General features: G+C 38.7%; 2 protein-coding genes across 3 annotated transcripts; both read right to left on the bottom strand.

The window, feature by feature from the left end:
* Positions 1-790: 790 nt before the first annotated feature.
* On the bottom strand, positions 791-11637 carry LOC148421397 (CCN family member 1-like). The gene is made up of 6 exons (XM_088419426.1): positions 11507-11637; positions 9997-10210; positions 7736-7989; positions 7253-7397; positions 6246-6424; positions 791-3508 (listed from the first exon to the last, which is right to left on the bottom strand). The coding sequence occupies exons 1-6, from the start codon at positions 11555-11557 to the stop codon at positions 3194-3196; spliced, it is 1158 nt and encodes a 385-aa protein (XP_088275552.1). The 5' UTR covers positions 11558-11637; the 3' UTR covers positions 791-3193.
* A 29410-nt stretch (positions 11638-41047) lies between these two features.
* On the bottom strand, positions 41048-127893 carry LOC148421396 (alpha-1,6-mannosylglycoprotein 6-beta-N-acetylglucosaminyltransferase B-like). Of its 2 annotated transcripts, XM_088420228.1 has the most exons (17): positions 127491-127893; positions 120179-120291; positions 100427-100577; positions 88650-88759; positions 86669-86745; positions 85799-85981; positions 83717-83881; positions 75964-76133; positions 63131-63262; positions 54681-54814; positions 53082-53212; positions 51026-51181; positions 50772-50918; positions 49500-49616; positions 46996-47070; positions 44611-44897; positions 41048-42135 (listed from the first exon to the last, which is right to left on the bottom strand). In XM_088420228.1, exons 1-17 carry the CDS (start codon positions 127556-127558, stop codon positions 41937-41939), a joined length of 2415 nt encoding a protein of 804 aa, XP_088276354.1. In that variant the 5' UTR covers positions 127559-127893; the 3' UTR covers positions 41048-41936. The 2 variants fall into 2 exon arrangements, with proteins under 2 accessions (XP_088276354.1, XP_088276355.1); XM_088420229.1 differs by lacking the exon at positions 120179-120291.
* Positions 127894-138950: the final 11057 nt, after the last annotated feature.

Here is a 138950-nt window from a genome sequence, read left to right as displayed (position 1 = left end):
GGGGCAGCTCGTATTATTGCCAGAAGGAGGTGACAAAGTATTGAAAACGCAAATGATGAGAAAGCAAAGCGGATGGGAAATCAAAGTTACCTGATTTTCTATATTATGTATAAAGACATAAACATGGGTCATTCCAAAATTGAAGGACAATTTGGCTTGGAAATTAAACCTTTACCTTTCTGAGTTTCCATTGCCTATTTATCAATAAAATAGATCATCAACTATCATAGGGTTGATTAGTTCATCTTACAGATCAATGGTACACTATCAAATAAATAATTACATTTACTTTAACCATAGATATAGGGTTGCAGGTACCAGGGTTGCACTTCTGAGTTCATGTTAGCTTTCTCTCTGGAGTAGAAACTATCTGTTCAACTAGCTGTTACTAAAGACCAAGCAGACAAACTTCCAGATGTATGTATGTAAATAAGAAAGAAACGGCTAACTCTTTTGTAAAAATATGAAAACAAAGAGACATACCTTTGCTTTACCCATTCTTTTGGAAAACTGATGTCAAGTCAAGCATATCATATGATTCAACGGTGCTAAACATTTTATAGTAACAGGGTGGCATGCATGTTGTGGGACACACACACACACACACACACGTTCCATTAATAGCAATTATTTTTTATTTGAAATATTATGTTTATTAAGACTAATGTTCCCACAGTCGCAAAAGACAGCAATGAAACAAATAATACAAAAAAAATTGATGTTTAAATTCTATTTTATCTGTTTCATTTGATATTTAATTTGGTTATTATTATTGATGATATTTTAGGAGTACTTCAGACCTATTTTTTAATTTATTTTTCCCCCAATCAAAAAAATCGTTGTTCTCTCTTATTTTTAGATTTGGTCTCAGGACAAGTAAATTTACTCAGAAACTGCATGTTTTAGTATTTTGTATATGAATTATTTAAAAATTGATAGGTGCATGTAAAATGTCCTCCAATTCTGGAAACACACACATATCAAAACATATCAAATTTTTCATTTCACCATTTATTAAAGAATTAGTTAAAGTAGATTGTGGAATTGAAATAAATACTTTTACAAACACCAACCGAGAGTGACATCATCAGCGCTGTGTCAACAAGACAATTTGTCAAACAGAGTGAAAACTGCCTCCAAAAAAAACTGCTTTCTCAATACATCACAGGATATCGTGTCAAATGACTTATTTGCAACTTAAGTGGGGTACACACATATTGCAAGTTGAAAAAACATTTCACCCTTTTCATCTGTGACGCTCAACCTGAGTAATTATCCTGCGGAATGTGGTGAACTGAGTTACTTCTTCTTCTCGATCTGCTAAAAACCGGACCAGGCCGACAATTTAATGCCAATCCTGTTCCATATTTATGATGATGAGTCGCATTCACAAATTAGGACACTTTTGGTCATAACTGATCCTAACATGAACGTTGTTGGAACGTGGGAGGGAGTCGGATTACCCAGAGGGAACAACATAGTTGCAGGGTTAACAAACAAATGCCACACAAGAAGGCCAAAGGTGAGATATAAACTTGAACCTCAGAACTGTAATTCAGATGTGCAGAAGAAGCAGAGTCCTTGCCGGCTTGCAAGTCATTAGCCACAACAAAAATAGCAGGGAACCACAATGTGATGATCAAAATAAGGTGACAGGTAGCCAATCTTCTAGCTCTTTCTTCTTCTTTTACTAGTTCTACTACTACAGCAGCAGCAGCAGCAGCAGCAGCAGCTAATCATTAAGAACATCTCAACTCCTCTCTGAGGTCATCAGTTCGGCATGAATATTAGTCGTTCCGGTGAGGACAGAGAGCATATGACTATATAAGTCTTTAAGGTGGGAATCTTTGTCTGATTTTGGGGTCTACAATTCTATTCAAAATCAATTTTTGATTGAAAAAGATTTTCAGTTCAAAAAGATTTGATTGATTGAGCGTCATGATCTACTCGAGTCCACTTTGCAAGACAATGACAATGGAGACATTAATGTGTCATTTTTGTACATTTTTTTAAGTGTTTAATTGTAAGAAAGTGAACTTTTCCGCAAAATAGCGTGTGGACCACAACTGCTACCCTAATCTTAATTTTGATTGACATACTAATCAACAGAATGGAAACTGGAAGCCTTGTTGTTTGATTATTAGTTATAGTAAACATAGGTGACTTGCTGGATTTGATTGCACTGATTGTAATGAATTAAAATAAAGTAATTTCACCCCCATCATTCTTAAAAATGTTTGTTTGCTTTTATGGTCCAATAGAAAGTCCACATTCTTTATATATTTTCAGTTATTAATGTTTAAGACGTAGATAAAAAATATTTATCGGTCTGATTTTGAAATTTCCGACTGCACTTGAATGCACCAAGTACTTAGTGGCTAATGCTAACACTGCAGACCTGTGTTGTATCCGATAGTGACTGCGTAGTTGACTGTTTCTTGGCTATGAGATTTGATGGTAATAAACAGTCAAGCTAATCACTTTTCCATCACAGCAGTAATTTCAGCCTCTACGCAACCACCGCTGTAAAACCAACTTCAAAATAAAAGCATAATAGGGCTCTTGCATTGACACCACCTATGCAGTCTCTGGTGTGTTTATTTTGAAGTTTACCATCGCAGCACGCCGTTGGTGTCCGATGTGATGTATGTTGCCTCTTCCGTAGTCCGTGTCCAATGTAGGTTAATTAGACCTTTATTTATTTATTTATAAAGTCAATTTTGGAACATTTGAAATCGATTAATAGGAAATGAGAATTTTGATTCTGATGCAAACAGACTTTTTTTTTTTTTTGGGCCATATCTCTTTTGTACAGACTGGTAGGCAAATTTGAAATTGCGAAACTGTGAAAATACCACAACAAAAAATTGCTATGTGTAAACCCCACTTAAAATGTTAGGTCCTTTTGCAATTTATAAGTCAGTTTTCAAAGTGCCTTGCAAAGTGTTTCTTCTTGCGGCTTGTCGGGAGGGTCTCAAAATATCCAAGTCGGAATAAGCAAGCTTATCCCTCGTGAGGGAGGGAGATCCAGGGCAGCATCAGGGCTCTAATTTAGCTCCCACGTCTGAACAAGGGCACCCTGGGCCACACGCATTACAACCAGGGGGGCCTTTTCTCACTTGGAGCCAAAAAAAACAACAAAAATGTAAAACCTGGCTCGTCGTCTTGTCCCGAATAAAACCTCAGAAAAAAATCACTGCTTGTCTATGAATTTGTGCATGTCTCCCAGCATCCAGCGCTGCGGCGGGAGGGCCACGTCGTTAAGGTGGCCGCAGGCCTCCTCGCTGCATTTGCACGACTGGATGAACATGGCAGACCTCCGCAGGCGCTGGCCGTCCGGGCAGACCAGGTCGATGGGCAGGGTGCGGGTGCGGCGCGGCGAACAGCAGCGTCCGTCAGAGCACAGGCCGCAGAAGTTGGGTCGGTAGAGACGCACGCTTACGCAATCGCCCAAGGTGATGTGAACGGGCGATGGGGACTTTTGCATGGCAGAGCATTTCTTGCCCCTCTGCGATACAGACAGACAACACAAAATGCATGTTTCATTGAAATCGGGATAGCATTGAACATGATGGACAATGTGTAAGATTTAGAGCGTTTTTCATTACGGGCATTACGGCTGCATTTACCAATGTCCGTTGCTATAACAGACATGGCAGCGTCTGGAAGAGTGCCATCCCTCATGTAATATAATTTCATGATAAATAGCTCTACTATTATATTTAAAACATACTGTTGGTCGTGAAAAACACATTTATCTGCAAGTTTTTGAAATTTATAATCATATAATTTATTCCTTTTTAATTGAAAAACAGTCTAAATCTTATACATTGTCCCTTTAAGAGTTTAATGTGTTCCCAAGTCCAAGCTCATAACTCAAAACTCAAATATTTGTTATTCTTTTCTGAAAAAAATAAAATGACAAACTGATCCAGGCACCTCCCAAAAAAAAAACTTCTTCTAACAAGTAAAGAGAAATATTGCACATTCTGTGACAAAGAAAATGTAACAAATTATTCATGTCTGTGCTCATCTTCAATGATATTCAATTCGATTTTAGGTTTTAACTTATACGTCACCATTTATATATAAATACATTTTTCATCATTTAAAATAAGCCTCAAGACTGTTTCATGATACCTTTTTTGAGGAGATTTAAAAGAAAATGGGATATTAATGTGGATTCAATATTTTTTTTGAAGACCAAAATAATATAAAAAATAAAATATTAATGTCGTTGTTATATTTTAAACTCCCATCATGTACTTTATTTACAGTAAAATGTTTATTCAAGTTTTTTCCACCGTTCAAAACACCCCACATGCTGTATGTAGCATTAATTTGTTTTCATGTGTTTTTTATCTTATTTTTTTTTTTTTTAGGATAAACCTGGTATCAATATTGACCAATGAATGAATTAATCATTTTCATCACACAAATATTTAAGTGTACTAGTTTTGTCATAATCATACAATTCTATTCCCTCATTAGAACAGTGTAAAAATAAGAAAAATTGGCTTAGTGGTATAACAAAGGGCAAAGATAATTTTTTTGCTAAAAACAGGAAAGATGATGAAGTCTTTTTTTTTTTTATAACAGCAAATCGGCCTCCCAAAGTGCTATAAACAGGTACAATTGTTCCATCATTGTCCTTGGCACCAGAGTCTTAAAGCTAAGCAAGCATGACAAAGGAGCTTCTGGTGTGTGTCCAACACTGAGAATGAATATAGAGCCACCACACGGAGCTTAGTTATGGACAGTTGCTTGGCAGGAATGCCCTGGCTGTCTGGAGACTGCCTATATACATCCTAAAATTAACTCAAACGGTAGCGCCAGAGGAAATAAGATGAGTGCAGAACTATAGTATAAAGCGTGTGCATAAAGCCACAATAAGACTTTCGTGTTGAATGTTTATAAAATGATAACCACAGAAAAGTACAAATGGAAATTCTTGTGTAAGTGAGAAGCAAAGTGGGTCTTTTCATCTTGGTTAGTTTTAATTCATTTTGAGAGTGTTTGTTATTTTTTTATTAATTCATTTTTTCATTTTTGTAGCATGGAGCTGCCAATGTGGAGTAAAATTTGGTTGCCTGTTAAACTTATTTCAAAGTACTTACAATTACATTCAGAGGTACTTGCAAATACTTTTGAATGGTGTCTAATGACCAATGCACTTTTAGGCTAAATGTTAAAAACAGCATGTTTCCCATAATGTCATGGAATATTGATGCACATGCACAAAAACAAAACAAAAAACATTTGTTGTTTTTAACAAGTGAATTAAATTTGATCATTTTGTATATTTTTAGTTTTACGGTTCTATTATTATGTTCATCAGCCATTTTTTCCCAGAATGCCATTGGTATGCACATGTGCAAGTCAAAGCCTGTGATATATTGCACATGTAAAAATAAATGTAATTTAAATTAAGAACTTTTATGGTTTTATTATTATGTTTGTCTGGCTTTTTTATTCCCATAATGCCATGGGTATGCACGTGTGCAAGTTGAACCCTGTGGCATTATGCAAAAGTAAAAAATTGACTAAAATATTGACTTAAATTAAACCAATTTTCGAAAATATAATAAGTAAACATTGTTTATTCATATTTTATGATTTTATTATTGTGTTAATTCAGCATTTTCCTTCATAATTCAGTAGGTAAGCATACGCCAAAGTCAATACCTGTGGCCTGGTAAAAAAAAGAAACATTTTTTAGCATTTAGCTTACAAGTATTAAAACGAGTTTGCAGTCAAAAATGTAGCTTACAAGTATTAAAACGAGTTTGCAGTCAAAAATGTTGACTCCACATTGGCAGCTTTTTTTTTTTTAATTTACTATTCTAAGAATCGCTCTATTTCTTTTGTTAAATTGAAGATGCTTTTAAAATTTAAGTGTCAGCTATTTGATTACAGTAGTATTTTAGCATAACCCGGTCTTGACTTCGGCGGTTCCCAGATGCATTCATTTATCTATTTTTATGCAATGGAAACAGGCTCATTGCTCGAAGTGTGTTTCCGCACATGAAGTCCGACAGTTATATAACTTTCTGCTGTCAAGTGTTATCATAAGGCGTAGAGGTTAATTTTACTGAGAGATAAGCTACAATAAGCACTTTTTCGCTGTGTACACACGCACACAAATATATATATATATATATATATATATATATATATATATATATATATACACAGACACACTGTATATGTTACACTGTATATACAGTATGTTTCCTCAAGGTTACCTTGCTCGGAAAAGGCTGTATGGCGCTGCATGGTCGCACAGTACACAGCCTGGTCTCTCTCTGCAACTTGCACTCATGATTCTTGTTGGAGAGGCGGGAGGAGATGCCCGTTCCACAGCTGCGCGAGCACTGGGACCAATCGGTGGTGAGGATTGGGCATTTCTTCTGGTGACCCCATACTGAAAACAATCACAGAAAAACGTGTTCAATGGTGCATTGAGGTAAGAATGATCAGTTGGTGGTGGTAATGAGCCATTAAACTGGTTTGCCAATCCAACCCCGCAGGGGATGAAGGACGCATTCAAGTTTTCACGCACATATTTTCTTTCTTGTCAGGTTTGGAAACAATGGAAGGTATACGAATATTCTGTTCTATTATTCTCTTCTAATAGTCTTCTATTTTATATTCTGTGGTTATCATCACACTTGTATTCTTTGCCATGAATCGCACTTTGTTTTTAGTGTGACAAATTGTCCAAAAATACCCCCAACCTTTCAAAATCTTTGCTAAAATGATAAAACAAAATATTAACACTTCCAGCAATAAGGTAAAATAGTAAAATAAATGGAAGTTTTGGGGTGTTTTCCTGTTCAAAGATGCTGTCTGACTAAATAATAAATTATTATAAAAAGCAGAATTTATATTGAGTCACTAGATTGAAAACATCGTCTTCATAAAAAGCACACAACTGGGCTGTGTATTAAGAAACTTGATTGTGATTGGCCAATTCTCAACAGAGGCACATCCTCACTTATCAGAGGGTGTGGACACCTGTGCAAAATCTTTGTCTCAGTTGTTTATTTTTATTTACTCACTGCACAATATTTATTTTCCTCCTCAATAATGTTCTTCAGGTTAGACAGAACAACCATGACCTCCAAATTGTACCACATTTTGCAGCATAAAAATACAAATCTGTCCAGAAACTGCAGAAAACTAAAAAAATTAAATGATTCTCTTTTTCGAAAAGCCATTTTCAGCGGTCAAGGAGGTGCCATTATCTCACCAGGCAGATGATGGTAGCCACGTTCAGCCTCCCAGCCACTCGTCTTAAGAGGTGCAATCTCATTAGTCACTGGCAGATCGTTTTCATGAGGCTGGGGGGCGGGTCGGCGCTGTGGCTTGGGTTGCCATTGTTTCGTAAAGGTTACCTAGGAATAAAGCAGGAGAACATGATGAAACCAACGTCATTTAAAGTATCGAGTAGTTATGGAGATTTCCAATATCAGCCAAAGCTACAAAATACTTGAGAAGAGTGGTTTGCTATAGAAAATACTGCAATGCCTCGTTTTCTTTTTTTCAAGCTCAGCATATCCAAATCAAGTATTAAGTGCAATTTTAATACAAACTTAACTTTAATTCCACAGTTAATATCTATTTTTTCGGTCAAAACAAAATCCTAATAACTGTGACACAGGCATGCTTACAACCATGACAATATGTTACCATGACTATTTTTGCCATATTTGTTGTTGGCTGAAAAACAAACCTTTGGGTTGCGTTTATTTGGAAGGCCCCAGGTATCTTTGTGGCAGTCCACCGTGAAGCAGCACTGGCCGGGCACCCTGACCAGCTGAGGGAAAGGGCATGATGGTGAGGCCAGGGGCAGTTTGTGGTCACAAAGAGGTGCGCATCCCACAGCGCCATCCATGCAGGTGCACTGGTGCTTACAGCCCACGCGGAAGCCCTCGCCATTCTGGTAGATTCTACCGCTGTAGTCACATGTGCGTCCTTCTGATTTGGCTGGGAAACAGTAAAGAGAAGGTTCTTTAGGGGATACACTATGTATGGTGGTGGGAATCTTAGACAGCTTGATTCAATTCTGATTTAAGCGTCTACGATTCAATTCAGAAATGACTTCCGACTGATTTCTAATTTTGTCTATAGATGTACAAAAAAATCATTATGATCTACTCCAGTATGCTTTACAGGACAGAATGACAAATGGAGATATTTAAGTCCCATTTATTATTATTTTTTTAATTGCAAGAAAAGTGCCACAAAACACATGCTACAACTGAGACACTATTATTTATTTTGATTAATTTATGTTGCGCGAGGGAGAGGATGCAGACCCAGAAGAAAGGAGGCAAAGTGTGCTCAAAAATAATAATTTAATATAAAGTTGGCCCAAAAACACATGCTGACAGGGAGAATGACGAGGAACTGACAGCAAACAATGACGCAATTTTGTCAACAAGACGTGAAAAGAAACAGAAAAGTAAATACACTCAAAACTGACGAGACAACAAGGAACAACTGGACAAGATGCAATTGGAACAGGGAGCTAATTGGCCAACAAAAGGGAAGCAGGTTAATGCAGACAGGTGGCGCAATCACACTAACAAGACACTGACAAAACCCCCCAAAAAAATCAAAACCCCCAAAAAATCCCAAAACCCCAATACCGACCCAAAAACAACAAAAACCACAGAAAACATAACACATTACACATCTACAACTAGAATGAAAGACAGTGGCTTTTTATTGGATAAGGTACAGTATTGTAAACATGATTGACATGATGGACCATTTATTGTAATTAAGTATAATTGTCCTTATGTGTGATTGGGTATGTGAATTGTTGTTCGTCTCTGTGTGCCCTGCAATTAACTGGCAACCAGTCCAGGGTGTCCCCCGCCTACTGCCTGCAATCCTCGTGAGGAAAAACTTCTATAGAGAATGGATGGATGAATGGATGTTTTCTTGGCGGTCTTTGAATTTATTTTGCATTCAAACAATAGTGGAGCTAAAAGTATATTTTTGATTGTTTTTATAGCTTAGCCTTAAGCAGTCTTGATCACTGCTAATATTTTCCTATATTCCATAACATTGATTGCGTGTACATAAATGCTAAAAAATAAGATTTGAATGACAGTTAATGTGCTATGTACATACTTGTTTGTCCATTTGTTCTAACCTGTTCTTTAGAAAGATGACGCATCGAAAGGAAAACAGATGGGTGAAAATTCAGGATGATTAGGGTACGCTTCAATTTACACAAGTGTTTATTTAAGCTCTGAAATATGACTCCGGGAACACACAACACAATAACTTTCCATGGCAACAACATTTTAGACTGAAAGGTCAGTAGAACTGGGGAGACAGGAAGTGTCAGACTACTTGTCTCCAATGCTAGAAGGACTTGCTATTCATAGTTTGTAGAACAGCTCTGGCATGAAGCTTATTTTTATCTCCATTACTTTTGCTCCCATTAAGCATCTCTGTCATGTTTGTGCTTATGCGGGGCTTACATGATGTCGCGTACGGTAGCTCATGCACATATGTCATTGTCTTTTTGCTTTCACAAAGCTTTTTACCATAGCAACAGAAGAAATTAATCGATTTTATCAGTTTGGTTGACAGTGACCATTACAAAAAAAAGAACATTAAAAGTAGAAATGCACTTTGCTTAACTCTTGTGCAGTGTTTGCTCCAATCATGTTCTTTATATCAAAAGCATTTCACATCAAAGGGATGAAAGAAGACACCAGGGAGCTGAAATTTCACCCAGATGGTGACAACATGTCAAAGTTTAAGTTGGCAAGACCACTTAGTTATGACTCTACTAAGAGTGTGGTAATGTGTGGCAGAAAATTACCCGAAAATGTCCAAATATTACACATGGGATAAAAAGGTGTCCACCTAAGCATAAAAGTTGTTGTTTGGCAGCTAGCAGTGTTCTGTCATTTCCTTGAAATTTTGTCGGGGGTCTGAAACAGTCAAAACAAGAAAAAATAAGCCCCTTACCTCGACACACGCCCCAAGCCTCAGTGACGTCGTTGCCGTAATTGCACTGCAGTCCTTTGTGATGGTCACAAGGCTTCATGGGATTGCAGTCTTGGTTCAGCTGTGCAGCGCAAACCTTGCAACACCCGCACCCATCTGGTACAGTGCTAACTCCCGGAGGGCACACCGGGTGGCCAGCAGGACACTCACATGACGCGGGGCAGCTAGCCATCACCTGAACCAACCACATTTTCAGATAAGGTACAAAAATAGCAAGACCAGTTGAAATGATTTAAACGCAACATTACCTCATTTCTTGTAATCACATTCTATTTCTGATTAGGAATTGATTGCTGAAATGCTAACATGCCATTATTTAGCAAAGTATCATCCTGAGCAGAGAAAGCATTTCGACAAATAGGTACCATTTCGAAAGAGAATTGATGAAATGCTAAGAAGCTGTGTGCTAAAATAAAGCAAAACAGCAACCCAATTATAAAAAGCATCAGGGCACAATTGTGGGTTTTATCATAATCATTAATGAGACTGCTAAACATGCTTACAGTCATATGATAATATAGAGCTAACACATAGCAAAAGATTAATTATAAAACACACCAGGGAAACAGGTGAGGGTTTTGTTATGAATGAAATCTGCTCATATGCTAACATGCAACAAATTATGTGGTAATATATTACAAGATAACAAGAGTAAAGAAATTAAACCCTTTGGTAGAAACTGATAACATGCTAACATTATAAAAGTTGTCACGCTGACATAAAGCAAGCTCAAGAAAGAGTACATAGGCAAAAAGGTAACATTTTACATTTTGCCAATTTAAGGACATGTAAAATATGGACCAGAGGTCTCAAACTTGACGCACATCTGAGTAATGATGTTTCTTGAGCACAACAACTTTTTTGGTGCATTTAATGCATGTTGGGATGCCCCTGTGCTCAACATATACAACATTCCGAAAACCTGTCATCAGCCTGAGTTTTGGTGAGCCATAAGTTGTTGAAAAAATTCCCATGGCAACGTCATAACAAAAAAATGTAGAAACTGCATTAACAAGCAGGAGACCACAACATTTCATCCTGCATGCTGCAAATGGACCTCCGGCCTCTAGTTTGACACCCCTGAAATGGAAAACAACTTCTAACACAATTCACAATCTTTGGCCTACATATATGTGTTTTGGAATGTGCGTAGAGGCAGGATTTGAACCCAGAACCTCGACTGAGTGGCAGATGTGCTAACCACTAGGAACACTCTCTTCCCTCTCTGTATTCCTGTTAGTGTAAATTTCTTGAGCTAAGTACACAAGAACCAGGAAGCATATAACCGACTTCCCGAGAAGTGTAATCAACACAAGAGCCAAGACATAAATGATTTGATATCCCCACTAAAGTATTCTAATGCTATAAACAACACACATTTTCCATTATCCAGCATGTTGCATAGTTTACCTGAAGCCACTTTGACATGTACTTTTCACACATGAGCTTCAGTGAGGAAATAAAATCCTACCTGTGAGATGAAGGCTGTTGTCAGCAAAATAAGACACATTAAACATTCCATGTTGATTAAATAAGGTTGTATTCTGTATATATAATTTCAAGCTTGGCTCTACTGAAGGGTGGCCGGTCCTAAATAGCCCAGTCCCTTTTCGGGTCTTGGTCCAAGTGTTCCCCACGGGACCAACCAGCTAAAACACTTTATACCACCTGACAGTGCCCACCCTCTCCTCAGCGCTAGCCAATAGGTGTGCACGGAGAGAGCCATGCATTTCAAATGGGTGTGGTTTTACCGCAGAGCTAATTTTCTATTGGGAATGAATGGAGCCATTCATTTAAAAAGAAAAGCAGGGTCACTCTGCATGTTTATTTTATGGGTTCAGAATTAAAATGTAACAGGCCCTTTCAAGTCACATTCCTGCCTTTGTGGCCAGCACTCGGCAAGAGCTGAGTAAATATATTCAGCTGGTAACATTCAGGAGACCTCCACCTTTGGAAAAAAAAAGTGGGGAGGGAAGGAATTCCCTGTTGTTACAGACAAATGTAGAAAAATGAGGCTAAAGTGGATAAAGCCAGAGTGTGTATAATGCACTTTTAAATTTTATTTTTTTAAAACCGTATTCCCAAAAATGCCCCCAGATGCCATCAAAGCCATGTCTAATTACGAAAAGTAATACAATCATTATCATGGAAGCATGTATAAGACATATAGTACCTGGTTTGTTTGTCAGCGAGAAGCTATGTTTAGCCTGGGTTGTTAGTGGGAAGTACTGTACATGCACGTGTAAATACGCACTTCCGGTGCACTGTGAATCATTCGTTTTGAAGAATAATGCTGTACGATGAGTTTCAGTTTGAAATAATGCATTCTAAAAACAGTTAAAATTAATCCAATTATGGGTCAAAAAAGGACCCATCCAATATTTGGGTCAGTTTGGTTTAACTTTCTGGTTTGTTTTGCACAAAACAACCCCCAAAAGATGGGCTCGTTTTCTTTGAGACAAAACCACCCAAAAAGTTGTGTAAAATTGGTCCAGATATTGGGTTGCCCCTTTCTTGATCCATTATTTGGCTATTTTTGACCCCATTGTTTTGTTTATGGGAAAATACATGTGCAAATACATATGCACTTGTGGCGCTTTTGTTTTCAATTAATACATTTTTGTAGCAGAAATCTGCAACTGTGGTTGTTCAACTTTACAATATGCGATCAATCAAGACAACGCTGATGCAAGAGTATTCCTTGGAAAAGGATGGATGAGGTTAACGGTACTGTGGAAGTAGGATTATTGTTTTAAGGGCAGCTCCTGTGAGCTTTGGCCTCGAAATGGTTGGCCTGTCTTTCTTTTTCAACCACACGTATGCAGCCACACCTGATTCCACAACACTAGTTTTACTCAAGTTGACCATTTTGGGAACTGGAGAACCTGTGGTAGTGTATGACTATTGTTGTCATACATAGTTTTTAAAAAGCCTTTTGTGTCAATTAGAGATTTTCCAGGGATACTTCTGGGAATCCAAGTTTGTTTTGTTAAAGTAATATGACATGTTCTTCCACTGCAAATTCAAACCAAAACAACTGTCTCCTTGCAGTTACCAACATACACACAAAAGGCAAACTTTTTGTACAGTACACACAAAAGTACACAAAAGGTCCACTAGCTTGTGTTAGCTGGGACCAACTCAGGGTATCTGGTTTCATTTCCTCTTACCATGGAAAGCAAACTTTTACTAAAAGAAAAGTGGCTGCTGAATTGCAGTCCTGCATTCTTACATTTTTGTATTAATTGCGCAGAAAACGAAAAAAAAAACTATTCAAATTGGTCAAACTGCTTATCAAGGTTCATTTCTGTTCTTGAGCCTACTTTTGTGTGAAAAGCACTTTAGATGTGTGAGCGTGTGGTCACAAGTCACTTGGAAAGGAAAAGCGCTTCAGGAAGCTGTCAATCACAGCTCTTAATGGTGTGACCGAGGAGACATCTATTTTAATCCTTACATGGACACACACACACGCATACACCTAGTGAGTCTGCTTCTTCAGCTTCTCCATTACAGGCAATCCGACGTCTGCTCGATATGTAAAACATACTTTCCTTCCTAAGTGATTTTTCATGTTCGCATTCAAGCCCTTGTCCTATCTTTACAAAAAGAGAAAAATGATATACAATATGTCACTTTTTCAATAGTACACACACACTTGTATACTGTACATAAACGTAGAACTGTGTAGTAGTGCGGGGGGGGGCAGTTGACAGGGGCATTTACTACAGTAGAGGTCACTTCTAAAAGGGTATCAAAACATTAGAAGGTGCATAAATCTTTATTATTATAATTATTATTATTAGATGCACTAAGCAGAGGATAAAGAACATATGGTCAAGTATTGTTGTAATATTGGCATTTTTGCTAGTTGTTTATGATGTTTTGCATTAGTTGTTAGCTTTTGCAAATGTTTTGTGTTGGGATCATGGTTTTGGGTTTTGTTATGTTCCTTTTCGTGTTCTGGGTTTGTGTTGGTTTTTGTTTTGTTCCTATCTGTTTGTTTTTTTGTCACTTGGAGGTTTTGTTAGTTTGATTGCGTTCAGCTGTTCTTATCAACCTGCTTGCCTTGTGTCAGCCAATCAGGTTTCTGCACCAATTGTATCTTTTCCAGGTGTTCATTGTTGTCTAGTCAGTTTTGAGTGTATTTAGTTTCCTGTTTCCGTTCAGTTATTTTTGGGTCATTGTTTGTTGTTGCTGTCATAGTCACCATCCTGTTGTCTCTGTAAGTTATGTTCCTGTTTGTCCTGAGCCTTATATTCCGAATAGTTTGTAGTTTTTCTTTCTTATTTTGCTCCAATGTTTTGGTGTCTGGTGGCCTCTTTCCCATGCCACTGAAAAACAGAACATGAGTAGAGGAAAGCATTGCGAGCAGAAAAGGGATGCTGTGAAGGAAGTCAAGGCAGATGTGAGGGTGAGGAGGGGCGGCAATGGGGTTTTGAGGTCCCTGACAGGTGTTTCAAGGACTCCTTGAAACATGACAAGGAGAGACAGTTTGTTTTTGTAAGGGGAGGAGTTCTCTCTACTCTCTAATGGTCTTTTGGCAGTGTGGGTTTTCAAACCAAAACACATCACTGATGCCATTCGGGCCCAAAGCACTTCAAAGGTCATTTCAACACAATTATACCACGCCGAGGTGACACCCAGCAAATGTGGAGAGGGAGGTAGATAAATGCACGTTACATAACACCCTTGCTATTTAAATGGAGCGAATGGGATCACGGCGGAGTAAATTGCTAAAAAAGCAAAAGAAAAGTAAAAAAAAAAAAAGTGGAAATACTTTAGCATGGGTTGTTGACAAGGAGGCAGCCACAAAGCTGTGTCGCCCTCTAGTGGCCGTGTCACGACAAACAGCAAAAATGGGCTTTTCCCCCTCATGTTTTTCTTCTTATTTAGCCGCCCAACCACACAGTCTATAGTAGTATGGACTAGTCGACTTTACTAGTTATCTGTCCCAATATCAATTATATTGACAGACGACAGCCCAATTACCAGAATCGCCACTTCTTTCTCGCCGTCTGAAAGTTTATGACTGATAGTACAAACTTTGTGCATGTAATATAGCAACATTGTACTGGTTGCATAGCACATCACAATGTATTCAAGCAGTCACATAATTTCAAACTCACCCTGAAAGATAAAAAATGAGCACGCTGGTCTGTACGTTATTGAAGAACAGAAAATAGGTGAGTGGATGGAGGATCGTTTTTAAACTTTCTATTTTTAATCACAGTTTCAGAAGAATGGTTAGTTTCTGTCAATAACCATATGTTCAAAAGCAACAATCGCATTTTATTTTGATATCTGATGCCCCGAAATATAACTTCCGGTTTGTGTTACATAGTTTTATTTTCTGTTCGTACTTTCGGTGTCGTGATATAGAAAAAGTAGCTTGATTACGGATTTGGCACGGAGCTTTGGAGTTTGCACAGGTTTACAAGAAAGTCCACCCCCAGGAGGCAAAATGTGTGTTTTTTAAAACACTTTTCATTTCATGTATGTTTTGTTTATGATATTTTATTCACTGCATATTTAATGTGCATCTCTAATCAAGGTGAAAGTGATTGAGTTGAATTGGAGCTGTATGGACAAAGTTGCTCATAAATAAAAGGAAAAGAAAAATCATCAGTAAAAGCGTCAAACTTGGCCGGGGGGGTCTGTTACAGTTTCCAAAGAACGTTTGTGGTTTAAATCAGTGGCAAAACTATGGATTCCATCAACTCGTGTGATTCCTTAGCTTTATTCCCACAAGATGGAGCCATACACTAAATTACAGGAGATAGTTTGAAGAGCGTTTATTTGAATGACTGCTGGTTAAATCATGAACATCTGAAAGGTACCATGATATATCACCCCCAGCGCTACAGTATCATTATTTCTTATTCTCTAAACCGCTCAAGTTCTTATTGAATCTGCAATTTTCTTCACCAAATCCCCCTTTAAGGATATTGTCTTTGCCTTTACCTAAGGCCTCCTGATTAGACCCGAGCTGGTGCTCAGCCCCGCAGCGGGAAGGGTAATGGCATTTTCAAGCGAAAAAAACAAAAAACAAAACACCAGGTGAATAATGGCCAGAGTGAATATTTGCCTTGCCTGAATAGTGGGATTATCCTTTGGCCAGCAGCGAGATCCGATTCAGATCCGATCAGTTTTGCGAGCACAAATATGAGAATGTGTTCTGGTGTAGTAGTAGATGTATAATGTATGTAGGGTTGACTTGCCGAGCCTTTTGCACAAAAAACAAACACAGATTTGTGTTGGTGAGACATATACAAGCCCACCGGCTACTGACGATGTTTTAATGTCCATTCAAAGATGTGCGGCGTAATCTCTGAACATCCTTAAAGCTACGATTAGCTATGCGTTCACCTGCCTCCAGAATAAACAATTTATACGGTATAGGCCTGGTGATTAAGTACAGGGAGGCGAGAATAAACTGCTGGCAGTATGAGCGAGAATAGTTTGTCTTTGCTTTCCTTACACTTGTGCATGTGGTTTGACATGCACTATTGATCACAACAATCCTGTCTCGGGGCTTGAAAACCATCCATTGGATTCCACAAAGAAGAACACAATGACAGATGATATTCCAAAAGTTTTAGCGTTGTTTTTATTCTGAACTATTAGAAGAAAAAGTAGATGTTTGTCATCTAAATAATTTATGGCATTTCAAATAATGTTGAGTAAACTGGTGGGCAGTTGCAAATAAACTGACACGGCATCTAAAGTCTGTTTTCAAAACATCCCGCAAGGTAAAGTGGGCTGTAAAATGATAGCAAATTCAATGAAATAAATAAATGTTGAATGTTGACTTGCCTTTAGCCACTGTCAGATAAACGTTTTATGTTTCAGTTGTACGTCACAATCACAGAGTCCGAGCTTGATGTTAGCCACCCTAATACAGTTTTGAAATTGTAAATACTGACAAGGTTAAAAATTTAGGGGAAATCACTTTTTTTTTTAATCATAGACCAACCAGTAAGTATAATATTTGAATTATACAGGTATTCAATAATTCAACCATTGCTGACTTTGATTTGCAATTGGGAAAAATACTAAATTCAGCCTATTCCACATACTCGCTTGAAGGGGTACCCAATTTAGAAAATTCCTAGGCAATATATTCTATGTCCTTCCACTAGTCTACATAGTACTTGGATTAATAAGTAAAATAATCTAAAACCAATTGACAGCCAGTGAACAAACAAACTACCTAGCGAGCTAACGGACTAGCTAGCTAGCTAGCTCGCTAGCTAGCTTGTCAACTAACTAACTAACTAATTAACTAACTAACTAACTACTATCTCCCAATTTTTTTTTGTACATTCATACTTCTTAAAATGTGCAAACGTTTTTAAACACATAATATAAACACATTTCAACACTTATTATTTATTAAACACAAGAAATGGATGAAATTCAAAATATTGGACAGTGTAACTGTAGTTGTCCCAGAATGTGATGATTCTCAGTAAATCCCATTTTTTTCTCAAACTAATGTTAACTTCCTATCTCAAAACATACTGTACATTGGTAATCAGCCCCAAAGATGTATATTATACAAGGAACACATGGCTGTTGCTTTTGTCTTAAAAGGCAGAACTCCAAAAGCCATTCAATATTTCTTTACAACATTTAAGCTGTGCTGACAAACTCCAGCTTTTCTTTCAAAGTTCAGTCTGAAATTGATGTGTGCTACCGTCTTGAAGTCAAGAGTTGAATTATACACTAACTAGATGAGCGTCAGACTAAAATAGTGTTAACTGTGCAATGATTTGATGGCAAGATGTTGGCATGATTGTAATCTGCAATTTTGAGAGGGCTTCTGCTGTCAAAAGTGCCCCCCGGGCTCACATTGGGAGTATGCCCCCCCCCCCCCCTCCCTCCCGAGTTCGGACATCTGCTCAAAACCTGCCTGAGTAAATTTTGGGATCATGCAGAAAATAAACTTGGCTGATTTGTACTATTCTTTTAATTGCCTAGTGATAGCATCGCAGAGTGAGTGGTAAATCCATCCCGCTTCAAGGCCGAGCGACCAAACCCGCTGGCAGCCACTGAGCCGCAGTAGCCACAGACCCTTACAAGACTCGAGGGTTAACTTCATTACCTAGCAACACCATTTTACCAGCTCCTTGGCTCGTTTACCCTCCGGCTTCCATCCATCACTTCCTTCCCAATCAGGCTCAACGTAGTACCCCCCCCCCCCCCCCACTTGACAATAGCGCCATCCTACCTTTCGGAGCAACAGCAGCAGATATATCAGTCTGCATTAACAGATAACCCACATCCCTCTTTATCTGGCCCCCTCCACCTCCACGGAAAGAGGGTCTCATGAAGATAAATGACACGGCTCGCCTTGCCGTGCCAGCTTTTTCATCTGCTTCCTTCACAGCGCGACGGGGAATTCCCGCTCAATGCGTCGGAGCGCCGCCGCTGACGGCATCATTACTGAAAGAGCGCGCTTGGCTATGGCGACTGATAGAATTAGGAAGGCTACTCTGAAGCATGACGCTCATCACATTTTAATCATGGAGGGAAATTAATTAAGAAATCTAAAGGGGCTCTTCTTCCGTAATCAACATTATTGAATGTTGTCTTTCAGGCCCTCCGACTTGACATGATGTGTCAACTCAGTTTTAATTACAGACATCATGTATCGCTGGTGTGGTGTAGGCGGACTAGCCTTAATTTTACAAAAGCACATTTATATTTTATTTCTCAGCTGGTGTTGATTGAGGTTTTCATTAGAGGCGTCTTTAATGCCAAAGAGGTGGAGTGCAGAGCATCCCAAATCAATAACAACACACAGGAAACAATCTGGAAAACAATAAATGTGAAATTATGCTGCATGCTTTGCAATGCATGCATTCAAAGCATGTGAAGAAAATAACTTTTGAATTTCAGGCTAGATTTTAGACGAAGGAACAGTGCCAAAAAACGGACAATTTTCAAAAATAGGATCAACCTGACAAATTTAACCAGTATTTCTTCAACATAACGAAATGAAATTGGCATGAAAATAAACATATATATATATATATATATATATATATATATATATATATATATATATATATATATATATATATATATATATATATATATATATATATATATATATATATATACACACACACACACACACACACACACACACACACAAGCATACCCATTGGCTGGTTGCCAGCCAATCACAGGGCACAGAGAAACGAACAATCGTTCACTCGCCCAATCACACCTAAGGACAATTTAGTGTGCCCAATACACCTGCCATGCATGTTTTTGGAGTGTGGGAGGAAGTGGGAGTGCCCAGACAGAACCCACGCAGGCTCAGGGAGGACATGCAAACTCCACATAGGAAGGCCGAAGCCAGCTGGAATTGAACTCGTGACTCTGAACTGTGAAGCAGACGTGTAAACCGTTCTCCACCGAGCGGCCTTATTAAAATTTATCCTTTTTTTTTCAGCATCAAATGGATCAGTTGGTCAAAAATGTTTCCATGAGGATTTACAAATTTGTCATGCACACACACACACACACACACATATATGTATATATATATATATATATATATATATATATATATATATATATATATATATATATATATATATATATATATATATATATATATATATATATATATGATAACCCTATCCTGAGTTCTTCTTTATATTTCTGTGTTTACATTTATTCATAAGCATGTGTTGGCATGTACATACAGTATGTAAGCGTATGCATGAATGTTTCAAGAGTCAGTCGGACCGCTTGCCCTCTCTGGCCCCGGGGCCAGCCAGCTGCATTATTCAAATCGAGATAAGAGCTTTCACGCTGTGGATTTCTGTGATACTGCTTAACCTCCAGTGTGGGTCCAAACACAAATACACACAAACACTTTGCAGTCGCTATCTGATAATGCACCGCATAACCTTCATCAGCACTCGTCAGCATGTGAAGGCCAGAACGACCTACGCAAGCTTCTTTAAGAGAGACTGATGAGGTCAACATTTAAATGGTGGCAACATCAACTGCAGCGCATTCAAAGTTCTTTACAACAATGAATGCGCCGTGCAGGCGGAGCATCTAAATGATTTTTTTTTTTTTTTTTCAGGGAGGTGGAAGTGACTGTAGTTAAGCACCAACCAAAGTTGTCAGTGTATTGTATCCGCATAGGAAGGTAATTACACATCCATACAAAGGTCGAGTGGCGTTTGTTGTCCCGAGTCTCTCTTGGGTGTCCGAAAAAGCCAAATCTCATTAACAGAAAACCATGCAGACACACACACACTCACACACACTGGGGGATAGGACCAAATTCCAAATGGCTAAGCTCATGAGCATTTTAAGACCCAATTAAAGCAAGTGATTAACCTCCATTGATGACCATTAATACACAGCTAAGCGACTTTGGCCAGTGTCTTGAAATTGTATACAAATGAATACAAAACAGCTGAGAAGCATTTCCATTGGAATAAAGCGGCAAAAAAATCTACAAATGAGCCTTTGCATACAACTTTCCATGGTGAATCCTCAAAAATAATTGGGAATGATCACCTTGGGAATGATTTTCAACATGCCAAAATTTTTGTGTCCCATAATGTGATGTCTGAGGGCATGACTTGCTATTGAGACTTTATAATTTCTTTATTGTGGTATTCTCACTACTTTTTCATAAAGAAATCATTCGAGGTGAGGACACTGTCATTGCATGCCTCTAGTTAAATCTGTGCTTCTTAATTATATTTTCCAAAGCACCCCCTTCAGGAACGTGAAAACCTTTTGTGCCCCCCACTCACCGCACTGACTTTCAGTACGATTAGTATCTGTAAAAACTGCATGAGTATACATCAAATTGGATTATTTCTAACATTAACAAAAGTAAAAAGCAATATAAATGAACCTTCAACAACTGTTATCGACTTTTTACAGCGTTTATACAGGTTACAGGTTAGTCGAAAAATGAAAAAAATAGAGCGCATCAAAGTGCATGAAATTAAAAAAAAAATGACAATCCTCATTTTATTGCAAGTACACTCCACATGACAAAAACAAAGCCCCCCCCAAACCCCCCCAAAAAATGGGGCCTGACTAAATGCACTCTTTTCATAATCAAATATCACTTTAATGTAAACTTTACACTCAAAAGCAAAATGGCTCAATTTGATTGGATTTATTGAACATATAAAGGTAATACAAAGGGGATTAAAATAATAAACTAAAATTAAAGAAAAAGAAAAAATACATCAGTATTTTCCAAGCTCAAGAACCTTTTGGGTCCTACCGCTTGTTTTTGCAAAATTGTTTATTATATGAAATACTAGGTAAAATATATATAGTGAAATAATGTCATATGTCACCAATAAAACAAACCAGAAATACACACTTTTAATTCAGCATTTTCTACGGAATATCAAGTTTTATATGTGATTCATATATTTTTTATGTGATTCATATATTTTAATTAGTTTCTTTTTTTAATCTTTCTTTGAGAATAGTATATAATTCATATTTTTTGAGAGCTATTCCACGCTTATTCCATAAATTAATACCTTTAAAAGAGACACATTTGCTTTTTGTTGGTTCTTGTATTGGATTTTTTTTTTTTTTAATCACTTGACCCTCAGAGTACAGCATCCCTCTCTTATTTCAAAAAAATGTCTGAATGCTGTTGCAGAGTTGATTGTTATATGCTTTATACATTCTTTGTGCTGTTTTGAAGTCAACCAAGTCAAAAAATTGAGCATGTTTAATTGAATGACTAATGAATTAGTTGGTCTTGTATATTTTAAATGGGATGATTCATTTAGCTTTTTATTTGTATATTGAAGACAGACATAACGTTTGTTTCATATGTTTATCCTCAATTTGACTCGAGTAGTATATAAGCTGAATTCTACAGTCATCCGAGCAAGAGGTTGAAGGTGTGTCGCTGGTCAAGACAAGCTGACGTGAAAGTTTTGCATGCGAAACGGAGTGAAAAATTGTTGCTAAGCAGCCGTTGCCAAGAAGCCTCCATCCAAACCGGATCGGCGGCGCTGGCCTTGATCCCACTCAATTCCCGAGTATCTGACAGCGCAGCCTCTTGATTCTTGTCTATCGCCTTCCACTTGCTAGTAACAACCACCTCCTCCACTGGATAAAGTGCTTCACCCAACACTAAGTCATATTTGTTACTAAAGTTCTAGCGTGCGTTCTCTTTGTCTGTCAGCCAAAAGTCAAAAAAGTTGGCAGTTCCCTACAAACTTGAACAGAAATGGATGAGCGTAGGAATGCACTGAGTAGGCATGCACTCCAAATAATATTCAGTCTCATTGTAGGTATGTGTGGCCTGACTAAGTCTGTTTGTGGGCAAATGTAATTTTGACCTTGCCTCTCTTTGTTTTGAAACTCATCGTTGCAGCCAAGGAGAACATACAGCAAAAACAGATGTCTTTGTTTAAAACCAAACTTAGGGTTAACTCCTTGGATAAACTTAGGGTTAACTCCTTGGATTGGGAGACTGAGATGGAACGACAATTCATCAACCCGGTTTTCTTCTACAGTGGACCCCCGTGTTACAGCGTCCCTGCCTTACGTTTTTTACATGTTGCAAAGTGGAATGTGGAGTTTTTTCGTCCCCCCCTTTACGGTATTTTCCTGGCTTTGCAACAAAAACAACTGTCATGACCCTAGAGGCTTGGCTGTATTTGTGTTGTTTTGTTCCATCTGCAGGCGTTTTTAGGTGATTGCACTTATTTTCTGTTGCCGTCACATGACGAAGATGCTGGTCTGCTATTGGTTGGCCTTACTCATTTCAAAATGGTGGATCGGTACTGCTTTGTTCTATCGCATATTTATAGAGCATTTTACTGCTTAATTCAAAGTTGAAAGAGTTCGCCATGGGTTCCAAGATTGCTAGTGATGTTAAAGAGAAAAGTAAAGAGATGATTTATATGGAAACAAAGCTGGAGATAATCAAGAAATACGAAGCTAGCCTAGCCTAGGCTATCCTTACTAGGGAATATGGGCATAACAAGCGCCACTCAAAGGTATTTAAATTCTTTCTATTAAATTCTTTTCTGATTGTATACATGTATATTATATATACGTAGCACTTACTATACTATTTTGGGACCAATTTTTAATATCTTTGACCAATTTTGATGTTTTTACCTGGGGTTCTAAACGCATTAGCTATTTAACATTGGTTTAGTTGCCCATCATACGACGAATTCGCCTAACGAGCCCAACCCCGGAACGGATTCGTCTCATAACACGGGGGCCCACTGTATCTCGCCAGGGGGTACTCGAGATTGTAAATAAAACAAACATGCAAAAATCCTTAAAAATAATTTTTTAATGAAATGCTTCAGTACAAGTGGACAGCTAAAAATAGAGGTGCTGAAGAGTTATAACCATCTTTTTCACTCAGCTTAACTCTGTCGTCTTCACCTTGTGTTTTCGTTTGAAATGAAAACAAAGATAAGGAAATACATAAAATCGATTAATCTAACTTATGAGGTGAAAAATATCAAGAAAAATCTCGAGGATAATGTGCAAAATGAAAAATAAATAAAAATGCTGTATTTTGAATTTCAACGGAGTGAAATTATAATAACCGAACTACGATGTGGCAGGAGAACACGGTGACGTTGTAGAACATGAATATGGAGACCGCAAGTGTACAAAATAAAAGCTGCATTTCAAATGCATTTTTTTTGTATTGTTTTTAGTTGTTTAGCAAAAAAATAAAAAATAAAAACATATTTGCCATATTTTTATGTATGTGTGTCACCTAACAAAAACATGTGTATTTTTTTGTTTATGTGTCTTTCATTTTACAGCCTACATGAAGCCATTTTAAACAGATGGGCTTCTTAAAAAAAATGACATTGCATTTCCCCTTCAGCCTTTTCAGTTGTCCTTCCAAGCCCACGCTGGCCCTCCCATGCCAGCTTGACCTTAGATGTCATGCTACACCCTCACCATCTTCTCCTACTTCAAGGACGAGCACAGCCGTCATCACCCAAATCAAAGACTCTTCCCAATTAAACTCTCCCCTTGTCCTTTTCCCTCTTGCGTGCGCGGACACACGCGCAAACACTCTTTGTCTGCGTGACATATAATCAGCCTAAGCTGCACTTTGTCAGCCTCCGATGAAGATCCACCCATCACGTAAAACCCATTATCGCCGGCAGATAATTATATTCATCGGCTTAATTATTGATATCTCGCCGCAAAGCAACTTTGTGGAGGTGCTTGAAATAAACAAGCTGAGGAATGTTACACTAATGCCAAAAGCAATTAGAAGTGTGCAGTTATTCCCGGGCTCCATCATTGCTGATATATTTCACAAACACTCTCACGGATAGACCTTGCCGCTGTCTCCTCTCTCCTTTGTGCCCTCTATTCTTGCACTTCAATAGCCTTGTTCCTGTTAATCACTGCATACAGCAGCCTCACATCACACACACGTTTGTACGACTATGCTTGTGAGGACATTCATTGACGTAATGCATTTACTAGTCCCTATCCCTAACCGAAATCCAATCTATACGCTAAACGCAAGTCTTGAATCTCAAAAGAGGTCTGAATAAGTGAGGACTGGCCAAAAAGTCCTCACTCCTCCAAAATGTCCGTACAATGTTGGTAGAAAACACAAAAACTCATTGGGGTTCTCACAAGTGTAGCCGTACAGGGAAAGACACACACACGCAGGTTTTTCTATTATAGTTGGAACAAAATGCATTTTCTCTGTTGTGATGGTTAGGGTTTAACATCAGGCCAACCCTGACCCTAACCACAACCAAAATCCAATTCAAACATTTACGCTGAAATTGAGCATTGACCCTCAAAAAGAGGTCTGAACTTGTGGGGTCCACCAAAATCATCTCAAGTCCTAGAGGTCCCCACACAGCTAGTAAAATCCGGGATTTGGTCCCTGCCCTGTAGAAAAAACTAAGGGCACACATACATACACACCCACGCACACGCACACACACACACACACACGCACAGTGGAGGGACCAGGAAATGCAAGTAATGATGCAGGCTAAAGTGCTCCATCACATCACCCTGCAGACGACCTTGGCTGCAGCGGACAGGTCGGCTCTCTGGAGACTGAACATGACGAGCAAGAGTTTGTGTGTGTGTTTTGGCTACGTAAAAGAGACTAAAAGAGCATGAAGGGCGCAAAAAAGTGTGTCCCAAGAGTGTGTGTGCATACTTGAAGTGCAAGGGCAGATATGGGATGACACAACAATGATAAATGCTGTGAATTTTTTTTTTTTTTTTTTTGGTGTGATGGGCAAGGTTGGAAACGGAGAGCAGCATTGTAGGGTGTTGGTCAGGCTTCCTCACGGTCAAGAGTTTTAGGGAAATAAATATTAATCTGAACAAATCATCAGTTGACTAACATCCTGGAACATGTGAGTTAGATAAGGTCTATCCAAGATTTCAAGAGCAGAATTGTGACCGTCAAATGATATACAGTAGATATCTCCTCCAATGAACTGCGCTGCACTCAATATTAGGGCCCAAATATTAATCTCCAGTGGTGCCCGAGGAGAACCCACGCAGGCTTGGGGAGAACATGCAAACTCGACACCAGGAAGACCAGAGCGAGGTGGATTTGAACTCGGGTCCATGACCCGTGAGGCGGACGTGCTAACCACTGCTCCACTGAGCCGCCCCAAGGGTTATATCTAATGAAAATTAAAGTGTTATGATAATTTTTACTTCCTGCACTGACGCAACCTTGCAGCACTACAACGAGATTCCGTTACGATCTGGAATATTTTCCCCTTTGAAGTACATTAGATATTTCTCTATGGCCTTGACGATAAAATGAAAAGAGCGTTACTGTACAGAGGGGGCATTAAATGAAAAAGACAACCTGCTTTATTATGTGAATTTAATGGGTCTATATTTATCGCGCTCTTTCGAAAAGTTCGGGCCAGAGGCTGTTGGACATGTTTCATATTTAAGACCGCTGTAATGCAAAGGGGGGAAAAAAAACATCCCCGATCTCTAGACTTCTGAAACGTATCCAAACATCATCTAAAAGTGCCTTCGGGACGGCGTGTAAAGAAATATAGTTCACCTTTATCATTAACGGGTCGCTGACCTTCATTTCCAGCTTTACGATGTTCTTCTTGTAATTCAGCCGCGTGGCTACGTCAGACAAATAAAAGCAGCAGTAACAAAGCCATGTTGATATTGTCGCAGGAAGAGGAAGTTGATTTTTACGAGAAGGATTGCACATCGGATTGACATTGACACAGAGGCGTTAATAACGTTTAAAAACAACCCTAATTTGACAATGACCAGTCCAAGGTGCACCCCATTTTCCATCAAATTTATATCTTATTTATCAGGCAAATGAGCGACTACTCACGTGCCTTGTTCTATGCCAAGTAGAGCTTTCGTTACTATGGCAACTTCTACTAATAGCTCAGCCAAATGGCGTAAAATCAGGAGTGTCAATGAAGACGGGTTTTGCACTGATCAATTTTCACTCATGGATGAAGCACTTCATCCCAAATGCATTCAATTCTACCTTAACCACTTGATGACATTGCAGGTTTGCTTACCTTTTGCCTTTGACTCCATAGTCTACAGGGAGATCTTCACCCAGCATAGCTGCTCATCTTTTCCCCCTGAAATTTATAGAATTAAATAATTCCTGCTTTCCTGCACTGATTTTTTTTTAAGTTTGCATTTTAATGAGGATGTGTCAGTCTTGGCCACTAGAAGGCAGTAAAAACAGACACCCTTTGAGACATCACGTCATTATAGAGGTCATTCTTTGTAGTTAATATAAAAAGAAAATCGACAATACAGTACTACTGTTATGTTGTCTATCTACATGTTGCTGCACCATTTGTGTTCAATCAGTATGTCTGAAAAATCAGTCACTTGTATCTCAAGGCATCACTGCAGTGTGCTGTAGAGTCTTTATTAACTCATTTAATCCCAAAGACATTTATTTGAGAGTCCAGACATCAATTATCAATACTTAATTGGATTTAAAAAAAAAAAAAAATTCAAGTGCTTGGCTAATGGCGGGTCTAAAAATGGCTGGTGCAAAATTATTTTGGCATTAAAGTAATCAGTTCCTTCAGGTAACTAAGTATGAATCATTTACACTAATTTTAAGTACCTAAACTAATTGATTACTCTATTTCATAGGTACCTAAAGTAATTGATCACTTTAGTACTTGTTGCCCATAGTAATTGATTACTTTAGTAGTTGTAATAATCAAGCACTAATCAATTACCCTAATTTTAAGTAGTTATACTAATCTGTTGCCTCATTTTATAGGTACCTAAAAAATCGATCATTTTGGTACTTACGTAATTAAAGAAAATGATTAGTTAGTGTGTATTACCTAAAATATTCAATTACGTTCACACTCAAATGCACAAACGCTTGAAAAACATTGAAAAAAATGTAAAGAGGTACCTAAAAACCTAAAAAGAGGAATCTACAAGTGATCAACAGCTTTTCTTTTAACTTCAAAGGGGGAAAATTCTTAATTTTTGAGTACATTGTAAGATTATAACGCCTTCATATAGAATATATATGAATTAAACACACGTAGACATATAAATGGATACATATACACAATACATACATATACAGTATACACAGACACACACACACACACACATACACACATATATATATATATATATATACATATATATATATATATATATATATACGCACACACATACACACACATCAATGATGTCTCTACTGAAGCTTGAAAGGGAACATTTCACAATTCAATCAAAGAACACAGACATTTTTAGAATGTGCTCCGAAGTGAAGGAGCTTGAAGTGAGGAGGATGACTGCACTTGCTTTCCATGTGGATGTCAATTCACACTGCGAATGTGGCTGATAAAAAAATGACCGAAGTATCACTAAGCCCAGTGGTAAAACAAAAAAAAAAGGGCTCTCAGTGTGGCCTGCCGCTTCGTGTTGTTGCCATTTCAAACTTTTGGGAGCATTTCTTCCATTGTTTTTATTGGTGGCAGTTTGCGGTCTCGCAGTTGGCCCATTGCAAAGCTGTGAAATTTGCAATGCAGTCAAGTTTGTAAGTCAGCGGGGGATCATCTTCTTCCTAACGCCGCCATGGAGAGCAATAGTGGGCCTCTGCTAATCGTATGCGTGCGAGATGAAAAGTGTCCAGCGAGCGTGGAGGTGCTGACTCAATCAGGTCTGTCTGGCTGCAGGTCTCACATCAGAGCCGGTCGCCGTGGCGATCTGTCACCATGGGGACAGCTTCTCCACTCGGGGGCTCCAGTAATAAAATGAATGTCTACCTCCGCCCCGCTCTGCTTCTTTTTCTCTCGCTTCCTCCTCCTTTAGACTTCTGTAATGAAACAAATTTCTCACTCTTTTCTCGCACACACACCTCTACCTCCAAGTGGGTGCGGGCCGCTCCATCACTGTCACGCCGGACCCAGATTGGGTGCCAAAGCCACTAATAAAGACAAGAAGCACATTTGGCCGCCTTTGAACCGTCTCTACTGGCTCTGCTGTTACCACATGGAATGGATTTCTGAAGCGCATTTACCTAATTGAGTGGCCTGCAATGTATACTTGCTCAACTGCTTGAAATACACTACCTGACATTTTCTAAGGGAAAGGCCTTTATATGAACTTTCCATGTCGAATTTTATATACACATAAATATAAATGTCGACATTGATACATGCATATATGCATGTTTTTGGAATGTGGGAGGAAGCCGGAGTGCCCGGAGAGAACCCACTGGGGCCTGGGGAAAACACGCAAACTCCACACACGAAAACCGGAGCGAGGTGGATTTAACCTCCGGTCCTATAACTGGGAGGCGGACTTACAAACCACTGGGCCACTGAGCTGCCCACGTACAGTATATATTTATATGTGCATACAGTATACACATTTATGTATACATGTGACAGTGTTCATTTTACCTCGGGAAACCGTTGGTTCCACTGGACTCGCTAAATTCAAAAGTACTGGGTCACAACAGAATTGTTTGGAGGTCCAAAAATTGTACAGTAAAAAGGTTCAAACTGCATTTACAAGAAGTGAGCAAAAAGCAACAAAGGATATTAACAAATGTCATTGTCATGTCAGTAAAAGTTATTAAAATAATAGAATATTTAACTTACATGGAGCATCTGTCATCATCATCTTCATACTGCAACCACTTTTGTCCGCTTTTTACTTTGAGTGTTGGTTTGTTCAGTTCAACTTGTCTGTTTTGTTCCTCTTCTCCATCTTCCACAGCGATTTGTTTTGGCTTATTGGTACCTGTTTGTGTATGATTTGACTTGTCACTGACACAAAAAAAAAAAGCATAGTTGATGTTGTTTCAGGCCTAAAGAAATCACTTTTGGGAGGCCTTTTTTCCATCACAAAATCCTGCAGACCTCAAGTAAAAACAAGACGTGACCTGTGAGATCAAAACAAACATGGCGGATGAAGTTGTCAAAAATGTTTGTAAGTTGTCAAGTTCCGCTGAATAAAAGAGTAAATGGATAATGATTACTATTTTGTTGTTAAAAAAAATAGAAGCGGGAATCTTTGATTATCTTTAACGATTTCATTCCAATTTTGGGGTCCCCGATTCAATTCAGAATCCATTTTTGATTCATAACAATTTTTGATTCAAAAGGTTTTGATTTGATTCAATCAAAAATGACTTCTGCTTCAATTTTTAGTTATGCAAAAAATCATCATACAACTTCAGTCTACTTTGCAAGATTGAATAACAAAGGGAAAGTGTCTTTTTTATGTTTAATACGTTTTTATTCGTAAGGAACATGACTTAATAACATGTGGACAACTGCTACTAAGATCACATTACAAAAACATTTCAAGTTCATTTAATTTGGCTGTGTGTGTTCTGTTAAAAGGTTTTACTATCAGTCTGTCCGTCTGTCCATCGATCTTAGTTAAATTAGATCACACATATCGTAAGTATCGGTACTTGATATCGGTTAGTACTCAGTGGATGCAAATACTGGTATCGGCCTGGTAAAAAGAGTGGGTTGTGAAACACTATTGCTTTCTCAATTCATGTAACCTTTGGGCCAATTTTTGTTTTGTCTTCAACGCCGCCGAGGCTTGACAGAGAAAGCTTTGTTTTTGAGTGTATGTGTGGTAGGGTGTAAAGTGGTCATCTGAAGATGTCTGCAGACAAACGAAACCGCACTCAAAGCGAGGAGCCCTGGAGGGTTAGACATAAACAAAACAAATTAGCCCAAACAAGTGGCGCTTGTCTCTCCAAAGATGTTCAATCTCGAGGTCACCTTCTCCTGCTCGAGTACCACTTTGTTCAGAGAGAGGCGCTCATGTTTTTTTTTTGCATCTTTGAAATGATGGAGTGACCTTCAAAGCCCCACATGAAATGATAACAGTAGCATTAGCATTTCCTAAAAATGAATTCATTTATATTCTTTTGGGGGAGGCTAAAACGGACTATGGCACTTCCCTTTATTTCAATGGGAAAAGATATTTTGTGTAATTTGATTTATGGGGGGGGGTTGGCAAAATATAATTGTGAAGCACTGCCATAGACGTATTTATACGTCTTTATAGTCCAGACATTCAATCCCAGGTGCTAGTTTATTGATAGTTTTTTTTTAAATATTAGGGTAAAAGACAGTCTCAAATTTTAGTTCGTATAAAATAAATAAAGTACCCAGGATGTAATGTCTGACAATCTTTAAAAAAAAAAAAAAAAAAAAAAACACACACACACAAAAAATACAGTTAAGCTGATACCGTATAGATGAATCAACGAGAACTCGCCCCGCAGACGATTTACCTTTCTGCGTTTAGATTGAAGGGAAAAGCGTTTTGGTCTGTAAAAGACATCTTAGTCTCGACGGCGTCGCTCTTTAAACATATTTATGCGGATCACCGGGTATGTGTACACTCACACACATCTACACACACGTTCGCGGTGTGCGGTCCCACTGCGATCCCGCTGGCAGTGGAAATGTTTTGCCTCGCTAATTAAAGTCAGATTTCCATAGGCGGTGGGATGTGCTGGGGGTGGGAGGAGTGACAATCACATTGTGTTCTTTGTGGTGTTTCTCATCAATATGCAAAACTCAAACTGCCACTCAGATGGAAAAGTTGTTTTGCACCTATAAGATGCTTATGAGCTCCTCTAATTAATGTTAGTGTGAGCGTTATATTGTGTTGATGTGTGCGCTTGTGTGTGGGTGTCTTTTGATTCCGTGCCTGCTTCTCACTTATTACCTTCCACTTTTTCTCTACATTATTTGATATTGACGAATGAAATCAACCATCTGTTCACCAAGCCTTTTTTTTCCACACTGTTAAATATGTTGAAGTCTCTTTAGAACAGCAGAAATGATCCTTGAAAAAAAAAAGATGAACGCCAGATATTGTTGCCAATATGTGCTGTTGAGGTTAAAACGAATGTGAAATTAAGAGTTGTAACTAATTGATCTAATCAATCTTATTTTAATTCCATCTAAAGGTTTCTTCTATCCTGTATTGCCAAAGGGTTTGTCAAAGAGCTTTGCTACGTCTCGCCACATTAGCGTCTTTGTTGCTATCATTAACCGTGGCTACATTTGTAGCTGGGTGCTTTGCATTGATGTGGTAGGCTAAACTTGAGCTGCTTCTGTGGTAAGCAAGCTCCTTTTTTAAAAAGTTAAGTTTACCACGTGCTCTTCAATTCTCTTTGCTTTTGCACAAGCCAATCAGGTTATGCTAAACATAATAGAGAATAAAAAATAGATTAAGGCGATTAATAAAAAAAAATAAAATTAATTAATCTGACACCTAAGGTAAAAAAAACAAAACAAAAAAACATCAATGATGCCAGCCTAGTCAAGTAGATTTTGAATAGATATCAATGGCAGTGAATGAGTTATATAGTAATGGTGCCATCATGTAGAAACGACACAAATGTTAAAATCTGAGCATAGTATACTGGCAGGTGCCTCATCCCACTTCACAACAAGCAGTTTAGCAGATGACATTGTAAATACTCTTCAGAAAGAGCCCTACTGTGCAATACTTTTGTGTAAAAACCCCTCTAAATCCTTGTGAGAGAAGCTTTATAAATTTCTGAATTGAAAGGAGTATGTTTTGCAACATAACAGTTGTGGGGTGTTTTAAGAGCCGCTTAACCTGCTTTACAATGCAGAAGTCGGCTATAAAGAAAAAAAAAACAACGACAGTAAAAGGTATCACAAGCACGCCTTTTGTCCACATTTGCATTCTCCTACATCGTTCTTGTCAAGGCGCCATTCCAAGAATCCCATTGTTGACTGCGGCCTGTGTGTTTATGTATGCTTTATTTTCAAAGTGGGCCACACTTGTGCTGAGCCGCTCAGTGGGATAAAAAATGCGCTGAGGACGAGGTAAGCGTGAGAAAAACCGAAGGTTTCCTCGCAGCTGCACGCGCGTCTGCTTCCTCAAGCTATTTTTTTATTTTTTATTTTTTTTTAGACGTTTTTTCGAATGCGCTGCAAGACAATCGGACTGCTGCAGGCTGATTGCATTAATAGTCAAAATCAGTGGTGGGGGAAGTGACTAAGCATAAATGTAAAAATAAAAAAATTCCCATTCCATAAACACATTATTAATCATACAGGTGTTGAGACTAGTTTGCAAAGATCGATTTTTTTTGGAAAAAGAAACATTTTTGGCTTTAATTTTTTTATTATTGGTTTGTTAACTTAATTTTTTGGTCATTTAATGTTAATATCTTTACAAACACATTTTGCCACATGCTTTTAATTGAAAATGAAAACAGATACCCAAGGGCTTAGGGTAGGACCAATAACAGAGTAAGTTTTCTGGGTTTGGTCATGTGACTTCCCAAAGCTGAGCCATAATTGGTCCTATTTATTTAATCCGTTTTTTATATTAGTTGAAAAATTATGGTTATCAACTCATTCAAAGACAAAATATTGACTTTTTACTGCTCCAAATGGCTTATAGCAAGGTCTAAAAATGACAGGTGACTTCAGACATTTATTAAGAATTAAGTGTAAAAGTAAACAATAACTTTAGGTGCTAAAAGTAATTAAATATGTTAGGTAGAATTTAAAAGTACTAAAGTAATAAATTACTTTATATAATCAAGGACTAAAGTAATTCATATTTTGGTAATCAAGTACTAAAGAAGTCAATTACTTTGTGCCTAAGGTAATTGATTACTTCAATGTATAAAATCTACTTTCATACTTAATTACCTCAAGAAATGATTACTTTAGTACTTTAGACACTCCTTCAGCCAAACACTCCATGTTAAAAAAAATTAGTAGAATAAATAAATAACTAGAATTTAATTAAAAAAAAACTTAAGACGTTTCAGTAAGATGATAAAGAAGATATGTACATTTGAAATATAATGTTTGACATCTCTCAGCAAGCAAATGCCTCCAGGACTTTTGAATAAAACAGTGATGAATCATGCAAGCAAATGAACAAAGCATGTTCGGTGAAGTTTTATGACCTTGTCATAGACTTTTTTTTTTTTTTTTTTAAATACAAACTTGTTATATATTTAAAAAAAAAAAAAGTTGAAATACAACGGAACTGGTCCAGGTAAAAAACTTCAAGGATAACCGAAGGACGATTCTAGAAATGGGTGACATCTGTTCTTTTCCTTTATGGGATATTTCTGTGGATTCAGAACTTTTTTTAAAGCTTCTTCAAATGAGCACACAACCGAGTCTCAAAAGAACAGAGCATTCGCTGAATGAAAATGAACTGTCACTTCAAAGGAGGGGAAAGGCTCAAATATGTCCCGATTTGTGCAGTCGCTTTTCAATTATTTTTATAAATTATTCTGAATTATTATTGGACAGCACATCAAAATTCACATGTGTAACATACCACTTTGGGCTGTCGCGTCTGATGTTAGCGTCGTTAGCAGGCCGTTTAGCACTTTGGCAATGACATATCACAGGAAGCACTTTGCATGACCTCAAAATAGACTAAAGAAAACTTACATGCTCAAAACAAATATTATTGCTCCTGTGGACTTGTAAATGATTCCTGGATCATTGGAAATGTCAAATAAAAACGTACAAATTAAACGTAACATACAAATTAAACGTCCTAAAAAGGTGCGTCTCTCTCTCTCTCTCTCTCTCTCGCTCTCTCTCTCTCTCTCTCTCGCTCTCTCTCTCTCTCTGCACTCATATAGTCAATTGCTATAATTAATTTAAAGGGTTTAGGAGAGTTTTTTTCTTGTTGTTCTTTACATGATATATTTTGATTATTATGCAGTAATGTAATTCTATTTGATACCATGTTTGTTGCATTTTTATCATTAATAGTCTTCATTTAAAAGGTTTAGGAGCATTTTTGGGGCCTTGGAACAGATGAGGCTATTTTCATGTAGAAAGCCGCTCTACTTATGAAAGAGTATTGAGAAATTTTTTTTTACGTATGACGTACAGAGGCTGCAGCCTGATGAAAAAACAAGTTCAAAAATGAGAAAAAAAAAGCTTATAACTGTTCATCAAGACATTGCATCACCATACCTTGTCCAATCATTACTTTAAAGCATGCAGATGCAATTATGATTAATACGTTCAATCAATTACACAAAAATGGCTTTAATCTTGAGGATTTATTTGTACTACAGTGTTCAATCTGATTAATCATGTAAATAATACTCAAGAAAAAAAGAGCTCATCTATAGCGTGACTGATTTTGTTGTATGAATGGCAACTGGGGGAAACACATTTATTATGTCTCCCGCCTATGAATACACAGTGATAAATTCTTAATAAAAGAACTTGCATGAATACAAATGGCTTCAGTGCGCCGGTTAGCAGAACAACAACAAAAAAGGAGATTTTGAAACAACAGGACAAGGTCTGTCCAAATACCCCAGGGACAATGTGCTTAATGCAGTACATCCTATTTTTCTGTCATTCATTGGGTTTATGGTGTCCCCGGTGGCGTCGTGTTGCCTCCGAGCCGTTTTCCTAGCATGCACAATGTGTGCAGTCATGCAGAGCGCTTCTATTTGTGTCCCATGCTGTCAACACTACGTTCAAAGTCCGTCAGCAGTCCCCCGAGGCCTAGGTGATGACGTTTCTGGTTTGCATTTGAGGTTTTTGTTGTACACTATGTGATTCCGAATAGTTGATTTTCGCGTGTAAACCCAGCAATTTCTACCGTTTTGTTGTTGAGAGGTGGGAAAATCTCCAGAGCCTAGCTATACAACACTGATACAAGTAATGTCATTTAGCATGGTTGTGTGTGATACTTTTATCAAGTGTTCATTTGACTTCCATTTTCTTCTGAAAAAAGTTTGTTTAGAACTTCATTACTTTTCATTACTCTCCACTAATAAAGAGGCAGACAAAGAATATAAAACATCAAATGATCCACAACCAAAAACTACATTGTTGCTAGCTTTTAACCTTTATTTTAGCTTTGGTGTACAGTAATTTCCAAACTCGCGAACTTGAACTTGTAAAAGCCACTAAGACAACTGAGAAAACTTTTAAGAAAAGCGTACATGTAAATCCCCGATCATCTAAGTAAGGCACATTAGCATTCCAAGTCTGCTCGCTAGCTTGCTAGCCTATTAGGTTGCGTGCACACAATCATGACAAAAAGGACGAAATGAGGGAGTGAGGAAGTTACTTGAAGACGAAATTGGGAGTTGATCGATTTACTAACTGGGATAGAGGAACTTACTGGAAAACGGGTCTGCAGGCAAGCAAGCTAGTCCTCGCTAGCAAGATAGCACTTGCTAGCAAGCTCATTCAATTTGGCCATGTGTGTGTGGGTTTGGTTGAAAGCTGTGTTTAGGTTTTGCCACAATTAAGTTTTGCATGTTCATTGAATCTCCACTGAAAGGTAATTAATAAAACATTTTGTAATTATACAATGTAATTAAGGAAAAACTCACTTTTAATTGCAATTTCATCCAGTCTTTATCTTCTGAAGTTCAATAAATACAGGCGGAGAGGTCCAGCAGAATAAGGCACGACCACTCTTCTGATCTAACAATGAAGAAAACATTCTTTTGATTTAATAATACTGAATACAATGTGTAAAATCATATTGTATATAAGCGGAAAATACAGTAATAAAACCAAAGGCACTGTATTGAAAGTAGAACAAGGTAACATAAAAATAATCACATATTCAAACAAAAAATTTACCCCGAAATATTCAAGTGTTGTGTCATTGGTCAAATATAATGTAGTGAGGGAAATTGTACTGTAATTAGAGATATCATTTAATTAAAAATATATTTTAATTAGTAGAATAAATATACATCATAAGTGTAATGTGATAATGTGATAAAAATAAATGTGGCAAACTCATGCATATCCAATCCGGTTGGCATAAGAGCGACACTTTTTTATGATGACGTGTACATGCGAAAAGACCACAATTCATAAGCGAATCAAAAGGAATACTTTTCCGTGTGTAACCGGCCCACTCTTTATTGAATCAAGGATGGAACAAGGAATGAGGAACAATGAACAAGGAAGGACTCGGACGTTGTTTAAGTCTGCTCGCTTCTTTTATTGAGCATAATGCTATAACAAACTCCGCTAACACGAGTTGTTGTTAGCCGTAACAGGTACTGGCTGCTTACAACCAACTGACATCTGCCCTCTAGCTTGTCCCGTTACAGAAATAATTGTAAGTAAGGATACGGCCGATTTAAGTCATTTGGCTGATTGGCGTAAAGAATGTAATTTTTAGCTTTTGTTTTTTGACTACAGTTGTAACAAAAAAAAGTAAAATGCCCACCTCTTGATTTTAGCAATAGAAATGATAAAAAAACAAAACAAAGGATCATCCTTGGCAACGTGCCATTTTCTGACTTTGATCACCAGGAAGGGAGAATGCTAAAACACGGCTTGACTGTGTGTACCCGGCTCTGCCGCACAGTCTCTTTCTGTCACCGTGCCATGCAACAGCGACTGATGAACCGCACGCCAGACCCATTAAAGTTGCTCCCTGAAGGATCCTTATCGGTTTCTGCAGACATTACAAAGGTCACGACAGGACAGGTTTGACGCAAAAAAAAGAAATGTCGGACCGGAATGACCAAGCACCGCTCACCTGGGAGATTGATCATTGACTTGCTTCTCTTTAAATATCAGATCGGTTGTTTTATTTACACACAAACTGATTTATTCAGGCTCTTGTCGCGCTCAGGAGGAGCCAGCCAATTAGACATGAATTATTAACGAGGACCTCTCTCTATCTTTTCTCCTTCGCCCATCTGCTCTTGTTTAATCTTCTCCCACTTCCTTCCTCTTGCCCAGAAAAGTCCGTCTAATGTTTACTTTCACCTGATAGCCTCATCCGGGCCCCTCCTTCTTTACGCCTTACGGCTTTCAGTTGAACGCTGTGGTGTACAGCAATCTCCACTTCATCTCCACTACATCTTCTTTAGATGAAATTGACAGCAGTACTACTACTACTACTGGCACCTTGGGCCGTATTTTGACTTCAAGTAGTCAAGTATATTCCTCAGGTTCAATTGGATTGACTTATATTATTTTTGTCAGGTTTATTCAGTCTAGTCTAACATGGGGTTAGAAACGACCACCGAAATTTCGTTTTGTGTATACAGCGCTTTCGACATTTTTAAAAAGCATTTCCCAAATTAGGAAAAAAAAGGAATGTGTATGGTTTTTCACTATAACTGCAATTAGCCACAAAATGTGGATGTGATAAAAAAACATATACTGTTATGAGTTATTTTCTTAGTCAAAGCTATAAAAATGTGTTTTTGATACAAACCCTTTATTTTCTAAATCACTTTTTTTGTCCTTATATTGTCCTAGGGGATGAAAAAAAAGCCTACATATGTATGGATAGAAGTGATGCCAGTGAACAATTTGAGTGGTTAAAAGAAACAAAAAACATGTGTTATTACACCTTTAAAAGTATTTCCAAAATTAGAAAACAAATGTAATGTGCATAGTTTGCAAAGTGTGTGCACAAGGGTAAATAAAGTTAGACTTCGCAGTCTTGGTTTTGATTTTGGGTCTCTATAAAGGAAAAAAGAAACCTTCAGGCTGCCCCGACTTGCTGCGGTGACAATAAAGGAGATTGTTATCGATGAAACTTGCATAAATACACCTAAAAATGTATCGTTTTTAACAAAATATTTTTTGTAGGGTACATCTTGAGGAAAAAAAAAACACAGATTAAAGTGCATCAAAGTGCCTGAAATTGAAAAAAAAAAAAACCCAAATCAATCCTTATTCAAACTAGAAAAAAATTGACCGACTGAACTGTTTGACTCTGGAAAAAACAAAACAAAAACATAATAATAAATAATCTGGAACATTAACACCAATATTTGATATATTTTGACCTGAAGAGAAATGTAATACGCATTGAAACGCATTGTGCTGTTTTTAATTTAAATCATATTAATCAGTGATTATGATTAAAAAAGTACCAACTAATAAACAACACCATTAACATTGTAGATTTCATCAGCTTAAATAACTTAAAAACATTGCTTCCTTGTGTATCCGATGATGGCCATAGAACAGTTCATTTCCTCAGGTTTATCCATATTATTGATGTTTAATGTACGCTTGTCACTGCGATTCTTCGGGATACCCGATTCTAACAAAGGCGTTTCCTGTGTTGTCACCTATTTGCGGTTATTGGCTCCTCACTTGTCCTGCCGTCTACATCAATCTGTTCCTGAGCGGATTAATTGTTGTTTAAGCAGCATAAACATCGTGCTCGGGTGCGCTTCTCATTCGCCATCGCCCAGAAGCTGACGTACCAAATGGGAGTGATAACAAGCCAATTAGGCTGCAGCGCCAATAAAGTTGTCAATGCAAGCTGAGGGGGAGGGGTAATAAAATAAAATGTCACTTTACATCCTTGCAATTTGCATAAATGTCACATAAAACGACTGATGTATGCATTTTAGTTTTTCGAAACAAGTCTTTTGTGAATCGACAACTTCGTCTAAAGTCAGGTGAAGGACACGTGAGGCAGAAGCGAAATAGGAGAAGAAAAAAAAACCTCACCTGGTTATTTGTCAGCCTCACGAGTCAAAGTCACCTTGATGAAGACGGCTGTGTTATAACCTCAAATTAATATCTGATGCTTGCGATAAAAGCGTTTCTTCTCGTATCTCCCTGTCACATAAACACACTTAACATTTAGCGTGACAACATTCATGGTGCGCATCAGTGCTTTAATCCATTGCACAAATTCTGCAATCAGATCTCATGTCGCGAGTCAATTGCACATTTATTTAAATTGAATATGTTCTTATCTCTATATTGCCATTTCTGTTTGCATGTGTTTATCACAAGAGCTTAAAACATCAAACTTCAAGTGTATGAGCAACGAATACATTCAAAAATACATTGATAACAGCTCAGGTTAAAGCTGCTGTTTATCCCACTTTAATAAACACAGTCACTATATATATTTTTTTTTTGTCAGGTTTAAACAACTGTCACTCTTTATGGTTCTTCTCCCAAGTTCAATTTTGGCATGATTTTTTTCCCTTGTTCAAAGCTAATTACACAGAAATAATCAAACACAATTATCATAGTTGCGCAGAACAGGCTTTGCTTTGGTCGTGTGAAGTGCAATTGCACATCCATGACACCGGGTGGTGCAGTGGCGCTCTCATTGCAAAAGTTTATGCGGGAGTTTTAAACTTTTAAATTGCAGACAGAATTTTTTTTTTCAAAGTCAAATTAGTGATGAATGTGATTTAGATTGTCAACTCAATTAAAAAAAAGTGAAAAAAAGTTTCAGATATTGGTGCTCCTGTGTTAATGTTCTCGATTTCTTACAGTTCATTTGGCCAAAAATGTGTCTAGTTTTTTTTTTTTTGATAATTTTGAGCACTTTGATTCACAGGTTGTTTTTGGTTTCAGACGAACCCGTAACCAGTAAAAAAAACGGTTAAAAAGGCAAGTTAACATTTGTTAAAAGTCGATTTATATTCCTTTCTTCTTTTGTTAGTTAAAAAAAAATAAATGTTATGTATTCTAACACAATTTTCATAGATAATTGTATTATTTATAGTCACTGCAACGAGTTGGATGGCACGAAAAATTATCTCATTCTTTTGGGGGGGGCTTTGCAAAAAATAATTGTGAAGCACTGCATTAGGAGAACGTAAATTATAGCAGAGAATGGAGAAGAAAAGAAAAAATAACATTTTATGTGGGCAATAAATTAACACAATACTTGTGTTTTACTAATACATTTCTCTTTATTCAAAACACAAAAATTCTTAAGTGTTTGTATTCGGTGATTGCCAGATATTTGTTGATAAACTCATTACCTTGTTTTTTTTCTTTTTTATACTTTGATAAAACACATTATGATAGACTAAGCAGGATGCCATTAAAGTTCTGTCTGAATAGATAAGTGGTACCTTCAAGTGAGATATCACAGTGAAGAAAAAAGCTTTGCATGGTGGGAAGAAGCTAAGTTCAGTTTGAGTTATTGGGGAAAGTTTATACCGCAGTTGCATGTTCAAGTGTCCTTGTAAATAATTGTGTAATATTGAAACTTGTGAGTTAGATCATAATTTGTTGCCTACTTACAGATTAAACAAAGAATAGGACAGAACAGGTATCGATATGATATTATTGGTATCGGTACCTGTGATGGAAATCAAAATCAGCACATGGAACTTCCCAAAATAAAGGAAAGAGCTTTGAAAAACCATTTGGGCTGCATTATCTGAGAAAATAACCGTCCATAGTGGTTCTGTTTTTTTTTTTCAGTGTGTCCAATCTGCTTATCAAGAAGGAGAAGAAGAACAGGAAGTTATTGACCTCATAGTCGCTAAATTGCAGCTCCATCCTCAAGATTGATCATGGATTTTTGTTTTGCCAATTTGAAAAAAAAATATATATATCTAGATATATAATATATATATAAATATATATCTATATATAATATATATATATATATATATATATATATATATATATATATATATATTATATATAGATATATATATATATATTTTTTCAAATTGGCCTTTGGATCCTTTCATATGGAGCCCTCAAACAAAAGGTTTGTATATCCCACATGTATATTATGCATGTGCCATATGTGATTGTCTTTTTACCTTGCACCTATGATGCGGACCGTGATAAAAACAAGTTATACAACTCCAAGCAACACACCCAATGAGAAGAAACCATTCATAGTTGAAAGATCAGAGGGATCGAATAAAGAAGCACAGCGAAAGACGACAGCGCGAGACTTTTGATCCATGATGATCTTTTTATTTGATGACGTCTCCTTCATCAGGCAGCCCCCGAGGGCTCCGAAAAATCCACTTGGGCGTATTCATTGAAAAATAATTTTGTCGCTTTCATCTGTGTCCGCTCTGCTCCTTTTCCTGCCTTTTGTGACCACAGATGATTACATTGAGCGATGTTGCCTCCGACTCGGGGGCCCGGCCTGATAAATGACTCTGCCAATCGACGATGGAAGGAGGGGTGGGGGTGGGGGTGGGGGCGCCTTGTCCATCTCTCTTTTGTGCGTGCGCTGAGAGGAGATTGGATATTGAACTGTGCTCGCCTCCTCGTCGGAGTCTACACGTGCGAAGGAATGACACCGCGGCCTCTTCTGCCTCCAGAGTGACGACAAAAGGTTCCCAAAATGAACATGTTCTTGGAGTGCCCTCCCGGGGCCAGTCGGCTTTGCCGATCAACCGGACGAGCACCTTGGCCGCCAAGTAACATAGGAAGCGCCATCGTATCACACCCCGGTGCGTCTTGAAGCACTTTCTTGAAGCGCTTTGAATCCATGCATAGTGCTTCCTTCCTTCAGTCATTATTCCACAGTGGAGGTCGCCTCCCTGCTCTCCCAGGTAAGCTCTCCTTACTGCCTTTCCAACTTTTCCGCCCGAGATGCCGCCGAGGTCAGAGGCAGTCCCTACACAGCGCCACCTGGCCGCGCCGGAAGTCCCTGCAGGGGCAAACGCGTCTGTATTTGGGCGAGTGGCCAGCGCAGCTGAAGAGAAGCGGGTCCCGCTGAAGTCCGCACTCGCGCCGCAACACGGAGAAGGCCGGGAGGACGTGGTTCATCTCAGAGTCCAGCACCTCGCATTGTACCTCCAACCTTCAGGGTCACAACAACAACAGGGTGGGGATACAAATGTTTTCGGGGATGACATTAGACTCATCAACGAAAACAACCTTGTTTCATAGGTAAGCTATGTGATGCGGTTTCACAAAATTAGACGTATGTCACAGAATAGTTTTGAGTTATTGACAAAAAAGAAAACAAAAAAACTGTAGAGTAGAAAAAAACATCACAAAGAACAAAAGTTCAAATTGTAATCGAAGAATTTCAAAATAAGTCATATGTAGACGTAGGTGGTTTTGGTCAATCGCTAGCTTGCATGGCTCAGCAGCCTGCTACCAAAAAACCCAGTTGGAGTTTCTCGCATCTCACGTCATTCACAAGTTATCTACATAAATGGACAGAGCGACCAATTAAAGTCGAAAACTCCATAATGTGGCCCTTAAAACATCAGGGAAATAAATAATTTGCCAAATTGCTGATATATATATATATATATATATATATATATATATATATATATATATATATATATATATATATATATATATATATATATATAGGGTTAATGTACTTATGACTTCAATAATTAAAATACGGTGCCACGCAATGCATTCTGGGAAATGAAAATGAAAGTTTTATTTATTTTTTTCCCAGTTGAAATCTTCATGGAAAATGGTACTAGGCCAGTCAGCAAAATGTGAAAATCAGAGTACCTGACACTCATTAAAATGCGTTGGGGGCGAACATTATAATACTAAAATATTTTTATATCTTGGCCCATTATTTGGTGATCTGTATTTTTTTTTCCGCAGGCATCAGCCTCCAAAAAAACCATATGGGTCAGGCGCTAGCTGCTATAATTTATAACCCGCACGTGGTTTTGAGAGATTTTCATAATGAGCCACTATTTCTTGTAAAGGGGGCAAGCTGTACAACAAAAGGTCATTAGAACAGAATTAATAAACATATTAATGAACACGATCTAACCCTTCCATGGGGGTGCTTTTTTTTTTTTAACAGTGCCACTAAACACAAAGCCTACTGTATATAATGGATTGGTAGAAAATCGGCTGCACAAGAATGTTGGAATTACCCGACGGAGACGACAGATTCAGCGAAGAAAGCAACAAGGATGTTGGAGGAGCTGTTAGGCAGCTACAAGATGAAAGATCATTGGCGTCGTACGGCAGATGTGCACACATGCGCACAGCAGATGCAAGGATGACAAGTGAAAAACAACCGCGTCTCTATAAAGCCAGCAACACAAAAGATGTCAACAACAACATGCCAAGGAGCTTATTGAAGGATGCGGCAAACATAAAGAAGAAACATGACTGACTGAAGGCGAGTGTGTGAAGAAAACCCAACACTACACACACGGAAAAAAAACATCTAAAGTAAAGCTTCTGTTTTGGAGGAAATTGAAATACATAGCATGTTCTCATTGTTGAATGTCGCTTAGTGTTCACAAATCATTGTCCACTTCTATTTTTTTTTTTTTTTTTGAATAAATAGTACATTCATGTTAAGGGATGGGGACACATCACGTGTTTGTTTGGCCACCATATGGAGGGGCAAAAAAAAAAAAAAAGACTACCTTTATTTTAGATTATTTAAAGATGTTTTTCTTAAGTGACATCGAGAAAGACTATCCTATTTATTTGTATGAACAGGTCCCTTCCGTGTAGGGTGTAATCCAGAAAATGAACAAACACTATTAAACATACAATTCCAATTAAATGGCAATGGCATTATTTTTAAGCAGTTTTGTCTGGTGAATACAAATGTTAAAGTAACCTAACCAGCAGTTACTTTCAAAAATGAAGTCAACTAACCCAAATTCCTTTTGGTTGCTTAACACAACACTTGCATTGTAATTGATTGAATTTTTAAATTCAAACTTTCACAAAAACTAAAAAGAAGTAACGCTAACATTACTCCTCGATTTATTTTTGTGAACAGATCTCTACTGTAACCCCAAAAGAGGACACTTTATGTTTAATATTTTTCTGTGGATGGATATATATATATATATATATATATATATATATATATATATATATATATATATATATATATACATATATATATATATATATATATACATATATATATATATATACATATATATATATATATATATACATATATATATATATACATATATATATATATATATATATACATATACATATATATATATATATACATATATATATATACATATACATATATATATATATATACATATATATATATACATATACATATATATATATACATATATATATATATATATATATATATACATATACATATATATATATATATATATATATATATATATACACATATACATATACATATATATATACATATACATATACATATATATATACATATACATATACATATACATATATATATATATATATATATATATATATATATATATATATATATATGTATATGTATATATATATATATATATTGTTGGGGCTGCCACACCTGCGCAGAGCCTCCTTGTTGTTGATGAAGCGAAAGTGAGCCGGCTCGCAGATGAATCCGTGGATCCGGCACGCGTCCACACACGACTCGCCCTCCTGCGATACGAGCAACCGCAGTGAGCTGAGAGGGGGCCAGGCGGTGGGAGGCGGGGTCACGTCGGGCGCCCAGCCCAGGGCTGTGGAGTTGGGCAGGGGCACAAAGACAGGCCTCGCCAGGCCGCCGCCGCCTGCGGGGCCTTGCCTGGACGCGTTGGCGGGGACGAACGGTGGCTCCGAGGCGCAGAAGTCCTAAGGGGGAAATTCATCAAAATGATTTGGTAACAGGCATACAACTGTCCAGATTTTCATAGAAATGCTTCATTCATGTTTTAGTAAATAAGAACAAGATTCCACAAGATTGGACCAAAGTAAAATGTTACCCTTGGAACAACAGCAAATAGGTGAGTTTTTAATCACATAACAGAGAGTAGGTTTGAAAAATTAGAATAAAAATACAGGCAAATCTGCAAATTCCATTGAAAAAAAATGTGCATGATTTTGCTGTAACCTGAATTGGTACGAAAGTCAGAACATGTTATAAGTGTGTGTGTGTGTGTGTGTGTGTGTGTGTGTGTGTGGGGGGGGGGGGGGGGGGGGGGGGGGGGTTCCAAAAATGTTTCCATTTTCTGCCACCTAAAAATGGCTACCTAATCGTGCAGCAAATATTCTGGTCCAGGTCGGGTTATGTAAAAATTTGGGTTTGTAAAACATCCAGAATTTCTTTCTTTACAAGTGTAAGCGAATGGGGTTATGTTAATTGTCATACGCCCGATCATGACTCCGACGTATGGATAACGCCATGATGCAAATTGACATAATTTCCACTTCATACTTTCTACTGTCAATAAATCCCATTACATTCATGTCACTCACCACACTAACAAAGTAATGGGTTTCTTCCTCGCTCCCAAAGCGAGGCTTTTGTAGTGTCTGAGTTTCGATCTCTTCGTTTACTCCGTGGAGAAATATATTCTTAGCCAGTGGCAATGTAACGCGGGTGGCTTCACTTTTCTCAAATGTACACCTGTAAAGCTTAGATCTCATTGCACGAAACTGTTCAAAAAATTACTCTTGAATCGTGGCAGACTTTTTGTTTCTACATACTATAACCGCAACAAATTCTACCTACTGTAACTTTATATTTTAAGAGTAAAAACAAATGTTAACTTGAATACACATTTGCAGTGAAAATATGGCTGCGTTGGCCAGCAAACTGAAGGTGCCCAAATGTTTTACTAAACAGTCTTTTGTCAAGACTGTCACCGGAGCTCTAAATGATGAGAACCACTCTCAAAGCACAAATCATCATCTGGTTGCTGTCCGCACGTGCAAATACATCATGTTGGCGTGTCCCTTCTTGCATGACTCGTCACTATTTCATCTGTCATTAAATGTAGTGCTTCACACCTGGGGTGGCCTTAAGATTTGTGAGTGTTGAGAGAAACTGACAGGAGCCTGTTAGATATTGAGGAGATGTGCTCAAGTGCTGTTTAATGGACTATAGTGGAATCAGTGGTTCCCAAACTGGTGTCAGCAAGTTATAGTCATTTGGGGTGCATAAAAAATAATTATATTTTATAAAGAATGTATACAGTATTGTTTCTTCCAAGTTACGGCTGAAGATAAAGGATTAAATCACTGCAACACAGATGCGAACTAGCGTTAGCATTTAAGCTAGCACAGTCAGAGAGTTTGACCTTTTGTGCATAGATGTGGTGCACACATGCTGTTTGTTTTTAAATGAGCTTGAAAGAAAGCCTCAAAATCTTGAAGCCTCATGCAAACAAGAACATCGGTTCACTGACAACATTGAATAATTCTAACTACTAACAACCAAAGGTAGCTAGCTACTGATCTCAATTATTCCCAATTTGAAACTTTTGTTTGTTTCTTGAGCAGTGATGAGCATAAAACATATAAAAAAAAATACAAACTATATTTATTGTTCGATTTGATGTGTTGAATGAGAAAGAAAATGCATCAATCATTTAAACACTTTCACAATAAGGACCGTTTATGATCCTGAGGGGTGATAAGTGCACTTTTTGAAAACACTGACATTGCTCGGCGAATAAAAATGCATAATGAATTTAAACTCAAATTTAGTCAATTATTCCACTTGGAAACCTTTCGGGGGAAAATAATACATATTTTGTGTTGTAAATTTGTAATTAGGTTGAAATCTATTGAAAAGATGTAAAGTTTTCATATATATATATATATATATATATATATATATATATATATATATACATATATAGTTAAAATATGCCATTCTACGTGCACATTTGAACTTTTACCAGCGTTTTTAAGACAAACAAACAAAACGAGCACATAGCATTCTCACCTGCTGCTGTATGTAGGCGTGCACTCGCTCCAACATGCCTTGGCACGTGTACTCGTAAGGCAGGTACGGTTCAACCTGCCACACAAAAACAGCACTCACAAAATATTTGCATATTTCATATGGTCAATTCACTGTGGATGCATTCATCAGGGTGGATAATTTCCGCACGTCCCTGACATACTCCATTATAAGCGGGGTGTGATGATGGATGGATGTCTAAGCATTTGCATGCCAGTGCCACAGAGTGCCTGCTGTGAGGCATGTGCTTAAAATTCTCCTAATTAGTCGCAGAAGAACTGCTAGAATGATCTATAACCGTGGAAATAAAAGCATAAAGCAATCATATTGGAGGCTAAAGGTGCAAAAAGAATCGGGCCACGCTGCATGATGATGCATTTTAAGCAGAGGAGCCGAGACAACTGGAGAGCTGATCTACTTTCATAAAACTTTTTTTTTTTTATCTTTAAAACCATCGAGATCCGTTTGATGGGAAGACAGAAAGAAAAAAAAGATTTATTGGAACATGATGACTCGTCAGACAGCAAGAGATTGCTTTGTCCTGCATGACTGAACAGAAGATGTGTGTGTGTGTGTGTGTGTGTGTGTGTGTGTGTGTGTGTGTGTGTGTGTCGTCTATGTGTGGTTTGTAGATAATGGCCATAATGTGTAGGTAGGGCTCAGTGGGCTGATATGAGGAATTTCATCATCTCAAAACGATTCGCAATGCGATTGTGGTGGTGTGTGTTGGTGTGTGCGCAACGAAGAGAAGTGTGTGTTTTTTGTATGAAGGCCTACATCAGCTGAGCCCCTGTGGTCTGATGAAATGTTAGCCCTAATGACAGCTGAGTGAAAAAGAGAGAACTACAAGAAAATAGCAACGTTTTTACCAGTAGAAATACAGCGAACGTACTCATCTTATTTATTGGAAAAAATGGGGGAAGGAAGCACTTGTTCTACATGAAGCAAAAGTCAAGCAGTCCAAAAAAATGTAAACATATTTCACTTGAATTCTGGAATCAGTTACAATGTATGATACACACCAGAATAGAAAAATGTACACTTTCATCCATCCATCCATTTTCTAGAGCCGCTTATCCTCAAAAAGGTCGCAGGCTTGCTGGAGCCTATCTCAGCTGGCTTACCAGCCAATCGCAGGGCACACAGGCATGAACCATCATTCACACACACCTAAAGACAATTTAGTTTTTGCCCTGCATGCTTTTGGAGTGTGGGAGGAAGCCCGAGTACTCAGGCAAGGGGAGAACATGCAAACTCCACACATGAGCCAGCTGGATTCAAACTCGGGTCCCTGAACTGTGAAGCGGACGTGCTAACCACTGCTCCACCGGGCCACTTAAACACTTTCATTGCTCTAAAAATAAAAATGCATTAAAATAAGAGATGCAATGAAATACTGGCCTAGCAAAGACCATCATAGTATTTTGAAACTTTTTTCTTAAAAAAAAGCGTGGTTGTTCTGACAAAAAACAGCATAAAAAACAGCATATAAAAGAATGAAAATAAAATTACGATCTTTGTACCTTTTGTTAGATCTGATATTGAAAGGATCTGATGCGTTGAAAGCAAAACATTATTATCCCTTTTTATTATTTTATAATGGGGACCATTCATGGTCCCTGGGTTTGATAATGTACGTTTTTGGAAAACACTGTCATTGCTCCAAAACAAAAAAGAATGCATTCACATTAGTTCTGATGAGTACAAAAACAGAGACTTTATTCTGTTTTTGAATGTAAAAAAAAACAGGGACGTGAGCACTTGTTCTACACGTAACAAAGGGAAGCTTTACAGTAAAACTCAAACATATTGAACTTAAATCTTGGAATTAAATACAATTTAAGACACATGTTCAGATGGTTCTCTTAAAAAAAAAAAAAAAAGACTGCTACTCCTAAGTCACATTTGTTCTTGTTACTTCGTTCCTACCGCAGTCTCACGCAACTATACATTGACATGAAAGCTCGTCTCTCCAGCCAGACCAATCACATGCCTTACCGGTGCTTTAGACTAATTAATTGCAATAATCTAGAGCAAAGTCCTCAAAGGCTCCCATGCCACCGCGGCCGCACAGAGAGATTAAACAAAACATATTTTATTGAGTTGATCAAAGAAGCCCTGTGAGGCAGCGATAACAGCGGTTTAGCTGTGATATTTATTGTTGGTTTGCTGTATGTCGGCGCTAGCGGAATTTTTTCCCCGCCTTTTAGTGACCATAGCTAAAACAGCAATATCTTCGCAAATGAGCCAGAAATAAAACAGAAGATGTTCCAATAATCTTCTGGATTTGCTGAATAAAATACACTTACGGATACCACAACGAAAGTTTGAAGTTTAAGAAATTCGTCTCGAAGGGCACCACATTTTTTCTTTTTTTCCATCTAAAATGATGTGATTGGAGGGGACTTGGCTCCATAAGGGGTACATGATTGAAATCATATTTGGAACCACTGTCCAAAATTGTAGATTTTTGGAAGCGTGACTACCTTGATCCTCATAATTTCTTTGATGGCAGCGTCAAACTCCTCAGAGTTGTTGTAGTCCACCGTCATGACATGAGGCCTGCCGATGTACTGCTCCGCATACGGATGCTGCGACGACACCTGCGCAACAACAACAGAAACTATTTATAGTGGATATTTTCTGTGAAAATTAAATATGGTACTATCCACGGTCAACATTTCCTATGGTCAAAAGAATAAACAGCCTGGATTAAAGTGGCCCAGCATGAAGAAACTGAGAAAGTACAAAAAACAGCTCAAACACAATCAAATGCAGCAGGATAAAATAGACTCCATGATATAAAACAAGGTAAAACAAAACCCGCAATAGATAGTTTGACTCATGAAAAGGTGGATGCTGCTCGAATTGTACATCAATAAATGACCAGAAGTGCCTTTCATTTAATAAACAAACAACAGACCCTAGAAAGAGAGAGAGATTAACAATATTTTTCCCAAAGCTCCCAATGGCCACCATGCCCCTGCACACAGTTACCATTTACTTCTAATGTTAAGTTGCCCAATTAATTTCAAATTAGAGTTGATGCGATTTTCTTATTTGCTGAATTGTGGAAAAACAAAAACAAAAAATGCATTAAAAAAAGGCATTTTTTGATTTTTTTAATGCTCAATGCGTCGACTGCAGTTGAACATCGAGGTATTGTTAGTCACCCGCGTGACATCACACTCCTGGGGCGGGTCAGCCTACAAAAAGAACATCAATTGAAACATCGGGAGCTGGGATAAAAAGATTACCAAGTTGATTATTGTCTTTATTTCATGCTTCTAGAAGGAACTTCAAAATAAAAGCATACCAAGGCTGCCTGTGTCATACACTACTTGTTATGGTAAAGTTTATTTAAAGCAATGATTGACCTTCTTGCAATGTTTGGCTGCTTTACTATAATGGAGAAGATAGGCAGGCAGCGCATTGTCATTAGTTACCGCCTGGTAAATGTGACTATCCTGCCTGGGTCATTTTTATCTCTTTTTCGCAATATCACTGCAAAAGAGGAGCTATTAATTAGCCATTCATTTATTATATTGGTGCTGAGTGTTATTGGCCGCCCACCATTGGTTATTAGGTTATTAAGTCATTCATTTTAACGAATTACACCAGTGAAAGAAAAATATAAAGGCAAGGCTGTATTCTCCCAAAGTGAGTCGCGGCAGGCTCAAGCTGTGATCTTAATTAAGATAATTTCCGTAGAAAATTGATTGACGTAAAAAACAACAGCTGCATCGCTGCTTGCTTACTTCTCTTGACGTGGGCTTTCCTTTGAAAAACTCATGATTGAGCGAGCTGTGAGGAGGTTTAAACTTCGGTTGCAGGAAGACGCAGCCGTTGGCTATCGCTTCCAATGGGGCGGGGCCTTCATAGGGAAATCCGAAGCCGATGAAGAGCTGCAGACAGAGACATATTATACTTATTTGATATTGTAAATACGCGACTTTGACTTACTAAAAATCCTTGTAAACAAATGTAACATTTTTCCCTGAGTGTTCTGCACCTTTGCTTTGCGCAGCAGCTGCTGCAGCTCGTGCTGGGGCAGTAGGCCGTGATTCTTGACAAAAGCCGGAACCTCTGGTGGTCTCTGTGTCTCGTAGTACACCGTGCCGTGCACCTCCATGTATTTGTGGAGAATCTGCAAGAAACCTTCTTTGCCCTGATGGGAAACATAAGGTAGACAAATAGTGAGGCGGGTTGTGTTGTCATCCATGATATTGTTTTCATTGTTCAAATGTCCTCTTGAGGCAAGAAGAGAGAATTTCCAATCCAAAGCTAATAATGATGGCTAATAGCGCAACTCAAACACCAATTCACAGAAAAAAAAATAAAAATAAAAAACAGGGTGGGCAGAGGTGGTGGTGGTGGGGGGGCATGCAACTGTACTCACTGTATCCCTCCACCTGCACTATGACCCCCTCGCCCCGTTAATCCTCCAGCCGTAACTGGAGGCAGGAGCAATCGATCAGCCGCTCTCCGGGGATTTTCCCCAGGCAGAGAGAGATTACTTCAAGTACTAACAGCGGTAGATGATACGAATTATTGGAAGGTCGAACAGAGGTGGCTTAAATTCTTCTTTGCTGTGCATTAATAAACTGTAATTTGCAGAGCAATTTCACTGGAAATGTAACGGGGGATAAGCAACATACGTTACAGCTGGATTTCGTTCTGAGAGCGTGTGACTCCACAACCATCCTTCCATCAATCCATCTATATAAGCAACAGTATCCATATCCATAAGATCTAGCTTTCCATCGCTATATCCTGCCAGTCATTCTATGCAGGTATTAGTTTGTCTGTGTGCGTCCATCCATTCATCCATCATCTGTCCGTTTATCTGTCCTTCCACTCATTTGTTTGCCCCTCAATCCAACTGTCCGCTCACCTTCTGGCCATCACCAGTTCACCCACCTGTTTGTTTGTCCATCCATCAATCTGTCTTCTCATCATCTTTTCCTCCATCCATCCATCCATCCATCCATCCATCCATCCATCCATCCATCCATCCGTCTTATCATATTTTCCTCCATCCATCTATCCATCCATCCTGTCTGTTTGTCCATCCATATATCTGTCTTTCGAGCCAAGCTTTCATCCCTCTGTGCATTTGCCCGTCTATAAATCCATCTGGCCATTGTCCATCAGTTCATCCATCCATCTGTCCTTCACTCTATTTTAACATTCATCTATTTGTACATCCTTCTGTGTAGCCATCATCCATCCACCCATCCGACAGTATCCATCCATCCCTGCTAGCCATCCTTCTTGCCATCTGTCCATTCATTCATCATCCATCCAGCCAACTGGCCATCATCCATCACTCCATCCATCCATCTGTCCACTCATCCGCCCTGTCATCGTCCATAATATGACGATTTTATCAACATTTGTTGACCTATTTAAGGATTGCATTTTGGTTTTGAGGACTTTCAGGGCCTTCTTTAAAAGGTTTTTAAGACTCTGTTGAGACCAAGTTTGGAGCATTTATATACAGCGATAACACTCATTAACACTCTTATAACCCCGAGGACAGATTTTAACAGCTTCGGTATGGGTGCGATTAGAATGTGCCAGCTTGAATCGCTTCTATTTTATTTGCCGCTTTGCTTCTTTAAATTGAAGCGAAAACACCTTTTAAAAACATGTCTTCAAATTATAATGATGTGCGATAAAACCCTGACATATGCTCAATCGGAGAGCACACTTGCGCATCCACAAGTTTGTCTAGTTTTGGAGAGGAAAGCAAAGTCAGAAGTAAACATGCAACACTGTTAAATGTCATTTCGAGAAATATCCAGCAAAAAGTTGCTTACCTGAAGCTTGTGTCCAAGCAGAGCGACGCAATGTGAGAAAGGGACAAAACAACATTAAAATAACATAGGCATTGCCGGGCCCCACATATCTCAAGACACTTGGCTACGATTTGTAGACCACTTTAAAATAGAAACACAGCACCAACCAGAGATATTTTCCATGCCAATTTCGGTTTGTGTTTTGCTGCCAAATGGAAGCTTTGGTGTGGCATCAAGCCTCGCTTGTCATTTGTTGTTGTTTTGTACCTTCCACATGCTGGCCTCCTTCCCGTACACCACCGCCATGCTGTTGACTTTGCTTTGCTGGATGCTCCTCTTTTCCGTGTCGTTGAGCTCCTCCGACACGAAGCCCATGAAGGAGTTGTCTGGCGTGTGAGCTAAATATGGGCAAAGGGGGCACGCGGTGAGACGAAAGGAGGGAGACAAAGACGATCGCGCTATCAGCGAGATACAAAAGAGCATCCCGGTTTGTTTCATTCCGCCGCTAATTCAGCCCTACAGCTGCATGCCTAAGTATTATAAATAGTCATTGTCCGTGAGCCAGCTGCTGTTGGCGATGGATACATACTACACAAGTGTGTGGGTTTACTCTCAGTAGGCACGTAGTCAAAGTGAAACATGGGCACCAACAGAAAGACGATAATGGCACCGTTACAGCCGACTGGTTTACAAGTGAATGTGAGAAGAGCACCAAGTAATGTAGCCAATAATTCAATGAGTCACACTAAGGAGGCAGAGAACAATAAGTGCTTTGGAAAAAAAAAAAAAAAAAAACACATCACACATACATTCGCGTAGCCGGAAGACAATGCTTGTTAACTGCGAGGCGGCTGAAAATAGGTACTGTAACGGCGTTTAATAAAACAAGAGCGCAAACATGAGTCACCTGTCAAATGAATGAGTCAATGGCCGCTGTTTAATATCATTATAACTAGGCAAACGCTTTTACACTCCAACAATCCTGAACTACCATACAAAATAAGTATGATTTGCATTTACAAACGATGTTCTAAAGAAATTTAGTCATGTTCAATTCATAAGGCTTGGTTAGATCTTTCGGATTATCCCCATCTTATTTGTAATTGTGTTTTTTTTAAAAATAATTGTGTGGATTTTCACTACAATAGAAAGAGCCTTGAAATAACCATTATTTTGAATTAAAAGAAGAAGAATAAATCAATGATGAGATGAAGGTAATTAAATGAGTAAAGCGCAAGCAGCTTTAACTCAAAACAAACTCGTATAAAAATATATTGAATAAACTATTAAAAGGTCAAAATGCAAATAAAGCGGCATAATCTGTTTCAAAATGCTAGTTAATCCTATTGAGAAATGACAACTATAATCTATTTCGGCTTCCTTGCTTTAGTTAGAAATTCCATTTTTAATATTCTTAAAAAACAAACCAACAAAAACAAAAAACTAAAATCGTAATGCTGAAGGCCCCTGAAGGCGATTGAACTTCCATTTTGTAACTTATTTTGAATATAACTGACAATCTAAAATGCTGCGTATGGACATGAGATGTCACAACAATACAACTATGTGAATGGGTACAAAGTGAAATCCTATTGGCTGCTGCCAAGCCGTCTTTTAATTTCATATGTAGCTGTGGCTAAAAAGAAAAGTGTGGAGGGTCATCAAAATGTTTTCCATTTGTATTATCACGCAATCATTTCTTCCTTTAGAATTTTGTCAGCTTTTTCGTAGTTAGATAAAAAGCCTCAAAATTGTTTTTTCCTCTTACGTTATTGGCGATTATAATGTTCAATTGTGTTCTACTATGTTCTAGGTTTTCATATTTAACAATTAGGTAAAAAAAAAAAAGTAAACTGAGCTTCTTACGGAACATGGTCATGTACTGCCTGGCGTTCAGATTCCAATAGCCCCAATTGGTCCGGTAGCCGTGCAGAGTGGCGTACTCCTCGTGGTTGTAAGCTGGCTCCGTCCCAAATGTGTCAATCACTCGGATGTGACATCTGCGACAGAGAACAAATTATCTGGACTTTGTTTTTTCCCAGCTTTTAACATAAAAAAAAACCCAGCCACACTTAGGCATCTGCACATTTGAATAGCAGTAATAAAAACAACAGAAAACGTGGTAAACGAGTAGAATTGAAGAAGCTAAACAAAGTTAATAAGCGAGGGTGATACATCACGACAATAGCAGTGAAAGAAATACAAAAGTTGTTTGAAAATAAGAAGTGCAACATGGCGTTGACGTTACATAGTCAAGCAAAGGCACTAAATCCCAGTGTGTGTCGTCAAAAGACTCGCCACACCCTATGTCACCTGTTTGTAAGCTCACAAGGATTAGCAAAGGCTCAAATGTGGCTTCCTTATCCTCAGCTTGACAACTTTCGTGTGCCTGGCAATTTTATGGCAATATTCATCCATTCTCTATACTGCTTAGAGAGTTTTACCTTTGTTTTTTTCTGACTCCACTGGCTGAATTGGGGATGAAAGAGAGGAAAGCTTCAAAGTCCCGATAATATGCAGAAGTAGTGGATTTGTTGTATTTTGTGCGGAAGGGTAACATTGTTGGTGTGTTTTTTATGTTTATTATTTGCAATGTGCAATTATATAGAGAAATGTCATCTGAGGAGGGGGTCCCCGACTTACAGTAGAACTCCTCTACAATGAAATCATGTTTGCAGGCAAACATTTTTCACAACAGTGAACTTTTCACTATAGCAAATCTTTGTCTCGGACGTAAACAAAAAATGTGTGGTGCAATCTACAATCTGAGTGAAGATAAAAGGAAAAACATCCATTATTGAAAAAAAGCAATAAATAAATTGCCAAAATCTACAATAAGCATTCATTTTCATCCTTGCATCAATTTTTTGCATAATGTCTTGCACTTTGCTTCATCCATCTTTCATCTTTATTACCTTTATCCTGTCTTCAAGTGTTAAGCTTTGGTTTAAGCTTGACACATCCGCGAGCTCTGCGCGCGAAATGATGTTTTATCGGCAACCATGCCCTACCGCGGGACACATTTTCCTCAACACGTACCTTCCAGAATTTCTTTATGAGCGGAAAACATGGCATACAAACTTTTTCTTAAAAGGCTGAAAAGGACTACCGTGACCTAAATACAAAAAACAACTGTCGCGAGCACCGCATTGGAGAGAGATTTGGAGTCTGTTAAAAAATGCTTGGAATAATTTAGATCGTTTGAATCTACTAGGATTCTCTACCTCTGTTATAGAGTAGTGTTGTTTGTATGCTGTAGACTCCATTTACTGCCACCTATAGTATGGGAGAATATCGTCTGACTGCGGGGGAAGCCGCACCCAGTATAAAGTGTTGTTTTCTACTCTTCTCTGATTGGCTGACAAGTTTCAGTTAAAAATATCCACCATTTTTTTTTTCAGGGGGGAGGGGGTCAAAATTCTGAGACGCCAACAGGCCAAAATTGACAACATGATTCATACGCCAACACCTGCCCTAAAAACTCGATTTAACAAGTGCGAATGGAAGATTATTGGAGGGAGAAGCAGACTAGGCACAAAAGCAATCACTTGTTTATGTGAATTTATTTATGAGGTATTTTAAAAGCAACTGAGTTTCTCATTCAAAATTTGTCAACGTTTTTAATACGAAATTCCACAAAGATGGCAGCCACTTATCACATTGCCATACTGTATACAGCTGTGCCCTGAGACTAAAGTTCAATATCTTCTGTGACTATGCTTGTAAATCTCTCACTCACTCAAGTTATCGTCCTAAAATTTGTATTTCTTTTGTCCAAATCTAGAGAATAAAAATAACAGCCAGTCAACTTCCACAATCAACAAAACGGAAGCACTTCAACTTTGACGAGTAGGGGCTTATAAAACATATTCCTGGTAAGAAAATGTAGTTCCCCGTTAACATGTCGCCCGTCTTGTGATGGACTTCGATTCGGGCAATGACCATGATTCACGATTCGTCTCCCAAGGCCGGTCGATATATCTTTACATCCAGCGCCCACCCAGCACAAATACATGTTCTGCCACCATTTGGTTTGATGGTCTATCGAAGCGGCTCATATAGAGACATTGGTGTCATGGCACCTGCTTCTGCGATGACATTTTTATGGGATTAAATAAAGCGACACCGAGGTGGGGAAAAAAAAAAGTATCTGGGCACTTACCTCTGCAAATAAAGGATTAAATGTACCATGCACAGCTGTTTGAGGTGCACTTTTGTGTGGTCAATAGAGGATGCGGCGGAACCCAACATTGGTAACCTTCAGAAATGTAAAATAATTACTGCGCATACAGTATTTTTTTCGCCCTGCAAAAGCACGGTTGCAAGTTTAGATCAAGCAAAAGCTCAGGATGAAATATTAATGAAAAAGAATAAGTCAAATACTATATCCTGTTTCCCCTCCCAAGTTGCCCTATCACATATCACTGTGGTGAAAACTGATCACTATTTGCCATAGATTAGAGGTCCTCGAGAGAGGGAGGGAGCGAGGAAAAAAAGGATTGAGACATTTGAGAGGAATATCCAACCAGGGTTGAGAGTGAGAGGCTAATTTGGGTTAAATGGCTGCTCACAATGCTCACGAGATGTTAACTACAGCGCATCTGACATGCCATTGTTTCAACTGTTAGTCCGCCTTTTGTTTGACCACAGGAGCAGTCTAGACAATAATTATGCAAATTTGTAGATCTCTAAGCGCACAAGTTGGTTTTTAAATGGCTTGAAAATGGCTGGGGTGATGGTGCCGCGTATCATAGCTTGTGCTTTGCCAGATTGGAATGGGACTCTTTTAATATTCCAACCTCCATCTGTGTCTCCAGTCTGGAGCGTCTACAAAATTGGCTATGGCGATGCATTCGTTAAGACGTGGAGTGCTGTATTTTCTTTCACGCCCTCTTGCTGATCATGCATGGATGCAAAAAAAAAAAAAAAAAAAAAAAGCAACAAACATGTTTTTGAATTGTTAATTTTGACGATCTACTTAACACATTCAGGTCAAAAGACATATTTTTTTTTTCTTTTTTAAATACAGACATTCAATACCAGGTACTTGAAAACCACCGGGAAAAAATGTTTCAAGTGGTTGGATAAAGGTTCTTATCTTATGAATCAAGTAATAAAAATATCAATTACTCTATGCAGTTAAGCATTAACTTAGTCGATTATTTTATGCAATAAATTACTAAAGTGATTACTTTAAGTAAAATAAGTACTATGGAATTAAGGTAATTGATTGCAGACAAAAAATAATCTTTTAGTCTCTTAGTCTTTCTAAAGATGAGTTGTTACTGATTGACAGAAGTACTAAAGTAATTGATTACTTTAAGTTGTAAAATACTGAAGAAATTGATTAATTTCAGCAGTAATGTTACAGTAATCAACTTTAGTACTAAAGTAATCAATTACACATTTAGTCCTAGGTACTTTTATTTTTCACATTTTTTTTCAGGAATTTGACTGAAGGGTGTATAAGCGGCTGATACTAAATACGAGAACTATTAAAGTACCAAAAAGTATTTTAAGTACACAAGTAATCGATTATTTACTAAAGTACTAAAATAATCAATTACTTTGAGTTCTAAAGTAGTATAAATATCAATTACTTTTGGCACTAAAGATTACGTCAGTATTTTAATTACTTGAAGCAATTGATTACTTTGGTACTTGATTTATTTAGAAGCAACAATTTTAAGAGCCTCTTTTGGCCAAACGCTTGAAAAAGCCTAGGATTGAATCCCTGCATGACAGACTCTCAATCACATTTACATTTCTGAGGAAATCACTCAGGTGTGTCCTACATGCAATAATTTCACTTTAAAAAAATGACTCCTCACCTAATTTTTCCAGTCCTTCCTTTTTATTGAGTCAGCGTCAAAAAGATAAATTTTTCCCCTCCTGCACAAACAAACTATGCAAGTGTTCATCTTGAAATTCATGTCAGCTTTTCAGATGCGACGTGTGCTCTGCAGTGGGTTTTGAGTCTCCCAAAATTTGACGTTGATATTTCATGCTTGAAGGCAATTTATCACTAATCACCCTTTGGGCATTAACAGAAAACAGAGAACGTCTGTTAAGAGCGTATGCTACTATTTAAGCGTGCTACATTTATAACGCCATATTGCAGGACTGTCTGAACGCAAGAACATTTCGAATGATTGAAAACATAAAACGAGAGTAATTAAATGGAGCTGGAAGGCTCCAAAGGCCCAGAACAATTGATTAATGAGGCTTCTCTGCACCGCAAGGCTTAACTGAACCGCTCCAGATATTGACGAGGAAAACTTCAGATGAAAGACGGGGACCTTGAACTATTCACGAGCGATCGCTTGGATTCCGCGAAGATTTTGGGGGGGTTGAAGAAAACCATTTCATAAATTTACGCTCGCAGACCAGAAAATACAACGGGAGTGAGGTAAAGCAAAGCCAAGCGCTGTTAGACAGACAGATGCACAAAGGAAAAATCCATCGAGAGACAGATAGGCAGGTAGGCAGACAGAAAGACACACCAAAGAGATTGAGATGAGAGAGCCAGCGTCAGACAATGAGAGACAAAGGCAGGAAAGAGACAAATCGTGAAGGCACACGAAGCACAACAGAAATGAAACACAAAAGAAAGACAGACCAAGGCAGGGACAGACAAAAGACTGATAGTTATTTGGAAGAACAGCTTGTTGATGTTGACGCAAGCACTTTGGTTCAAATGCTCACTAAAAATAGTTAAAATAGGCAACAATAAAGAAAGGGAGACGTCCTTCACCACGTTTCAGCAAACAAAACAATTTTACACTTTTGTCTCATTACGTTAGTAGTCAATCTTGTAAGCGTTTTATATGGAGATGGAAAATGTTTTACATTTTAGGAATGATTGTTATTGTTCAGTGTGGGGGAGAGTCGGACCCCCCCCCCCAAAAAAAAAAAAAAAAAAAACTTTGCAAAAAGCACCGGAGCTTTATTATCTGAGGATACAACCTGTCACAACAAACAATCTATGCTGGCTAACTTTAGATGGCAAAATTTTAACCAGTAGGGGGAAGTCAAGCACATAGCATGCCTAGTCTGCTCACTAAGAAGAAGACAACAGGAAGTTATCAACCTCGTGACTGGCAGCTCCAATTTTCAAGTTTACTCATGGAATAGTGTTGAAGCATTCTCTGAAAATGATTTTAAGGACACTATAACATTTGTAATAAATGTTAGAATAATTGCATAAAGGCTATCCCATATGTTTTTTATGCGATAATTATACAGTGGTACCTCGGTACTCGACCGCCTCTATACTCGACCAAATCGGTGCTCGACCAAAAAATTCAAGTAGATAATGCATCGGACCTCGAACAGATTTTCGGTTCTCGACTAGCCGAGCCGAGCCGAGCCGAGCCGACCCGAACGCGCTCCTCGGCCCTTCTCGGCCAGCGGGTAAGCGCCAGTTCAACTCAGACCGCCAGCGGAGTAAGACGTTTGTTCGAGTATTTCTTCCCGGATTTAAACTTTTTCGTGTTGCTCTAGCCCTTAATAATGGGTCCAAAGAAAGACAGTGATAAGGGGAAGGCAAAGAGGAAAACAATGAGGACCACTATTGAACCGAAGAAGGAAATTATAGCAAAATATGAACGCGGTGTACGAGTGTCCGACCTCGCGTCGCAGTTAGCTAGCGTCATCATGGAAGGAGTAACTCCCTCCCGTCCTCTCCACATCCATTCCTGTATGCCATCAACCACTCTCCAAAACGTAAGTAAATTATACAAAATGGTTTATAATGCTTTATTTATCTTTATCTTTATCTTTATCTTTATCATGTACTGCTTGTGCACATTTACTTGTGCACACATACTTTCCATTATTTCTTATGGGAAAATTGGTTTCGGTGTTCGAACAAATCGGTGCTCGACCACCACCTCAGAATGGATTATGGTCGAGTACCGAGGTACCACTGTATTCGTATATTAGAGAATGTTTTCTGTTACTTTTGACTCTGAAGTAGAACAATTGACGTGTCTCAAGCAGCTGCAAGAAAGAAACAGGGTCATGGCTTCGTGGCGCGACCTAAGACTCGCACTTGATGTTCCTGAGGAAGAAGATACCAGCATGGACTTTAAACTGCATTCCTCACCATCATAAACCGATTGTTTACATTGTTGCCTAACGTCTCCCCCAACCCTTCAGGCCATCAATGACTTTTGTATCCAGGGCAAACCCAAATGAATAAAAAAGTGACAGACAGAATTTCTAACCAGACGGGAAGGAGCTTTCAGAAGGTGAAGGTTCCAGTCCGCTCTCCTCACGATGAAAAAAGCTTTGTCTTCTCTCTGCTTTGTTGCTCATTAAATATTGTAGGTTGCTTGAACCTAACAATGAGCATATAACATTATGCAAGTGTGAACTAATTGGCAGTTAGTGTTTGTTGACCTTGAATGGTAATCCCTATCACACTAATGCTAATCGCGATTGCTAACTAGTTAGCATTGGCAAATTTTGTGGGAGTCTAAAAAAAAATATATACATGTATCGAAGATATAAATAATGAGTAGTATATCACTCTTGCTTAGGGCTTGGTAATGATCAGTAGAGATTCATCTTGTGAAGGTCACATGATCAAACTCAGAAAGTGGTAAAATGAGATATGCAAAACCAAAACTGGGTAGATTTTGCTGCTGAGTTCATATGATACAAACATAATATTCAGAATACTGTGTTCAGACTAGTGTTGCCACATATTTTTGTAAAGAAAACTTCCTCTCCAAGCATCCACGATAAATCAAGAAAGGTGAACTCCGATGGAGCAGGGGTTCAGAGTAGAGAATTTGCCAAATAACCTTCAAATGGATCTGTGTTTTTAAAGAAAAAGGCCAAGGTCTGGAGCATATTCCACATGCGCTAGTACAATTTTATGTATTTCTATGGAGTGTTGCACATCGTTCTCTTCCAAACTAATTGTCACAAGGTGTTTGAGAAAACACAAATCAGGACACCAAACACTAACGTAGGACTGCTGTCCTCAGCAAGCAATTAGATTCCGACTGCTGCTGTGCGCTGACATATAGTCTGGGGGAAATGTGCTATTTTCTAAGTGCCGCTGTGTGTGTATGACACATGCGCACACACACATTGCGAGTAAAAGAGAAACAGCAAAACAGGACGTGTTAAGGGAAGAAAAAAAAAAGCCTCCTCTGTAATGCTTATAATTGGATTTTAAAAATACATGTCACGGCTTTCATGGCTTTGTGTTTTTGCTACCAGACATGTCCCAGCAGCAGACCTTGTTTTTCGTTCGATTTGATTTTTTTAATACTTTTTGCTCTCTTTGCTCTATTGTCACATCCCTACCTTCACTTTGGTTCGCATATTTGTTTGTATAAATCTGCGTTCTACCTCTGGCATTTGGCCTGCAGTCACATAGCGTGCTGTCTCACGCCTCCACTTTGCCGGCGCGCAAACCACAAAAGGACAAATGTCAATTGCTGCAATCATAGTCAAAAAAACATGATGAAGACTGCATTACTAAAAGGATTTTGTTCCCTCAGTCTCATGGCTCTTGTGGCCTACTTTCCAGGATGTTCCACCTCCGCGGGAATGCCAAAAGCTGTTAGGCACAATCTGAGATGCGTGAGCATCACGCATGCACGCACACACAAACACTTACGCGTTTTTATAATCTTAACGATATTGTTTTTGTCAGGCTTACTATGTCATGTCTTTTTGCTGTTGCTTTAAACTTCCCTGAGATGACTCTAAGAACATTCAAACAAAAGAACTAGTGCTAAGAATAGCTAATATGACAGAATATAATAATAAGGCCTGATTTACTGTATTATAAACCCACATAGTGGATATGAATGCGAATAGACGTTTGCAAACAAGTGGGAAACAATGAGTGATCGAAAAGGAAAAGCTATGGTTCTGATCATTTGGGGAAAATGCTCATTGGATGCAGGTTCTCATCCAGCATAACACAACCATTAGTTCAGGCAATCTCCAGTTTTGTTGTTGTTGTTGTTGCAAAAACCAATACACACCACACACTAAACCAGTGCTTCTCAATTATATTTTACCAAGCCTCCCCCAGGAAAGAGAACATCAAAGGGAAAGCATTGAAAAAGGACAACGGGGAGCTGAAATTTCACCCGGATGGCGACAACATGTCAAAGTTCAGCGTGACATGACCATTTAGTTATCATACCACCAGAAGTGTGCCATCTTCTGGCTAAAATATTGCGAGAACGATGTGGAAGAAAATTACCCCCCCCAAAAAAGATTCAACTACTGCACGAGGATTAATAACAAGGAGCAAAACAAAAGCAAAAAAGAGTAGCGGCACTTACTTGTGCCTCCTGAGCGAGAGCCCCATGTGCTGCTTCATCTGCTGCAGGCCGTGGTAGTCCGTGTAGATGAGGTCAAATGGCAGAGGGCCAGTCAGTGGGCAACTGCCTCTGCCGGGGGGCACACCCAGGAAGCTGTAACACAAAATGCGTTTTCACAAGGGAAGATGACAGCCAAACATCCAAGCGTTCATTATAATAATGTGTACTGTAATCATGTTTGTTGTGTATCTATTTGCTGTACATGAATACTGCTGCATGATAATCCAATTATTCTAAGATACGTGCGTCGTTTTGCCTGAAGTTGCTGACGATAGAAAAAGACGACATGAGGACTACTGCTTTTTGCTGTGTGTGGTGCATTTTGGGTGACCGTAGCACAATTGCGACATCAGAACAACTGAGGTTGGCACAAGGAAGCGAGTATTTGACTGACAGATTTTGTGCGTGATAAACAGCAGCAGTCCGCACCAAATACCTTCCCGAAGAGATGCTGAAAAACACGAACTTCCTGCCGTACGTAGATTGACCAAAGTGCGCAAGTGAAATATTTGACGAGGCAGGTGATTGCAAATTGCCTTCAGTTCACGCAACTGCTGATTGGCTGTTGCCCAGGAGACCAAGTCAAATATGTTGGACTTTTGTGTTAAAATACTAGTAGAAATGCAGAAATTTCATGAAAACCGACAAAATACCAGAACCTAGATGAGTCATGTATTTACCATATGGTCAAAAAAAAAGGGTCATACACGCAAGATAATTGCTAATTGCCTCAATCAAGGGCATCTCTGGCCTACGTTCCTGGTGCTTTGAGAAATGTGCACAGTTCCTAAGCAGCCAGATAAATACAACTTCAGCGAAAGGTATGAAAGCATGTTTTTCCATGAAACATGCCAAAGAGCTTTTGGTTCAAAGCGAAGCCGCGAGAGCATTGGCCTTTGGCACAACATAACACAAAACAAACAAGATGAAAAGTGAGTATTGATGAGGACCTGGCTTGCTGGTACCTAACAGCAGCAGATGGTCAACCAATGGCGGGAGGCACCACGAATGCGTTGTCGCCCGTCTGTGTTTTTGAGTATTTATTCATACAAACAGCTGCTGCTGACGCTCCTCTGTTACGAAGCATCACGTCAACGCTACATAAATTCACACTGGATGAATCGGGTGCATGTAAACAGCCGAGGTGGACAAATAACATTCTAAACGTGTGATAATTGATCATTACTGTACCAGTTGCACCCATCTCCAAATATAAATTCAAAAGACACCTCATTAGTTCTGTACATATTTAAAAAAAAAAAAATCGGTACCAACAAAGATAACACAGGATGAATTTAAGAAAAGAAGCAGAGTAGTTGGAGAAATGGCACACAAACGCTTTCTTATTTCGTTCCTCTTCTTTGGCAGTCACCTTTCTATTGGTAGTACTGAAAAGCAGTGGAGCTGATGAAACCACATTGAATACCTGTCTTAAGGTGAGTAGTGTGCAAAATAAAGCACAGCTCCTTTTCCATTTGCACTTTGTTAGAGCCTGGCGAAGAGTAAACAAGCATCTTGCATGTTATTCAAGGCCAATGAATGATGTCCAGACACATTACGAACTATAGTTGAACATCTACGTTTCAATGTTCCCTTTCAAATTCAGCCAACACTTTTGTTTGCACATGATTCCGCTTGTATGGATATTATAACAAAAATTGTGGACTTTTTAGATTAACATAGATTAACATTAGCAGTGATGCCTTGAGATATGACTGAGCTAATTTAAAAGTTTTTGAATATATGTGCTGTTTTGTTTCTACTTTGGATAATGAGTGCAGACATGCGGTACATGCACTGTAAGCACTTTAATGCTCTCAACTGAGATTCAATTTTACACAAGTTGCATTTTAAAAACAATCGCATTGCCTTGAGCCGGCTAGCTTGATGCTAATGCTAGCACTTGATGAGAAATTCATAACCCTTGTGTGGGTAGTTTCATTTTAAAAACAATCTCATTGCCTTGAGTCGGCTAGCTTGATGCTAATGCTAGCACATGAAGAGAAGTTCATAACCCTTGTGTGGGTAGTTGCATTTTAAAAACAATCGCATTGTCTTGAGTCGGCTAGCTTGATGCTAATGCTAGCACATGATGAGAAGTTCATAACCCTTGGGTGGGTTATATAGTAACTTGGAGGATTCCTCGAATTTTCAACCAAACGAAGAATGCCATGTTAAAACTTTGTTGTTTTTAAATTATGTAAATAAATATCATTAGAATTGTTATCCTACCATCTTTTTTTTTGTTTTGTTTATTTTAATCCCGAATGCGGAGTTTTGAGAGCAGCCCGTGTTTGACCTTGGCGGTTCCATTGTACTTCCAATAAGTACAATCAAATTGTTTCTGTGCAGAAACACACATAATGACAAGGTAACAAGCGCAGATATTTACAAGCAAGGATGTTTGCGTTAACACAAAAACACTTTTTGCCGCTTAGCCTTCCAAAGTCAAGGTTTCCAGCCAGAAAAAGCATCTGTTGATTTCTAATTTTATAACATCAGAAATGTTTCTTGAAAAGTTCCATTTAAATACACCATGAAAGCTTTCTTAGGGTTTCACAGGGAAGTGAGGAAAACAAAACCTTCAAATTGCGAAATTAACATACAAAAAAAATGAAAATCTGCAATTAAAATGCTGTTTTTGTAGCATTCCGCGTGGAAAAAAAAGAAACCTTGGATGAATGATAAAACTGTACGCTGCAATTATGCATATCAGCCGTCTGTACAATGTGCAAATTGTGCCTGGTCATAACTGAGATTTGACAAACACACACTCAGGATGGCGTTCCTGGCAGGCACGAGTGGCGCCCCATGCTGGGGCCACACAGGAGGCCAATTATCCAGGTTCTTGAGGTCTCCATGCTGCCGTGGTCAACAAGCGCTCAGTGAACACTACGTGACAAGCGAATGGCATGAAAGCTGTCCAATAGTTATTAAAAGAGCATTCTGCCGCCTGCTCAAATTGCCAAATGGCTTTTGCGTTTCTCTTTGTGACTGGAAATTAATCAAAGTGTCATAAAGGTGATCTACGATGAAAAGATTACTTTTGTAATGCACAACATTTTTCTGTCATATTTGTAAGAGTTGAAAGCAGTGCCAATTTTGAAAGAAAAAAAGTGTTTTAGTGTGATATCAAGTAAGAAAGTCTTATTTAACAAGCTCATTTCAAAAATAAAATTTCTCTCATAATCTCACACCATTCACCCTGCCTTTATTCTCATACTAGAGAACCTTTTGTTCCAGTGGAAATACATCTTTCATTCCACCAGAAAATCATTACTCGTGCAGGAAAGGCAGATTCAAAGTACAGTATATGATATGATATGATATATAATGGGTATTTGTATTAAAAAAAATCTTGGGGAATAATAATAATTCTAAACACAGAAAACCATTTGCATTTGCTGATCAATGACCAACTTTTATACATTTTTGATGATCAACTTTTTTTTTTCATTTAAACTGTGCTTAGCTGCACACTATTTTTCTCCTTCTCCAAAAGCCTCCCTATAAATTTTGATAAGATGAATTCAGTCAGCTGAAACAACACATTTAAGCATGGTTTGTTAAAAAGTGATCAGTAGGAACAGAAACTTACGTTCGCCGTGAGCATCAAAGTGTACAAGTCATTTAAGTCAACCACGCCAGACTATATGGAGCACTCAAGCTTTGCTATCGCAGTTAATTCATGCTAACCATTGCTATATCAGCATTCGAGACCCTGATAAACACGGACAATTGTTGCCGTATGTCAATGTCAGAGTAATATTGTAACTCATTTGTGAGCGCCCTAAATTGGCAATTGAATGTGATTCTAGAAAAAAAGTGTTTTTTCTATTGGGACTCCAGAGCAAAAGACCAACAACTTCAAAGTAAAAGCATATCAAGGCATTTGTAGCTGTGTTGTTTTGTAAGGCAAGTATTATTTTGAAGTGGGCTTTCTGACCACGTTTTACTGTCATGTAGAGCATTAAAAATTATTGCTGCAATTGACATATTTTTTCTGATGTGTACAGCAATCAGCAGGTATCTAGAGCAAGAAAAACATACCTTGAGCATTTTTTTGAACCAAGGTACTGAAATTATTCGAGGACTCGCACCCCAGCAAGCCTCACAAACTCCAAGGAATCTTTCAAAAATAGTAACGAATCAGGTTTTTTTTAAACATGTGGATTCACACGTCATGCTCACAAACTTGTTGAGGAACACTATTTTCAAACGATAGCAGCAGGTGCTACATGTAGTAAATTGCATTTCATGTTTAATTATAAGTTTCACAATATCACCACCACAAACACAAACCACCACATCTTAAGTGTTGTGTATTTTTGTGTGTGCACTTTGGCAGAACTACCTCAATGAAAGCAGCCCGGAGAGAAAAAATAAAATAAATTTTGATGTTTAATCAATACGCTCCCATTATGACACCGAATCAGTGATAGTCACAACAGACACGCAGCCACCCCTCATAAGCATAATCTAACACTCAAACATGCGCGTAATCATCCATTTACACATGCACCTCTGATTACACCGAAGGGATAGCAATCTGTATGCACGGCAAAGACTCTTTTAATTGAAACACGCACATGCCCGCACAGACAGACAGGCGGACTGACAGACAGACAGACAGCGCACCCCTGCTGACAGGCTCCAGCTATCAAGCGAGGCAGGTAGCAGCGGATCAGGCCGCCGCCAGGCATCAACAATTCAGAAAAGAGCGAGAGAGATGGCAGCGGTGGAGGGGATGAATCTACGGTGAAAAAGGTAAGAGCCAGGGGGGGCTGGAAGGTGGGAATAAAATAAAATAAACACCCCTGTCAGGGATAATAAAATTGTCAGATGGAGAGCTACGGTGCAGAGTTAAGAGATGCAAAATATGAGGGTGAGGAAGGGGGCAAAAGCTGAGATAAAAAGAGGAACTCGGGAGCTTCCGGGAGGAAAAATGGGGCGAAAAAAGCAAATATGGGAGCAGGAGTAGAAGATTGAACATCTCTTAATGTAAGAGGTAATGATAACAGACAAAAAAAGGATAGAAGAAGCCAGCCCAAGATGAGATGAAACTCCCGTGGATGGCAACTGGCAAATACACGGTCGTGTAGCGTTTCACATCAAATGTAGCCTTTACTGCTAAAGCCTGCCATTTTGTATCGTTTCTCATCAGGCACTTTGCCATTTTCCTTACACTGACATCTTTTCAGCACAGTCTCTATTAATCTGGAGGCTCTCTAGGGAAGTCCATAAGTACACTGATGAATGATGAGCTGACACACACATGCACTTGGGAAATGTAATTAAAATTACCTAGTTGCACCACTACTATACAGAACAATATCTGATAAATACATCAAAGAGAAAGCATTAAAAAAACAACACCGCAGGCTACAAAATGCCATGTAGAAGTTGAAAATGGCACTATGCGTTTATTTCTAAGTGCTCGGAAAAGGGTGATGGAGTTTTACTCTACGTCCCAGTAGAAACGTTGACAGTCCTTTTGGGCATCAGATTTTCTTTCTCAGCTTTGAATCTGAATCTTGTTGCGGTTGTAAATGCTTTCAGGTGTTTTGTCTTTTCTTGTTCTAAACAGACTTGCCTTGTGTATGAAATGCGCTCCATAAATAAAGCCGCCTTGCCTTGCCAACAGGAAAGGCAATTATGGCCAACACTTCCAGCACTTTTATTTTCTCGGGGAGAAAAATAGAGTTACCTAATACAGATGAGGTGATTACCTGATGGCGGAAGGTGCCTCCAATTAGGAATAAAATGGCCCAAGTAAAGTATACCTACTGACATAACCTGTTCGATGATAGATAAGTTAGAATATAACATATTACACCGTATGATATGAATCCACTCCGCAGACTGCTTCGTGAAAGTGATGAAGGGATGAAGCAGGCCAATGTAGCGTGAGTGTACTAAAGCATGTGGATGAATGCAGAGGAAAAAAAAAAAAACACTCATCAGCGAATCATGTCGGAGACACATGCAGGACAGGCACTTACAAGAAGCTCCTCTATATCGATATGCGTTACAGACCATCAGCCACCTTAAAGCTGCATTCTGCTAAGGGAAGGGAGAGCTATTTTTCACCGAAATTGACCTGATCCTGGTTAGAGTAAAATATCAGCTTTGCGATCCTTTGGACGAAACAGTGTCTTGTAATTGGGAAAAAGGCATTCCTGTATTTGCCATGGGGATATATTAGCAGTCTCTGCCGGCTCTCGTGATGTGTTGGCGCGAGTGTTAACATTATATCTTCCGAGCCACACACCCAAGAGACACGGGAAACTGTTTGAGCATGTTTCCAATAAACCTGATGTCTGTGCTGCTATGCAGTTGCTGTAGTTCTTTAGTTTGCTTCATTATATCATGTGAGAATGATGTCTGGCAGCGTGTAGGTTCTAGATTTTAGTGGAAAGTCTGAACGTTAAGTCAAGCACTCAAGACGCCATGCCAAGTTGTCTAGTTTTTCAAGTCTGATTGTCCGAGCTGTTTACACATATAGTTTCTGGGTTTAGTTTGAGTCTTGTATTCCAAGTCAAGTTTCCGAGTCTTATATAGGAGTCTAATTTCGGAATATGGTTGTCCAGTTCTAGTTTCTGATGCCTCTGGTGGTTATGTTGGATTTTTGTGGATAAAGACTAGCGATCGACCGATTATCGGGATCATTATTTGGAAATTTGAGTTATATCGTATATCTTTTTTTTTTTTTTTTTTTTGTCCGATCAGCTGATATGAAGAAATTAATGTAAATGTGTTGGCTTTAAGGCTAATTCAACGGGATGCTTGTTTTGTTTTTTTTTTCCAATTGATGCTAGGAAAATAGTTTCTATATTTTTAAACGATTGTTGCAAATTGTTTCAATAGATGATAATTGTTTTATTTGTGTAAAGGAATGGTTTTACCCATACTATCCAATATTTTTTACAGCAATTTTTACACTTTTTACACTTTTACTAATTGCTAATTCAACGGGATGCTTTTTTTGTTGTTTTTTTTTTTCAATTGATGCTAGGAAAATCGTTTCTATATTTTTAAACGATTGTTGCAAATTGTTTCAATGGATGATAATTGTTTTATTTGTGTAAAGGAAAGGTTTTACCCATACTATTCAATATTTTTTACAGCAATTTTTACACTTTTACTGCAAATGATCTGTATCAGTCCTTAAAAACCCATATCGGTCAATCTCTATTAAAAACTTTTGACTTTTCCACTTCAGAGTACTGTTTGTTTCAGGGTACAAACTTTGTCCCTCACCTTTGACAAAATTTAAGCAGGACATCAGGAATGAATGTCGATTTCAAGCTAGCATGCATAGCAACACAAACAAATGCAACGTAATGTGAAATATACCGGAAGAGGTTTTTGGTTTATCACCCATGAAAGCAAAAGCACCAGTACATGTGATTACACTCATGTCTTCCTGCATGCTTACATCCTGCTTACATCTACATGTCTGTCTTCTCCAGGAAACATCTAATTGAAAAGTGTAGCTAAAACACAGGAAAGGAAGCCTATGAATGGATAATGTTGGCTTTACTGGCACTCACTTTAATGTGTCCCCAGACCCTGGTGCATTTCCAGCACTGGAGCACTGTTGGCCACAACTTCTTACGCTCGAAAAAAAAAAAAGACTGAAAGGGAATGATGAAAAATAAAATCTTATAGGCATGTGGGACAGAGCCTTCCCCTCATTTGCTGTGGCAGTCTATGGGGCTTTCCTTCATCTTCGCTTAGAGCAATGCTTCTCAAATATTTTTTGCAAAGCCGCCCCCCCATGGAAAGAGAAAATATTTCGTGCCCACCACTTGCAGTGATGACTTTAAATAAGATTATCTCTTAAAAATCCGTATAAAATTCTACCCTTTTTAACATTAACCAAAAAAACAAAGCAATATAAATAAACTTTCAATAAATGTTCACTTTTAAGCTTAAATGTTAACCCTCTACCACTATACAAGATTTTCTGACTATATCATGGCAGCCAAAATGGAAGACGTCCATATATATATATATATATATATATATATATATATATATATATATATATATATATATATATATATACACACATATATATACATACACATATATATACATACACATATATATACATACACATATATATATACACACACACATATATGCTGTGTTCTGCTGAGGTGAACGCAGCCAAAAAGATGTTTGGAGCAAGACTGGAGGTGATGAAATCCTGGAAAATTGGGGAAGTTGTTAACAAGCACATTGATTTGAGCTCGAAGGCAAACAATCGGCCAAACAAGCTCCAAAGAAACGAGGAACAAAAGGAGCATGCAATCTAGAACAGTGGGAGGTGGGGGTGATGGTGATTGGGGGTGGGGAGAGAAGGTAGAAAAAGTAATGTGTAGGTGGTGAGGAAGCTCCTGCAATTACAGTATATCGAAAGAACACTATGTGCATGAGCTCAAGAAACAATACAAACAATAAATGAAAATGTAATGAAAGGGGGCCTCCAATTTTTTTGCATCTGTGTTCAATTGAATCAAGTGCTACATTAGAGTAGACTATAGATTAAAATTCATTTTCCTGCATAATATCAATAGTATCATGCCAATTATTTCTATAAAAAATGCGGTACGTGCCTTGATCTTTTTTCTTAACGATCCACATGCATTCAGTATTTTGTAATCTAAAACCATCAAACTGTTTCGAAGAATACCAAGTCGGCGACAATAACTGTAGTCTGATAGCCAGTGGCCACTATGGGACTGTGTTGGGTCAGCAGTAAAATTTTCTGAGCTACAGCCAATTGTCCTTCCATAAAAACTGGAATTGAACCTGAGACCTCTGAACTGCGAGGCCGGCGCGCTAACCAGTCTTCCATTGGCCACCTTGCTTTGATTGTTATTTTATATTATTTTTTATTACTCTGCAGTTCCTGGTTTTGGATTTGAAATGTCAGAAAAATGGAAAAAAAAGACAATTGCAAACATTTGCATGAATCAATCTCCAATGGTGAAAAACTACAGAAATCTGAGGATAGGTACTGTTTGGAGCCTGAAATTCTAAGAATTTGGACAATTCTAATTAAACAACTACGAAGTGATTATCAAAATAAATATTGATCACATTACAATCAAAGTAGTTATTGATGAATTGATCATTTGTTGCAGCTCTACATTATTGTGAAAGCGCAATTAACTCATTCATGACTATTGATGGCTATAGACATCAAAAATCCATTTTACCTGGGCTGGCAGTGAATGAATTAAAAAAACAAAACATACACACAAATCACATTCAAATTCATGCTGGAGGAGAGTCAGCATTTCGAGAGGCTCCGATGACCCGCAAATAAAGTTCAGCGGTTCTAGCTTTCTCGTGAAAGCAGGAAACCTGGAACTAAGTCATGCATGAATGAAAAAGGTGATAAGCGAATCTCAAGATTTTGTCAGTAACACAAAAAAAAGAAAACAAAAAAAAAAACACGAGTTAGCACACCATTCACCTTAGTTCAGCTGTTTGCGAAATGGAGCAGCTGGAGTATGATATGGAGCAGGTGTAGCTCTGTCTCTCCTGGCTTTCGCACTAATCCATCTGGGGTGCCTTTGAAATCTAATTTGCACCGGCTCCATTTCCATCACGCTACTCTCCGTGAGCCTGCATTGTTCGGAATGCGCATTCAGCACAAAAAGGTGACGGTGCAAAAAAAAAAAAACGTCCTGCGATGTCCACGCTAGTTAAAAGGAGCAAGTGTACTCCTCTACGAAGTGCCATGAAGGACGGTCCAAAAAGCATAACGAAGGGATTGGTGATTGTCCGACAAAAAGATGCATTATTTGCACATTTCAATACAAAGAATGCCGACTCAGCACCTTGCTTTTCTTTGCTTTTTCCTATACGGATTTTCATGTATGCACATTTAATTCTCATCTCATCCTGCAGTGGAGTAAGGAGATGATATACTGAGATAAACCGACTACAAAAAATACAATGTGTAACTCAGGATATTGAATTAAACTTAGATTCACAGTCATTATATGGATACGAATCAATAGGGCGCAATTTGGGGAAAACAAACATTTTACAGGTGAGTGAGAAAAGGATGAAAAACCAAGAAAAGGTCGAAGACGGTGAAGCGGTGTCTGTTCATTTTTCATGCTCTTTTCTACAAAATTTCGTGTTTTGATGCAGGAAAGAGAATGAAATTGGAATTTACATTGTAAAACCTGTGTATATGGAGCTAAAAAAATGCTATGGAGCTAAAAAATTCATTAAAAAAAAAAAGGAAAAAAAAATCGACATCAGGTCTTCATCACATTGTTTCACCATGTAATAACCAAAAAAAAAAAAAAAAAGAGCACAAAAATGGAAAATTTCCCAATTATTCATATATAGGTTTACGGTTATATATATACAGTATATGTATAACCTTAACCCTATATATAAATAATTGGGAAATTTTCCATGTGTATGTATAAAACATGTTTCGACTAAAGGCATTGTCAAATGAAATGCCTATAGTAATTTTTTTCTGCTGAAAAATGAAAAATAAGTTTGGACATTTGGTTGCTGCACAAGACAATTAATCCAAATGCACTGGCTGTGATTTGACAAAAAAGAAAAAAAGTATTCCTTTGCGCAGCATTGTATTTCTCTGTGGTGTGTCAAACTTACAAGAGTTTATTTTCACTTTATTTTAATGGGTTCTTTGCTTGGGACATCTTACAACAAAGTTTTAAATCAATTGTGTAATTTATGTGTAATCCTACCGGGAACTACGCAAAAAGTCAATAACAACAACCCACTAAATAAAAATGGCGAAACTCTTCTCCCACTGTCAAATACTTTCCTAAACTCCGGCATACAGGCTTGTTATAAGATTGTGTTTTTCTTTGAAAGTATAGCAGATGTCTGAGTCTGCTGTCAGTGCATAATGTATAAGGTACAGCCACCTGATAGCCCTCCGAGCCAGGGCGCGATCCCGCTAATCACCCCCTTAGTGGCCAATTACACGTACACACTGCACTCTCCGCAGGATTTGACGACACTCGGCAGGGTGCGTCAATGCAAAAAAAAAAAAAGTTGGGTTTACTCACAAAGTGCAAATACATATCAGCAGTGCACAGCATAGAGAGATAACGGTTGTTGAATGCACGAGGACTTGTTGTGTGCAGCTCAACCGCAACGCACACAAAGAGATTGCGTAGTTCATTTCGAGACGTCTTGAGAGACCGCTGCCTGCAAACGTCCACCGAGAGCAAGTCGAGTGAATACTGTGCTTCCTGTGCAATTTGTAAGGCTTTAAGTCAGACAACGGTGTGTGTGGTCCCTACAGACGTCATTATATTGATCTTAACTTTACACCGGTGCCATTGCGAGAATCGATAGTGGCAGGAAGACAAAGACTATTGGAGGCTGAACAAAGGATGCCAAACCACAATGTGTGAATCACCCTCCTTCGCGCTCGCTGGAAATCACAATCGGGAACGAAACCCCTACGCCTCCGTCATCCGTCATCGGGATGCGAGTCGCTCGACAAGCCGGGTGATTGATGACATTTTGGGCAGGAAAAGAGATTTTGAATAGAACGTACGAAGCCGAGCCACGGGGGATTTTCTCGCCCAACGAGGGTATATTTACATCCATCCGTCAACCGCCGTGTGCGTTGGCACAAAAGTTGCAAACGTCAGCAGAAACGCGGAAGCGTGCTGACGCAGGACACGCGAAAAGACGAGCGCTGACGGCATCACGCTGACAAGGCGCCGTCGATGCCGATCAATATAGTGACATATAAATCAACAAGAGGATGCCGTCGACTAATCCATGCCTGAAGTGGAGATGCTTGCGATTAGCGCGCATGGAACACATTGAGCGGAGTCTGTGAGACAACAGCAATGACAGGAAGATAGTAAAACCACATTGATTGCTTGTCCCGACTGTCATTTCGGGTCATTTGAATGTGACACTTATGCATCTCAACTGAGTTGAATTCATGCGGTTCGCCGTGATTTATAAACGCTGGGATCTCCGGCTTCTTGCTTGGCAGAAAACAAACCTACTTCAGCATCTGTTGTTTCTTTCTCCCCTTTATTTGCGGGACGTGCCTGTGCTTCCAGTGGAGCAGTCAACAACAGCAACTCTTTCACATCTGCTATGATTAATTTAGTAGTAGTAGTAACATTAATACAGTTTATAGCCTTAATGTCCCTTCTGCGACCTCCCTGCTGCAGAAGCACGGTGTGAAAATGTAGGAGAGTGTGAGAGTTGTCTGTCAGTAAAATGATGAATTTAACTTTTAAGGCTCAGGTTTAGCCTACCACATAAATGCAAAGCATCCAGTCACGACTAACGAGAGCAACAAAGACAGTAATGTAGCAAGCCATTGCAAAGCACTAAACGGTGAAAATAAAATCAAATAAAAGAATAAATAAATGTAGTCACTTTTTTGTTGTCGTATATCAATCTTTTGATCATACACAATAATAAAATTTATCAATTAAAAACATGTGGTGGAAGGTTTTACACAGAATCTTTTAAGTCAGATTAAAAATATGAATTGGATCAATTAATTACATATATGATTGATTGACTGTTGAGACGAGCCCTTACAGCAATTTAGAGGTTTTAATCTGCAGCAAGTTGCGCAAACAGGAAGCAAGCTTGAACTTGAAACAAGGTTCCACCTGAGTCATAAGAACTTCATTTGTTTTAAAATATATCAATTTCCTGATCGAACCAAGTCTGGTAAATTGTAAATCATAATAATAAAACAGGGGTTGCGAGCAATACTGGTGCTCTCGGTGACTCACCTCTGGAGCTCCTTGACAGACATGGAGATTTTGAGGTTATGTCCCAGAACGTGGAGCGTGGTGAGGATATCGGCCCACTGGACCATTTCTCCGAGCGGGCCCCCTTTAAGCACCTTGGGGCTGAAAACATCTCCGGACTCCTCTGTTAGAAAGCCAACGTGGATGAGGATCTGCAAGTGCACATAGAACTAGGTGAGTCTGGCTCACAAGATGATGGGTCAAGTTAAAAATCCCACTTACTTTTGCATATTCAGTAAAAGATAGAAAGAGCTATTAATGCGGGTAGCTCCATACTGACATTGTACATGATTATGTAAACGTGATTATGACTGTGATACTCACTAATGTGATAAGCCATGTGAAAATTGTTTAAAAAAATATGAAGTGTGATTCTACATTGCACAAAAAAAAAACATTTTGACTGCTTGAAAAAGAATGCATATTTTTCAATAATTGAACAAGGACTAATTAAAATAAATTACAATATTACTTTCAGAATATTATCATGCCTCATTTCCAACCTCTGTGATCCTCCATTAAAACATCATTTGTAGACTTTTGATCTTCACAGTAATTTAAATTGCAGAATAATAATAATTAAAGAAAAAGATATTCGATATTAATTACGTATCCATATAATTGTACACACTAAGTTTGTTGAAAGTTAAGCTGCTATTTAATTACTTTGGGGATTAGAAACATTTGAATTTGAGATGGAAAAGTCAATTAGGAAAATCCCAGTGAAAAACCTCTGCATGCAATGCCAGCTATTTTCAGCATTTTCTTTTATATTAACATAAAAAACTGTAAATAAAAAGCTGGAATTGAATATGTAGACTTCAAAGATGAATAAATACGACTTTGGGACTGAATGAGTTGAATAGGCAAAAAAAAAAAAAAAAAAAGTCCTGCGCATCTACAAGCCCGCATACAATGCATATCCATTTGACCATTCCAACCAAAGATTATCAACACTTTTTTTCCCCTTAATCATCATATACCAGCAAGAATGACGCAACATGTTGCTTTTCAGACTGTGTTAGACTGGGCCATATCCTAGCCTTGCTCTAAGAAATAATCCTGATTAGCCATTGCAGCAGGAATACCTCCTGCTGCTCTCTGGCAAGCATGGCACATTTTATTCCCACTATGTATTACTTTTCACTATGTATCCTTGAGGAACCTCAATTCCAAGTGTGTGTTTATAATTTGGGTGACTAAGGCAACCTCATGATGCCTTATCTGCCTCTGTATGTGTTTATATATATATATATATATATATATATATATATATATATATATATATATATATATATATATATATATATATATATATATATTTTAGATACACAGATACTTTAGGTTTCCGTAGTAAAAAAAAGTTCATAGTTGAATACCCATCATTTTTCATGCAAAACCAATACCTTCAATAATGTGTTCTTGCCACTGAAAAATGACATTGCAAGCAATCAAGGTGACAACCAATCACGGCTCAGTTTACGGAATTGGATTGACGAAGCTGAGAAAACAGGTGAGCCGGAATTGGTTGGAAACTGAGCTCCGTGCAAGTCATGCCAAACTTCCTATGCATGAGCATATTGTGCATAGAAACTGCTAGTTTATATTATAAACATGCAACAAACGTGTATAAAAACTTGGACAATAGTGCGCTTGTTTATGTGTGGCTGAGCAGGAATTGTCAAACTCCACCGAGAGTCCAGCTGGCGTGGCAAAATCCCCAGATTTAATAAGCCGGATCTATTAGTTCATGCTTCATAAAAAAAGGATAAGTGAAATTTAATTACAGTTATGGTGGCAGATGGCAAGAGTGACAATCCGTGGCAGCAGTGCCGTTACTTTTCACGCTTGGCCGCAATGGCGCCACGTGGTGAGCTGGTACGGCACAACATTTTTCTCTCAAGAAAACATGGAACTGTTAACTGTCCAGCAAGAAAAGCCAAGACAGGAAATACAAGTGTGGTCTGTTTACGGAGTGAATACTTCAGTATAAGATTAGTAAACTGTAAATGCTAAAACTTGACTATAGTACACTTTTTTTTTTTGTCCTAGAGAACATTCTTTGCGTTTCGATCTACATTTGAATGAGACTGACATCCATCACTATTGTGAATTATTGTGGCCATGTTCAACTTGCTTGCCAGTTAGCTAGCTAGCTCGCACAAAGAATGAGCTGCTCACATCTCATGACAATAAAGCACAAATCCTGCACTGAAAATAAAGGTAAAAAATAACTCATTCTGGCCATGTTTTCACCTTCCTTCTAAATATGTTCACATAACAAGCACAAAATGCAGTAAGAATTTGCGAATATATACTACACTTTGTAGGGTGTTTAAAGTTTCCGTTGGCTTGAGCCAATAATAGATTATGACGATATGATAACTAGGCAAAATCAAGTGTAGTATTTTTCTTTTTTTTGGTGGTATTTTGTGGTATTAAAATTACAGCACTTAAACATCCTTATTTTGAAATGTAGCTAAATAAAACAGCATTTTCTTCATTGAACATAATGTACTTTTTGATTTAAACCAAACATTGAATCTCTGCTATACTAACATGTACCATATGTAGGGTAAGTAAATTAATAAATAAATAAAATAAATAAAATGTTGGCAGAATGACTACTGACCTAGCATGCAGAAACGGAGGAGGAGGAGGAGCACACGCAGTACTGTGGGGTGAATCTACAATTTGGAGCCTCATTACTCACTGAAAGCACTTTGCTATATCTTGAAAAATAAAAAAAAAAGTTTGCGCCCAAAAAGATACCGTTAAAACTCCATACTACATCAGGAGATCACTGGGCATTGGAAAGAAACGTATAGAAGGTATTATTTTGCGGATTTCCCTTCTTACGGGGATTTTCCGGTCATTATAAAAAGTGAGGGATTACGGTAATAAATGGAGTTATTGCACAGGCCTGTTCCACTTATTTAACTAATACTGTTGTGTGTATGTGTGCGCGTGCATGCGCTTGTGTGTTTTTGGGGACTGTGGTTGAAGGTCATTTTGATGGAAATGCACAGGTGGCAACACAAGCTGGCACTGTCAAACAACACCCATAAATTTCACCTTCTTGGATCTTCAGTCTGAAAATCCTGGCTGTTTCTCAATACCAAGCACCGGTTCACGCAAAATACCGCACCAGGAGGTGCCGTGCAAGGCCTTGTAAAGGCTGACGGGGTGGTGGCCTGAAGGGATTGTTTTGAGCTATTCAAGTGGATGACATACCCACATTTGACTCGGGGGCACTTTGTCTATTACAGCAGTCATATTTGAGGAAATAGTTCATCCTCCAAAGCACTTTTACTTTTATTAATCTCTCGGCTTCCACCTGGAAAATTATTCTTCCACATCATGTGCACTAAAACTGGATCAGTCTGAGGTCAGCCAAGACTCTAAAGACCAGACCCTTGAAAGACATAAAACATAATCAGCTTCCACAGGTGATTTAAGGTCACTTGATAAAAGGAAACTAAAGTCAAAGAAGCAGCAGTTTGGCTCATTTCTTTGAGTAGTGTGGCGTCTTTTAAGCCTCCAATTGATTCTGCGATGTCCTGAAATTAAGCAATGGAATTTGTGTTTGAAATACCCACTCGCTAACTTTCTGCAAGTTGACCCTGGCTGGCTTTTATCAACTTGTGTGCATCTGAAAGTTACTTCCCAGACGCTTTTCACCCTTTGATACAGTAAATCCACCCCCACATAAACGGATATTTTCTGCATAGATCTCAGGCTTTTTCATGTATCACTTTTGCGCTAAAGTGCCAGAAGTACAAAACCGCAAATTTTTTTCAGTCCTATTTATCATGTATCATGATAAGTTGTGAAGACTATGCATCTACTTAAAAACAAATTACATGGATTCAGATTATTATATTTGGTGCAAAAAACAAATTACATGGATTCAGATTATTATATTTGGTGCAACCACTTAATGTAAATGCAGAACTTTTTTTCTCCCAGTGGACAACTGTCAAGTCATAAGGACTGTTTTAATAAATATAACAGCAAGGTTTTTTTGTGAGGATTTCAAACTCACCTTTACTGCAACAAATACCAGTCAAATCATATTTATTTATACGTCTTTAATTGCACTTAATTTAGCCCCCATCACATGAGGAGAAAAAGAAAAAACAGTAGTAGAATTTTAGCGGGTCATAAATTTCCAACCTTTGGGGCTGGATTAAAACAAATCCATGGGAAAATTGACTACAGAAGCTGTGTAAATTTGGCACTTGCCATCAAAATGGAAAATTTAAGATCCATGCATTGCCTTTCTCATCTACAATGACAGTTCTTGCATTTTGAAATACATTTGCAAAAATCTCAAAAAGCATTTTCTCATTGAGATGATGGATTTTGTGTGTAAAATTATGAAGAAAAAGTGAATTTAAAGCAACACTAAAGGACGTTTCAATGTTCATAGAATTTTTGCATGACTCTTCCAATGAAACATTGACATACGGCTAGTCGAAAGGTGCTTTGGTTATGGCGTGAGGCGGGGTCTTTATTACTTTTACTTGCACTAAGTAATTTTGAGGAGGGTGGCAGGTACCCTTCCACATGCAATATTACAAATGTAGTGACTGCTATAAGGCAAAAATACCCCCCCCCCCGTCACCCATTTATAATAGTTAAGGCGCATCCTTAATGACATATTTCAAAACTTTTTCCATATATAAGGCGCACCCTCAATCAATGACATATTTTAAAACATTTTCAATCACAATATAGTACTACTCAAAGTAATCACAATAATAACTCAAATAACACCTCTAAACTCTCAATAGCATAACTCAATGTCAATATGAGCAACCCTGTTCAACTGTAAACACGCAAAAGAAACAGTAAAGCTTACTTTATCAGTTTATTCCCCATCTACGAATCCCAATCTCAATATTGATCCATATATAAGGCGCACCTGGTTATAAGGCGCACCATTAGCGTTTAAAAAAAAAAATGAAGGCTTTTAGGTGCGCCTTATAGAGCTGAAAATACGGTTCTTGCAGCTAAAATAGATTCTTAAGGCCCTTTGCAAAATCGAGTGATAGAGATAAAATAGATTTGTATAAAAATACATTTAAAGTGAGACAAAAAAAAACAACAAAAGACATATTGAAAAAGAAATACTTCAATACATCAGGTTTACTCAAGAAGCAGCAACTCGATTTTATCGAAAGGCCCCGGGATCAAACCTCGGCGCTACAAGCGAGCACTGTTGCATGCCGCCACCCCCAATCACAAACACACTTCTGTTTGCGATTACTGAGACGAAGCGCCTACGACAGCAAGGCAGACGACCGCAAACGCGCCTGCATCTGCTTGTGAGATAGCGCCGGCTCATTGTAAGGCATTTAGGCTCTTCAGGCAGCCATGATGGCGAGCAACAAAGCCCCTCGGAGCGGCACGAGAAAGGCAAACATCAATCACAGTGACAGGCGACCACGGCTGCACTTGTTAACTAACTTTAGCAGGAGATTGAGGTTGGGCGAGATGCAAAATGTGTTCATGAAGTGCTTTTCACACAAGAACGTGTTCATTCATCTCCATTTTCTGGAGGAAAATCGAATCAGTTCGCAGTATAGTGAGGCATGAAATCTAAAATGTAGTCATTTCAGAAACTTTTTTTTTTTCTTTAAGCCTGACCTTTGGATCAAGTTAGCCTTCAAATGACACCCCGAGTGTCACGGTTTAACTCGTTTTTAATGAAGGCAGTAGCCAAAGTGCCTCAGCACTCCCCGCCTTCGTTCAGTCGTCCTTAATCCTTTTTTCTACAGCGCCTTCTTTATGACCACCCTTCCCTCTTGTCCTCTTTTTCTTCCTCCTCTGGCAGCAGTACAGCTCGGCGCCTTCCGTCATAATCCCAATCACCATCATTATTATCACCGTTGTGACCTCCTTTCATTTCATTGCTCATCTATCTTGGAGTCCTTTTTGTCTTTCTCCTCTCACAATAAGCCTCTGGCATGTGATACATAGTAGAGACAAAATTAGATCATTGTCAACACTTGAATAGGTGTTTTTTTTTTTTTTTAACTCATCCATTTCCGAACAAAACGTATTTTAGCTGACGTGCACATATTGCAAGGAATCGGGAAGCTATGGGTGGTGACGAGCTACAGATGTGCCACCTGGTTTTTAGACACAACTAATGATTATTTTAAGAATAGATTAATACCTTGGTTGTTTTGTCGATTAATCGATGAACCCGATTTTTAAGAATGTTTTCATTTCCATCTATTCGTTTGAAAAAACTTTGCTACGTTTTTTTATTTTATTTTTACGACATTTACTGGTCAATAAAATTTCATGAAATTGCCTCAAATACAGAGCGCCGCTTTCCAAAATAATAGCAGCGGTTTGTAAACGTCGCATTTGGATTCGATGCAATGATTGTCTCTTTGCTTTCATACAAGGCTAAAGAATTGATTTTTAACGTAAACTTAACATAACGTGCAAAAAATAGCCAACCATAGCTTGCTGCACAACTTGCTTAAAGGGACAATGTGTAAGATTTAGAACGTTTTTCACTACAGGCAGCAGGCGGTGCTGCATTTACCATTGTCCGTAGCTATAACAGACATGGCAGCCTCCATGTAATAAATTTAACAATAACTAGACCTATCATTATATTTAAAACATACTGTTGGTCGCTAAGAACACATTTATTTGCAAGTTTTTTAATTTTATAATAATTTAATTGATATCTTTTTTAATGGAAAACGGTCTAAATCTTACACATTGTCCCTTTAAATGCCACAAGAAAGGGGTAAGTATCGTAAACTTGTTTTTTTTAAACCACCCATCCAACACTGTACCAATAGTGCAAAATCTCTACGATTTACCTTAATTATCAATTTTTAAAATAACAAATCAATTGCATTAAATGTATTTATTGGCCAATGCTACCTAATCACATATACGGGTTGGAAAAGGTCTAACTCGGTGGTCTTATTTTGGTTTAAAAAAATAAAATAAAATGATCTTATCTGGATTATTGTGTATGATTAAACGGCATTTAGATTACCAGTGAAAGAATTATTGCCTGCATGCAAACGCAGGACAACGAATCAGCGATTACAGCGGGACAAAAGCACTTGGACATCCCCGGATGTTTATCCTCTCAGAATGCAAGCCAAGTAACCATTAAATGCCCTTCGTTTATTACTGTTAACCTTTCAGAGAGTCTTTTGCCAAAGGCAGAGCTAACCCTTTGATTCCGGCTGGACTGATCTAGAGTGTGTGGCGAAATCAAGGCTGAGTCATATCTTCCCAACATTTTCCTTGAAGAGCAAATTGTAAAATTTTGCATAAAAAACAAGCAGCAATGTTAATATTCTAATGAAAAATTGTAAATATGTGTTTCCAATTCAGCCTAAAGCTTTTCGACTTTGTTTTCTCTCCTCGGTTATTTGATATCATTTTGGGATTGCTGCGCCATAAAAACCGCACAGAGATAAAAATAGTTGTTGCACAGAGATAGGGTGAGATGGTAAATTTAAGAGGTTGTACCAGGGCGCGGAGCATCCATCCATCATCTATCCCTCACAAGAAGGGTCACCCTGGACACAGCACCAGTCAATCAGTGTGTGACAACACTGCCACAGACAACTGGTCGCAGACGTACTATTTCTTATTTATTTTATTGTCACTGTCATCTAAATCGTTTCTTTGAGTAAACAAGCTCCCGCTTTTGAAAAACAGGCGAGAAATCGGAAAGATCTCCTACCTTCTTCTGGTCCCGCCACCGGTGCTCCAGTTTGGCGTCGAGGCGGTTGGCAGCTGTGGTCCACTGCGGCGCCAGACGACGGATTCGACGCTTCATGAAGCTCAGAGACTCCTTTCCCGCGCCGATCTGGTCCAGTAACATGGAAAGATCTGTGCGGAAGGCGGCCTGGGAAGCAGGCAAATTACAGCGGAGTCAACAAGTGCTGGAAATTTGATCATTCAAGATGAACTAAAAGGGCAAAAGGGGATAATATTTCAAATGAATACTTCGGAAATAAGCTAAACGTTTGATAATTGGTTTCCGACGTCAATTTTTCAGCCAAGTACCATCTAACAAGCGTGATGTATTTAAAAAAAGAAAAAAACAAACAAACGTGCTGTGCCATTCGTATCTGATGACACAACTTTGGAACTTCATTTGTAGCAGTATCGCTATGAATATTTTATTCAGCAACCCCATAGCAAAGCTCTCGTAACGTTGTCCTTTTTTTTTTGGCATATCCATGAAAAACTTCTACAAAGTATACAATAATTATCTTTATGTTCCAATTAATTTTGCTTCAATTTGAAAAGAAAAATGTACTTTTCCTATCACTTCATTAAAAAAAAAAAGCCTTAATTTACTGATAACTGGAACCCCCCCTGTTAAAGTCTCACATACACCCAAATGTCCCTTCATGTAACCTCATTTGAGATCTGCTGTCATTAAAAACAACAACAAAAAAAACAGTCACTATTTACTGCCAAAAGGCTGACATGGCGAGGATTTGGAAAATCTTAGGTCTCTAAATGAATATTCAGTTATCAAAAATAATTTTCAATATGTAAACACTGGATCCGACTTCATTGTAAAACAGTAAGATCGCCCGATGGTCACATTTAATAAAGCATCATCCTCTTATTAGCTAATTAACAGCCTGTCTAGTATGAGTTTAACAGGCCAATAATGGATTGACCACATTCTCAAACGCTATGAGCTCTCTATCCATACAGCTTTTCAAAATGTGAAAAGTTTACCCTCCTAACATTCACCGAACTGGTCTTGGTGCAGCATATGCACTTGCAAGGAAGACTATGTCTGCGCTGTGGCCAATAAGAAGCAAAATGACAAGGGTGAACGGCGCCACATGACCTTTGAGTCCGCAAGGGGGAAAAATAGAGTGGATGATGGATGGATGAGGCGTGTGTAATTAGTAGACTTTGAATAGGGTCAGATGAAAGTGAATAACAGTGAAGTAATGGGGACGGAGCGCTCAAATTCTCCTGAGCATAAGCTAGGTTCGCCTTCTTCTTGTTTATACTTTGATGATTGATGACATCTCAACTTTAATTCTGACGCCTCGTTAAAGACTTATGACCATGCCAAGGGTATTAGTATGGTGTTAGCCCATAAACCAAACGCTACAAGCCATTTAACCCATTCACAACCGGCCCAGTTAAAAGTGGTCTTTAACTTTTATAGCCATCAAAGAGTTAAAATATATTTTTATGAACACTGTAGCAAAAACCAGTCTAAACACAGCATGGCTATTTTTAAACACATTTGCAGCCCTGACAAGATTTTCACTAACATAAAAAAAAAACTTGTAAAGAAAGGATTAACGCAAGCGCAAACATCAAAGATAGCAAAATGTTTTATTCATGTCCGAATAAACTTTTTTTTGTCTTTCCTTACAACATACCTCGCTTGCTAAATTAATTGAAGTTCACAGTCAAACGGCTTCCGCAGATCATCTACTCATGGCCCCAAAACAGTAGTTAGACTCTTTCTTGCATAAAATTAAACATGACTGCGGTGAACCGTGAGCCGAGATACAATGATTAAGACGAGATTCTGTCGAGTGCCTTTGATGCTTTTCTAAAGGCATTGTTACCATGTTTAATTTAGCTGTGCCGTTGAAGCAGTTCCTCAAGGATTCAAACTGTAGAAGAAGCCTGAAAAAAAAGGTTTTTTTTGTTTGTTTTTTTTTAACCACTGATTCTCAACTGGTGGGTCGAGGAGCCGATTTGGGGAGGGGGCGTTCTTGAAATCAGATCTCATACGTACACCCCCGCCCTCTAGAAAAATTCTTTGTTTACTCACAGGCCTCTTGGTGCCCTTTGCCTGGTGAACTTGCTGAGGGCTGGGCTGGCTGCTGTGATTCCTCCAAACCAGCGGGGGGCAGAACCACTCCACTTCACTCAAGTAGACGAGGAAGGAGCAGTCGGAGCCGTCGACGCCATAAAAGGCGTAGCAAGGATCGGAGGTCCAACGTGCTCGCATCCACTGAAGACATGTGGAGAAGACGTTAAAAAAATTGACACATTTTTGAGTGGGGAAATATGTCTCAAAAAGTGCTTTTAAAGGTTTAGTAAATCTCACAAGTAGAAGGTGTATAATGAAAATCTCCAAATCCCCATCCCAAAAGATTTAAAGATTCCATATGAACAATCCCATTTTCAATGTAGAAATCAGGACACGCACAAATAAACCGTCATCAACATTATGCTTGGAAACAGCTACAAAACTCTACTTTTTTAACACATTGAAGGCCACAAATCCCTTGAACATAAAAGCTAACAAGCAGATGAAGAAATTTTCAGTAAGTGTGTGAATTACAGTGGTTTTAGGTGAGGATTTCAAAACCCTTTGAGTGAATGGTGTACCAAATACCTCCCACTGGGTTCTACCTGCCTGCGGGAGATTGATTAAATATGAATAATCTGAAAATTGATGTGTACTAATGCCTCAGGACCCGTGGATTACAGTGGCAACGACAGAGGTGGGCCAGACAATGCTGAGATAATCTCCGTTAAACCTTTTAATCGCTCTATATCCCTAGTTAAAAACTAAACAAATATCATTAAGGAAGGGACACAGAAGGCCATCTCTGAAAATGAAAAGGGATTAACAACCGACGCGGCCATTTTGATTGAGACTCAAAATCCAAATGATGGGAAAATTGAAACTCACATCCACTTTTCCGGGACACTCTGGGTAGCGGGGGTCTTTGGGTACTTCACACTGGGTGGATGTCCCATCTCTCAAAGCTGAAAAGAAACATTTGGCCTTGAGCTACAATTCATAAATACAATGAACCCCTATTTGTGATTTTCAATCACAAATAAAAAAAAACACCATTCCTACTGTGAAAGCGGCAGTGTCAAAACTATCCTAATCTCGGTGAATGGGAATTATGAACAGTCCCAAAGCCGATGGTACATTTCAGGATGCACATGGGCAGGTGTTTAACACAGATGCATACCTTGGATGCTTTGTGGAATTTAACATAACCAAACTCTAGTCTGCAGGTCAAGTCCATCGAGACTAAGCTCGTGTCACCCTCGAAGACACAAAGCCTTTGGGAAGAAATCAACGCATCTGAAATTTGTGGCTTCATTAGACCGCAGGCGCTATGGTCCCGTGGCTAATATGGATAGATTGACGTTAATGATCCGTGGAACAATTAATCATCATGATACTACTCTTCAGCTCATTTAACACACATTTTACAACATGGCCGCAGCCACGGGGATCCAGGGTAGCGTGTCGCATTTTCAGTGCTCCTCACCTGCTTGTGGACAGATAGCGACAACAGCCTGCGTATAGTTCACCTTGGCTATGTCAAACCAGTGCACACAGCTCACTGGACCTTACAGCGCAACCGAGCCACTCATTCTCTGTTCACGCCTGCGATTGCGGCCAAACACACTGCATTCATTGCTTCACTGACTTGGCTAAATGCCTGTCTGCTGCTGAAATAAGACAAAGAGGAGGAATTGTGTTTATGTACATATGCTGCCTTTCTGTGTTTGCTTCCCTTTTTCGAGCTCATCCTTCTCTCTCTTTACATTCGCTTTGCCTAATGAAAATGAGACATTACTGCAAATAAGTGTTCCCCCCGGAGGCTTTTCTCCATTTACTGAAGTACGCATACACAAACATTCTATATGAGGGTATCCACAGGTCAAAACTATTTGCTAAACAAAGTCACACAAAAATAATGATTAACTAGGCGCATGTATGAGTTTAATTAATAAAGAAACATTTTTATTGAAATGTAGTTTTATTAAAAAAAAAAAACACTATATGCATGATGGTTTTGTTGAGTTATCCATCAACAGAGTCAAAAACCAAAATGAAATCAATTGTAAACTCCAGAAATGATATTTTCGCTGCCATTTACATGCTTGCATTCTACATAAACCACAAGGGTCCCTGGTGCTGAACAAGTTGTGCAGCGGACGGCGTAATCTGTCTTTCAGTCATGACCAAACACATATACAAACAAACACACTTCAGTGCTCACGTGGACGACGACAGCGAGACCTGGAGGGGCATCGTTGGGAGAAATGGCCCGTCCCCTTTCTGAACTCGAGCGGGGTTTTGATATTGGACCTCTGTGCTCAACATGGATTGTCCATAACAAACACCATGTTGAAACATAAGGGTGTCCATATGTCCAATTGGCACAAGGATACCCTTGGCCGCAGTTCGATATTCGACTTTGCGGTCGTATCATTGGATTTGTGGCCGCATGTTTTGGACACTTGGATGGAGAGGGGTGGAGCTGTCGACTGATCACCACCTGGTGGACTCCGGTCAGACCTGGCTGACTCAAACGTATTGTGAGGGTCTGACAGTCGCCTGTCAGAAGGAGTGTCAACTACCACCTCTGGCCTAATGGATGGATGAACTTTTTTGCTGTCATTTTACATCCATTTGAATTCACTTATTGGTACTGAAAATGTGCGATTTCCTTCCCACATACTGTACTGTATATTTCAAAGCGGAATGATTGACCTTGGTCTGAAGCACGCTTTTAAAATCAAATAATTTTGTAAGAATGAGACAGGCAGAATGACAGACTACCATACATTTGGCCAATTGGTGGGAAGAGATTCCGGTATAAACCGAGGTTCACCAGTACAGTACTTGATTGCAATAACTGTACCTTTGCCTTGCATGATGCTGGTTTGCAGTATCTGCTCCACTCTGACTGCCATGTTGGAGACATTCTGGGCAATAGTCTGGATCATTTCCATGAGGCCGGCTGGTTGAAATCTGAAAATGAACAGTAACATAAACAAAAACTTGTCAGCTCAAAGTGTAATCGATCATTTTCAAGACTGGATTATTTGTGAGAGTGGATTGCAGTATATGTTTTAAATGATGTTCCTGGCTTATTGAGAATGAGCACACTTGGCGGTTAAAAATGATTTTTGACTGATATACACGGTCGCTGTCCAGTTAAAATGTTTTTGCTTAAGGTTCGCGCAACAACCATTTATGGCTCAGCTTGGGAATGTCACATGACCAGACTCAGAAAACAGATGAGGCGTGATTGGTCGTTAGCTGAGCCTTTAACACATGATGTCATTTTAAGTTGCCAGAAAGTGGAAAAATGTATGTAGAATGAGACAAAATATGAACTTTTAACTGCTGAAAATGGCTAAATAAGAAAACTATTCTTTTAATTAGCTAAAGAGTTAGCCACTGTGTTAAGAGTGAGTGTGTGAGTTGAGGCTATTGGCAGATTAGCTAAATATATGCTTGTTTTTACTCATTTGTTCATGTTTGTTCAATGAAGTGATTGAAAGCGCATTTGCGGTCGTTTCTTTCTTTTCTCTATGCATTACTACAAGATTACAGTAACGGTTCAATGTCGAAAAATAGCGACTAAGATATTCTCCTGAGAACCGGGCTTTTAATTTGTGTCCACTGTCGTGTCCATTAAGTCTCTGAAAGACAACAAATGTGAGATCATCCAAAAAGACCAGAATGTCCTCTTGAGAGCACGCTAGGACTGAGCAGGGTAGCCCAAAAACTAATTTGTGGATGTAAATGAATAGTTTGGGTCTTTTTGATGAGAAAACCGCAAATAGGTGGGGGTTCACTCTGCATTTTCTAGACCGGAACATTCTATCAAAAAATCCCCATTTTAGTAAAAATAAATACAGTGTATGTGACAGTTGAATTAATGGAAAGGAAATAAAAGTCCAGAAAAGGGCAACCTCTCTATGTCACAATGCCAAAGCATCTAACACACAAACAACTCCAAGCACAGCAGTAGAACAGGAAGTGACATTTGCAGGTACATTTATATGCTGCTTAATGTACTGTAGCTGAAAAGCTCATTAGAAAGTTTGTTTGCGATAACGGCACACTTTCCACACTTAAGTGTATGCAAGTGGTGCATTTTTACTCTTTTGCGTTTAATCGTGATTTCATGTCCATGTAGAGTAGATCTGAATGCAGTAGAACAATCCCATTTCAGAGGGACTTATGTACGCTGGGGTTTTTTTTCCCCCTCCTCGTTTTAACTCAATCCCCTCCTGTGCTGCCACGTCTCTTGCTTTCCTCCCTCCACTTTTCACATCTCCAACAGATGTACAAGTGTTAGCGAGGGATGCAAATTGGTAGACACTTGGTTGGAGCGTGAAATAGAAAGGACCTACGTTGCCACTTCCTCTGCCGGATGACAGAACTCATTCACAAGATAAGATGTGCTGAATAAGTTGTCTGCGTGTGGACTGTAGTTGTGTAGACTTAGCATGTGCATGGTTGAATATCATGCAAAAAGAAAAAAAAAAAAGTCAAGCCCTTATTATGGCTCATGCCCGTTTCTGCTGCAGTGACCATTACCTCGCTTTTAATGACTTGATTTTAGCGGGCATTTCGGCGCTGACGTGTTTCTATGCATTGTCTAATCAGCAGATGGCTTTAATCCTCATTAATTTCATGCTTCCCAAATGCAGCATGATCACAAATCACTCACAATGATATAATGGATTGTGTGCGCATGTGTGGGCTGGATGATGTGCAACGGCGCTTGACTACGCGCCAGCAGCAGACGCATTAAAAAAAAAAAAAAAAAAAGGTTGAGATAAAGCCAAGCTTGGGATGTGACTGCTAGGAGATGACCTTTGTGGTAAATAAAGATGGTGTAACGCCTTCGGAAGTTTTTTATAGGGATGTCCGGAGGGAAGCCACTTAAAATCTTAGGGTGACACACCAAAACTAAAAGCCAGAATTTCTGCTGATGTTGTAAACCAACCAGTAGAAAACTATCAGTCTTAAGAAAATGTGTACTTGTTTTCTTTGATTTGTTATATTTAAAGTTAATAATGATCTAACGTGCACAAAACACTAAAGTTAACACTGTGTTCCTGAATGAATATATACAGCATAATTGGTAATTTCCTTCTACTTTCCCCAAATAGGTAGACAGATAGCACATATGATCAAAACACTTGTTGATTGTTGCATTTTATTCAGTTACAGATGTAAAGCTTAAAAAAAAAAACACTAGAAAAATGACTGTAAAAAAAAATAATCTCATAATAAACAGTAAACTAAGCTAGCATGCTAACATTCAAAAGAAAATACGGCAATCGCTATCTTAAATGCAACTCATATGAAAACATTTCCAGCACCTATGATACAAACTTACACTTTCAACTGACTACATATCAAACAGAACATTTACAACACACATGTACAAGTTGTGCTTGTCTAACATCGGAGCGCTGCTGTCAATCATACTTTTTTCCAAGACACCAAACAGGAAGTGCAACGCAACATCCAATTTGCTTTTCACAACAAAACACAATTTTAGACTTCTAAAATCAAACGTTTTAGTAAGCATAGAAATACAAATGAAAGACTATATGCATTTCGCGAGCCAAAATATATACATTTACTGTACACAAAACATCTATACAGGACCGGGGGTATGGGCAGCAAATTCATATGGTCACCCTCTGGTGGCGCCAAGAGAGCAGATTTCGAATTTTCAGGCTTAAACTCTTGTTATTCATGAAGTATTCATTAGGGCTAGGCGCTTGACTAATTTTCTTCTAACAAGCAGAAATTTAATGGGCTGGTATTTGTGTATATTTTAATTAAACAAAATTCAATCTCTTGTGTCCTGATCAACTGCTTCCATGGCATGTTTGTATTGAGCGGACAAATTGTGCCTGAAGGAATTGGTAGCTTTATTTCCCATAACTGACGTCACCGTTTACTTCCTCAGACAGCAAACTAGTTGGAACGGAATCAAAAACGCCTCTGAGAATGGCAGCCAAGTAGTGTGCTCCATTTTGCCTCAACTGCTTCAAGATGCAATTAATCGACAGTCCATTCCACAAAAAGGGATGAAGTTTTGCAATGGTTTTCAAAAATACTTTTAGAAAAATCGGATTCGGTTTGTAAGGGAAAATAAAGGTCATTTTATTATTCTATAATCGACAAAACAGTGGAATAGAGGTTAGCATGTCTGCTTCACAGTCCTAAGATTATAAAATTGTAACCCAGTACATTTAACATACAATACCAATGAAAGCATTTTAATTATGAGAAAAATTGTTAATCAGATTAGATCAAAAATGAAAACAAAAATTGAGTCACCTAATTAAATGGCGTTATTACCAACACTGCAGCTCAACCACATGAAAAATCAGCTGAATCCAACAAATGGGATCTTTTTTACCTGCATGGGCATACAAAGGTAAACACTCGCACATTTTTACATATTTCTTGGCCTTATTGTTCCAATACTTTTGGAGCAGAGTGGACATATTTCATACAAGACATTTATCACGGCCATTAGTGTCAACTAAAGGACGCATGTGTTCAGCCTGGGCTGATCCACTGTGTTCCACTCCAGTAATGCATGTTTTATAGGTCCATATGTATTCATACAGTTTTACACTCTGTTCTCTTATTAACTTCCATTTTCTACTGACCCTGCTGCCCAAAATTAAATAAACGGTTGGATTTTCCCCTGCTGCTGCAAGTGGTGCACTGAGACAAAATTATATTGTTAGCAAAAGTAATGACCTTGCATGGTCCGACAATGAACCGCCCAATGAAATTATATTACAAAATGAAGCTGTGTGTGCGTGTGTGTGCGCGTGTGTGTGCATGTGATGGCATGGCGGGGGGGCCTACTAGTCCACCTAATCTCGCTTTACTGAGACAAAACTGTCAAATTCAGAAGGGAGGGAACATGAGGGGGGAAAAAATACTTTAACCCCAAAAGTGATATAAACCAATTAAAGCGCGAGGCTCAGAGGGCAGTCCAAAAGATAACGCGTTGCATAAAAGCAATGAAAAAAGAAGCATCATGGAGCAGAGCACCACAGGCCCCTGCAATAGAATGGCCCTTTTCCTTTTCATTTAGAGGATAACAACAGGCTTTGACTCGAGCGACAAATTATGCTCATCAAAAGCAGTACGAGAACACTTTCTTCTGTGGACGTTTACCGGCTGCTGCGGCGCCCACCAATGAAACCACGCACATTTTAATGAGTGTCTCCTCAACAAATGAGCAAAACAACGACAAATCAAGAAAAGCTCCGGAATGAAAACGTTCATTTGAGTAGATGAGGGGAAAGGACTGAGAGAGTGAGGGAATCAATCAGTAAAAAGAAAGTCTCTATGGAGGTAGGAAATGAACCCCCCCCATCTAATGAGCTCATCCTCTTACGGTTGAGAGGATAGTCTGGTGAGCAGTACCGCATCACTGGACGCTGTCCAGCACGAGATGTATGTGATGTGGCGTCAGCATGTTGGTATATTACTACCCGTATCACTCACGCCACAATCAACTCCCTCATTTACATACAGGTTTGTTCCTTGATGTATCAGTTGCCATGTGGTTGTTGTGTTCCTTTAGTTTGCTTTATTACGTCAAATAGGTCTGATGTCTGACTGTATTTAAGCTCGACGTAGAACTCAAGGACATGCCAATGCCAAACTACAATTTCCATGAGAACAAAGTGAATAGTGACCAAGTTAGGGGGTGAGGGGTGGGGGGGACTGACGTCAAGCCAAAGAGAGCATAGCAAAGGCCCAAAGGCAAACACGTTGCACCAATAACCAAAATACAGCTCGTCAACGCAACATTATTGTGCCTCCATTCGTCATTGTTATCGCTCCTTCCTTTTCTTGTTATCTTCTGCCCTAATGAATGGCTGCCCTGTGGGTGAATTGCAGGCACAGGCCTCAGACATCCAGTCCAATTCGCCATTACACGCCACTATGTCAGCACCCATGAAGCTCAAGCAAAAGATGAGACTCCTGCTCGGCGCCAACACATCGTTCTGTAAAAAGTGTGCCTCACTGCCCCGTTTTTTTTGTTTGTTTTTTTTTTACTTCGAAGTACTCTATTCCCATTTTTTTCCTCTTCTGACTTTGTCTGAGAACTAAGAAATGCCACCCCCCCACACACACACAAAATGTCTAGTACATTCAATAGGCACTTCTCCATGGCCAAGAAATCCAAACAGGAGATGTGAATTCACACAAGAGGCATGAGCAGAAGAATCACAAAATCGGTGTGTGTATGTACGCCTGCGCACGCATGTTTGAGTGTTGATGCACGGACATTAATTCTGTAGGCCGCGTACTCAATCAGGTCGCTGTCATTGCCCTGGTCTCATGCCCAGACTGAATTTATTAACACATGTTAGCTGGGGTATAACTAATGGATAATCATTACGATGATGCTCGATGGCGCGTGCAGGTGTACCTTTCTTGAGTGTTTTCATTTTTTTGCTTTTAAAGATCCATTTAAGCTCAAATCAAACACCGCGGGATGAAAAAAAAAATCCATTTGTGTGTGTGTTTAATGGTACCTCTATAAGTGTTTTAACAACTCTACGAGTTCATCAACAGCAGGCCAATCCTATGCATAAGAAATGAGGACTGTGGCCAAGGGATTACCACACATACCTGAGAAAAAAAGTCAACATTGGTCGATGGAATATGGAAATTATAACTGGTACTTTATAGTAAAATATCCCCAAGGCAGTGCAATCTGAGCAACATTTTTTTTTTTTTTTAGAAAACAGATCTTTAAAGACAAAATGTCACCTGCGGCCATAAGGGACCTCAACAGCGCGCCCCAGACTCTATTCTATAACGACTAGCCTCAATAGGAAGAATAAACTCCCCTTTCAGGCTGAATTTACAAAGCATGGTTCAAATGAGGGGCAGATTGCTTAGCATGTCTGACACGCAAGCCTTACATCTGTATTTTTAATACCGTGATTCCTTTCCTCAAGGTTATCATACCATCAGAATCTGATATTGACCCATGCCTGTATGGTATATTACAACATGCTTTTGTTTGACAAAAATATGCCGCATGCACCCAAACTAGTCTAATGATACATTAAAATGAAATGATAAATTATTAAATCTTATATAGTAATTGTACTGTTTTTCCTTATCTTTCCATGTCTTGACTGTACGTAGTCAGGACCAGGGTGAGCCGCAGTTGCCCTACGAATAGGCGCTCAGACGTCTAACGAGAGTGAAGCAAGCAGCAGACCAAACATGATTAAAAAGCTGAGTTTACACTTGAAATTCGACTTTATTACAAAAGGTAAGAGGATACCAAAGCTTTATTTTCTCTTTCCTGATCTCTTTCAGCTGCTCATGTGTGATTGACTCAGAAAACGTCCATGACCAAAAAAAAAAAAAAAAAAAAGTGGTACAGCTCTCACCTGACTGGCATGGCAATCTGTCAGTCAGCTGAAGGAGCTCTCCTACAAGACGCGGGCACCAAGGAGGAGTGGATTTCAACTTCTGAACGGGAGTGGGTTACAACTCTTGCCCTCATTGGTTGATTACCGTGCCGGGAGCCAATCGTGTGTCTTGTAGGAGTGCCTGCGTCTTCCAGGATTGCCCCTTGACCTTACTGACAGATCACTTGGCCAGTCAGGTGAGAACACTATTTTTTTTCTTTTTTTGGGGGGGAGGGGTCAAAGAGAGTGGCTGAAATAGATTGTGAAAGAGAAAATATAGCTTTGGGATTCTCTTACATTTTATAATAAATTAGAATTTCAGGTGTAAACTCGACTTTTTTATCATGTTTGGTCAGCTACTTGCTTCACTCGATAGTTAAACATCTGCGCGCCTACTTGTACGGCAACTGTGGCGCAACGTGATCCCAACTACCATTTTTCTCAATATGGGGCAACCAATATTAACGAGCCTGAACGTTTTTAAGTGTTTCTTTAATTAATGACAACATTTTTACAGCTTAAAATGGCTAAATAAATAGTTTACCTGTAAACGTTTGCTCCACAGGTTGAAACCATAAATTGTCCTTTATACAATTGGGGTCATACATATTCCCGGAAATGTTTATAGAACTTTAAGATGTTACAGTGTAACATTAGAAAGGGCTTTCTGCAACATCTAATTACATCAAAACATTTTGGTCCTGACCAGACTACCTGCTATCGATACAAATCAAATGTATTTCTCCGCGCTGAAACCTGATGTGGCGAGAAGCAGCATTTACCACCCCTATTTAACAGAGAATGGCCACACACACTATTGATTTTGGTGCATTTGACCCCAATTACACGTCACCAATAACCTTTTTTAACCCATTCACACTTGCCTGGCCAAGACAAAAACTGCATATTGATTCCTTTTAAAAGTTCCATGTGCACACAGTGACAATAAGCACACTTCCACATCCATGGTCCAAGAGCAACTGTGCTTCCTCCGCATTAAATAGTCCATTACTAGACATTGATTGCAGTTAACACCGATGCCAGACTGTATTAATTGCTCCGTTCTTCCATTCTAGTGCCTCTGCGCCGATGTGAAGCTGAAAGCTTATCCAACTTCACTTAACAAGGTTTGGGGATGTGGGAGAGCCTGCATGTCAGTATGTACCACATGAGTACACATGCGCAGGGTTTAGACCGCGGAATTAAATGAAGAACTAGGGCAAAGATAAAATAGAAGATAAACGATGTTATTAGATATTACGTATGTATTTTTCGGACTATAAGGCACACCTTCTCTCTCATGACAAGGAGACAATCCAACGATAAAGCAAATGCATGTGTCTGTTGAGGTGTCAATTTATGGAGCAAATATGAAATAGAACTGAAAAGACGTGACTCAATGGCTGTGCTCCAAAAAAGTTTTAAAAATCTCATATTAACAGTATAAAAATTATGTCTTGTCTCTACAATAGATCTTGTGAAAAAGGTTGGGACGTTTTAATTTCATATGGATATATGATTGTATGTATGAATTATGTGCAATGTGTTTATATATTCACGAAAATAATCAATAACACAAAGGGAGACAAAAGAAGACACTATGGAAGGATTCATTTTGAGTTTGAACTGCTATTTAAATATGCGGTATTCTGTCGGTGTTATGTTGAATACATCCATCCATTTTCTATAAAATCTTGGTGATAAACAAGCAGACAAGTTAGCAGGTAATTAAAAAAAAGTAAAAAAAAAAAAACAGTTTTAAAAAAAAAATCCATATATTATTCTTTTGCTTAAATAGGGTTAGGGCTGTGGCTTATATAATCATGCATCCTAGTCTGCATACTATATATATATATATATATATATATATATATATATATATATATATATATATATATATATATATATATATATATATATTGTTTAACATTAAAATTACTGCAGCGAGCAATAATTTCAAGGCTCAGACTTCATACTGTAGGTTTTGCTCTACCGTATGAGCCTTGTAATCCGTTGTGTCTTATATATGATTTTTTTTTTTTTTCAAAATTAGCATTATGGTGTGGAAAATACGTTTTGCAGTCAATAAAAAAATAAAAAAATACAAATAATCCACCCCAATGACTCCAGTGACCTGAAAATGTTCCAATCAGGATCTAGGCTTTCCCTAAGCATATGATATGAACCTTTGTACTGGAAAGAAAAATATTCTTTGAGTGAGAAATAATCTGCCTATTATGAGAGGTAATTTGTACCCACTGCACCGGGGGGGGAAAAAAAAAAACGAATCAAGGATAATTATCTGAAAACAAAGCAAAATATGCCTGTTCTTCTTTTTTGGCCAAGATACATCTTGATGTAAAAAATCTTGATAGGGATCTTCCAGTTACTTTATTGGTCTCAGACACTAAAGAAAAAAAATACCTTACCACAACATCCATTGATTCATAAATATAGATTCGGTTAGACATCCCAACACAAGTATTGATCCACTCACTCACATACATCCATATAACGTCTGAAGTAATAAATGTCCATATATTTTCCAATACAGGACACTCACATTTATTGCTGGCCGTTACAAAGAAATGTTTGTATCCTTTGTGCCCTCACAAGGGAAGCCTATGACTTCCCTGAAAATTAAATAAAAAAATTCACAGTTCAACAAAGTGCTGCTTATAAAACTGCATTTGTCTTGCCTGATAAATTGCTAGCTCAAAAAAGGTCCGGTGGATTCAAGGAGGAAGAAGGGGAAATATTTCCATTAATAATCTTACCTGCAGTTCTAACTAAATTAGAAATTAAATTCTATTTTTAACTGTTAAATTGGAAGCTCGGGCATTCATACATGCATCCATGTAAGGGTCTTTTAACTGCTTTGTGCAGTCATCATCGATATACAACTTGAACAGATAAAATGAACGGATGCACCCCTGGGGTGCACCAGTCATGCTTACAGCTACATGAAACTGGACTTCAACTCGCCAATCGGATACAAATAATCGGTTCCATCTGATTGAAAAAGGTTAAATTGAACCGAACTGAACTGAATCTGGGGCGGAAAAAAATAAATGAAAGCAGCACAAAATCCAGCTGTGTTTTTAGGTGCTTTAAGGTACGGTGCCTTACAGTTGCTATGGCACCGCTTGTTCTCCGATTTTTCGTTCAGCCTAACTGCCATTCTTCAAGGAGCAGTTCCAGGCTGATAATCTTTGTCCTCTTGTCTAATATTTTTAGGTAGTGATTTTTTTATAGTGCTCTCATGGGATTAAAACGTTTTAGTTATCTTTTTCGCATTTATTTTTTTCTTACTATTGATAATTATTTTCTTAAATAAAATGATTATTTTTAACTGTTTTAACTAGTCGAACAAAAATTCGACATATTGAATAAGTAATCACATCTTTAAGCAACTTCCCTACGTGAAACTTGTAACAGATATATATTTGCATGATATATTGCAAATAGCGCAAAATCATCAAATAAAAAAAAGTGTGCAATTTTATTTAATTTATTTTTTTCAATGAGCTGTTAAGCAACTTTTAAAAGTAAAACTATATTAACGTCCGTCTTCAGCAGTCTTTCTGCGAGCGACTGATTTGTAAGTTTGGTAGCAAAGTTTTATATACAGTCAGATCCACGCTTAGCCCAGGTCCATTAATTACCGAAAAAATAAATAACAGTTCTGACCGACTCTCCATTTAAAGGGTTAAGGCTTCCCGTTTGTCCCAGGCTGCTCTAACCACTCTAGGCGACGGAAGTCTGCTTAAGCCGGTGTCGAGAGGGATTCGTCCTGGTTCTAACCACCTAAGTCCTAAAGCGCCAGTCCGTTTTAAGTTAAGCTGCAACTTCACCGAGTAACCCTTTGAGATGAAGTTGAAGACATAACTGTGCCTTTTACAAAATGGCTTGTCTCTAAAGAATTTTTACACTTGGAATGACCAGGATTAAATTTAGTCGTCTTGACTACCCGGACTCGTCTTTATAAACACAACCAATTGTGAGTAACTAGTTTATAGTAATTATGGCAATACTGATGTTATGGGTATTATGTTATTTCACATATAAAGAACAGATGGATTCAATATTAAGAGTGACAAAAATAGAGCTTGTTGCATCTTATAGAATTATATTGACAGCAAAGCAAAGGTTAACATAGTATTTCAATCAGTTAAAATGCGCAACGTTAAACGTGTAAATAACCAGATTATGTAATTGTAACAAATGAAAAGCGGGCAAACTGATTAAAAATAAGACAGTCAAAAATCAAAAACTGGTTCAAAGTAGGCAGTTAATAACCAGATTATGTTATTATACTAGTGGTCATAGTCAAACATCATAAATTGGTTAAAAATAGCTTGTGAATAATCATTTTATGTGAAATAGTAGCAATAGTCAAAAATCAGAAATTGGTTAAGTTAAAAAACAAACACTTCTGAATAACCACACTATGAAAATTACCCAAGAAAAAAGACAAAGTAAGTCCAAGGTTCAAACTACATTTACAAGACGTGAGCAAAAACCAACAACAGATATTAACAAATGTCACAGTAAATTTTATTAAAATAGAATGAACTTACATTTAGCATCAGTCCATTTTGGTAGCTTGAGCGTTCCTTTAGTTCGAGTGTATATTTCTGTCCTTTAGTTTCAACATGTCTGTTTTGTTCTTCTTCTCGAGCTGTTGAAGTATTCTGTTTTCGATTCTTTACTTTCATTGTTACCTGATTGTGTATTATTTGACTTGTCACCAATGCTAATAAAAAAATGCAGTTTACTTTGTTTTGAAAGACAGCACTCTTTTAGTAGGGCATTTTGGAAAGGGGGGGGGTTAAAAAAAAAACGGATACCCCAAATTAATGAAATTCTTACTTTGCCATCCCACAAGAATGTTGTAAAAGAGTAATAAATAATCTAAAAATAATAAAATGTAATAATAAATATGCTTTTTATATGTAGTGAATGACACCTGTGGTAAATAATTGCAAGTGTGATGTTTTAAATAAAAAACAAAACAAAACAATACATCTGTTAGATGTAACAGTTTGTGTACTTGGCTGAGACAAGAAAACTAATTTTAGCAATTTGCAGCCCAGCTGCCATGATTACGACCATTGTAATCATGAAAGAAATAGCATGACATTTGATTGCCTCATTCAAAATCATTTCCCCAGAAACGATGAAAAAAGGGGCCTACTTGTTGATTGCGGAGCTGAGCTCGTCCAGGCGTCGCGTATCGGCGGCGGTGGCGTTGTCCAGCTTGGCCAGGCTGTCCATTCGCTTTAGAATCACCTCCAGCATGTCACTGATCTTCCTCAGCACGCCGCGTGACTCCACACTTCCCGGCACTGAGCAAACACAGAGCCATGAAGATGCAAAACCAGATAACAAAGAAAGGAAGCCAGCCTCAGACCCTTTTTTTTTGTCTTTTCACAGAGTTTAATTGGAGTTGTTAACCTGCATATCTCTTGGCAGAACCGTCATTTCCTGTGAACCGAATCCAGCTCGGTTCCGCATTTTCAAAACATGTCACAAAACGCCCATTGTCCACGCCAGACATCCACACACTCGCTCCAGTGTGATATCTGAGTATGAGCTTACCATCATCCTTTGATATAAAGATGAGGTTTGTCTGAAGCGCCAGGAATTAATTATGTGGAAGCTCTGTGTGCGAGAGCCAATTATTTCTATCACCTCACACTGCACAGTGGGGTACCCTATGGGGTGTGAGGAGGGCCTTTGTATGTAGTTGCATACTAGGGTAAACGCTTTTGTTACTGGGAGTGAAAATTGGACTCAAGCTCAAGTAATGTATGGAAGTCAGCATGGGATGGGAAAAAAGCGGGTTGAAAAGCACTTTAGTAAAATTATAGAGCTATAACAGTTCAAGGTCAACAAGGCCATAATTTAAGACATAATGGGTGAGAAAAAAAAAGGAGCATCAGTAAAGTAGTGCATTAGTACAGTATGGATACAAAGGAAACCTAAAAAGGTCAAACGTAACTTGCTCAATAACAACGGCAAAACTTTTGCTTTCTTTTATAGTTCAATACTAATATTTCCCAGAAAAGATAGCAAGCATTCAGTTCAGACAACTGCCTTTGTAGCAAATGTCATGCAAGTGTAAAAATAAGCCTCTTTTAACATTTGGGGTATTTCATTTGCAATAATGACTATTTTTAAGCGCGATTTAATGATGTTGAAATGTATTTTAGTTATTAATGAAGGATAAAAAGAAGTATTTAATTCTTATATTAAAGGGCTGGGTGATATGACCAATTTCTTTTTTTCTTTTGTAATTAATCTGGAAGATTATAATTTTAATAGGGAGGTTTGATACCACTTTGTTTTCTCAGATCATTACATGTGAGTAGTCAACTCTTAAGTTGTCAATGATACTGATACCAAGTACTGATACCATTAATTCTGTTGATATTCAAAACCAAAACAAATAACATAATTTTATAGGTATAACTAAAAAAATCTAAATTTCCTGATATTTACATGAAATGGATGCCAGTTTTGCCAGTATTGTTAAACTGCTCCAAGAGACAAAACAGTTCATTTTTGTTTGCGATCATCATAATCACACTTTTCCATGTTATCAAAGGTATTCTGTGACAGCCTGAAAGAAAAAGTACAACACAGGCCCGATTGCTATTCACTTGTGAGCCAAAGTGTGGTCAATCCTCAGTTTTTCTACATTACTAACAACGATTGAACCAGGATTGGTGGTGGAACAAAACATATACATTGTTCCCTTGTTTTTCATGTTTAATGGGGACCAAAAAAACCCCAGCAAAAAGTAAAATGTAAATGTATTCCATCATTTTTTTTAACCTTAAGTGGCACTGAATAGCAAAATGAAAAACCAATTAAAAGTGATTAATTGTAGCAAATATTTATGGTTAGACATTTTGAATAGGCGTGATCATCCACGGCTTCAGAGGTTTATTGGTCTTTTTTTGCCTTCAGTTGCAATAATTTTAATCACATCCCATATGTGGAAGCTCATAATGAACATCTCCATGTTAAAATTGCTTCTCTTAATGGATGCATGCATTAATAAAGTATTTCCCCTGCAGTTTCAATTTTGCTGGAATGTCACCTTTAACCAGCAGAAATTGAAGGGGAGGAAAAAGAAATTGGATGAAGGGTTTTGATGTCTCACTTCATGGCAATTAATCGAATATGTAATTAAAGCAGAACTGCAAGGTGTTTGCGTTTCGCGGGAATCAATCTGATGGAGTTGGAATGGAGAATATTTAAAAGCAGCAACCCAAAAATTAGAATCGAGTAGTGAGACAGTCAACGATTCTCACCCCAAATTGATTCTTTCCTTCCAAAGTCTTGACTGTGTATATTCCAAAACATGTACTCATCTATATTAAAGCAAAGGAAGGAAAAAGACAGAGGTGACAGAAAGTGCAAACTAAAACAAATTCTTTAGAAGCACTAAAGCCCGTTCAGAGGCGTTTATTTTTAGATTTGCAAAGGGTACAGAATTGCCTTTACAGTACAGAAATACTCTTCAAATGCTACATGACACCCTAAAATAGTTTGAAACATAAAATCTAAGGGGGAGAAAAACATATTTGACTTGATGGATGGCGGCTTTGACAATTTGAGAAAAAAAAAAAAAACTGTCAAGCAGTATCTTTGGAGATTTAAAAAAAAAAAAAAGCAGAAAATGTTGGAGTGAATATACAATTATTTGGTTCGCAAGAATGCTTGGAGCATCAATCTGTGAGTGACTTATTCTTACAACAGGATGGTGTTTTGAACAGCCGGGGGGCTTGTTTGCATATTCATGTGACGAGAAAGCCATTTGTGAAACGATGAATGCTGACAGGACCGCCTACTTGACAGCAGTCAATGCCGCATACCCAACCGGTGAGTGAGGCCATTTTCTCTTTGCAACTTCCAGCTGTGAATCCCAGAAGGCGGCTGTATTTCAGCAAAAGCCCTTAATCTCTTCTCATAATTCACTTAAAACTGAAAACAAAAGGTATGCTGATTCAAAATCAGTTTAAACGTAAACTTTTTCATGGGTTGGGCAAAAAATAGGTATTCTTACCTTATGCTTAACTTATTTAAATGCCACAATTACGTAGTGAATAACTATTGTGCAAAACCTCGGTCGAAGTTTTGCTGATTTTTTTTAATTAATCAAATTAGTTCTGTTCATTGGAATACAAATAAGGTTGATATAGCCTCATCCTTTGAAACACACCATGTTTTTTCAACACCTCATACATTCAATCTATGGCAGTAGAAAAGAAGTGTAGAATCACACTCTTGCCATTCAGCCTGTTATCTTGATCACTCTGCTTTGGCCAGATGACATAAAAGCACATATTTCCATAGCAGGAACATAGCTATACATCCATATGTACTACATACAAATACATAGCAGGAATTTCTGCAGCAGATCCATACAGGCCACAAACAAATCTAAAGTACAGCGGGGCAAACGTGAACTGAGATAAAGTGAGACTTTACTATAGGTGTTCCACGTAACAGAAGACATACATTACTCATATGTCGCCATGACATGGAATTAATCGACACGATCCTAAGAACAACAGTGCACGGCGACTTAATGGCCCGACTACTGCTGCAATCTCCACAACAACTCATCTCATCTGCACACCAACACAATTACCACAAATTGCATTCGCTTTAATTATTACGGCGCAGGAGCTCCACTGTTCATTAGCTAAAGAACAGCAGGAGTGGGTGAATATGTTCCTCTTTTTTCTTTATTTGCTGCACAAATGGCTTCAGGCAAATGAAAATGTCGCCATTAACGCGTGCACTCTGTGAAAGACACATGCGGAGGTTCTAATAGAAGATATCAAAGACCAAACACAAGGGAAGGATCAGTGATAAAATGGTGACCAATTGCTAATGGTTAAATATAGTTTGTTACTGTATTCATGGATCCTGTTTCAGTTCTTTGTTCAACTTTTAAAGCGTTATTTTATTGGTTTACCGAGGGATTTTCAACACCCATCGCTTTCAGGTTCGAGCCATTTGATGAGTTTGTAAACCTGCTTCCTGAATTCGTTTTACACAGTATAAAGTTCTTCCTAGCCTATAAGCATCCTTTATAACGATCCCAGTGAGATTACTCTCTCTGTCCACAGAATTGTACACAGAAATATGTTTTTGTGTTATACATTAGTCTGTAAACAAAATGGGGCCTTTGAACTGGGGTTTGTTGATAGTGTGACTAATTGTATTACCGCTTGTCAAATGGGGTTAAAATAACCCAAGCATGAAAGCACTTCAAGGGGTGTGTAAGATTTTTTAAAAGGTTTCTGCAGGCAACATCAAATCTAATTTGATGCTTTGTAATACAGCGCCAAGAACACTGGTTTTCTTTTCAAATTAAGAACAAATTAATTGGAATCAAAAACATTGATAAATTGTGGCATAATGGCTACTTTGCAAACATTTGTATGCTTGTTTCTTGGTAAATAATGACTATCATGAAAAGTCAACTTTTTGGAGCTTTTAACCATGTTATAATTTTGATTTCACACCCTAAACACACTCAAAAGTGTTAGTTTCCCTATACCACCCCCATACCGTCTGTGCAAGCGTAAATACACCCCGACCATATCCACGTCTTTGACTTTGGTTTGGATCTGGAGTTGAGGAGGAGAAATTTTGCACTGAGACTGGTGATTCAGGGCTACACATACAAAATCTCTTTGGACCCAGTGAGTCTATGACAATGTTAGGCGGATGTTTCCAAACGCTGGCAACGCAGCATTTACGAACAATGTCATCTTGACTGTTGGCAAGTTCTTTCAATTTATGCAGCAAGCGAACAGGCCTGAATGACACGAGCCTTGACCCTCATTAGCATGTCCAGCAACTAGCGAGGCTGATGTCTCTCGACTTACCGCCCCGCGCCACAACTGTGCTGACAGAAACGGAGCTGCGGGGCCTCCTCGCATCAAAGACCACATCAATGCACGTTAGCGCTGAGACAAAAGACAACTTGGGCTCTTTCCGGAAAAGGTGTGCATGTACAGTATGTGTTTGTGTGGTTGAAGCTAACCAAGGGTATTTGTTCTAAGAAGCAATTTAATGAGAGTAGTGTCTGTCATTACCATGGCAACCCCATAGCACTCCTGCAGTCTAATGGTTAATAGCAATGATTCAATGTGCTGTATTTTCTTATAATCTGCAGAATAGCTTTTATCAATCAAGGAAATTTGATTGCAGGAGCTAAAGGACAATCGAAGCAAAAGAAGGACAAAGCAATAAATGTGGCTTCAAATAAAAGGATTTTAAATGGTCATCAAAGGATACTTTGGACATATCACATTAGCTCTAAAAGCCAAGTTTACTATTTATTTTTATCACCTGGGGAGAAAGAGAGAGACAATCGAATTTGAAGACGGATTTTAAATCAATGAAAATGCCGCGCATTGTTTTGTCTCTGATGCTATACAGATATCGCAGATATCAGATATTTGTGAACCTGAAAAGCATGAAAATCACGGATATGTTTATGGATCTCCTAAACAAAGCGAAAATCCCGAAATTCATCTCCGCGAATAAATTCGAAAAACATCTCTCCAATTGTCAAAAGGTCACGAAAACATACAGAATGAAGGCAACAAGATGAAGTCAAAAATCATCCGGTTACATTTGTTAAAGTTAGAATATAGCCCAGACCATCTGTTGTGATTGACACACACCTGCATAAAATGTACATGCTTTTTCAATGCCACGGTACAGTGAATAATTTATCAATTCCCTTGTGCTAAGCATGGTGTTCTTGTGAAATATTGATGATAAGTTACAAGCATTGGTCTTGTGTCCTTCTATGTCCAAGGACTATGAATATATAATGTAATTCTAGTATTGTTGGATGCTTCCTACTCTGTAGGTTTGACTGACTAGGTTCAATTGTACTGTATCATTGGTACCAATTCTCTCCTCATGCCCTTTGCTTTGCTTTTGAATGTAGTCCTCCAAAAGACCACATGCATCATTTTTCAATCACAGAATCTCAGTGGCTTTACTGTTAATGTTCACATTTTGTTTTCCCCTCCTAAATGTTTCAACTGCTCCATAGTGGGCTTCAAAAGCTCTTTGTTTACCATATGACGCTACTGAATTGTTGATTTAGTCATTTTCCATCTGGTTTTGTGCATCAGCCGCACATTTTAAAAAAAAAAAAAAAGGTTCTATCTGTGGTTCTTGAGGCTTTGTTTACACTGCAGGTCAATCCTGGTGTTTTTGCCCATATATGACATGTACCTGCAACGTGTAGCTAAAGTGTTCCCTCGTTTTTTGCGGTTAATGGGGACTGGAAAACTCCTGCGTTAGGTGGATTTTCTTCAAGGTCCAGGCTCAGCCATTCTTTCTCATTCTCCCATGCATCCGCTCAGACATCCTCTACATGTATGTCTCTGTATGGCTCTCTCACTCACAGCCATAAGCGCGCCGCCTTTATGTAATGTCGTGACTCTTTCGATGTACAATGACAAGTGCCTTCATTTGCGACTGAACAGACTGTCACACTTTAGACTTCATGTTAGCACAGAGCATGGGAACGTGATGCAGTACATCGGGTAGGCGCTGCTGTATGTTTCGTATGTTGGTATGCTTGGGAGACTACAGCCAATTGTTCATGAATCTGCAAAGTTATTTATTATAAGAGTGTATTATAAGGATGCTTTGACTGTCTCAGGGTTCAATTCAGAATCGTTTTTTGATTCAAAGTGATTTTCAATTCAAAAAGATTGGACTGAAAATGAGTTCTGCTTCAATCTATCAATGTGGATAGAATTGTCATGATTTGCTGCTGTTTGCTTTGGAGAACAATGACAAATGGAGGCATTAAACCCCATCCTGGAGGGCCACTATCCTGCATATTTTTGAAGTATTAGTACACCAAGACACTGGATTCAAATAATGAAGATCGTTATCTGGCTTCTGTTGAGCTTGCCGATGAGCAGATTATTTGAATTGGGTGTGATGGGAGAAAGAAATCTAAAAAAATATGCAGGGTTGCGGCCCTCACAGACTGAGTTTGGACGTCCCTGCATTAAATTGCCATTTTTATTTTTTTATGGATGTTTTTGTTTGTTTATTTATATATTTATTAAGCTTTGAATTGCAGGAAAAGTGCCTTTTTCTTAAAAACAGCGTGGAAACCGTAACTGTGACCTTTTTTCTTTTTTTGATTGTTACATTGCCTATTCTTGTTTTATATATATATATAAATATATATAAGTGTATATAGTTTTTTTTTATAGCCTACTTGCAGTGATGATCTCTCCACAACAGCTTCTTGACATGAGCAGATGTGTGACATGTGGCTAATATCAAAGCTGTTGCTATGATTGCAACGGTCACATGATTGTTGGACGCACTGGAGGGTGTGACATGCAAGTAAGTGTTTACTCTGTGCAGCAGATGGAAGACAATTGAGGAGAGGAGGGCAAAACGAGGGTTGCCGAGAGGCTGATAGTAATTTCAAGTGACTGGGTGGTGAGAGCTGTGCGCATTTGGGTTTTGGGCTCACACGCATCTCCATTTAGATTGGCATCCTAGTATTGCCCCTTCTTTTATTCTGGTAAGAAAACATCTCCAGAGCTTTCAACTGATTGTTCTCATCTTTTCTCAGCAATCACTTGTGACATTGCCATCTATTTCAATTGCTGCCAACATACTAGTATTTTTGATAGCTTGTCATGGCTTCTATTGTTGTTTTTCATGACAGGATAACAGAAACAAAAGGCAACAATAAAGCTGAGTATGGAAAACTTGAAGCAATCATTTTGTACCTTACTTTTATGAGACAAAACCTGTTGACACTGGGCAGCACATTTAACTCCAAAATTTGATGGTCCTGAAATTTTGTAATACGCCACATGTATTCAGGACACCCGTATTGGCAAAAAAGCCCTAAAGTAGCGCTGGGGAAATAAATAGATCAAATCAACTATTCGCCAAGAAGCGATGCTGGAACGGTGTTTGCTCCAGCCTTTTCTATATGGACCTTTCTTACAGACGTACACAGTGTTGAAATTGCGGCAAGGGAGTAAGACTTCACCCAAAAACAGGGGATATCACAAGGCTGACGCCATTTGTACGCTTTTCATTTGAGACGATATTAGCACTTGCAGATTCCCAAAATTAAAGAAAAGCAAAAATCACCAGGGCTGTATTATCCAAGAATACAACCATTTACAACAAATAATCTATGGCGTTTTGGTTTTAGACGTTCAAATTATCCAGTAGAGGCCATTCAAGTACAAAACGCACCCAGTCTGCTCGTCAAGACGAACAAGCAGCAGAAGAAACAGATGAACAAGAAATTAGTGACCTCGTAGTAGCTAACAGGCATTTCCACTCTCAGGTTTACTCATTGAATAATGTTGAAGCATTGTCTCTAAGGCACTTCTAAAGACACTTTTAAATACAGTATGTAATATATATATATAGCATTATGCAAGTTAGAACTTAAAGGTAGTGTTGACCTTAGATGTTATCACTAGCGTGTTAATGCTAACCATGATTGCTAAATGTTTAGCATAGGCACATTTTTCTGATATCTAAAAAAAAAAAAAAAAAACATGTACAGAGGTTAGAAGTTATATCCACTTGAACTCACGTTCAACATTAGTAAATAAATACATCTTTTTGGGGTTACTTGACTTTTTTTCTGAGGTAGGATCGATAGGATAATCCATGGGTATTAAACTCTAGGCCCGGGGACCAGATCCGGCCCACCGCATCATTTCATGTGGCCTGCGATTTGACTTCAAGTTTCTTGCTCAAAATTGGGAGGGAAAAAAAAAACAACAAACTTTTTTTTGTTCCTAACGTTCTCCCTTGAACAGTTTTTACTGCCCACTAATCTAAGTAGTTAAGTGCGTGACGAACACTCAAAATATTTTAAACCGTTTCATCTTATTTTTTAAATCATCAGTTCTGTCGTTTAGTCCATCTAATAATGGGAGCAGATTTTAGTTTGCCTTAAATTACCGATGTCAAATTCAAGGCCTGGGGGCCAGATCTGTGCCACCACATTATTTTATGCGGCCCGCTAAATGCTGATTTGACTTTACGTTTCTGGCTAAAATTCCAAACTTGCAAGTTGTTTTCAACTTTTATAAGTTTTGGGGGAAAAACAAAACAACCATTTTTGTTCCCAATCTTTTTTGAACAGTTTTTTTCTGATTTCAAAACTAGCTTGCTAGTGTGTGACGAACTTGAAAATTTGACTTTACAGTTGTTTCGGCTCTCTGACAGAAACTATTACTACAATGTGGGCCATGAGAAAAATGAGTTTGACACCCCGGAGATCATCAAATTAAAACGATTCGCTAGTGATAGCACTACCTAGAACACCTCAAGTATGACAGTACGAACAGCGTCATTTTCTCTGAAAGGTCAGAAAAGTGCACAAACGTGACTCTTCATGGGGTGCAAGAAGCTTACACGATGACTAAAGTGCAACATATACCTGTCAGAATGACTTAAGTTATATAACAAAGACTATTACGGGGACCTAAAAGCTAAAGTGAGAAAAAAGTATAAACTAGCATAAATAAATCATGGTAGTGCTAAGTGACTTGGCTTGGCGGCCCAGCTAACGCCACACATTGTATCCACTGCCGCCAAATATGTTCTGCTGCTTATGAGGGCTACAGCGCTATTTCCGGAAATGCTCCACAGAGGAAGTGAAAACGTCTCCTAGGGCACATGTGGGGAAAACAAAGAATAAGGGGAGGTGGAGGGACTGTTGCTCTAATATGACTTAGCGCTGCTCACTTTGCATCTTTCACACTTCAATAGACTTGACTTTGATTTCTGCAGCATGCTGCGGCATTAAGATTTTCACTCTCATTATTTTTATCTCTTCATCTTTCTTTGCCTCCCTGTTATTTTCCCCATCCATCTCTCCGGGTCTATGGTTTGAGGCCTGTAAAGTCTGTCTGGCTCACCAAAGGTACAACAATATGAATCATCACTGCTTGTGATTAACAATTGAATAGAAATGAGATGTTTAAGTGTATGCATTCTCTCGTAAAAATTTGCATCAGATGTAGTTTGACTTTTTTGCAATCTATCATTTGTCCTTCAGGGTCTTGTTACAACATTGCCAATAATATAAACTTTACCATTTTTTTTGTTTTTATTTGGGCACGAGTGGACATGATGCGATTGGTATAAAATTGTGTCTTTTTTTTTTTTCCCAATAGGACGGAAGGGCAAGCTGCGAATGCGACTATCTTGATTCTGGAAATTAACCAGCTTACGATGAGCTAGTGGCATGTAAGACGATACGGGGAAGGTCATTTCGACAGCAGATTGCGGTATACGTACACAGTCACCTTCAGAAATCACATAACCATAATACCGTATAATGGGCTGTAGAGAAACCTCTCATTCACAGGTAATCGGACTGAGGTCAGGACAATGGCTCAGACACTTCCAAAATTGGGTCAGCTTTCTCATTAATATGTCACTTCATTAAGAATTGGCTAAAGTAGTGCAAAACTATAATGGAACATTAAAAATCTGGTCCCAGCAATGTAATGTATTGACTGTAAAAGTTGGAATTGGGTTGAGTTTATGGCAAATGGAAATGGCATTGACGCCACACTAATGTATTCAGTACTACAGCTGTCGTCTGCTGTTCAAATTAAACTGTTTTGTCAATGATAAAACAACAATTAATAAACCCAAGATGAGATCTCTCGTATTGATATCAGACACTCGGTCAGAGCGTAATCCAGAATAACAGGTGCCTTCCACTGTGCTAAATGGCCTTTAAACTGCTGACACGCACACATCTGGCAGAACCGCCGCCAACATTGACAGGTAACAGAGCTTGTTTTAATCTGCGTTGATAAAAATAATTCTGTTTTGTCATGTTTAATCACCACAGTATTACTTGACAAGATTTCATTTGTGCCCATCTAAAAGTGGCTCCATCAACAGCTGTTTGGTTGTCCGCCAAAACCAAATGCTCACTGACATTATCTCCTTCTCAAAGCTCAAACGCAACATTTTTTCCCACCATCTTTGTCCACCGCTCTCACCTCTTTCTAATGTGTTGGCATGGCCGATGATGTCGATGTACAGGGGATTACCAGAGCGATTTTTGGCAGTCATTGAGTTACCCTTCTATCTTCATCCTGCTTCAAAGCTGCCGCGCAAGAACAAACGTGCTCAATTAGATTTCAACTACAAAGCCGCAGCATATTGGCCATGTGAGCTCTTGTTTTTATTTATTTATTTATTTTTTCATAGCACAGGCCGGCAATTGATTCATTAAACATTGAAAAGGCAAAAATGGAGAACAATGCTCTACTGGTTTTGCAACAAGTTTGAGCTTTTCTTGGCTTATGTGTAATTTTAGGGCTTGATTTGCTGAATGTCTTCTGGGAGGAGTATTTAACTGCAGAAAATTTGACAACTGTTTAATGATCAAATTTAATCAATTTGATAACCAAATTACTGGATTGAGACCTAGATTAATTTAAAATAGCCCAGATCCCCCCCCTGCCCTTTCCAAGTCTAAATTCAAAACTCATCAAAAAAGACACATTTCAATTTTTGCCTTTCGACTCAATTTAAGACCCAGCATTGTTGTATTTTCTTTTGTTTGTATTTGTTGTTGTTTTTATCTATTATGTATTCTTTTATGTACTGCTTTTATTTGTGTGATTCTTTTTGCTGTGTGATTGCATGACAAATGTTACCCCATGTACAGTACTTGTACCCAGCAATGGCTGTTTTAAAGTGGTTTATAAAGTAAATAAAGTTGAGCGGAGGTAAAATAATCAATGTTGCAGCCCTGGAGGAGTATATGCAAATAGGTTAAACTGGCATGTGCGTAACAATGTGATTTATCAATGGTGAGACCAACCGCAATGGCTAATTTGACCTCCTCAAATACAGTATAGGAACGGCTGCAAAAAAACAATCACTGTTGCTGTAACAGAAGCTCACAGGCAAAATGAGAAAACAAAACCCACAACAATCTGTTCAACAACTTAATTTAGCTTCTTTTGAACAATTTAAGACCTGACTTAAAAACTGTCACAAGAACGGGTCAAGCCATATAATAAAATTCCATTCAACGCACCCCTGTTCTGAATGCTCCATGGAGAAAATAAATCCGACCTATCTGAAGCACAAAACTAGCTTTTAAATATAACAGTATCCATTACCTTTCTACTTGTTGCCAATGGTGTGCGCAGTCTGTTTTATGAAGCTGTAAGTAAAGTAAACCCGCTTATTTTATTCCTCAACCAACGCAGGTCATGACTGTAAAAATAATTCTAGCATTGCTAATCGTAGGATTTGCAGTCATCATCAGCTACAAATCTGCCAGATGTGCAAATGTGTAGCTTGCAGGCCAATTAGCACTGCACAACATTTTTTTGGAGTGCGTTTCAAGGAAGATAAACTCATGGTACAGCTCATTTCATTGGCATAGATGTAATTGTTCCGCAGCATTTTAATCGCAACTCATTAACGCTTTCTATTAGCCAGCAGTTACACCAAAGCTGACGTTGACATTTATGACGTGCTGTCACACTGCGGCGTCAGGGACAAGCTTCAATTACAGTCACTACAGTCCACCTTTCCTATGCTCAGTTCAGTTGCTGAAGGTTGAAATACGAGTAAGAAACTGATCATTTTCTGTCTTTTTGTAGGTTTTGTATAGAACGCTTCAGGTGTGTCACGCATCCATCCATGCAGAGGAAAAGTACAAGCCAACACACAGTATAACCCATTAGCTTGTGGGCCCTTGGTGGGTGATGTTATCCAGAACCACACATCATGCACAAACACACACACGCACACTCAAAAGTCCCCAGGCTATGAGTGCACTGATAAAGTGTACTCCCGGAGTGGCTTGCGATGCACCTTACACCAGCAACGTGGAGAAGATTGTCATGCCACATTTGTTCTACATGAAGTGATGGGGAGGAAACATCACTGCGGGGAGTTTGTGATGGAGATGAACTGCCAGCTTGGGAGGGGAAAAAAAATGTACACACATGAAAGCAGGCCACAGATTAAGCCAGCGCGATGCGCTTCAATGGTTTACTGCATGACGATGTTCCTTGGACCTAAACAGCCAACGACTAAAACCACTCATTTGAGAGAGGAATTCTGCCAAAGTGCAACAACTGGTGAAATATGCATTCCTGTTTTTGTTTCATGTAAAAAAAAAAATACATATATTATTTATTAAAATAATGTAAAGGTTTCTTCGCCAAGTCCCAAACGGTTAAAGCAAACATTCTTTGTTGCATATTCCCACACAGCAGAAATAATGTGTCATAAAGTCAAAAAGTTGACCATTTTGGGACATGCAGTTAGTTAAAAATCGACACCACAGTTGCTTCAGGCTCAGGTGACGACGGCCAATCGTGGGCAGCTTGTGAACATTGGTTATTACCTGAGCAACTCTGACATCATTTTTTAAGTCGACAGCAAGTGTCAAAATGGCCACCTCCTAAGATTGGGCGCGGGTATTTTACTGCTTAATTCATTTTCCGTCAAAGCAATATTACTCACAATGACAAGTTTAGACAATTAGGATAGCAAAGAACACATTTTAAATATTTTTTGTTTTAGTATACCTCCTCTTTAAAGGGGTAAAGCAATGCAATATGGATGCTATTAAGCGTTAACATTAAGCAAGCAGACTGAAAGGTTCATCTGTTTCTGTTTTGATTACACATGGAGCAACTCTGTTTGATAAATATTTAGCTTGACGGTAAATTGCACCTGGGAGTGACATTAAACATATTGATGTTTTTTTGGGGGGGGAAAAATTGTTTTCTGTGTGCTCAAGTGCTGCATATTGTCAAGTAACTTCAGTCCATTGCCACCATACAAACCGCTCATGTTTGAGGTTATAAATCAAACAAGGCAAATGACGGTTAGTGTGTTGAGGAACTCCTAAGTTAGATCGTTCCCATTTGAACTTGATGTTTTGGCCCAGCTTTCCACATGTTTGATCCTGACCCTTAATGCAGCAAATTGCCAAGTTCATCCATCCTTGTTTGTGCTGTTTATACAGAACAAAGCCCCAGAAAAAATGCTGAACAACGCCAGTTTTGAGTGTACATAAACATACACATTGACCCGTGCAAATCTCATGCATTAACGCAATTCCAATCAATTAATTAGTCCTCGTTAAAAAATTGTGTTAGTCAAAATTATAATGTTTAACTGTGCTTTCTTGAAGCTAATTAGATCATATTTCATGCACTTGGGTTGCTTCTACTTGAGTTGTAGGATGACGGAAAACAAAGATCAATCACACCATGGACACTGATTGGCTGTCATTGTGTTTGTGTTTGACTTAACCTGATAGACTCCTGCTGCAGGTGGGAGGACAGGTGAAAATGCAAAAGGAAATGAAAATTGTTGGTATGATTAATGGTAAATACAATATCTGCATATTCTACTGTACTTGCTGTAGTAAGCATAAAGAAAGTTTGATGTTTGATGTTTTCATAACCTCTGCCAAAATCCGTGATTTTTCTTTGGGAAGTGACGCAATGAGGGAGTGAGGGAAAACACTTCCCCTGAAATATTTCCTGTACGTAAATGCACGTTGCAACTGTAATGACCAAATGATGAGTAAAATAAATTAAAAAGACATGTTGACGATGGGAAAATACTGTCGACTAATTTTCATATTAGTATCATATTAGTTCCTGACAGCCATACATAGAAGCAGCTCTAGTTTAGCCTATCACATAAATACAAAGCATCCAGGTGTGACTACGGCTTCAGCTAACAATAGCAACCACGGCTAAGTATAAAAATTGCCCCATTCCTCCTGCTGGTCAAAACTTACGGTGGCAGCAAGCACTTGGAACTCCTCTCAAATAGGACAGAAGATTAATGGATGCACTTGCAACTATTTAAGTCTGTGACAAAAAAAATAAATTAAAAAAAATAAAACTGAAGCCACTTTTTTATTGTTGTATATCAATATTTTGATACGCCAAAATTAATACAATGAATCTAAACTACAAAAGAAGAAAAACAGGTTGAGGGTTTCTCTGAATTTTTTTTAGGTGTGATTAAAATTAAATTAGATCAATAAATTCCTTATTTCTTTAATCTCTTGACAGCACGAGTAAACTCTTGGTAGAGGTCTTCTGAGGACATAGGCGAACAAAGCTTTGGGGGACTTGTGCCAATGCGAAACGTAGGCATGAGTCTTCCTCTGACTAATATAAAAAAAAATAATAAAAACAAAACACTACAGGACTGTGTTTAATGCAGCACGGCAACATTTACAAGCCCGACTCTCACCTCTCGGCCATCTATTCCCCATTTCGCAAATGACAGCGGTGTCTTTCAAACTGTTTGCTATAAGACTCGCCTTCCAAAATATATAAATGAAAGAATAAGCGAGGGGGGGAAATAAAATTAGATTCTCATTCCCATCAGGGAAGCACAAGGAGTTCTCAAGCCTCGGGTCTTCGAGCTAGAACAAACAGCGTCGTAAGAGTCAAGCGGAGGCTAAAAGGGATTGTCGTGGCTTCTTGTTATTATAATAAACCGACTGCATAGTATGAACAAGTTCCATAGGGAGAGCCTTTGATCAAGCTAACATCTCCCTTGTGGCGGATTCATTTTAATGGGGAGATAAAAGGCTACCTTTTATGCTGACTCCTTTTCATCTGCGGACTCTGAGAAATAGAACCTAGAGAAAATCTGATTGTCTTTCTTGATCGCAGATGTGCACAAAAACACAGGCTGGCAATCTGTTTTACACCAAACCGCCGGCGCCGGCGCCATGGCCGTGGCAGCTCACGGTCCATGATGAGTTTGAGAGTTACTGAGGAGAGACAGGGATTTCAGAAGATGGAAGCCGATAATCCAGGAAAGAGCGAGGTGGCAATGGGATTCGGCTAATACTCAAACAAGCGCTCGGCTTTGCGGAGCGGCTCGCACTACGGTGATAAGCCCCGCACAAATGTCGGTTTTATTGTGCGGAGAGGTTAAATCCCAGAGTAAAAATATCACATAACATCAAAAAAGATGATGGAGCAGTAACATACTCCTAAAATATATCAAATCTGTCACACCATATTGTTGCTATTCGATATGCAATATCCTGTCAAGTGCAGAAATTGTACTAGACTGGAATTTGACTGTCAAGTGTTTAGGAAAATGGCCATTGACAACTTTATTCAGTCCGATAAAAATTTAAGTACCACAATAAAAGAACATGTTTAACTCATTCAATCCCTAAGACGTAGTTTTACGGGTTTTTTTTTGCCAGTGTTTGCCGAAAAAAAAAGGGTCTTAAAATGGCTTATAGTAAGTTATCGATTCCTGTGGAGAATTAAGAACTAAACTAATCGACTACTTTAAGACCTTATCCAACTGAGGAGCAATTGTTGGAGAGTCTCAGCAAAGATAGCGACGCTTGAGAGCTCCTCTTTCGTTCAAGGTCGCCGGAGGTTCACCTGTACTGCTCTTGTCGCAAAAAAAAAAAAAATAAAAAATACAAATACAAAATACAAATACAAATACAAAAAAGTATTTAAGTCTTACAGTGACAATTTCTTTAGGTAAAGCTAATCCATGACTAATGTAATTGATAAGTTGAGTGATGTGTACCAAGCCATTTATAGAAACTTGAAAGGTTTTGAAAAAAATTATAAAACGGAAAAGAAATACTAAGAACTAACCGCAATTGAATGTCCATAGTTTTTTTTTTTTTTTATTAATGTAAACATAGGCCTTTAATAATGAATTAGGGCTCACTTAGCGCCGTCTCTAACTCGTCCACTGCCATTGACGCCTATAGACGTCAAAGATCCCTTTTTACTGCCGGGGGGCTTTCCCACTCTCCCTTTACTGCAGAGTGTTCCAGCATGAGCACAGGTTTGCGTTACCATGGCTACAAAGTGTGGTATGTATAGGATAAGAGGCTAGTGGTACTTTTTGAAACAACTGGAGATGTTTCACAGAGGACTGGCTGACTCCAAAGTGAAGCGCATCAGAGCCAGCCGACCGAAATGTGATGAAGCCATGGATTGCTTTCTAACCTTTGCCAGCGGCCTGAGCAGAAAAAAAAAATCTGCACTTAAATACCACATCGTTTGGCTGGTCCAATTTAAAGGCCACGTTTAAGACTGTTGGCTTGACACAGTGCGCCAATGGTCCAAGTCAACAAGTAGGAGAGATTTACAAGGGCCACTGGGACCAAATATCATTACCTGACTTTTCTCTTTATTGAAGTTTAGGAAGTTCAAGGTGATTTGGGCTTTAATGTCTTCCAAACATAATAAAGGTTTTAAGGAAAATATATCTTTGTCCTGCGCACATTGGAGAGGTTACTGGGACTTCCCTGTAATGTCAAGTGCCTTTTTCTTCATCTTCTCCTTCCAATATGTCTGTGATGTCATGCTCAAGTGACTATAATATTATGAAGCAATGACAACTAATCGAATATCAAATTCATCAAAAATCATATTGGATGATCATCAATCATTCTGAGAGCTAGTTTACTTTAAAATTGCTGCAATGTTCAAATTCAGCTTCTCAGTAGTAAATATTATCCAGTTTCTGTAGTCCTCCACACATTAACACTTGGTATCTTTGTTTGGAATCATTTGCAAACGTTTTGCTTTGCTTTGAAATGGAATCAATGACATTTTTTCCCATGTTTCGGAAGAAAACAGCAACTGAAATCTAGTTGACTTAGATTTTCTTCAGCCAATTTAAAGTAATCCTGTTTTCAATAAACAAATCAAAATAAAAACATGTTTTCATCCGATGAATCAAATGAATAAACAAAATAAATGATGTGGTTATCAATTAATCAAATAAAGTTTACACTTCAGTTTTCACAGGCTAAAAATTATTGCTACCAATAATCCACGTATCCAACAACAATGCAGCTCTGCTTAGTTATTGGCTTTTTCGCAGCATTGCCGCCACCATTCTCAAAGACCTAAAGTACAATGTTTAAGAACTTTTCCCAAACAGCTGTCAAACTTTTCAAAGGATGACACCTAATCTGGAATGTACACAACAGCGGATGAAAAAAAAACAATACAGTGGGACAACAACGGGCTTAGAGTAAAGCCCAAAAGCAAACATAAGTCATAAATCAGTGTAAAATGAAGGAGCTTAGCATTCAAAAGTGCAGAATGATTTGGGAAAGCCCATAATCTCCTTTGTATTACATGAACGACGTGGCAAACATGACACGCAAACACGGAGTGACCCCACAGGTGGTGAGCGAAGGCTTAATGAAAGGCCCGGTTGTTTTTCAGCGAGCAGATGGATGGGCCTCTGGGCTTGCGCCGTTTCAATCTTGTCCCACATTGCTGCCATCGCCCCTTTTAACAGCGGTTTTCCTGCCAGCTCATCACAAACGCGGATCAGCGCGCGCTCGGAATGGGCAGGGAGTCGCCAAAGCCGCGTGGTCGATCCGCACCGGGCCACGCGTAAAAAGGCTGAACGAGCAGGGGCGTCCCCCTCAAAAAAAAAAAAAAAAAATTCCGCATAATCAAAAGGAAGGCAAATTTCCCAGCAATAGATGATACAGGCCGACATCATTGATAAACATAGCACACGGCGAAATCCTTTGGGGGAGCGCGGTTGGACGTTATGCAATTTTAATGGGCTTGCTCCAAATTCCTTCCCAGGCTGCATGGCACAAGCAGTTGATTAATCAAGCACGTACAGCGCATTCTTATCCTTAATTCACACAAACTTGCATTACCAACAGTTGTCGCAAACACGGTAATCCCAAAAGCAAATCCGCCTGTTCCATTATCTCTCAAACACAGACATAAACTGAGCATTTTTTAAATATAAGTATACTCGGTCTCCACTTCTCCAAGTTCATCACAGTGAAGCCTCCAGAGTGGCGCACAATTATGTACAGACTTCCAAGTTCTGATTTAAAAACTATCCAGCACAGGAAAAAATGGGCCAGAGTCAAAAACCATTGCCACCACGAAAAAAACATTGATAGGCAATAATCAGTGCTGCCTTGGAATACAAGTTGTTGTGCAGGCAATTTTATTTACCATCACGCCAAGTTAACCACTGTGGCATAAAATGTTAAAAGTTAAGCCAATTTATTTTACAAGAACATATTTTATACAACACCACTATCTTGATACGGTATTACAATTAATAATATATAATATGAATTAAGCAACAAAAATCCACAAGTTTTTAGCTCTCTCATTTAGATAGCCATTTTTCCGCTTACTATTGACTAAAAGTGGTGTCACCATTGCTCAGGGCTCAAGTAATGACCAATCAACCGTGATGTCATTTTTAATCGAGACAAAGTGGCAAAATGGCCACCCCGTGAGCTGGATAAAAGCAGCGTGGATTTTGCCATTCAACTCATACTCTGCAAACACAATATTAATTTAGAATGTCATGTGTGAGTGCATTGAACATATTATAGTAAAGAAAACATTTGGGTTGACTTCCCTCTTAAATGTGTTCGCAAATACGGTATGTTGGCGGTTCACACGAACCTCCATGAGTGTGCGCCGAAACACAGCCATAGCCAATTAAAAAGTGACCTGAAACTCACAACATAACTCTTTGTTTTGAGTGGAAACGCATTTGCACTATCAAGTCATGACTTGTTTTTGTTTGTTTGTTTTTTAAACTTCTGTTAGTCTGGATATCTTCTGTTACATCTCACAAATCAGTTTTGGCGCTTAGACATAGAACATTGTTATGATTGGGGGAGGAAAAAAAAAAAGTGTCCCTCTGAGTGTCTCAAGCTGCTTTGCATTCAAAAACGAAAATCGGTTGAAATGTTAAAAATTGTTATTATGTACCCCACTTTAGTAATAACTACAGCACGCAGTGGTCATGTTTCGCGCGTGGGAACAGAGAGCATTTTAAAGCGCACACAGAAAGCATATGTGGGTACCTTCCGTGCGGATGGTGAAGGGAGAGTCCCCCAGTCTCTTGGCTGAGAATTGCCCCCCCAGAGAAGTCATTAGAAAGCACAGGCTGAAGAAGCCAATTCCAGCCACGAATATCCTGCAACACACAAAAGCGCGAGGAAGCGGGGAAGTGTTAAAAGGAGTGAATGGCGTTTCATGTGAGAAGGCAGGAAATGCGGAGCTGAGTAATTTGGGAGAATTGAAGACAGGCAAGGCATTTACAGGCAGGTAAAGTGGCGCTGGGAGAATATAGCTTGACAAAACAAATTATCGTGGGTGCGGTTGGCAAGGCGACAATTGACATGACAAGGCCATTGAGAAAAGTAGAAAACAAATATCGCAACAATGCAAAAAGAAGAAAAACATTCATGTTACACTTTTTTACCAAATATGACTTCACTTTGGAAAAAGGCAACGATCACACACATTAACTGTATATCTGATGTATGAGCCCGAGAATGGGTGGAAAACAAATTGTATGACGTGCGCATCACTTTGACAGCGCAGCATAAATGCAGCAGCATTTAGTCTTGTTGCGCCAATATTTTTTTTTATATTACTGTAGTGACACTTAGAAACAGCAAAAAGGTTAGTTTCTCAAATACAAATCAAGCAATAATAACAATGATGACCTTAAAAAAAGTTGTTGTAGTTGTAAATTCAGTATTATTGCAATCATTAAACTATCAAAGCAAAAAAAACAATAAAAAGGCTGTTTAATAAAGAGGTAGTCGACAAATTTAACAATTTTTTGCTGTAAATATGTTATATTTTGCCTGTAATGACCCATTTATTGCCAGCCATTTTTAGATACAGAACTCCTTGAAAATATTTGTATAAGTATGTGAGATCTAATGTCTGGACTGTTAAAAACATAGAATTACAGTTTGGGGACTTAATTAGCTCATTTGAGCTCATAAGGTAATGAGCAATTAATCACAGTTCAGCTTCTGAACATCACATGACCAACAGGTGAGCCATGATTTGTTGTTGCAACCAAGGCCTTGAGCACAGGTGATGTCTTTTTCAGTAGAGAGCAAGTACAAAAATTGGCTTTTAAAATATATTAATGCCACATGTAAAAAAATACAGTATATACATCAAGTTCACAAGAAAAAAAACATTTTATGGCTAAAAATAGTGAAATAAATGGCTTAACCCTTCAAGCATGTTATAAAGAAGATATGAATTTGAAGGTGGGCGCCTCGGTGGAGCAGTGGTTAGCATGTCCGCCTCACAGTCCAACCTTCCTGTGTGGAGTTTGCAAGTTCCCCTTGAGCCCAAGTGGGTTCTCTCCGGCCACTCTGGCCTCCTCCCACACTCCAAAAACATGCATGATAGGTGTACAGGACATTCTAAATTGTCCTTAGGCGTGATTGGGAGCGTGAATGGTTGTTCGTTTCTGTGTGCCCTGAAATTGGCTGGCAACAGAAGTCAGCTGGGATAGGCACCAGCAATCCTCAAGAAATCGTAATTGTCCTGAATGAATGAAGAAAATCAGGATTTTTTTTGCAATTTTCCATCGTTGTGGTGCTATTTTTAGAACAGGTCCTTGGAGTCTCCCATTGTTGGCACAAAATGAAGTGCCAATCTTCACATCCTTGTGGATGGTACTTCCATCAAAGCTGTAAAAAATAAACTTTATCCCCCGTGTTGGTGACATTTATTAACCTCAAGGAAAGGAGAAAAACGTGTTTTTTTACAAGGCGGTGTAAAATAAAAAAAAGTAGCGGAAAATCCTGAAAACTGGGGCAATAATGGGCTCTTAACAGTCTTAGCAGCATCAGCTGTTGTGCTTTGCATAGAATCCATCTATTAGTGACACACGGATACAGACTCCCTGGCTTTTGTGCATAAATAGGTTTCATAAAATCTCAGGAGGGGCGGAAATTGAGACAGCAGTGCGTGCATTCTCTCTTGTTAAGACAGCCCAGTGAGATTCATGTGTTTGACTTGAAAGAGAGGAAAGGCAGGTGTTTTGTAGCCGTGTAAATCCTGACCCAGTTAAGCTACTGTTGTCAAAAAGAAAGAGATCAAAGTGTTATCTGAGTACACCAAAGAGACTTTGGGGGACTGGAGAGGAGGGGAAATGTCTGATTTTCATCCACTGGACAAAATAGCAATCAGCTTTCATGACTTATAAAGCAAGCCGGGTTTAAAAATTGAAGAGTGATTCACAAGTTTTTAGTCAATGCCCGGCTTAGTGTCAAAGTAGCGTCAGTCACGCAAAAGTAGTGAATGGAACCAGAGAATATAAATGTGCCTCGTTAGTAAGGAATTCCCATTGTCAGCTAAGAAGTCACAAAACGCACTGATCCGGCTCACCCATAGGGATGAAGAGGATGCCGAATGATGCGTTGGGGATAAGACGTCTCGGTTATATGATCCTGATATAGCCAATCCTCCATTTTCCATAGCCGCTTATCCCCACAGGGGTCGCAGGCTTGCTGGCGCCTATCTCAGCTGGCTTTGGGCAGTAGGCGGGGGACACCCTGAGCTGGTTGCCAACCAATCGCAGGGCACACAGAGACGATCGACCAATCACGCGCATTTAGTATGTCCAATTCACCTGCCTGGGGAGTGGGAGGAAGCCGGAGTGCCCCGAAAGAACAAACGCAGGCTCGGGGAGAACATGCAAACTCCACACAGGAAGGCCGGAGCCAGGTGGATTTGAACCGGGACCTTTAAACTGAGGCGGACGTGCTATTCACTGCGCCACCGAGCCGCCCTCCTGATATCCTGATAATGAATTCATTTACTGTCAGCCCTGTAAATATGGATCTTTGACTATGAATGATGTGGGGGGTTGTGCACCCAAATGCAGAGAAGCCGGGATGCAGGGTTTGCGAAAAAAAAACAAAAACAAATAATAATAAGGTGAAGAAGGGCTAAATTAATAGGGTCAACAACCTAACCAAAGTAAAAAGTCAAATAGCAGGAGTCATTCTCTACAAAAAATTTGCAAACAGGACTCGTAAATCCTCGCGTTCAAACAACAAGTATACGTGACGGCGACAGAAACAACGGCTACGTAAATTCCAATACAATGAGTCATTGTCATTGTCAATGACCACACACAAGAACTGAAAGGAAACAGGAAACAAGATACACTCAAAACAAACGAGACGATGAACTCCTGGGCAAGACACAATTGGAGCATGGAGCTGATTGGCAGACGCAAGTGAAGCAGATTAATGGGGACGGATGGACGCGATCACACTACTAAGACACTGACAAGTGGAACAGAAACATGAACAAAGTAAGAACATGAACAAAACCCCCACCAAATAAGCCAGAATGTGAAAAACTAATCAAAAAGAAAAAAAAAAAAAAAAAGCCCCAAAACGAAAAGAACAGAAAACCCCGATACCAATTTAAACACCACAAATACCACCTAGAACATAACAATTGGCAGTCAATGAGTTAATAATGTGATTGTGGAATATTAATCAAGCCATTGCTTACTTTTTCAGTGATGCACACCTGTGAAATGTGTTGCTGTTGTGTGTTTTTTTTATTTGTTTATTTTTAACCTCCTAGCTACGTACCCTCTAAAAAAAAGCAACAACAATAACTTTTGGATGAAAAACAGACCTAAAACTGAGCGCTGTGCCATTTGTGTCTGACTTTTTTTTTTCCGCAACTCCACAAGATTTGATGTTTTATTTCTGGCTCATCTGCTGGAAAATTGCATCATTAATGACTGTGTATTCATGGAAAATTTAGCAAAGTAAAACCATGCGAAATTTTGCAGGTAAGTCACAATTCAGCAATGGGTTGCTTTATGTTACAATTAATTTGCTCTTAATTTGATAAACGCAACTGTCCTGTACTCGTACTCCCATTTTAGATGCGCTGCTATAGATATTCTTTTAGCTACTGTGGTATTAATCTATTGACTGAATTTATAGTTGAGAAAACACTCCAGTGATACTGTATGCATGCCTTTAAGCATTTAATGTTGTACAGGACACTAGAAAGCGCACTAAATCAAAATTGAAAACATCTAAAGTGCTAATTTTCCAAAGTTTGTCATTTTAAATGATCGCTAATTACTGTGAAAGTTTTAAAAGTGACTTAATTAGTTTACATGAGCATCTGGCATGTGCTTGATTTGCATTTTTAGACGTGCAAAAACGCGGTCGATATGAAATGTAAAGAGGCATAAAATCTATTTAGCGGGTGTGAGCGTGTGAGCTGCTCATGAGTCGTCCTAGGGCAATTGCCCCCCCACCCCCCTTAATTTTTATTCAACTATTTTGAAAAGGGATGTTAGGTGGGTGATGCGGGAGGATTAGACCTCGCTCCTCCTGCACTGACAAGCCTTTAATTAACAGGCTTAAAGTAAATGCTCTGCTCCCTTTAATTGGATCAGGAGAGGAGATGAGCTATCGGCTAATTGGCTTCCTCAAACATATACACCTATCTGATTTAGCCTCTTGGCAGATGATTTGGTAAGTGGACAAGTTATGCTAGATACTGGGGAGGCGTTGACATTCTCCGCCAAAGTTTTGCTGGCAACAAGAACTACAAAAAGAACCTGAATCAGTGTTGAGGTTCGCACGTTTTTGAAAGCAGCCGAAAAAAAAAAGACACTTTCTAACATCTTGCAGATGTGTGCCCACATTTTTTTGCCTCGAGATCTACTTTTCCAGCAGCCCACCTCTTACAATTTACTGGGGGGGAGGAAGAGGAGGCAAATTCTGAATGAATACATTTAAAATTAAATTAATACCCTTCTCGTTTGCAGCGATATCACCGAGCAACGCTGCGTGATGTTACAGTTTAGTGAACACCATAAATGGAAATACACATTTGGGCTGTGTCACTCACATGTTCAGATTTTTCCAACTGCAGACAGACAGATTCCGACTCCATCAGTTTTCTTAGGCTTGCAGTACTCGGGAGGGGTAAAATGACCCAGGCAAGATGGACATTATCGGGCAGGAAGTATGGGATGAGATCTGTTTTTTTTTTTTTCTTGGTGGCAGAGATGTGAAATGAGACATGGGGAGAATGTGTTGCTTGTCTAGCCACTGTATTTTCGTCAAACAGCCAGACGTAAGCGGGCCAGATAATGCCTCAAGATGAAATGTGGGATATCAAGTAACATATGAAACGAACAGCCTTAGAACTCTTTTATTGTGAAGTTCCTCCCAGAAGCAAGTTCATAAACACTACGAGATCGTCGTTATCCCGGCATTTGATGTAAACAACGCTGTGTTCTTTTTTTCCTCGATTAACTTTTTTTTTCCATATGTTTTTTTAATGTTGTGCAACGTCACGTGACTAACAATGGTGGTCGCCCGCGATCGACACAATGAACATCCCTTTTATAACATATCAAAATAAAATCAGCCGTCCAATGAACATATTTTAGGCCAAGAACAGGCATTTGGTTATAAAAAAAAAAAACACTCGTTCACACACAAACAAAGCTCAGCCACATGTTGATAATGGCGCTACCCATGCTGCAAGTGCAACGTCAGGGGCTGGTTTCAACACTCGCTCCATAGCTGCTCCACATAATGATTCTGATCCAACTACTGTATAATCCTTACGCTAGGGGGGAAACATCTGCTGAGCGGGGGTGTCGACAAATGACGCAGTCCACCTCGATGTTTGCTTCTTGAATTGCTTCTGTGTGTCAAACGCAATTGGATTGAAGTATGTGGGAACAGGGATCTAAGATGACCTCTATTCCTAAGGTATCAGTTTGATGGCTAAACTGCAGTTTAGTGATGGGACTACAGCTACAACTGGAGCTATTTTTTTACTAGTCAACTTATCACCAACACAAGTCGCAATTAGTCGACTAATTAAATCAAATGTACTGTAAATCAGGTGTTCCAAACCACTGATCTGGGGCCCGGTACCGTGGGATTAGAGCTGTATGATTATGGCCAAAATAATAATCACAATTACTTGGTCCATATTGAAATCACGATTATTAATCATGTTTGGTCAAACGTGTGTATTTACTGCCCTTTTTAAAAAAAATAGCAGTAAATAAACAAGCCTTGATACTTACAAAGAATAAACTAAAGTAAATAATAATTAAAACAGACAAGGCAAAAACCTGGCACACCGCTAACTCACTCGTTGAGTGCAAACCAATGAAAAACTTGAAGCCTACTTAGAACCAAGTACATTACTACTTTTAAGCAAATATGAATCAATAAGCAGTCAATAGGTTGATTTATATTGCTTTTTTTTTGTTAACATTACAGATTATACAATTTTCGGTCAATTTTGTATTGTATATAATGATCTAACTTATAGTCACTGCTCTTTTTTTTAGTGGTGGCTTTGCAAAAAATAACTGTGAAACACTGGTTTAGTTCCAACCCCCCCCATAAATGTGCTTCTCATTCATAAAAATCGGAAAAATATGTGTAAGGTTGTCTTTTTCAAAAGTCTTATATTGCAAATAGTAAAATAGTCATTTGCTGAAAGTTTAAAATGCTTTTTTTCTTTTGTTAATGTAAAAATAATACAATTTAAGGTCTAATTATACAATTTTTATGAATACTGCTCTTATTTGTAGTTATGCAGCAAGTGTGTGTGTGTGGGGGGGTGAAACGTTTACTATTTTCTAGGGGTGGCTTTGCAAAAAATAACTGAGAAATACTGCTTTAGTCACAGACCCCCCCCCCCCCCCCCCCGCTCAAAAGAAAAAAAAATACTAAATAAATACATTGTGCTTCTCATTTATATAAAAAAAAAAAAAATGGGAAAGAAATTGTGTACAACTTTTGATTCAGTAGGCTATCAGCAATAGTAAAAAGACAACGTTAACATTTGCCGAAAGTTGATTTAGATTGCTTTTTTTTGTTTTGTTTAGTTAAGAATGATTCAGTTTCATGTCTAACGGTACAATTTTTATTAATAGCCCCGCAGCGAGTGTGAGGTGGTGAAATTTTTACTCTTTTCTAGAGATGGCTTTGCAAAAAATATATATAAAAAAAAGCCTTTCCTCCAAAAAGGCTGTGCATCTTATTCGTCAAAATGGAAAAAGAAATTGTGTACAATATTTCTTTTTGGTAGTCTTATATTGATGTGCATTGTCATTGAACTCTTACAGGCCAAAACAAACAAACAAACAAAAAAACTGACAGTTTTTTTTAGGTTTTACAACGAAACTTCATTGGGGGCCAAGATGATCGCATCTCAAATCATAGCACACTGACGACCAATTGGGCTCAGCTGAGCCAACAAATTTCTTCGAAGTACTTGTTACTCGAAAACCGAACGCACCAATGCGTCCACGATAAGCAGATAAAAAGAGCTCCTTACCTGAACGGCTTGAACGTGACGAGCCATCTCCTGACCATTATTTTGCCGTCGGTGCTTACAATCATCATTTCCCAAAACGAGCGACCCCTGAAACGGACGCGAAGATTCCCCTTTGTCGCTGACCAAACATCTTGTCGGTTCTCCGAGCGGCGAAATGAAAGAGTTCTAATGCGGCATTTCCCCGGTGGAAAGTTTCATCCCGTGCCCGTAGACTTTCTTTTTTCTTTTTCTTTTTGCAGCGGTGTCTGGTGATGATGGCGCGATGTCGCCGCAGGTTGCTTTTCCGCCGTTGGATGAAGTTGTGGAGAGTCCGCTTCAGCGCGCAGGAAGCTGTGGACGAGGCCACGTAGCGCTCGGGTAAGATGGTTTAAACTTCTTTCCTGAGCCCTCTCGAATGAGCTGACACTCAGTGGCTCCCGGCAATTTGTTTGCTTAGTGAGTCAAGCTACGCCAACAATGCGCAAGTTATCCGGTAAGGATTTCACAATAAGTCTTTACTACACTTGTCACGCCTAATATCACAAGGAAACGAAATGTTAACCACCCAATTGATGATTACAAATATGTGTTTCTTTCTAAAACATATATTTAATGCATACAACGCAAATTAAAAAAATAACGTGTATACATCTATACACTTATCTTGTTAGACACAAAGCTGCCTCTTCCGCTGTGCACGTTACTTCCGGTTATCTTAGCGGATGAATTGGTCTCACACCATGAACAGCTCCAGCTGGTCAATTTTCCTTCACCTACTCCAACATTTCACTATGTATACCTTTGAACCACTTGTCACATAAAAAACACACATACACTAAGCCGTAATGTCATTACATGCGAATTAAAACAACGCAAAACGGGCGAACTCCGATTAAAATGTAAATAAATACAAAATATATGAACAGATAATACAAGGTTGTATACACAAGCTTTTGTACGCCACTGACATGAAACACTTTAGCTTGCTGTCACATAACGCTAACATTAATTCTAGCGTGTGATTATGGTCTGGTTAAATTGTGTAAATTGCACTAGAAACAATGTGAAAGCGGCATGAATCTGACACCTTGTTCCCCTGAGAGTAGTATTTCAGGACCACGGAGAGCGACATTCACCGTAGCCAGGAAACAACAGCGGCATCTAGAGGTCACCAGACGCCTCAGGAGGAATATTTAATGTCAGGAAAAAAAATCATTTCTTAAAAGGAATTTAACTGTCGTTGATTTGCAAAAACAAAAAAACACACACACACAAGAAAAAGTGGCAGTATTTTTGTAAAAGTGGTGAAAATGCAGTTGAATAGCGTGTGACACAATGCAAATGAAAGTGACATTCCTCATGTTCTGCTTCACTTGCCCCGTGACGCTTGACTGACAGCCAACCACCCACGCGAGCTGTCCAAGTGGTGGGAAGAGGTCTGCTCCATCAGTAGCAATCCAGTGGGTAAACATTTGATTTTTACACGTGTTTACTGCATCGCATCGGCCTGGGGGATGCATGCTGCATTTTACACAAGTCTGATATAGGTAAAGAGGACCAGGGCTGTACTTAAATACAATAGCAATATAGCAATATAGCAATATATATATATATATATATATATATATATATATATATATATATATATATATATATATATATATATATATATATAAGTTGTGTCTCAGTCACAGTCTAGGTTGATAGCATGCCTGCTTTTACAAAGTTGGCCTGCATTGAATTATTGCCTTGCTGATTGACAGCGCAGGTCAACAGCAGAAGGACGATTTGCATTTTCATTTCGTTCACCATTGACTCGCTTCTCCTGTGGTTTGAAACGCTCTCTGGTAGAAACACACACATGCACGCACACAAACGCTTGCCATGCAAATGCAGATGCACGGTTGGGACTAAGCGCTACACACTTGGTCTGCGTCGATTTGATTTAGCACAGCAAAGATAATCACCTATAAAATAAACATGAACTTTCCTCTTGATAAAATTGTTTTTATGGCTCAATAACATTAATGTGAAAATCTAGCAAGGCAGATTTCATCATTTACACTCCATTACTGCCTTTTTTTCCTTTGGACTATATGGTATTTCATTATAGTGACAATGTTGTATTCAAACTTAATGTACTTGAGCACAATAAAATTAGTAAAATCTTCTCTGAAAACTGTAACAAAACTTTACTTTTACAATAAGCCTCTTTAATGAAAAGGCGTTTTGAATAATTTAATGAACTGTGTGAGTTGTCGGTATGTATATATGTATATATATCCATCCATCCATCCATCAATTTTCTATAGCTGCTTATCCTCACGAGAGTTGCTGGTGCCTATCCCAGCTTTCTATGGGCAGCAGGCGGGGAACCCTCAACTGGTTGCCAGCCAATCGCATGTCAAAGTCATTAAGAGACATGTGGCAGATCCAACCATATACAGGTGTATATGGCTGGATCTGTCTATAATAGGAGCAACAACAAGACATATGCCCACTTGCCTTGTGTTCAGGAACTTTTTGTCGAGCATATTGTTTTGACAGACCAGAAGCCCTCAAAGCAAAAGAAGTCCTGTGAGCGTTGAGAACACAAAGGGACGCCAAAGGGGGTGAAAAAGGCCCGCGGGGAGCACGCAGGCTTGTGGAAGTGACACCGTGACTGACAGAGGCACCGTTCCGTTGTGTGACACGAGCGTGGAACACACCAAGGTGACAAGCTCCCCAACGTGTCAGCCCACGGGTTGCAAAGAGCTCATCTCTGCAGTGTGACTATTTCACACAATCGCTGCCAAAGCAAAGAGAGAGGCTGTTTTTTTTTATCGTATTGTCTTTGCTATGCTCCAAACTTCAATCTATCAGCCAGAAGAGTTTGAACCGAAAAAGATCTACAGGCAGTTTTAGGTGGAAGTGAAGTCTCTCATTCCAGGACATTTCTTAAAAACATGAAATCATGTCTCATGCTGGTCGAATTATACAGGGTGTTTAAAAAACAAAGTTCCAGTGGAACTTTGGGTCATGAGACCTGACTTTGAAGTTCTTTGAGATAAGATACGTTAGTTAGAACAATGCTAAAAAAAAAAATAAAATAAAATAAAAAAAACTCTTAGATGAAATCCCAGTTCCAGTTCACACCAAAACGAACTATATAGGGAAATGACATTGCAAATTTAACCAAACTACATACTGGACAGTAACTTGTATTGTAAAAGTCTACAAGCATAATAAAACAAGAAAAAAATTAGAGCAGAGGTGTCAAACTCATTTTAGCTCAGGGGCCTCATGGAGGGAGATATTTTGGACTGGTAAATATACCAGTCCTGGTCCCAATTCCCAGCAAAGAGCGGTGACAAAATGAGTTGACTTTGCATTTAAGACACTTGGGAACTGTTTTAAATTGTAAAAAACAAATCCTAACATGCTTTTCTTTAAACACGAATGCATACATCGTGCTGGGGCATCTCATGAAATGTACGGTGAGGATTTTTTTTACTGGAGACTTCCAGTGTCATTGCCAGGCTGTCAAAGATTTAAATTGTAAATTTGTCTTTGTTGTATCATGAAAGAAACACTCGAAACTCCATTTCCATTCAAGTTTCTTTGTTGCGCTCCCTCGACTTTTGTTTTCTACGAGCACATCCTCAACTCTCTCTCACTTGGGGAGTAAAACATCCACATTCCACATCCCCAAAATCCGAATGCCCTACTTGCTGCTTCGCCAACTTCCTCTAGGGGGAGAGCGGAGGGAACGTCTCATACAAAGTCGCTACGCGTTGTCTTTTCTTCAGGAATGAAATAACAGGAAAGGACAGTGGTAGAACTCGCAACAACGAGGAAATATGAACAATTGAGTCGCTCCATCGGGGACAACTTCAGACAAGCTTTTTATCTTAGCGCAAGTCGACTCCCTCTGGATCCCTTTTTCAGCCAACAAGCATCCATCCCGTCCTGGCATCTAACCATGTCCTCATGTCCTCGTCGTGTGAAACATTGCAGTATGCGGAGCAAAGATTTCACCAAATTGGGTTTTGGTACTGGGTGAAAATTGTGATGAAACGTTGTCATCAGCTTGTGCGGGTGGAAAATGGAGAGAAGAACAGGAGTGACTGATTCCATCTACTTTCTACCTTGTGTTGCAATAAAAAAAGAGAAGAAAATCAATAACAGTTTGTAAAAATTGCTGCTGCACTGTGGATAAAATGTTTTCATGGCTTTGTGTGAAACACAGTGGGTGAGGGCAGTTAGGAGTGAATGCCAGAGAGTAATTGACATGACCGCTCACGATCACTGTTGCGAGGACAACTTCATTGGAGAACAGAATAGGAGTTTTGCCAAAATGTTTATACAAAAAAGTGGGGACGTACAAAAAGTCATCAGAGGGCAAATTAGGATTCATGGCCCCCACCAATTGGAATGCAAAAACAGGGATGCAGCAATTGAGTCTTTTTAATATTTTGAAGGGTTACAGAAAATGTGTATTGAATAGCAAGAATTTGGATTTTTTATTTAAAAACAGGCATTTTTTTTTGCTTGGTGAGAATAATAAACTCATAAAAAAATAATTTCTACTTATTTGTGAATGACCAACTTTTTCATATTTTTCATGATACATTGCTATATACAGTATATATATATATATATATTAGTATACTACTTTCCTCCACTTTTTCCAAACCTCTCACCATAAATTTTGATCTTTTTGACAAATTTGCCCATTGAAATAGAACATTTGAGCATGTTTTGTTAAAAAGTGATCAGTATTAACAGCAACATCAAAGTGTGTAGAGTGATCTACATCTATTATGCCAGCACTTGTGCGCTGCTAGCTAGCGGCTAACTTATGTTTGGCATAGCTACAAGGGAGCCCGAGCCACTGATAAACACTAGTGGCAGCTGCCTAAAAATTGTATAAATATACCTAAACATGTATCCTTAAAGTTAACAAAAGAAAAAAGTAAAATAAATCAAATAAATCAACTGTTAAATACTTTTTACAGCATGTATAAACGCTGGTTACAGCTTAGTCTAAACAGAAAAAAAAACAATCATCTGCATGTAGCTGTACACCTAGTAATTTTGAACAGTGTAAAACTTGGTTTATGCTTGACCCATCCGCGAGCTTCGCGTGCCAAAATTACGTCATTTCGGCAACCACGCCAATCCGTACAGAGTCCCACAGGGTAGATTTTCCACAACACGTACCATCCGGAACCTCTGCGCCGAAAACATGGTCGACGAATTATTGATTCTGGAAGTTCACCGGTACAAACATCTTTATGATTCGGCTGAAAAGGACTACCGTGACCTAAATACCGTAAACAAATGCTGGCAAGCACGCAAACTGGGGAGGGATGAGGAGTCTGTTAAAAAAAAAAAAAAGCTAGGAAGAATTTAGATCGTTTGAATCTACTATGATTCTCTTCCTCTGTTCTGGAGTAATGTTGTTTGTATGCTGTAGGATGCCATATACTGCCACCTACAGTATGGGAGAATATCAGATGATTGCGGGGGCAAGCCGCATCGAGTATAAAGTGCGGCAAAACGCATGACGGCGAGATTCCGCGTGTCTCACTTACAAGCCGAGCGTTCCCGCTTCAAGCATAAACCAAGCTTAAGAGTGTGGAGGGTCCTAAATAGGACAAATGGACGAGTCCTGCGAGAAGGCACTGATGCATCAAAGCCTGGCATGGCCGCTGAGAGGTTGGAGAGCTGGACTGATTAAAGCAATGAATCACCAGTGGTGAGGTCCCAGCTTGCCAGCGTCATCGCACATGCTCAACATGTGAGGAGACTTTAATCATGCCGAAGATTCATTTAAAAATTAATGAACATGAGAAAAGGTCTATTTCAATTTGTGTCAATTCAAAGTGAAAAAACAGAAATATAAAGATGCTTTTGTGCCTCTGTGGGTGTTACTGTTTTGGTTAACAATAACGGCATAGAATCAGAATTTTAATCAGAACCTAGTTATTTTCTGATGGGAAAGTAGGAGTTGTATTTGTCAAAGGCTTTTATTTATGAATGACACGGATCACAACATAATCGGGTTATGATCACTATTCAATAAAATACAGACCTAAAAGTTGCACGTTGTACTTCTTTAGAGTGAAATTACCATGTACAAGCCTGACCTGCATAGTAGATCCATATAATAAATGTTTTTTCAATGTGAAAAAAAATCAATAGTTACAGGGTCCTTGTAAAACGGATAAAATACGGGCCGCATATTAAAAAGAGCAATAATTCTCTGTAAAACCTAAATAATCAACGTTAATCCAGCCCCATATTTCATTCGGAACTCCCAACTTTCATCCTTTATTGAGTTCAAGACATGAGTCGATGCCAATAATTACCAGTGCGGACTGTTAGTGATGGAGACAGCCGCAGTCCATCACTGCAAGCGGAATCCCCGCCACAACACCGTACTTGAAACATCTGTCGACTTAACCAAAAACAATTCTGCCAACGTGCTGTTCTGACACAGAGAAATGAACAGCGCCTGCAGAAGAAATATGTCAAGCCAACAACTGTTAATGCTCTGCACGGCATTAAAACACACCTGCGTGGTGACAAGCACATTTTAAATAATCCCGGTATTTTATTTTGAACATTTTCCAGGATCACATTCAAGCTGCTATTCAGGACCTTATTATTATTATTATTATTACTATTATTGTCAGTATTTACTGGTGCCTCAGATTCTATTGTAGCTGCGTGTAGCATAAATTAGCCGCTAGCTAGCAGCGCTGGAGTGCTCCATATAGGCTGGCGTGATGCCATAAATGATTATACACACTTTGATGCTGACATCTTGAAACAGAGCCAGTTCTTGCTGAGCACATTTGAACAAATCAGGCTGATTCAAATTCATAGACCATTGTATATGAGGATGGACTTGAAATAAATCTAACGTTTCTAGAGAAGAAAGTAGAGTGATGCTAAACAGTGGCGTGAATGGTTGTTTGTCTCTAAACCAAAAATATTAGTTTGAATTTGAAGTTTTTCTTTTAAATTGATAATATGGCAGATGCTTGTTATTTTACTATTTTGTTTTTAATCCATCTTGTTTTTCCCCTATTTCGTGACACATTCTGTTTATGCATTGTGAACGAATGCATCACCAATTTTCACTATGTATTTACCTCAACCAACACTTCTCGGATTTTATTTCTCCAAGCAGTGGAAGGAAGCTCATTTGTTATCTTCACTGAAGCACCTAATTGATGAAAAAGCCTTTTTGCCTCTTGGTGTGAAGATTCTAAAGTACCACTGCTTTGCTTTTAGAGCGCAATGTTATCAATTTCTCTCTGGCGATTAAAAGTCCCCGTCATCACATTTTATAGGACACTATGTGTTTGTCACAGCGGAACAAGTAGAAAACAAGCACTAAAACATGCCGTTTTATTTCAGCGTCCCCTGTTCCCTATTGTCTCCTATCAACAATTCCCTCTTAGCGCTATTTTAGACTATTTAAGGCCGTTCTTCAGCCGAAAGGATGGAGCGATGGAGCTTGGCAGAGAGCTAATTGAAATCAGCTGGCACCATTAGCAAGCTGCCACGCCGCTGACAGCAGAGGAGGGCGAACAGCTGATGATGAACAATGTGACAATGATGACTTTTATCGCAACTCCGAGTACAACTTTGTTAACAAGCGCAGCTGCAGGTGGAAAAGCACATTAAAAATAATATTGCTCCCCGGCATACTGATGTCTCCTGTGCAAACACTGAGACAACACTAAAACAACAAATCTTTTCTATTTACACGGCATAGGGGAAAAGTTCAGTTGTGAATAGATCAAGTACCCCCCCCCCCCCACCCCCACACACGCCCCCAGCACTGTAATTGTCTAGATTAATTACCTGTAAATATCCCAATACCAAAGTCATTTTGCATTACACTTAGATTACCTTTACAATAATGGCTCGGATGTGAATGGAGTTTTTAAAACATGCGCCAGATGTGTACTGTGCATACGTGACCATAAAGAAACAAAAATCTAGATAACCTCTCACACACACACTACAAAACATTATTAGACACTATTGAAATGATCTCATATATTCATACACTCTACTCACATTTATATTAAAGCGGTTCATTCAAGGCAGTATACCATATTTACAGTACAGGCATGTTTCTGGATGATGACGGGAGTGGATTTCAGTGTAAGAGCACCTCAGTCATATATGAGAGTATTTCAGTTGTGTGCAGGGGTGTATGACAGCACTTCAGTCATGTGAATGAGAGCACTTCAGCAGTATGGATGACAGCATTTCAGTAATAAGCATGAGACCCCTTCAATTGTGTGTATTAGATAATTTTAGTAATGTATATGAGAGCATTTCAGGAGTGTGTATGAGAACACGTTCAGTAATGTGTGTGAAAGTGTTTCAGAAGTTTGTATTAAAGCACTTCAGAATGAATGAAAGATTTCAGTAGTGTGTAGGAGTGTTTTGAGCATTTCAGTAGAGTCTATGGAAATGTTTCAGTAGAGTCAATGAGAGCATTTCAAGTAGTGCACACCGGAGAGATTCTGACGAGGATAAGAAAGCATTTCACTAGTTTATGTGAGTCTTTCAATCCTGCACAGGAGCATTTCACTAGTTTGAGAGCACTTCAGTAGTGTGTATGACAAGATTTCAAAAGTGTGTATGAGAGCATGTCTGTAATGTGTATGAGATTGTTTTATTAGTGTGTATTAAAGCATTTCAGTAGTGTGTATGTGTGCATGTGTGTGTGTGTGAATGCATTTCAGTAGTGGATATAAAAGTGTTTCAGAAGAGTGAAGGCATTTTAGAAGTGTGTCTGAGAGCCTTTGAGCAGGGAGTAACATTGACCTTGTAACATTGATTTCAAGAAGTGCGCATAACAGCATTTCAATAGTCTGTATGAGAACATATCAGTCAACCCTTTATATGAGAGTGGCTCAGAAACATGTATTACAGAATTTCAGTCGTGCATATGAGAGCATTTTAATGGTGTGTCCAAGAACAGTTTCGTGTGAGGGAAAATCAATAGTATCAGCAGTGTGTATGACAGCATTTCAGTAGTGTGTATGAGAATGTTTGAGAAATCTATGGCTTTTTAGGAGTGTGTGTGACAGCATTTCAGTTCTGCTCGGGAGCATATCAGTTCTAAGCTTGAGAGCACTTCACTCATGTGAATGAGGTCACCTCATTAGTCTTTATGAAACCATTTCTGATATTGGGCCAAAGATGACCTGCGATACGAGGAGTTTGAGTTCACTGTTTTAGTAGCATTAAATATACTTGAACGTATTTATCCCGAAGAGTAGCATATAAGATGTACATAATGTTAAGTGAACTTTGAAGGGCATAAATTTTGCATCCCTACCACGGGCATTAAAATATCACAGTTGATGGCGCTTGTTTTGTGAGACTTGCCAACAGAATGAAAATATCAAACCGGGGCTAAAAAGGCCAGTATCTTTGCTAGCATCCACCTCACTGCGCCGTGGATTTGATTTAGCTGCTGCCGTCTTTATTTCCCCCGGGCTGCACCGCTATCACAATGAGGCAGACGGCGGGAGGGGGCGGCGGGGTGAGCCATCTTGCGGAATGGCAACGCTCCCGCGGCTGTGCAATATGTGAGCAAGCAGCCACTACTGGCTAATGGCTATCTGATTGATTAAACAAAGAGAGGAAGAGAGGCGAAGGAAGTAGAGATGAGCAGGGCAATCGGGTCGCTGGACTTTTCTGTCGGCGAGTCCTGCGGCCACTGAAGAAGCGTGTTTGTGCACCCTCATCACTCCTAAGTGTATATGTGTTCATTTGTGTGGCGCACGCCGTTTCCCGCACTGCCCGAGGCCCCAATGAAGGCTGCTTACAGTATAATGAGAGATGTGGTCAGATAATGGAGGAGGTAATTAGAATGGTGTGTTGCAATTGCTGGTTAAGAATTAGATTATTGATCATCTGAATGGTGCCAGCGCCACGTGGGATAGCCAAGAGAGAAAAATCAACTCTTTAAATAAATAGCCTGAAAGTCTGGCGTTTAGCGCGGGAACAGCCGTATGCGCACTTTTGAGAGTAAACAAGCCAAAGGATTGGAAATGCCTTCAAATTCATATCAACGCATGTAAAAGTCAAGAAATTCAAATGAATTTAAATGAAAGTCCTTATAGGTCTGAAAGAATAGCCCACATCTGTGATATTACCAAGATTTCTATAGTAGAATCTAAACTAAAAAAAAAAAAAAAAAAAACAATAAAAAGCAATAAAACTGCTTCGAATTCCATCACAATTTCTTTATAATGTGTTATAAGTAACAGCATTAAGCTACAATTACAATTGAAAACAGTGAATTAAAAATTGTATCAAAAATTTTGACTGGTGCATTACTGTATATCAAAATGCTAACGGTTCTCATTCCAAATATCCAATTCTCTCTCATTCAGTGAGACAGATTTGAGAGAACTAACATTTTTACATGAAATGTGTTTTTGAAATCTTATTGTATGTTTTTGTAATGATGTGTGATTTTCATGTCTATTATTCAAAGCTGCAATGACAGTTTGTCACATTTACATTTTATAATGCTAAGGTACATTGTCCCTCTTCAAATAAACAAATATAAATGTGCAAACTTATCTGATACAATTTGAAGCATAATTAATCAGCCATTATCATTATAAAATGCCTTTGATCAGAATTACACACACAATGTAGCAGAATAAAGTTACATTGGATTGGTGAAAGGTTCATGTGACAAAAGTCTCTGAGAAAGCAAAATAAGCATACAATTAAGTAGTGACAAGAATGCAGCTCTAAATAATGGAGCAAAAGTCGCACTTAGGTGTTGTTAAAAAAAATGAATGGATGGACAAATGATTGGTTTGGCCTGGTGTTATTCCTCTGCCCTCAATAGCCATTCCCACAGAAGACATGCTGTTTAACTACCCCCTGCAGCTACTGTATTTGCTTGTTAGAGCTTAAAAGATGATACAATAAACCGAAAGAACCAAGAGAGGCAAAAACAGGGTAATTAATTGAGGCAGTGATTTCGATCGGGCATTTTTGTCCGCTTTAAGCGCGACAATAGAGACTTTTAACTCAGCAGTTCTCAGATGGGGGTATGAATATCCTTTGGGGGTACATGCGTGTATCTCAGGGAGTATGTGAGAATTTTCTGGTGTCTAATGATGTCATGTCCTGTTTGGATTTGGTGGGTTTTTTGTTGTTGTGGGTTATCATGGTTTTCTGGGTTCTTATTTTGTGGGTTTTCGTTCATGTTACTGTTCCCCTTTACAGTTCCTCGTTAGTGTCATCGTGTCCATCTGTCCTTGACAACCTGCCCCTGTGTGTTGACCAATCAGCTCCCTCTGCCAATCGTTTCCTGTCAAGGTGTCATGTGATGTCTTGTTAGTTGTGTAGGTATTTAATCTCCAGTTTCATTTCAGTTCTTGTCGGGTTAACTGTCATGTGGCTGTTACTCAGCCAGTCAAAGTTTCGCTATTTTCT

Source organism: Hippichthys cyanospilos, chromosome 7, assembly GCF_059441005.1.
Source record: "Hippichthys cyanospilos isolate Australia breed blue-spotted pipefish chromosome 7, RoL_Hcya_1.0, whole genome shotgun sequence".
Lineage (NCBI taxonomy): Eukaryota > Metazoa > Chordata > Actinopteri > Syngnathiformes > Syngnathidae > Hippichthys > Hippichthys cyanospilos.
The sequence above is the reverse complement of the archived record's forward strand: the minus strand, read 5'-3'. Positions and strand labels throughout refer to the sequence as shown.

Coding starts and splice junctions, on each gene's coding strand:
- LOC148421396 (XM_088420228.1), bottom strand. CDS start 127,558: ATGATGATTGTAAGCACCGACGGCAAAATAATGGTCAGGAGATGGCTC. Junction 88,760..100,426: donor CTCAGCTCCGCAATCAACAA/GTAGGCCCCTTT, acceptor GTTCATTTTCAG/ATTTCAACCAGCCGGCCTCA. Junction 49,617..50,771: donor GAAAGCCCACGTCAAGAGAA/GTAAGCAAGCAG, acceptor GTTGTTGCGCAG/GTGTCGTCGCAGCATCCGTA.
- LOC148421397 (XM_088419426.1), bottom strand. CDS start 11,557: ATGGAATGTTTAATGTGTCTTATTTTGCTGACAACAGCCTTCATCTCA. Junction 6,425..7,252: donor TGGCTACCATCATCTGCCTG/GTGAGATAATGG, acceptor GATTGTTTTCAG/TATGGGGTCACCAGAAGAAA. Junction 3,509..6,245: donor TACAGCCTTTTCCGAGCAAG/GTAACCTTGAGG, acceptor TCTGTATCGCAG/AGGGGCAAGAAATGCTCTGC.